At 40.8% G+C, this 144,179-nt stretch overlaps 2 protein-coding genes across 7 annotated transcripts in view; one reads left to right on the plus strand and one right to left on the minus strand.

The window, feature by feature from the left end:
• Positions 1-372, minus strand: part of HSPA12B (heat shock protein family A (Hsp70) member 12B) — a 45,611-nt gene extending 45,239 nt beyond the window's left edge. Inside the window, exon 1 of the mRNA XM_074285509.1 lies at positions 164-372. The gene's annotated coding sequence lies outside the window, so the exon portion shown is untranslated. The remainder of the gene's footprint in view (positions 1-163) is intronic.
• Positions 373-38,518: 38,146 nt separating this feature from the next.
• On the plus strand, positions 38,519-104,535 carry SIGLEC1 (sialic acid binding Ig like lectin 1). Of its 6 annotated transcripts, none has more exons than XM_074285514.1 (22): positions 38,519-38,657; positions 49,698-49,766; positions 51,507-51,872; positions 53,631-53,927; positions 55,166-55,432; positions 56,513-56,767; positions 57,351-57,650; positions 58,042-58,299; positions 58,864-59,172; positions 59,773-60,030; positions 60,308-60,610; positions 64,815-65,072; positions 65,809-66,105; positions 68,936-69,196; positions 70,232-70,522; positions 71,394-71,648; positions 72,675-72,977; positions 74,010-74,264; positions 78,830-79,129; positions 81,053-81,158; positions 82,755-82,827; positions 104,245-104,535. In XM_074285514.1, exons 2-22 carry the CDS (start codon positions 49,718-49,720, stop codon positions 104,263-104,265), a joined length of 5,082 nt encoding a protein of 1,693 aa, XP_074141615.1. In that variant the 5' UTR covers positions 38,519-38,657; positions 49,698-49,717; the 3' UTR covers positions 104,266-104,535. The 6 variants fall into 6 exon arrangements, with proteins under 6 accessions (XP_074141615.1, XP_074141613.1, XP_074141614.1 ...); XM_074285512.1 differs by lacking the exon at positions 104,245-104,535 and adding an exon at positions 88,121-89,013; XM_074285513.1 differs by lacking the exon at positions 104,245-104,535 and adding an exon at positions 88,124-89,013.
• The last annotated feature ends 39,644 nt before the right edge of the window (positions 104,536-144,179 follow it).

Consider the following 144,179-nt stretch of genomic DNA (forward strand, 5'->3'; position numbering starts at 1 on the left):
TGTGTGTGTTTATGTGAGTGTGCGTGTGTGAGGTGTGAGTGTGTGTGTGTGTGTGTAGGGGGTCCCAGACTCCGGGCCAGCACCTAAGAGCCCCCTCCGAACCCCCCCCTCCGCCCCGGAGTCAGGTAGGAAAGCGCCCTCCCCCGCCCGCGCTGGCGCTCACCTCCCGTTAGTTCTCGGCGCCCGCGCTCCTGGCAGCCGTGGGGGACCGTGGCCGAGCTCGGGGGACCGTGGCCGGGTCTCACCTCCCTGCGGCAGGCGGCTCCGCACCTTCCCCAGTCGCGCGTACGCGGGCGGGCGGGCCGGCAGGCAGGCGGACGATGCCCCAAGTCCGGGGGTTTCTGGACTGTTTCCTCCCGCTCGGGTCCCCCACCCTCCGGCCCCACCCCCCGGCCCGGCCCCCTTCCCCTCCTGCTGGCCCGCCCAGAGCGGAGCGAGTGCCTGGGTTCAGATAGCAATCCCAGACACAGATGTGGGAGGGGCGGGGGGGGGGGGCGGGGAGAGCGAAGCCCAAATGCTCGGCCCGGGGCCCCTCTCTCCCCCCCCACTCCCCTGACTCACGGGGCAGCCCCCGAGGCCCTCCAGGCAGGAATTTCTATTTCTCCCCCCATGCTGCTATCACCTTGGGATTATGGGGAGGGTCCGGGAACAGAGGTAGCTGGGGAGAGCCGGGGCTGTCCGTGTGGGGGTTTGGAGGCACCCCTCCTAGCCCGAGGCTACCCTGAGAGCGCGGGGGAGCCCTGAGATTTCTAGGGAAGCCCGTGCCTTCGAACAAGGCACAACTCCCGACCGGGGACAAGCAAGATGGGACAAATCGGACCTCAGAACTTAGTGTGTAACCCTGCTCCGAGCATCGGAACTTTCTGGGACTCAGCTTCCCCAACTGTAAAATGGAAATAATAAGGGCCCCCAGCTCACAGAGCTGTTCTGAGAACCAAATTTTATATATATATATATATATATATGTATATACACACATATATATGTAGATATATATACACTATATTTGTGTATTTATGTATATATACAATATATGTTTATACACACAATATATGTATATAAAATACACAATACATACAGACACAATATACATATTCACTATATATATGTGTGTGTGTGTGTGTGTGTGTGTGTGTGTGTGTGTGTGTGCATATATAGGTGTGTATGTATGTAGGTGTATATGTACACAGTCAGGGTAAATCTGAAAGCCCAGATGAAGACTAGTTAGGAGGACGACTAAGAATGACCATTTGCACCGGACCAGTCTTCTTGGTATACGCCGGGGAAGCTCCAGTGGCGTCCAGCCGTCCCACCCATTGCCTTCCTGGTCCAGCCCCACCTGGTTCTGGCCCCTGGCCCAGGAATGACGGCGGAGGCTTGGCGGCCAGCTGTGGATGAGGCCATAAGAATGTGAGCACCGCCCCACTGTTCTCCTCTGGCCCCAGATCCGCTATTGTGGCCTGGGAGGCCGGAGGGTGCAAGGGAGGCCTGCTCTCTGAGTCAGATCTTTTCTTCCCCAGACCAACGAGGCCCCTAAACCCTGCAGCTGACCTGGGAGAGGTCATCCTGAGGGAATTTCTCGGAATCCCTTCTCATGTATTCGGTGGCCTTTGTGGGTCATCCTGGGACGGGAAGAAACAGAGACAAAAATGAAACTGTCCCTGCCCTCACTGAGCTTACATTCTATAGAGAAGATACAGCATAGACCCACTTAAATAAATACCAAGAGACATAAATCAGTCCATTGACTGACAAGCATTAACTTAGTAGCTCCTGATTAGTACTGGGGACTCAGAAATGAAACTCTACAGCAGAGAAAATCAGTTCAAATCCCACCTCAGAAGATATATGTATGCTCAGTGTGTGACATTGAGGGAGTTACTTAATCTCCTTCGGCCTCAGTTTTCCCATCTGTAAAAGAAGGATGTTGGACTGGATGGTCTCTAAGATGCCTTCTAGATTCAGATCTCTGATCCTACAGGCAATGGTCATTTAACCTCTTTGTCTCAATGCCCTCATGTGTAAAATGAAAGCGTCAAAGCCTGTGTCTTGCCAGGTCTCTTCCAATTCTGGATATGAATATAAAATATTTAAAAGTCTATGAAGCTACCAGCATTCATTGAGTAGCTGTTATGTGCCCAGCCTGGTGTTTTATTGGTTAAAAAAAAAAACAAAAAACAAAAAACAAAACACAAAACAACAAAGCAATTTGAGGAGAATGGGTGCTAATAATTGGGAGAATCAGGAAATTTTTCTTTTCTTTCTTTTTTTTTTTTTTTAAACAAGCATATGTATTTTAAAAGTTAGTATATATATTTAAAAGTATATTTTCTAAAACAAGCATGTATTTAAAAACAAGTATGTATCTTTTAAGAAGTACATATTTTTAAAAAGTCTATGAATCTACCAGCATTCATTGAGTAGCTGTTATGTGGCCAGCCTGATGCTTTATTGGTAAAAAAAAAAAAAAAAAAAAAAAAGCAATTTGAGGAGAATGGGTGCTAATAATTGGGAGAATCAGGAAATTTTTCTTTTTTTCTTTTTTAAAACAAGCATATGTATTTTAAAAGTTAGTATATATATTTAAAAGTATATTTTTTAAAACAAGCATGTATTTAAAAACAATCTATCTTTTAAGAAGTACATATTTTTTAAAAGTCTATGAATCTACCAGCATTCATTGAGTAGCTGTGATGTGGCCAGCCTAATGCTTTATTGGTAAAACAAACAAACAAACAAACAAACAAAAAAAACAACAAAGCAATTTGAGGAGAATGGGTGCTAATAATTGGGAGAATCAGGAAAATTTCCTTAAAAATAAAACCAAGCATATGTATCTTAAAAGCTAGTCTACATATATTTAAAAGTATACTTTAAAAAAGTGTCTCTATATATAATTTGTAATAAATAGGAAAACTTCTTCCCATGTTTTCCTGATCCTGGATTCTCTCCAGTCTCTGGCTTTGGGAAAAGGAGGATGGCCTGAGGTTGGGCCTTAGCCATCTCCCTCTGACTCCCTAATTTTAGTGTCTGAGGCTTGGGGCAGGCAGCCCGCCTTTTCATTTTTGTAGGCCTTCAGCAGTTTGTTGCTACCAGCTCCTGGGGCAAAGCCCCCTTTTTCCAGCCTTCAGAGTCCAGAGTTGCCTTTTAGCTGGGTTTACTGGCAAATATCTGATTGTTTCTTCGGCTGTTCTGGGGATTTCTCTCCCTATGAGACTAGGAGTTCCTTGGGAGTGGGAATCCCATATCTCCCATCAGTCTGCTTCTATAAGGCACCTTTCCCCTCACTCAATTATTCTGCAGGGATCTACAATGGGATGTATGGTATAGAGGTTCTCAAATTACGGCCTGTCCGGTTATGGCAAATGGGCTGAGAGGCGGAGACAGTGTGAGGTTTTGTTTTTACTATAGTCCGGCCCTCCAACAGTCTGAGGGACAGTGAACTGGCCCCTATTTAAAAAGTTTGAGGACCATGGGTAGGGTATGAGCCTTAGAATAAGGTTGAAGACACAAATCCCATTCTCTCTTTGATTAAATGATGTGGGCCAGATGGAAAGTTCCTCATCTGTGGCTTACTAGGCAAGTCAAGTCACTTCTTCAGCCTCAGTTTACTCTTCCTAAAATGAGGATAGTAATAGTACTTTCCTCCCAGGTTTGTTGTGAAGATCAAATGAGATTATTCTCTAAAATTATTTGCAAAGCTTAAAATGCCTTTTTTTTTTTAGAGCTATTATGATTATTAGGAAGGTTATTTCTCTTCAATTAAAGAGAAATCAATTAGTCCATCAATATTGAGGACAGAGTAACTGGGAAGTATACCAGATGGAGGCCCAAGAACTGTTTAGTATTACGTGATTCACTTACACACTAACCAGCAGTGACATAGTGCTTTAAAGTTTTCAAAGTACATTATAGATAAAATCTCATTTTATTATTCCTATAATTCCAGGAGGTAGGTGCTATTTTGATTCATCATTTTACAGATGAGAAAACTGAGGCAGCCAGAACTTAAGTGACTTGCCCATGATCAAACAGCCAGTAAGTGTCTGAGGCTAAATTTAAATTCAGGCCTTGCTCACTCCAAGCCAAGTAATTTATCCACTTCTTGTACCACCTAGGTGCCCCTAGAATTGATCTACAATGCCTCAGGGTGACCTTGATTACTCTTAGGGAGGTGCAGACCACTACTCTCTGAAGATGGTTTCTCCAATGGGAATAGAGTTGCCAGAGCCAAGCTTATATGTTGCTCTCTTTCCAAGGGTTGTTGGGAACAAAGAGCTTTGTAAATCTTATATTGCGTGAAATGTGAATTCTTATTCCCTTTGGGATGTCTAATTTTCTAGCTCTGACCAAGAAAGTCAGATGCCCTTTTAGCCAGGCTTCCATCTTGCCTTCCCTCTCTGAGTTCCAGGCTTTTGGATCCCGGGCTCTGGAAATCTGGAAGACTGGACTTCCAAGGCTATGATATCTTGGGATCAGAGATTTAAAGTGTCGTGGACATAGAAAATGAATGGACAGGACAGGATTTTCATCCAGGTTTGCAGACTCCGAGTTTACATGCTTTCCTTGGTTCTATGTGGTTTCTGTGAAAAGAGAGGGCAGAGAGACTCTTGGAGAATTTTCTTGAGGTTCACTTAATCAGACAACATGCATTTATTGAGTGCCTGCTGTATGCCGAAAATTGTGTTAAGCATGGGCATTCAAAGGAAGGCAAAAGAGAATTCCTGCCCTTCAGAAGCTCACAGTCTAGTAGGGGACATGACATACAGACAGCTATGTACCTAGAAGGTGGAGAGAAGGACTTCTCAAAGGAGTGACTGGGGAGGATTGCAGGACAGAGCTAGGAAGGGTTATTTGCAGAAGGTGGGCTTTGAGCTGAGCCTTGAAAGGAACTAGAGAAACCTGGGGGGTAGGTAAGGGGACAGAGCGTTCCAGACCCAAGAACGGCAGGGGCAAAGGCATGGAGTCCGGAAATAGATGGAGGAACAGAAAGGAGCCTCTGTGGTTCTATCATGAAGAGCCTAGGGGGAATGAGCCGTCTTTGCCCAATACCTGGACTGCCAGATTTTCAAAGCTGTTTCTTTAATGGTCACCACTGTCACCCACCTAACCCTCCCCTTGCATAGCAAGAAGGACAAAAGAGAACATACATAGAATGTAAAAATTCCTCTAGGAAGCTCTCTCAGATTGATGAGCACCAATGGAGCTAACTCCTCTGATTCTTCACTCCAAAGCATGAAGCCCTGTGACTTTATCTTTCTACCCAGCTCCCATTTTTATTGTGTCCTAAGTATATCATCTGTCTGGCCACATATCTTGTTTGTCATCTGTTGCACTCTTCCTCTTATCCATCCCTCTAGTCTGTCTCTCTATCTGCCTATATGTCCATCTGTTGATCCATCCATCCATCTATTTATCCATGTCTTCTATCTCTATCTGTCTACCTATCTACCCACTCACCCATTTGTGTCTCTCTCATTCACCATCTATTTATCCAACCATCTATTTATCTATCCATTCAACTGTTTACCCATCTATCTGTCTTCTATCTATCCATCCCTCTCTCTTTCTCCTTCCCTCTCTCTCTGTCTCTTTCTCTCTCTAAATCTCTTTGTCTCTGTTTCTCTGTCTCTCTGTGTTTCTATCTCTGTCTTTCTCTTTGTCTCTCTGTCTCTTTCTATAAATCTCTTTATCTGTTTCTCTCTCTCTTTCTGTTTCTATCTCTGTCTTTCTCTTTGTCTCTCTGTGTCTTTCTCTCTCTAAATCTCTTTGTCTCTGTTTCTCTGTATCTTTCTGTTTGTCTCTCTGTCTTTCTCTAAATCGCTTTCTCTCTCTCTCTCTCTCTCTCTCTCTCTCTCTCTCTCTCTCTCTCTCTCTCTCTCTCTCTCTCTCTTTCTCTCTCTCTTTCTCTCTCTCTGTTTTTCTCTTTGTCTTTGTCTCTGTCTCTCTTTCGTCTTTGTTTAGCCATTAGAACAAATGTTGCTTCCTGCTCTGAAGCTTTCAGTGACCCTCCCCCACTCCCACCTCTATCACTGACTGAGACCCTGAGCTTCCATCTGGCATTCAAGGCTCCTAAATAATATAGTGTCATATTGGAAAGAGGACTGGAATTCCGATCCCACTTCAGGTGCTCACTGACTGCCTTGGGCAGGCAGGTGACTCCCTTCTCGGTTCCCACTTTGCCCCTCTGTAAAAGAAGGGGTCAGCCTCCACGACTCTGAGTTCTCCTCCTGCCCTAGACCTTTGTGCCTCAGGCTCCTCTGCTGCCTTCCTCCTCCTAGGGAGGCTTGAAATCTGGCCGTGCACCTAGACTGGCTGTGTGTGTATATGTGTATCTATGTGTGTATGTGAATGTGTGCAAGACTCTGTGTGTGTGCTGTGTGTGTGACTGTGTGTGTGACTGTGTGTGTGAGTGTGTGTGTGACTGTGTGTGAGTGTGTGTGTGACTGTGTGTGTGCACCTCCCTCTGTTTCCTCCTCCTGTTCCCCCCCTCCCTCCCCCTCTGCTCCCTCCCAGTAAATTATAACCACTCTCTCCTTGTCAAGCTTCCCAGACTCGGTGGCCCTTGGTGGTCTGGAAAACATTACCCACATGCTGCTCACTCCTTGCAGGCTTCCCTCCCCTCCCCCCCAGGAAGGGGGGCCCACTTTCAGCCCTGAGGAGGGCAGTCGGGGTCTGCCCTAGAGACTCTGGGCCTCTGAAAAGTACCAAAGGGGGGGCCGGGAGATGTAGATGAGGGAGGGGCTTGGGGGGAAGGGAAGGCTGTGGAAGCAGCCCTGTGTCCCTCTCCTTCTGCGGGCCTCCTCGCAGCTCCCAGGCCAGCGAGGAGCTGCCCACCCCCAGTCACGTCCCAGTCAAGGTAATGTTTGAGAGCCGGCATCCTCAGAGTCAGGGAGGGAGAAGGGGAGGGGTGTCTGGCTTTCCCTCTCCCCAAGCTGAAGGGGCTGGGGCCTGTTCTCCTCCCCACTGGGGGACCACGTAGATCTGGCCCCCGAGGGGGCCCTGATAGAGTGGGATGGCCAGTCCAACCTTCAGAAAGTTCCTGCCCTAACTGAGGAGAGGGGAGCCCCCGGTCTGCAGGGGGAGACACCTCCACTGCCCCCACTGCAAAGATACAGGCTCCGATTTTGTCCAGCCACCAGAGGGCTTTGGGCCAGGGGCAGAGGGATGGCCCAGATGACCCTCTGCTGACCCCTGACTGTGCTGCCCCATCTTTCGGGGTTACTCTTGTTCCTCTGCCCTGCCCTGGTCCCCACCCGCTCAGTCTGCTCCCAGGCCCCCAGGCCCCTGACCTCACCGAGTCCTGGCAGGCCAGACTCCACCGCTCTGCTTCTTGGCTTTCTGTTGGACTAGGGAGGGGAACAGGAGGGAGAGAGCCTATTTTCCCCTTCTGCACAGATATTTATGAGAGCTTGGACCCTGTCTTCATGGCTTCCCTAGGAGCCGCCCCCATCTCTGGCTCTGTCCAGCCCTTGGCTCTGTGGCCCACGCTGAGATCTAGACTTTGGAAGAGCCTCCGTTCGTCCCCTCCAAATGCTCTAGCTTTATTCCCAGCTTGACCCCAGCCAGCCTCTCCAGCCTTCTCCCCCACCGGGCACCCACCAGGGATGACCTCAAAATGTAACCCCCTTTGTTTCTGTGATGTCTTTACGGGGGGGGCCTGTGGCCCCCAGATCCCATGGGTTGCCTAAGGGATGAGGAGGGGTCAATGAATCCCTCCCATCTGTGAATAAAGCATCAAGTCTCCATCAGGTCCCATGGGGATGGGTGAGGTACAGAACATGTGGATTTTAACTTAGTAGGTCGGAGGTAAGAGGTCAGTGACAAAGCCTGGAAGAGCAGAGAGAAGGGAGGGGGCCGCCTGCACCCCTTGAATCATGTCCTTTCAAAGGCTTGTCTGGAAAAGGGAGGAGAGCAGCTGCCCCAGCCCTCAGCGCCATCGACAGCCATCGTGTTTAGTTATTAGATTCCTGAGGGGCAAGCTTCCTTCCAGGAATTCCTCTGCTCCGCCCGGCCAGCCCCCTCCTGCTCCTCCCCTCCCGGGCCCATAGTCCCCCTCCCGGGCCCACAATCCCCCCTTCCGACAGATTTCCTCTTCGCTGACAACAGCACCATCTGGCTGGAGAATTTTCCCTTTTTGAAGGGACTCATGGAGAGAGAGAGTATTGTAGTCGGAGCATTTAAAGTCCCCGAGGGAGTGTGTTTATGACAGGTGGACACTGTCCCCCTGTCATCACCAACTAGGTTGGACTCCTCCCATCCCAGCTTTTTGACAAACAGAAAGATTCCAGAGCTGGAAGAGCGCTCAGAGCCACAGCTCTATGAGAATCCCTACCATAACATCCTGGCTGGCCGTAACTAGGTTGGACCAATGGAGCTTTGCCACAGGGCACGGAAAAGGAGGCAGCTTCTTTCTTCCTCTTAAAATCCTCTAGAGGTATAATTTCCTGAGTGCCTCTCTGGGGCACTGTCCTCTAAGCTACCTCCAGCTAGTCTCCTATAAATACCCCTGAGCTGGAAGAGCTCTCAGAAACCACAGCTGTACAAGAATCCCTACCTTAATATCCTGGCTGGTGGAAAGTGTAACTAGGTTGGTTCCAATGGGATTTTGCTACAGGTCACTGACAAGGAGGTAGCTTCTAAGAGGCATAAGTTCCTGATTCTCTGGGGTACTGTCCTCTAAGCTGCCTCCAGCTAGTCTCCTATAAACACATTTTTATTAAACCTTTACTAAGTACCAGGAACTTTGCTAATCACTAGGGATTCGGAAAGTTAAGAAACCTAGAAAACCCCAGTGACAAAGCAAAATAAAAACAAAAACAACTCCTGTTCTCAAGGAGCTTATATTCCAAAGAGGAGACAATATGTATTTATTTACAAGCTATATACAAAATAGATGGAAGGCAATCTGAGATGAGAACTCCCTAAGAGCTGGAAAAGAGGTGGGATGGGGAAAAAGCTTTTTATTCTTTTTAAAAATTTTATTTTTTATTATAGTTTTTATTTACCAGTAAAGGCATTTTATTCTAGATAACCTTGGAACTGAATTTTGAAAGAAAGAGTGACTGGAAGGATGAAGTGCCTTTGATAGTCATAGGAAGTTTAGGAGAGGAGAGAAAGATAAGGCATTGTTTTTGGACTGTGTTCAGTTTGAAACAACTACAGGAAATCTGATGTCCTGTGGCTGTTGGATGAGAGAGCATAGGATTGACTATGTAGCTCTGGGAATCCCCTGCATGGAAATGACTGGTGGATGTGAGGGAGCGGATGAGGTGAATAGAACTGAGGCAGAAGAGAAGAGAGTCTCTATAGAACTTGTGGATACTCGTGGTTAGTGGGAGAGGGATGAAGATCCGGCAAAGGAAACCAAGGAGGAATGGGTTGGATAGGTGGGAGGGAAAAAGGCAGAAAGCAGGGTCATGAAAACCTAGGCTAGAGAGACTACCCAGAATTCCATGAAAGTATCAAAGACTTTGTTCAGAGAGGTAATAGGATGAATGCTGAGGAAAAGTCATTGGATCCGGCAACTAGAGATCACTGGAAACTCTGGAGGGAACAACTTCAGGTGTACAGATCAAGCTTTAGAACAGAAGCTTTAGAAGAGAGAGAAGGGGCAGTAGAGGTACCAGTGTAGATGGTTTTTTCAAAGAGTTTGCCTAAGAGAGGAAGTCCAGATAAGCCACGATTTCTGAAAAGAGCTATTCTTTGTCTCCATTCTCCATCCTGGAAGACTTCAGAGGCCAAAATTTCCATCTTGGGCAAACCCACTCTATATTTTATAATTTCCTATCAGAATGGGAGCTCCTAGAGACTTACATGAACTGATGCTAAGTGAAGTGAATAGAACCAGGAGACGATTGTACACGGCAATAGTAAGATCACAGGATGATTAATTCTGACCAACATGGCTCTTCTCAACAGTGACATGATTTAGGCCAGTACCAAGGGTCTTGTGATGGCGAGAGTCATCTGGATCCAGAGAGAGAATTGGGATTGAGTGTGGATCACTTGATAATCTTGCTTGCTTTTTGTTTTCTTTCTCATTTTTTCCCTTTTTAATCTGATATTTCTTGGACAGCATGATAACTGTGGAAATATGTATAGAAGAACTGCACATGTTTAATATATATTACATCACTTGCCATCTGGGGGAGAGGGTGGAGAAAAATTTGGAATCCAAGGTTTTGCAAGGATGAATGTTGAAAATTATCTATGCATATGTTTTGAAAATAAAAAGCTTCAATAATAATAATAAAAAAGAATGGGAACTCCTAGTGGGAAGAGAAGGTTAAGTCTTTTTGTATCCTCACTATTTTATGTAGCATCTGCTTGTAGTAAACAATAAATGCTTTTTCACTCATTCCCAAACTTAATTATTTCATTTTCAGTTGTAGTAAGCTATTCCCAGGCCCACCCACTCCTCATCCCTGCTCCCACCCATCCCCAGTTCTAAGGCAATAATAGCAAGAAGCAGATGACAGAGATAATTAGGCCTTAATATATTAAATAAAATATAAAGTATTATCTCTAATTTGCTATTTCCTTATAAAGTGTTAAGAAGCTTCCCTGATGAAACTGGAAGGGCAATTTGCTTTTGGTTGACAGGACATTGAATATGTCCCTTGTGGTCTTTAAAGTTTGCGAGAATCGGGCCATTCAAACCTGGGAGCAATTTTGTGGGGCATGATCACTGTGTATTTAATAGAAGGCAGCAGCAGCCAGGGAGGAGATTTCTTTCTCCTCTGTCCACTCCCATCTGCCATAGAGGTATTTCCACTATTACCTCATCAAGCTGGAAAAGAAGGAGAGAATCAGGACAGGAAACAGCTTCAGGGAGAGTGACCTCCGGCAGTAGAGAAGAGAGTCAACTGTGAATCCCCTAGAAGTTGAGGGCTGAGATGCTGAGAAGGAAAAGGCATACTGTGCAAGATAATGTCGGACTTAAATGATCCTCCCAGAAATGATGAATAAAACAGGGTATCCAGGTGAAAAACAAAACAAAACAAACAAAAAAACAAAACAAAACAAAACAAACAAACACACACACACAAAAACAGGATATCACATTAAATAAAGAACGTCAGAGTCCTGTTATATCAGAGTCATAAATAATAGCTTTGGGTGTACACATACATACACACACACACACACACACACACACACACACACACAGACACATACCCACACATATAAATACACACACACACCCCTCTATTTTTCTGTATATCAAATACCCCAGCTGAAGTCAGGAAAACTCATTTTTTCCTGAGTTCAAATCCAGGCTCAGATCCTTCCTAGTTGTGTGACTCTGGGCAAGTCACTTCCCCCTGCTTGTGTCAGTTTCCTTATCTGCAAAATGTGCCGGAGAAGGAAATGACCAACTGTTCCAGTATCTCTGCCAAGAAAATCCCAAATGGGGTCACAAAGAATCTGAACCAAACTAAAAAAAACCCCACAAAAATCCCACAACTGAACAGCTACGACTCAGTACCCTATTTGCAATTCTAAGTGGTGAACCTCTTCCCATTGGTACTGTGTGTATTTGGGGAAGGATCCACACTCTCCTAAGGTGGCCGAGTGTATTATTCTACTGGCCTTGTTTCTTGGGGGATTTTTCCAAGCACATTTTAGGTCAGACACGGTTCCAACTCAGTGAGCACTTGAAGACTTCCAGAGAGGCTGAACGCCCTTCACATGAGCAATGTCCTTCACGCTGTAGTGTCCAGAACAGGACACAACATTCTAGATGTAGTCTGATCTGGCTGGAACATAAGCATACGATTACTTCTCATGACCTAGCTGATATGCTTCTCTTAATGTAAAAATAAAGGAATAGGAGCAATTATAAAGCACTTTACAACTATCTCATTTTATGCTCATGGTAACCTTGTGAGCAGGTGCTATTTATTATAATCTCTATTTAATCTCTAGGAATTGGCACTGTCTCCCCTGGGCCCTCTGGCTATGTAGCCTAAAGTCAGCTGTATTTTTTTTGGCCACTATATTTTATCATTGAAGCTTATTGAGCTTGCAGTCCATTAGGACCCACAGGTCTTTTTTATATGGCCTGCTGTCCTGACAAGGCTACACCGTGGGAATGGGGACTGAGCTAACATTTCTTTAGCTCTGTGATTTTGTATATTATCTCTTTGGATAAGATGAGATCTCTTAGAGGGAGCATCCTTATCCCCATTTCTATAGATGGAAAGATTGAATCTCTCAGAAGGTGGAATCATTTCCCCAAGGTCACACAGTCAGACCACCTTGCTGCCTTATTTCCATCTTAAAATAATACCTGAAATGTTCCAATCTTTTCTTTTTATCCCCTCACTCATAATGCTCTTTAGGAACATCTTCAGCTGGGGAGTAGGAGGAAGTCTGAGATTTTCCCATCTATTAGGTGACAGAGGATTTAAGATCAGGGCCCTAGAAGTCATGTGTCCAGACGATGGATATCCAATGTATCCAGACAAAGCCGGCTGGCTCCTGTGAGAGAGCGCTAGTTCTGATGTCAGAGGATATGGATTCAAAACTCACCTTTGGTGCTTCCTGCTCTGTGTCCTCGGGAAAGTGATTTTAACTTAATTGGACCTCACTCCCACTAGGGTGGAGTTGGCCAGATGGCTTCCCATTCTAGATCTGTGGTCCTGGCCTAAGATTTCAAGAGGCCAAATATGGCCAAGGTCACACAAACAATAAACACCAGTGGCAGAATTTGATCCCCTGCCCTTTGACCCTAGTTCCCATAATCTTTCTACCACAGAGCCACACACTGACCGGCGAGGCCTAGGCGTACCATAAAACAAGTGTGGCCTATGCCAGATGTCTCTGCCCCTGGAATAGATGAAGGCTTCCCCAGACCAGAAGTGGGGGGGGTAGGTACCAGCTCTCCTTGGCAAGGGGAGGCTCTGGATCATTGCTGAAATTCTTGGGGGGTTGATTTCAGCTCAGGGTAAGGGAGAGTCCATCTCAGGGTGGTTAGGCTGTGTGGGGGCCTCTCCATCCCTTGGGTGTTTCTGGGGTTTGTGATCCAATGTATATGTATATATGTGTGTATACACGCACATGTATCTATATATGTATACTGTTTATATGTGAACGAACATATACATATACACATACATATAAACACACATATGTACCCATATCTACATATCTATATAGTATATATATATATAGTTTATATATCTGTGTGTATATGAATATATATCTGTAAATTTATTCCAGACGTATTTTTTATTTACCAGTCCTTTCTCTGGATGCAGAGAGCATCTTTCTTCACATTCTTTACTTGATTACTGGGATCTGAGTAGGGTGGTGATGGTGGTAAAGGCGCTTGGGTGCCTTGCTGTGGCAGCTAAGCTGACTTGCCTGCTCTGTGGGTGCAGTTGGTACTTAAGGGAGGGCGGCCTCCCTCTGGCAAGGATGCCTTACCCCCAGGAGGGATGCCCTACCTATAGAAGGCTGGAACTCTGAAAAAGTGTATTTGAATCTAAGACAGCAGGGCACTTAAAGCTAATTACCTACTCAAGGTGTGATAAAGGTTCTAGAAACATATGGTCACATGATGGCTTTTCTCATGATTGGCACTTACTGAATGTGTTGTGATGAGGTAATCAGAGGCAAAGATTGGAGGGCTGAGGGAGAGAGTCAGAGGCTCTCTGCCATAGCATGCTCAAGAGAGAGGACGTCAGCCTCCAGACTCCAGAGTCCAGGATCCATTTTTATCAAGCCATGTGGCAGCTTGCCTGCCTCCTTCACTTCTAAAGACCAAGGACTTTGAGTGATCCTGTCTCTGACTGATCCTGAGGCCCTCTAGAGAGCTAGCCTGGACATTATACTGCCCATCCCCACAGGAGCTGCTTCCAGGGATCATGTTGGGGCTGAGCTAGAAGCAGCAATGGTGGTCTGGATGGTGTTGCCTCCTGGGGCTCTTGGTCCTACCTGCTCACAGGGGGCCCTTGGTTCTGGGGGTGACAAGAAAGGTGTCCTTCTTCATAGCTTCATCTCTCAAAGGAGGAGGTAGGACCAAGACCTCTTCTAATTCTAGATGCACACTACTAAGCCAACACCCTGCTTCTCCAAATGAGGAAAATGAGGCTTTCCCTCATGCCATCTCCTCCTCCCCAGAAATCCCTCGCAATTCTGATGTTCTATGATTGCCTCTCACCTAGCTGCCTTCAAGTCTTCCCACTCCCCAGATTGTAGCTCAAGAATTAAAGAGGGATTCTGGGAGCAGACAATACTGTCTCCTCTTCCCATCTCCTGAACTCAATCTTCCTCCCTGTGAAAGCCGGGGGCCCCAAGTCTCCAGAGCTCCTTGAGAAATCAGGATTTTTTTCTCTCTTCACACCCACTCCAACTCCACCACTCCCTTGTCCTGTATCCCAGATTGTGTTTTTATAAACTGGAGGGATTGGAGTGGACAGCAGCACCCCCTAGAGGCGACTGGAATCTCTGCCCCTTCAGTGTGACCTAGAACTAGAACAGCCTCACAGACTCTCCGAGCTGAAAGGGACCTTGTAGTTCAGGAAGTCAGAACTAGACCAGAACAAGAATCCCTTCTCCAGAATTCCTGAGAAAGGCCCTCTCACTTTTGCCAGAGATCTTAAGGGTAGGGAGTACCCTCTCATTTCAGCAAGCATTTTTTATATGCCTACTGTATGCTAGGCACTGTGCTAAGGATACAAAAGTTAGAGAAAACAGCCCTTGTTTTCTGGGAATTTATATTCCATTGTGGGAAAACAAAATCTACACTGAAAAATCAATATGTAATAAATGCAAAGGAAATAGAATGTGGTTTTCCTGTACAAGGTACAGGAAATGAGCTTTCAAGATAATGAGGGATTCTGTGAGAGAATGCTATCTCTGGTCAGGTTACTTATGAGGAAGACAGAGAAAGAGAGAGAGAGAGAGAGAGAGAGAGAGAGAGAGAGAGAGAGAGAGAGAGAGAGAGAGAGAGAGAGAGAGAGAGAGAGAGAGAGAGAGAGAGAGAGAGAATGAGAGAGAGAGAGAGAGAGAGGTGAGAAGAGCACATTCCAGGTATGAAGGACATGTCACCTGGGCCAGGGCTGGGAGTCTAGAGATGGAACAGGGGCCACAAGAATTAGGTCAGGTTAGAAGCAATGCAGAATTTGTGAAGGACAATAATTCCACTTTTGGTCAGCTCTAAGCAGATGATGCAGTCATAGAGTGTTTGGTCTGGAGTCAGGAAGACTCACCTTTCTGACTACCTGGCCTCAGGTACTTACTGTTTGTGTGTTCCATAGTAAATCACTTAACCCTATTTGCCTCAGTTTCCTCATTTGTCAAATGAGCTAGAGAATGAAATAGCAAAGGATTCCAGTATGTCTGCCAAGAAAACCTCAAATGGGGTCATGGAAAGTTGCACAACCAAAACAACCAAACAACAAAAACTATTAGGAAGCTTATCTCTATGTGGCACCCTAGTTCACTGCTCTGAAACTTCTAGTTATTGTTCTTAGTTCTGCCATCTAGAGCCAGGTAGAACAAGGTAAAGTCCTCCTTCATATGACAGGCATTGTTCAAATACTCATCTAACTGCCTAATTATTAATTATTGGTATCCATAATATGTTGAGATGTAGAGGAAGGCTTTAGGTGGGGTGGAGGATTTATGAGAGGACTTGGGTAAGAGAAACACAGGATGGGATGTAGCTAAATTATCCCATACATCCTTGGAGGGAGTGCTCATATCCAAGAGAGGACAGAGCCATTGAAGTCTTGAAGTAAATATCTAGGATTCAGATGGTGATAATCCCATGTTGGGTTAGATCACTTCCTAGGTTCAGTTCTGGGTACCACACTTTAGAAAAGACACTTCTAAATTATATAGTCTAAATTACAGACTTTCCAGAAGAGAGAGCCAGGGTAGAAAAGGCCTCCGCCTCATGCCCTCTGGAACTCAGATGGAGAAGCTGGAGATAGTTAAGATGCAGAAGAAAAATTTAGAGGGAGGAATGTGGAAGCTGTTTTCAAGGATGTGAAGGTCTGCCCTGTGGAAGAAGAGCACCAGAGGGCAGAATCAGGGACAATGGTTCCTTCCCATATATTAGGTGGATGAGAAAATCTTGGAGATTCTTTCAGCTCTAGAGCTATGATCTTTCCCTTTGAAGATTTGGTGAGGCAGCATTAGGTCATCAGACTCTACTTATCCAGTGGGGAATGGGTTGTTTCTGGAGAAAGTAGATTCCCTCTCTTTAGAAGTCTTCAGACAAAGGCTGACTGGTCACTTGTCCAATTTGTTGCAAATAGTCAGGTTGACTAAATGGCTTCTAAGGTTCCTTCTTAGTCTGTGATGCTATAATTTTAGGTGTTGTGGGAGAGAGCCAGCCAACTTGGAGATAGGAAGATCTAGTGCCTGAATAAGTCAATTAGTCTCTTTCAGGTTCACCTTCTTCATTGTAAAATGGGTTTAAGAAAAGGATATCATTTCCACCTTGCTTTCACGATATTCTAGGCTTTAGGTATGAAGAATGTCAAACTTTATGAAGCACCTTAGTGCTTTGTATTAGTTATTATTTTGTTTATTCTGTGATTCCCCTGATTCTGCTAGTTGTTATTTTGTTGTTGTTCTGCAATTCTCCTGACTGGATGTTACTTGTTACTTTGTTGTTGTTCTGCAATTCTCTTGATTCTATTTTAGTTGTTATTTTGTTGTTCTGTGATTGCCCTGATTCCGTGATGGTTATATTGTTGTTGTTCTGCAATTCCCCTGGTTCTATGTTAGTTGATATTTTGTTGTTCTGCGATTCTCCTGATTCTATGTTAGTTATTATTTTGTTGTTATTGTTATTCTGTGATTCCTCTGACTTTGAATCTAGTGTACAGTACAGTAAGCCACACTGTTTCTTCTCTGGAACAATGGCATTTATCACCAATATCACTTGGCTTTTGGAGTGACTAGGCCCAGATTGGATAGTCCCAAATTGAAATGGGAGGACAACTAAGGGGAGCCTGGAATCAGGGGGACTCTTCCTGAGTTAAAATCCCATTTTGGATACCTACTAGCTGTGTAACCCTAGGCAAGTCACTTAACCCTGTTTGCCTCAGTTTCCTCATCTGTAAAATGAGCTAGAGAAGGTAATGGCCAATCCCTCTGGTATCTCTGCCAAGAAGACCCCAAATGGGGTCATAAAAGAGTGAAGCATGTCTGTAATGATTGAACAAAAACAAAGTGAAATTGGCTTCTCTAACAGGTGGCAAGTTCCCGCCTTTTAAAGGTCTTCAGTTAGAGGCAGAATCAGTCTCTCTCTCTCTCTGTCTCTCTCTGTCTCTCTCTCTCTCTCTCTCTCTCTCTCTCTCTCTCTCTCTCTCTCTCTCTTTCTCTCTTTCTCTCTCTCTCTTTCTTTCTCTCTCTCTCTCTCTCTCTCTCTCTCTCTCTCTCTCTCTCTCTCTCTCTCTCTCTCTCTCTCTCTCTCTTTCCTACCTTCCCCGAGGGAGACTTTGATGTTTGCCAAAAGAAGAAGTAGGAAGTTGGGGCCAGAGGCTGGCTTCTCTGCTTTCCTTAGAGAAAGCAAGTATTAGATTAGAATTATATCTATCTGTTCCTTCAAATATTGTTGTTAATAATAGTCAATTTTTATATTGAGCTTATTTTGTGCCAGGAAGTGTGCTAAGTCCTTTATACTTATACTTGATCTTTTTAATTGTCCTGAGAGATGCTATTAGTATTCCCACTTAAAGATGAGGAAACTGAGGCAAACAGGGATCAACTGATTTGTGTAGGGTCACCTAGTTAGTGAGTGTTTGAGATTGGATTTGAACTCAGAACTTTCTTATTCCAGATCCTGCATTCTATTCACAGAGCCACCTCATTTAGGGGAAATAAGTTTTAAGTTCACGTTGTGCTCCCGATCACTATTTCTTAATGGGGTGTAATATTTGGGCTAGCTTTCTAGAGGTCCTTCAGATGGGCCTTGGTCTCAGCAGGATAGACACCATGAGAATGATCAGGAACAGAGTCTAGAGTCTTTATTCTTTCCTCAACAAAATAATAACTGACATAGAATCAGAAGAATGGCAGAACAACAACAAAATAACAACTAATGTAGAATCTGGAGAATCACAGAACAACAAAATAACAGCTAACATAGAATTGGGGAATTGCAGAACAACAATAAAATAACAGTCTGTGTCTATCATAGTCTGACCCAGTCTCCTCCAGCAGCCTGCCAGTCTCAACCAGTCTCCCTCTGAGTCTTTGTCCCCAGTTTAAATACCCTATTACAATTACATCATTACAGCATATTGAGTATGTGTGAACTAGAGAACCATGACATCACCATGCTAAGTACTAAGCATATATGGGAACTAGAGAACCATCATCTCTTCAGTTCCACTAAATTAACACCTTGTTTCAAGTATACTTCTCCAGAGTTCTGGCTCTCTACAATGGGGAAGGAGTCCCAAGCTATGTATCCATAACTTGAACCCCTTTCTACAAGATACCATCTTGTTCCATAATGAGTGCATGGCAAATGGTGAGTAACTCCATTTACCCAACCAGATAGGAAACAGAAATCAGAGAAAGAATACATCTGAGAGTATTTGCCAGACAACATGCAGTGTGAGTGAGCTCACCGATGGGAGTGAGATATTTGAGTTCAACTAGCAGAGTACCAGATGTAGTGAGGGTCCCTTTCTAGTATGGATTAGATTAGATTGGCAGCTGGGCTCTCTTTGAAGGCTCCAATTCTGTGAGAGAGGAACTCTAAGGTGAAGAATCAGCCTCATTACCTATATAACTATATACTTATATATATAAGTATATACTTTTGAGTATTTAAGTACATAATAACTACATATGTATATACTTTTAAGTATATAAGTGTACAATAAGTGTATATAGTTTTACTTATATAAGTATATAATAAGTATATATGTATATACTTTTAAGTATATAAGTGTACAATAAGTGTATATAGTTTTACTTATATTAGTATATATGTAAGTATATAGATATGCAATAAGCATATACATACAACTGTATAATATATAAGTATACAATAAGTATATATGTATATACTTTTAAGTATATAAGTGTACAATAAGTGTATATAGTTTTACTTATATAAGTATATAATAAGAATATATGTAAGTATATAGCTATACAATAAGCATATAAATACTTACAACTATATAATATATAAGTATACAATAAGTATATGTATATAATATACTTATAAGTACATAAGTATATACTAAACATATATTTATAAGTATATACTTATAAGTATATAATAATTATATATATAAGTATATACAGTAAGTATATATAATTATGTACTTATAAGTATATAAGTATACAAAAAGTATATAATTAATAAATATGTAAGTATATAAAAATATAAATGCATAAATATATACTTATAAATATATAAGTATACAATAACTATATGGTGAATATACTTAGGTCAATTGGCCCTGATAGAAAATGGCCTTAGAGTCATGGTAAGATGTGGGGAAAGGAATTATAGAGGTTCCCAGGAAGAATGGAGTCAGCCCAAGAGGAATCTTTGATAATGGCTAGCAATAATTAAAGTTTGCAAAATACTTTACACATATTTTTTCCATTTTATCCTAACAATAATCCTGAGATAATTATCTTTTTTATTTTTATCTTTTACAGATGAGAAGTAAAGTGATCTTTGATAGCTGAAGATACTTGTGGCCAAACTATATGCCCTCAGATCAAGAACTCTATGAGTAAACATCTGGGTTTTATTTCATCTTCCCTCTTTGTTTTATTGCAAAGTTTACCTTTAAAAGTATCAAATTTGACTAGATTGGGCTAAGAAGAAAAGAGGACCTACATGATAGCTAGGACAGCTTGGGAAGCAGAGGGCCCTGAGAAGTTGGGGAAGACTGTTGTTTTATTTCCCTGGACTGTGTGGCTCAAGCCAGGGCAGATCAAAGGATGATGACTTAGAACAGGGAAGGTCAGGACATCTGAGGGTGCTGATGTGGCTGAGCTGATGAAAAGAGCTTTCCTTCACATGTGGGCAAAATTCTTCCTCTCTCTGGACCCAGTTTCCTCATATATAAAATACTCAGATTAGCATATATCAGGGATTCTTCATCTGGGGTTCATTTAGAAAACATTTTGATAACTATATTTCAATATACTATGGTTGATTTCCTTTGTCATCCTGCTATTTTATTTTATACATTTAAAAGTATTGTACTAAGGAGGGTTTAAAGGCTTCCACAAAAGGAATCTAAGATCCAAAAAAAAGGTAAGAATCTCTGGGTTGGATGATTTCCACGGTCCCTGTAAATATTGGTATTTGATGACAAAATTTTCTTTCTAGGGAAGCAAGGATTTCCTTTCTTAAAAAAAAAAATCATTCATTCACTTGTTTGCTTATTTATTTATTCATTTGTCCATCCATCTATCCACTTAATCTATCTTGTTTATCTAATCTCTCATCTATTTATCTATCTTGTCTGAATATCCATCTGCCTATCTAGCTATTTACTGTCTATCTTCCTACCTAGGGATCCATCCATCCATTCTATTCCATTCATATCTATATCTAATCTGATAAATGATTCCAAAGCAGCTTCTCAGAGAAGGATTCAGCTTCTCAACATCAGTACTAGGTGGCTTTCTGTGGGAAGAACACTGGATTTGGAGTTAGAGGAACTGACTTGGCTCCTCCTTATTTCTCATTTGATCTTGGACTAGTTATTTTCTCTTTGGGCCTGACTTTCCTCCTTTGTAAGATGAGGAAGTTGGATTTTATGACCTTTCTGGTCCCTTCCAGGTCTCATTCTTATTACCAATGGAAAGTTCCTCCCTCTTCCCAATTTGTGGATTAACACTAGTGGGGATAAATGAGGGTGCCATTTTTCCAAATTGGTTTCTTCCATTCATCCTTCTTCTAAAGCTTCCTAGGTGAAGTTAAGTTATCTGGATGCATTGGGTGGCTTGTGTAGAAAAAGCTGCCCTCATCACCTCAGTTGAGTTTGGGGATAAGGGGATGGGGACTAAGGAAGTATAAGTGATAGTTGGTGTTTTGGTTGTTTTTTCTTAATACCATTTTCTCTCTTTGTTATTATCTGTTACAAGAGATGAGTTTTTAGGAAAAAAAATAAAACTAAATACTCATGATTTTGCCATCACTCACAAATGCTCCCTTGTCCATGTTCATGAGCTGGGAAATTCCTTTATCTGATCACAATCTGTTGTCATTCTACCTCTCCCTCTGCCTTGAAATCTCAGACTCTGTTCTTCATCTTCACTATTACCTCTAATCTTTCAGCCCTTAGTTTTTTTTTTTTTTTCTTCCAGACCATCACCCTTGCACTAGCAACATTCTCTTCCTTCCTCATTTGACAACTTGGTGAAGGAGTTCAACTTGACACTGACCTCTCTGATTCCTTCCTTGCCTCTTTATCATGGATCTTGCCCTGCTAAGCCTCATTTTTAGATTTCTCCCACCTTCTGCTTTCTTTCCTCCTACTCATGTTGTTATATAGAGCTGCAGGAAATCATGAGACTGTTCTAACCATGTCCATTACAAATTTATATTACATAATCTCAACTGGGCTGTTGTGGTGATGAGACAATTCTTTTATATCTCCCTAATCAATTTGCTACAATTGTGCATTGGGAACACAATAATTCATTACACTTGGGTACATTCCCACCCATCGTATTACTTTTGCAAGCCTTTTCATCCCTCTCCAAACCTCCCATGCTCCCTCTCCTAGCTTAAAACCTTGCCTCATATTTCACTGAAAAAATTGAGATCATTTGACGAGAGTACTCTCTTTCCTCCTCCTCCTCCTCTTCCATCACTCATGTGCCTTCTGTAATGATCTCCTTCCCCTCTGTCTTATTTAAACAGGCAGTCCTTCTCCTTGTCAAAGGAAACCATCTCTATACATAAGATGTCTCATTCTATCCTGTCTTCTCCGACATTCCTGCTTTCTCACCATCATTTTCAGTTTTTCCTGATGACTGATTGTTTCCTCTTTGCCTATAAACATTCCCATCTCTCCCCCATTTTCAAAGAACTCTCACTTTATCCACCTATCATAGCTAAGTAGAGTCTCATATCTCTCCTTTTTTTTTTTTTTTTTTTTTTTTTTTTTTGGCTAATGTTGAGAAGTCCTTTTATTACATCTCTGTGGCTCATTTTACAAAAGAGGAAACTGAGGCAAACAGGTTGAGAGATTTGTTCTATCAATAAGTGTCTGAGACTGGCTTTGAACTCAGAAAGATGAGTCTTCTTCACTTTAGGTCTGGTGCACTGGGCACTATGGGGTCACCTAGCTGCCCTCATCACCTCAGGCTTGGACTATTGCAATAGCTGTTTTTGAATCCACCTGCCTCAAGATCTCCCCATTCTGGTGCCTTCTCCAGTCGGCGTTCAAAGTGATCTTAAAGTGTAGGTCACCCTCCTACTCAGTAACCTCTACCCTTCAAGATCTAATATAAAACATCTATTTGGTATTCAGCATCTGTTTTTTTTGTTTGTTTGTTTTTTTGTTTTTTTGCCCCATTCCTATGTTTCCAGTCTTCTCCCCTCTTACTCACACATACTCTGTGATCCAATACCATTGATCTCCTTTCTGCCCCTTGAACAAGATCTTTCATCTCTCAGCTTCTGGGTATTTTCTCTCACTGTCCCCAGAACTTAGAACCCTCTCTTCCTCATGGCCATCTCCTGATATCCTTCAAGAACCAGCTAAAATCCCACATTCTACAAGAAGCTTTTCTTTTCCTCCCTTAATGTGCAGTCCCTTCTCTCTGTTGTCATTTCCAGTTTCTTCAACATATATCTTGTTTAAATGTAGTTGTTATCGATCCTGTTATCAAAAACTGGGAGGTTTTTGAGACAGGAACTGCTTTCTACTTTTAATAGTCCTGTTTTTTTACAATAGGCACACTGATCTGTTCCTAATGATTAACACAATACCCAGTACATAGTTGGTGCTTAATAAATGCTTAATGATTGATTGACTGACAGAGAGGAGGTGAGAGAAATATATTTGGAAATGAGGTAATGTAAATACAAAACACAGCAATAAAATTTTGACAGTCACCGGCCAATAGGATAGATATCAAGGGAGAAACAACATGGATAGTTTATAGTATAAGGAATACCCTGTACCAAAAGCCATTTCTTCCTGTCATTTCCATAATTTATGTAAGATCTCTCCCATTTTTTAGAGTATATGTAGCATCTATCCTTAGAGGCACAGATTTAAATTGGCAAGATTTGGGGAACAAGTGATAACACTGTCTCTAGAAGGTCCCTGTAAAATTGTACCTTTCCACTTGGGAGGAGTGAACAGGACTCTGGGGTTGGGGTATACTTCCTCTAATCTTCTCCTAATAGTAAAAAGGCTAGCTGGGTCTATTAGATTAGTAATTATCCCACCAGAATGACCCAGAGATGGACCCTAAGGAGGTGAGAGCCAGAATGGGCCCATTTCAGTGGGGCAATATGGTTAGAGAACTAGGGAGAACATATCCAGGTTGGAGGAGTAATGTTTTGGCAGTTGGCCCAGAGGCAAAACTCTCAGAAATGGCTTGGGGAACTAAAAATCCCACTTTGCTGACTTCAGGGTTTGGCTTTGGCTCTAGGCTCCTTTTCTACCCCTTGACCCAGTAGAGAGGCTGAGAAGAGGTAGGGTCAGAGCCTCCTCAGTTTCCATTTCTCCTCTCATATCTTTGCTGACCCCAAGAAAGAGGAGAAATCTCAGCAGTTTGGGAAGAAAAGGGGAAGGGAAGGTGGAAGGGAGGGACAGAAAAGAGTTCCTGTCAATAATTATTCTCAAGTTACATCATTTACTTTCTCCTACCACCTAACCAATTTTATTTTTGATTTGGGGTCGGGGGAAGGACTGTCTGTCAAATCTCAGGTCCAAATCTCACTTTTGGGGATGATTTATGACTTGGAATTGGGAGAGGTAATGGTTTTGGAGAGGGTTCTGGCCTTGAATATCTGGGTTTTAGAGGGTTAGGATCCATGGGAGGCAGGCAGTCAAATTGTGGTGTGATTTCTACATTGTATAGTTCTGGTCTTGTGAATGAACACAATGACCTTGAGCTTTTCCTCAAGTCTAGAAGTCATACTCTAAGAGTGGGGTGGAGCTGACACATAGTGGCGATTTGGGGCAATTAATAGTGTAGGAGAGAATGAACACTTCTGAGAAAGACAACATGATCCAACATGATCTCCAGAGTCCTTTCTAGCTCTAAAATCGATGATTCTATGACAAGTCCAAGGAAGCAACATTACGACTTCAAGAATCCAACCAGTGAACCAAGAAACCAAACCCAAAGGGTGGGGATGAAGGAGCCCAAACATGGATTGAGGATGAATATACTGTGAAGGGGATTAGCGAGAACCATGAGGTAGTGACAAACGTTTCCACCTATTACAAGTTTATTTGCTGGCACTTACTGGCTAGCTGTACTCCTTTTCTCCCTGCACCCAGGGAAGATTTTCACTGGGTTTTTTTTGGGTGGAAATGGGGAAAATATCATGGGCAGAGTCAAGTGAAGACTACCCAGAGAAACCCCAAATTGTCAACCTACTGATTTTCTTCACTGCAATAGGCCATGAACCTCTTTATAGGAGGGACATCCTTATTTCCTTTCAGGGCTCTGATGTTTCAAAATAGCTCCATCCACCCATTAGGTTCATGAAATATATACTAGCTGGAGGAGACTAAAGTCAGACGGAGGCCAGATTTGAATAAAGAAGGGCAGAGATTTAGAGAAAATGGTGGATGGCTATGTTCAGCACACAGCTAAAGTGGCCTCCTTGCTGCTGGTGAGTGAACCTTTAAATCTTTTGTTTTTCAATTTTCCTTCTTTCTTTTTTTTTTTTTTTTTAAAGCCTTTTATTTTCAAAACATATGCATGGATAATTTGACAACATTGTCATAGCCTTGTGTTCCAAATTTTCTCCTCCTTCCCCTCACCCGCTCCCTCAGATGGCAAGCAATCCAATATATATTATACATATTAAAATATATGTTAAATCCAATATATATATAAACATATTTACACAATTCTCTTGCTGTACAAGAAAAACCAGATCAAAAAGGAAAAAAAAATGAATAAGAAAACAAAATGCAAGCAAACAACAAAAAGAATGAGAATGCTATGTTGTGACCCACATTCAGTTCCCACAATCCTCTCTCTGCGTGCAGATGGCTCTCTCCATCACAAGATCATAGGAAGCCGCCTCAATCATCTAATTGTTCGAAAGAATCATGTCCATCAGAATTGATTGTCGTATAATATTGCTGTTGCTGTGTATAGTGATCTCCTATGAACCTTTAAATCTTGACCTTTCCCATGAAGGAAGCTTCAAGATCAAGCAGGTATATGATCTAGCCTAGTTCGAAGTCAGTTGGAGGTCTTTCTGTCTTCAGCCTCCAGATAACTGAGACTCCAATCCTGGGACAAACAATTTCTTATGAGCTAATTTCCTATGTGCCACATCCATTTTTGGAGAAGACAAGAAAGTCTAATGGAAGTCATTTTCTAGGCCATCTCTCTCCCTTCTGTATTGTGTTCAAGAGGGCAAAGAGGGGGAAACCAAAATCTAGCCTGAGAAGAGATTGTTACCTGGGAGACTGGAACTGAGAAGGAGCAGAATGTGGCCTTTGTGAAATATCTACCTTAAAATAGTTCATTCTGCTTTTATCTAATCTGTTTAAACCAATTGCTTAACTATTCAACTGTGACCTTGAGTTGAAGTGGTTCCTAAAAGCAAGGGTTGTGATTACTAAATTAAGGCAGGACCAGTTAGATGACATGGCATGATTGACCCATACTTCCAGATCAAAGGGTAGCTAGGTGGTACAGCAGTGGGTCTGGAGTCAGGAAGATCTGAGTTGAAATAAAGCCTCAGATACTTAATAGCTCTGTGGCCTTAAGCAACTTATTCTACTTATTTGCCTCAGTTTCCTTATCTGTAAAATGGGCTGGAGAAGGAAATGGCAAACCACTCAAGTATCTCTGCCAAGAAAACCTCAAATTGGGCCATGAAGAATTAGACATGACTGTGAAGAATGAACAGCCACAAGCTGTTGCTTGTTGGTGGCAGAATGTTGGGTAATTGACAGTCACCAGCTTCAGGGCCATGATTATTGACCCAGATCCAGACAATCCTACATATTAGAAATATAAATTTAGAAGTAGAAGGGATTGTAGGGATCATCCTGTCTGGCCCTTTTATTTTACAGAGGTGGAAACTGGAGCCTGGAGAGGTGACTTGTTTTAGATCCTGCCAGTTCTAGCTAGCAAAGCTAGGCTTTGAATGCAGTCTCTCTGTCTCCAAATCCGTGATCTCTCCACTCCACAATGCTGCCCTTCTCTCCACTGCCTTGGAACTGGTTGAAAAGCTAGACTTTTAAGAATTAGTGAATTTGTGTTCACCTGATGGGAGTCAATAGTCAGGCAGTCTATACACATCTATTAAGGATCTACTATAGGAGACAAAGAAAAGCAAAAGAAGTCTCTGCTTTCAAGAAGGCCACAATCTAATGGGAGAAGACAATATATAAAAAGGAGATGGGGGCCAGGAGAAGGTACCCAGTGCCAAAGAATGATGAAGCCAAGTGGGAAGTGATGGGATGGCTGCCCTGGATCTCCTCCACTTTTTTCAATCAGAAGAAGGAAAGAGCCGCAGAGGGAGGGGGTGGGAGGTTCAAAGTGATGCCCTCTTGCATCATGAAGTTCAGGAGAATAGCCCAATGGAAAATGATAAGGAGAATCACTTTGGGAGCTCTTCTTAAATGGAGGATCTGGAAAGAACTCCCAATGTTCATCACCCCATTCTCTAATTAGAGGGTCAAAGGTCTCAATCTTAGAGGTCAACTAGCACATACCTTCATTTAAAGATATAAAGAAACTGAAGCCCAGGAAAATGAAATGGCTAGCTCAAGATCACATAGGGACAGAGGAGCAATTCAAACCCAAACCCTCTGACTGTCAGTCTACACTTCCTCCCACTGCACCAAGGCCAAATGCTTCAGGAGCTCGTCCTTGGTTCGGACCTGTTCAGCATTTTTTTTTTTTTCCCCCGGCTGGCTCAGGTGACTGCATCCTTATTGTGGTTGCAAATGATAAAAGGCTGGGAAGTACTTAGCTCTCTAGCTGTGTGACCGATAGGATCCTCAGAGACCTTGATAAGATGGTCTGATCTAGTAAAGGGATTAAAATGAATTGAATTGAATGGATTATGGATGATGCAATGGGCCTTTCTTTTCCCATTTCAAAGTTTGAATCTAATGGTAGTTAAAGACTCTAAGTTTCTTGAAAGTACATTTGTTTCATTTTAATTTTTATATCCCTAGCATCTACATTCTACTTAATACAAAATAGAAGATTAATAAATACAACATCAAATTAAAAGGAATTAAATTGACTGGCATAAAAATGTTTGTCAAATTGAATGAATGAAAGCAAATCCAGAGATGGAAGAATAGACCAAAATGCCCTCCAATGATGCTGGGATGGTGAGTCCAAATTTTTACTTGAGTGTATTTCAGAGCTGTGCTCAAATAGGAGAGCTGATTGTTAAATTTTTAGTGTGAATATTTATACTTCTGAAATTAGCAAGTACTATAAAGGAGGACTTCATTTGTTATTTCACACATTGTCTAGACTTAATGAAGTGATCTAGAAAATGTTAATAATGTAAATTATCTTTTTTTTCTAATTTTAATAGTGTTTTATTTTTCTAATTATATGTGAAAATAGTTTTCAATATTCATTTTCATAAGATTTGAGTTATAAATTTCCCCCCTCCTTCCCTTGTCTCCCCCTCTCTAAAACAGCAAGCAATCTGATATAGCTTGCTCATGTCCAATCGTTTAAAATATATTTCTATGTTAGTCATATTGTAAAAGAAAAATCAGAACAAAATGAGCTATTTGTTAAAAAATATCTGTAGCATCCTTTTTTGGGGTGTCAAGGACTTGGACGTTGAGGAGACACCCACCATTTGGGGAACAGCTCAACAAGTTATGCCATGGATTTGTGATGGAATATTATTACTATGTTGTAAATGACAAGCAAGATGGTTTCAGAAGAACCCGGGCAGAGCTTTATGAATTTATGGCCAGTATGGTAAGCAGAATCAGGACAACTTGGTACATGATAGCAACAATATTATAATGGTGATCATCTGTGAAAGATTTAGCTTCTCTGATCATTGCATTGACTTGAAACAATTCCAAAGGACTCAGGATGAAAAATCCTATCCATCTCTGGGGGAAAATAAAAAACTGATGAATTCTAAGGTCAGATTGAAGCACAACTTTTCACTTTAAAATTTTTCTTTTCTTTTCTTTTCTTTTTTTTCTTTTTCTTTTTCTTTTTTTCTTTCTTTCTTTCTTTCTTTCTTTTTTTTTTTTTGGCTATATGGCTAACATACAAAATTGTTTTGCCTGATTTCACATGTATAATTTTTAAAAATCATATTTCTTGCTTTCTCAATGGATCATTGAGAGGTTGGAGAGAGGGAAAGATTTTAGAACCCAAAAAACAAAAAAGAATGCTAAAAATAAATAAGAATTAGTCAAAAAACAAAAAAGAAATTTAAGGTTCCTATCTGGAACTGAGTAGATTTATTTTGTACACATGTTTAATTGACTTATCCTTAACTTGTATTTATGAAAAATGGGATATGATACCCAGAATTGGTGGTAGTGGCCAGTAAATAGTTTGGGGAAATATAGCTCCTTAAACTGAGGAAACTGAGATGGCTTATGGGAGACTGAATATTTCCCCTGGAGGTTCAACCATCAGGGAAGTGAAATAAGGGATGCTTTTTGTAAAAGCCCTTAAATCCAAGGTAGGTCACTAGAACTTGTTCCGAGGGGAAGAGCTGGTGATCCAGAAAGCCGAGGTCTCAACCTCAGAACTAGAGTTTGGCCCTTGTAGATGTCATTCACCTAGTTACTCCTCCTAGGTAAGCTTAAATCTCTACATGGCTGTAGAGTTGAACATATCTCTCTGGGGGACACAGAACATCTCACTGTTCCTTATTACAAGACTCAGAAAGGTTGTGTGATGTCAGAGAAGAAATTTAGAACTTGGAGCCAGGAAAGATCTGGATTCAAATCCTGTCTCCTATACTTAGTTCTCTGGTCATGGGCAAGTCACCTAACCATTTTAAGACTCAATTTCCTCACTAGTGAAATAGAAGTACTTCCTGCACAGGGCTGTTGTGAAGCTCAAAATGAGATAATATGTGACAGCTGGCAAATATCAAAGTTCTAGAGGAATATCAGCTATTATTATGATGAGCATAAATGACTTGTCCAAGATCATATATAGTCAGGATTAGAACTCAGTTCCTCTGACTCCAATTCTAATGGTTTTCACACTGAATCGTATTGTCCCCTAATTCTGAGTTCTCCAAGAGACTTCAATGAGGCACTCAAGAAAGTGATTATGGCTCAGAGCCATGAGAGTATCGTGATGTAGACTAGAGGACTTTATTCAGACATCTGGATATCCAGATGTTCTCTCTGTCTCTGTCTCTCTCTATCTCTGTCTCCCTCTCTCTCTCCTTCCCCTTTCCTTCCCTCTGTTTCTTTCCCCTTCTCTTTTCCCCTTCCTTCCTTCCTCTCCCTCAGAGCAGAGAAAATAACTTATTGACTTGACTCAATGGTAATTCATTCCTATGTTATGGGGGCCAGTCCTTCCCTCTTGTCAACATGGCATATACTCAGGGTGTATACTGCCCTTTTTTGCTTCTGGTTGATCCAGGAGCCTTTTTGCACATTGCAACCCCATGCTGAAAGAACTTTACATTTTACCATATGACGTGGTAAAGTCTGAGTGTTCCCTTGGTTTTCACCAACCCTCTGATAGGAGCAAATTTCATCATTTAATTAATTGAACACATCCTTGGACTAAACCTTCTTTTGACTATAGAGTTTCTGCTGTTTATTGTGATGGAATAAGCGGGACTCATCCCCCAAAGAAACGCTGTTTCCATGTGGATCATGAACTAGACTATGCAAGTTTGGGCTATTACTGCTGGATTTTTCAACTTTATTTGCCCTTCCACGTTCAGCCTTAGAGATGATGACCCTGTGAGCCTGAAAGGTCAAAGAAAGGAGGAGATGCTTGCTTCAGATGCACGAAAATTTGCTTATGGAAATCAGCTAAGTTGGAGGTTCAGAGTTGAGATGAAGAGAGAGCAGAGGGCTATGGGAAAATGCCCAAATGGCTTCTGATCAGATTTACGAACCGTATTTCTTTAAGTAGTAACAATCATTAAAAGGTTAAGTTACTAATGTTTGTTGTGAGTCTTTCCACATTTAGCATTTCTTTTGTGGACAGGAACCAATTAACTTTATCTTATCTGAGTCTTATTGGATGATCTTTTGCTTTCCCATTTTTGGGGAAACCCCAAAGATAACCATAAGCAAAATAGTCCCAAAAGGTTACAAGGCTGGGGGTGGGGAATGAGTATAAGAAAAGGGAGCCTAAGTTGTTCATTAAAGGCAGGCAAGATCAAAACCATATGATTGCCCATAGATTAAAGAGCCGAATAATACTCTTGACCCATGGGCCCATTTAAGTTCCTCAAGGTCGGACTTCAAAAGATGAATGAACCAAAAAGGGAATTTTTATTCTGGAACTGATTCTTACTAAGGAGGAACTAAGTTGATGGAATGGGGACTTTGGGAGGAAACAGTTATTCCTTCCTAGCATTTGTGATAGAGGAGAAGAAATCCTGACAAAGTCTGACATGCAACCTAGGTCTTGGAAAGATAAATCACAAAGGATTCAGAGAAAGGATGAACGGGACCCCGTGGGCTACCCTGTTACAAAAGCCAGCAAGGAGGGACAGATCATAAAGCACTGGTCCTGGAGTCAGAAGGACCTGGATTCAAATCCTGCTTCACTTACTTATTAGCTCTGTGGTCTTGGGCAAGTAACTTACATCTCTGAGTTTCCTCATCTGTAAAATGGGACTAATGACAGCATCTACTTCACAGATTTGTTGTGAGGATACAATGAGAATAATACGTATTTGCCCTTTGAAGTCCTTTAGCAAACTATACAAATACTAGGTTTTTCTTTCTTTCTTTCTTTCTTTCTTTCTTTCTTTCTTTCTTTCTTTCTTTCTTTCTTTCTCTCTTTCTTTCTTTCTCTCTCTCTCTTTCTCTCTCTCTCTCTCTCTCTCTTTCTCTCTCTCTCTTTCTCTCTCTCTCTTTCTTTCTCTTTCTTTCTTTCTTCTTTCTTTCTCTCTCTCTCTCTCTTTCTTCTTTCTTTCTCTCTCTCTCTTTCTTCTTTCTCTCTCTCTCTCTCTCTCTTTCTTTCTTTCTTTCTTTCTTTCTTTCTTGGTTTCTTTCTTTCTTTCTTTCTTTCTTTCTTTCTTTCTTTCTTTCTTGGTTTCTTTCTTGGTTTCTTTCTTGGTTTCTTTCTTTCTTTCTTTCTTTCTTTCTTTCTTTCTTTCTTTCTTTCTTTCTTTCTTTCTTTCTTTCTTTCTTTCTTTCTTTCTTTCTTTCTTTCTTTCTTTCTTTCTTTCTTTCTTTCTTTCTTTCTTTCTTTCTTTCTTTCTTTCTTTCTTTCTTTCTTTCTTTCTTTCTTTCTTTCTTTCTTTCTTTCTTTCTTTCTTTCTTCCCCCTGAGGCAATTATGGTTAAGTGACTTGCCTAGGGTCACACAGAGCCAGAAAGTGTTAAATGTTTAAGGCTAGATTTGAACTCAGGTCCCCCTAACTTCAGGACTGATGCTTTATCCATTACCAACTAGCTGCCCCTCAAATACTAGCTTTTATTATAATGAAGAGAAACTCTCAAGAATAACACTCTGAAGACACAAAGAAAAGTAATTTTGATAAAGAGAAAAGGGGAGAAGTATCTAAAGAAACTGATCTAGATGCAGGGGAAGTACATTAATAAATATGGATTTTTAAAAAGGAGCCTCAAGAAGATGGAACCAAACAGGGGTGTGCTGGAGCAAGCTTAAGAGGCTTATGCAGTTTTCAGAGTGAGAATTTACACTTTAGGGCTTGATTGATTATATTATTGATTTGTCTAGACTATGTCTAACACAGAGAAAATGTTGATAATAAATATTAAACTTAGAAGTGTATGTCCTGGGTACATTTTTGGAGAGCCTGTTGTAAGCATTTAGCAGCACACCCTTGGAAGTAAGGGTAGGTAACCAAGGGTGAATACAGAATTGTGATAGTGTCAGGAATGCTAAAGAGTAGGGAAGGTGGAAGGGAGAGCTATGGGTCTTTGTTGCTCAAGAGGACTCTGCATCATTCTCCCCTTTGTTCAAACTCTTCTTAGATCAAGAACAATTTCAAGGAGCCTAGATGGCTAAATTTCCGAAGTCTTCCCTGGACATGCCCTTAACTTCTCAATAAAAAATTAAGAAATGAAGCTGAGGTTTTAAAACTCTAAGACAAGAGATGAGTGCAATAGAATCAAAATATATTTTTGCTTTGTGTTTTCTTTTTTTCCCTCTTTTCTCTTTTTACCATTTTTTCTCCAAGATGGCAGCATCAGAAGCCGAGAAAAAGGCAATGGAGCCCTAATGTTAATGATGAAGAAGGATTGAAGCTATGACCAGAGTCACTCAGAAACAGCTGGGGTCTGGCAGTGGTCAAGGCACTTTTGTGTATATACCTGTAATAGGTATATGTGTATGCATATATATGTGTGTATGCATATATATATATATATATATATATATGATATTTTGTTCTACAGTATCAAAAATGATGGGATCACAAGATACTCTTTTAATTTCAGAGCACTGTAAGAAGTGACTGAATAGAATACCCCTAAAGAATAGGTGCTCTGAATTAGCTGTAAATAGCAGATTTCATGTTTTAATACATAACCAATATTTCATTCACTTCCTGGACAGAATAGAAACAGAAAATAAAAAAAATGTTTCTAAACCAAGCTTTCCAAAGCAAAGCTGACACTTTGGGTTGAGGAACTAGCAAAGTCATTTTAATCTTACCTTGCAATGGGGCTACTGCAGCTGTTTAAAGGATCCATTACAGATTTGACTTTGTAAAAATAATTTTTCTTTCTCTTGTTATTTTCAGTGAGAGAGAGGAGAGCGAGTGAGTGAGAGAGAGAGAGACACGGAGAGACAGAGACAGAGAGAAAGAGAAAGAGAGAGACAGACAGACAGATAAAGACAGACACAGAGACACAGAGACAGAGACACAGAGAGAGAGGGGAAGAGAGAGAGGGGAGGAGAAGAAGAAGAAGAAAGAGAAAGAGAGAGGGAGGAGGGATAAAGAGAGAAAAAAGAGAAAATAGAAAGAGGAAAGAGGAAGGAGAAAAAAGAATAGAGAGCAAGATCAAACAGAAATATAGTTTAAAAATAAATTTAAAACTCTCCCATATAAGATGAATTTCTAAAATAAAATACAAATTTATTATTATTATTTTTTAACTATCTTGCGCATACTGAAATGTTTTGGACAACCAGTCTGTTTAATGTATAAGCTTCAACAAATTGAGACAAATCTTTTCCTAAAGCTAAAACCTTTAGGATTGCATGACTATAAAGACCTATTAAGTTTAATAAACTTAACTTTCTAAATTACTTTATCCAACAGTGATTCTGTGATTCTTAGGAAGGATGTGTCTTCTCAGTTCCTCCAAATTCACCTTATGATTTTTATAATGTCATAAAAATTTTATACCTTTAGAATTAATATCATAAAAGTCATTCTGTCATATATATTTCATATTTATGTATGTAGCCACACATACTAAAGGAAGGAAGTCATCTTTGGCTATTTTCTTAGGGCAAGCAGAAATTTTTGAGGGAGCATGGAATCCTCTCCTGTTTATTTATCTCTTTGGACAGGTTAGCTCCAGGATTTTTAGTTTTTATTTGTAAAACCATTTAAAAAATGTGTTGTTTATAGAGAATAATGGTATTTCACAGAATTTTCTTTGTGTTTTTTTTTTTTTTCCTCCAAAATGTCAAGTTAATGCTTTAGAAATCTCTTTAGACTCTTCCTTACCCATTATGCATCTGGAGAAGGGGTTGTGTTTTTGGTTATTCAGGGGACCACAAATATTTTCATTCTCTTTTCTCAATGTACATAAATGGAGTCTTAGACACAGACATGCACACACATAAAGTTTCTCTAGGAATAGTAATTTAAATTGTTTTGTAAAGGAGATGGGTAGCACTTGTATCCTTTTTTATCTTTTCATCTCCAAAAGAAATCATAATGCAATTCAAATCGCAGTTCTATTTCAAACAGAAATTTCCAGTTATTATGGTTTAGAACAGGGTATAGTTGCTTTTCCCCCATGTTGCAGTAGTAGTATTGCAGTAATAATTAACAGTAAATAAAAACATGTACCTTCAGTATCTATTAAGTGCAAAAAGGCTTTCCAAAGACATTCATTCAATGTTTGACTAATTTATTTATTTATTTTTAAAATTTTGTTTGACTAATTTAAACTTATCTTAGTGTAACAATCAATTGTGAGAAACTGAGAAAAGAATCACAATATGAGTTTCACTCGTGAAGTGAGTACATCATTGTTCACTCAAAATTTAGAAAAACTATGAACACCATAAACCTCCAGACCAACATTCATATTTTAAAGTATCATATATTAATCCTTAAAGCAGAAACAAAATATTTAAAACTGAAATTTGTTGATATTAAATTGGGTCAAAGTTATAACTTCAATACATACTCTTCTAGGAATAATCTTATAATTTTCATAATTAGTCAGAGAACTATATAAATCACTTCCATATTTTAAGCAAACCTTTAAAGTCTCCTGTGTCACACAGACTTAGGCTATGAGGATTTGTGATGGAGGAGGGGATCTTAGTTTCTTGATAAATCAATTTATTATTTTAGAATTTTACAACATTCTTTGAACATCTTTCACACAGTGGATAGATTTCATGACCTTACCAAAACTGAAGATTCAGATGCCTGAAAATCTGGCAAGTTCAAAAAGAATTTGACAGAAAATGAGAATTCACAAGGTCTCTTTCCTCTAAGCCAAATATTTCTTTTTCATTTTAAAGCAAAAATATCTAATTAAATACTTGACAAGTGTTTTATCCTATATCACACTCTCTAAGTGAAAGTTTTAATTAATAATTTCACAGCTTTGAGATCCCAAGTCCTCCTAATAATAAAAAATGCAATATACACTAAGTGTGATTTTTCATATTAGTGCATTTGTTCTAGTTTCTCAAAATAGCATCATAAAAAAAACCATAATATAAGACAATATTAAAGGCTCAAAACATGAAACTTGAAACAGCTTATTGTCAACCAAAGGCATTAATTCAATTGAATGAATTTCCAAATTACTTTAGTAATTATAGATAAAATTTTAATATAATGTTCATATAAAATTTATATATAGTTTATATATATATTATATGTACTTTACATATAAATTTATATACTTTATATTTATGTATATAATTTATATATGCATATACTTTATATTTATGTGCTTTAGATATATTTAGATATATTTTCTATAGCATTTATGAATAAAATTATTTTGTACTTAACTGCATTCAGAGACCAAAGCACAAATTATTCTTAGTTGCAAAGATAGCATCATCATCAGCTATCTTTCAGGATATAAATCAATCATACTATAGTTATTCTTTCCAATTAATTTATGAAAATCCAATGTAAATCCAAATCTTAATTGGCAAATCAATATTTATATGATTTCAGCTACTTTTCTACATTTAAAAGAATATAAAAATTTGTCAAATAAAGCTTGGAGGCCATGAGAAATCTCAAAATTGACTGAGGAAGAAAGAGGCACAATGGAAACCTTCAAAGGCTGAATGAGAATCATAGTATGGTGATGGATAGAGGCCTTGGAGTTAGGAAAACTTGAGTTTAAATTCTTCCTCAAGCTGTATAATAGTAGCATCTAACTGTCAGGTCTATTGTAAGGATCAAATGAAGTTATAATCAATCAATTAAAATTTATTACATACCTACTATGTGCCAGACTCTATGCTAAATACTGAGAGTACAAAAAAAGGGGTGAGAGGCAGTTTCTGTTCTCAAGGAGTTTATAATTTAATATATACAAAGCACTTTGCAAATCTTAAAACATCATATGCTAGATTAAGAAAATGAAGATAGTGGTAGACTCAATGATCCCTTCTAGGTTGAATCTCTGAGCCTGACCCTTATGGCCCTGCGTCATAGTGGGAGCCACTGATTGGACTAGCTGGCCTCTTATGGTTCCTTCAATTCTGAGGATTCTTAATTCTGTGATTTCCAGGAAAAGATGTATCTTCCCCCGGGAAGAGTCCTCCAAAGTCCATTTTAGGATTTTCATAAGGTCACAAAATTTTTACACTCAGAATTAATATTATAACAAGCCTCAATTTTTTGTCAGGGGCCTGAGTCACTGGGGATGGATCCAGTTATGGAGCCCAGTTGGGCCCCACTGTTGGCCTTTCATAAACTTAATCAAGTACTCTTACAATCAGTAGAATATAAACTCCTCAAGAGCACAGGTTTTTTAAGGTTTTGCTTTTTGGATCTTTGAAACAAACCTGAGAACAGAACCTAGTACCTGGTAGGCACTTTTTCTAAAAACTCTTCTGAAGTAGCACCTTGTTCACAACTTTTCCTATTAGGATTAGCTGCTAAAGCCCTCCCTCCAAAAATTGTATCTTGTTATTACTTTTTAATATTAGTTTATATTTTATATATTTTAATATTACATATAATATATGTATAAAGTATAATAATATTTTATATTATGATATATATATATACAGTTATTTATCTATATCTTTTTTCTCCAATGAATATGAGTTGCTTTAAAAAGATTTTTCTCAATAGTATTTTATTTTTCCAAATACATATAAAGATAGTTTTCATCATTCATTTGTGTAAGACTTTGTTCCAATTTTTTCTCCCTCCTTTCTTTATCTGCCCCCTCTCCAAATCAGTAAATAGGATAAACGTATGCAATCCTTTTAAACTTATTTCCATATTTGTCATGTTGTGCAAGAAAAATCAGACCAAAAGGGAAACCATGAATGACAAAGAGAAAGCAAACAAACAAACAAAAGGTGAAAGTACTATGCTTTGATCCCCATTCAGTCTAGCCTGGCACTTAGTAGGTGTTTAATATTTATTGATTGATTTATGGGTTTGGACCTGATCTATGATTTGTGGTTTGTTGGCTAGATTTTTCTAGGTATTGGTAGAGTTGAGGCAGTCAGAAGGTAATGAGAATTACAATTGTTGCTAAGGCGGAGTTGATCAGGAGAGTTAGGATTATATTAATTATTTAATTATATTAATTATATATTAAACATATCTTATTAATATATAATTAATAATTTATATTAATTAATCTTAGAGGTCCATGGCTTCAGAAAAGTGAATGGATTTAAATTCAGCAAGTGAATTGGATTTAAATAAAGGAGAACTGGGTAAAGTCACGAGCCTCACTTTCTCCTCTGGATCCAATGGCAAGATATAGATCAGGATGACTGAAGATGGCCCAGGAGGCAATGGGACTCCTGGGTCTTTTTAAACTAAGGTCTTTAACAATTCTCAGTTTGACTCCACAGCCAACGCCCACTCAGTAATTAAGACTAGATAAGAAATGAGGCAGAAAATGGTTTTTTTTTTACTTAGTTTAAAAAAAAAAATCAATCTGACAAGGGAAGACCCTCAGGGTTTCTGGCCAAAACAGAAGCAATCAGCATTCACTCTTCCCAGCCCAAACAATGACCCAATGGAGCTTGGGCTGATTCCTATTGTTGGCCAATCAAAGAGAGGAAGAGCGATTTGGGTTTAAGGTTAGGCTATAAATCTAGCTGTAAGACCCCAGGTATTCTGCAAGGTTTCTGCAATCAAAATTTACTCACCTGCAGGTAAGAGGGAAAGAGGAAAGGAGGAATAAGGGAGTGGAGAGGAAGGGGGAAAAAGGGATGAAGAAGAGAGGAAAAAAAGGAGCAGTGTTGTCCATCTGGAAGTGGCCAGGTGGGTCCCCAATGGGGAAGCTCCTATAACTCACAGATTGTTGTTTGTCCTTCATTTTTGAAGAGGACCATGACATCAGGGAGATGCTGCCATGACTTGCAAGTGAATTGGAGCTAATCGAGGAAGGGCTGGGCAAAGTCACCTGCCTCACTTTCCCCTCCAGAGCCATCTGGGTCCAGTAGCCAGATATAGATCAGGACTACTAGAGTCGATTCTGGATTCAACAGGAGAGCTTTGGCCTTTTTTAGTTAAGTTCTTGAACAGGTCTCAGTTTGAGGGAAGCAACACCCATTCAGTGATTTAGGTTAGGTAAGAAATCCTTTGGATCAGCAGACTGAATTAGAGTGGGGAAGTTATCTGGTGCTCCAAGAACTCTTTCTTATCCAGGGCAAGGAGAGTGGCAAGGGCCCAGGCATTATGCAATTGTACTACTTCCCAATGGGGAGTGGGGAGGGTGCTTGAGGTTTTAGGAAAAGAGGAAGCAGGCAATGGCTTTATATTCTTCCCAAGACTGAAGAGGACAAGCCAACGCTCCAGGGAAATCAGAGGGCCAGGAGCTTTTGGATGGACTGCGGGTCCCCTGCTTTCCCCTTCTTTTGGATTTGACATTACAGCCATCATCAGGCTCCCAAATTGAGGTAATTTCTCCCCTCTAGTGGGAAGAGGTGAGCAGGGGCAAGGGGGGGGTGTTGAGTAGAGAAACAAAAGGAAGAAATGTCTCTGCTCTGGAGAAGAACTGAGAGAATTTTTGGGGGGGATGGGACCTTCTAGACTTTATTTATTTCTTTGGTCTGAGGGAATTCCTTGCTGTGGAAATTTTTTCCACTTGTGTGCAATGACAGCTAATCTAGGAGTGACCCAGAGGAGCTCCGGCTCCTATTTCACCTCTGATGATACTTGCTATTTGGGTGACTCTGGACAAATAAGTCCATCTCTCTCAGACTCAGTTTTTTCATCTGTAAAATGAACATCATAGTCTTTGTGGTGATTTCCAAGTCTGATTCTATGATCAGAATGGCACTAGTCAGGGCTTTATTTTTATTCCTAGGTGTATGTTAATACATAGAGACCACATGCTACTATAGAATGCTAGACAAGGAGTAAGAACTGGGTTCAAATACTGCCTCAGACACTGCCTAGTTCTGTGACTCAGCCACTCTGGACCTCAGTTTCCTCATCTGAGAAATGTGGGAATTGGATGTAATGACCCCTAAAGCCCAATGATCAGATATTTTAGCTCAAAATTGATGTAGCCAGCTTTTATCTAGCACTTCAAGTGCTTCCCAATATTTCTTTTTTTATATACTCAGGACACCACAGTGAGTGAGGTGCAACTCTAAATTCTCCACAGATGGGAAAACTGAGGCAATCAGAGGCCAAATAACTTGCTGAGGATCTGAGGTTGGCTTTGAATTTAGTTCCTTTTGACTCTAGCTCAGCAAGCCACCCATATTCCAGTTTCTCCTCCTGTTCTCAATCCTCATCTCATTATCTAACTTGACCTAATCCCAGAATCCTTATCTCTGCACTGATCTCTGACCCTCATCCCATCTGCATACCAATGTCTTCATCTCCTTCATCTTCTAATCCCTAATTTTCATCAAGGGTGGACTGGTAGCTCCATTATACACAGAGTACTGGACTTTGAATCTGGAACACTCATTCAAGTCCAGCTACAAACACTTATTAGCTGTGTGATCTCAGGCAAGTGACTTAACCCGTTTGCCTCAGTTTCTTCATTTGTAAAATGAGATAGAGAAAGAAATGACAAATCACTCCAGTATCTCTGCCAAGAAACCCTCAAATGGGGTCAGAAGAGTGGGACATGACCAAGACACTAAATTCTAACCTTTCATTTCTATCCTGGTTCTCAACTCTAATCCCAGTTAGAAACCTAATGATTTGTTCCAACCATATCCCAGGAACTAATCCCACTGCACTCAATTCCAATGCTTATTTTTAGCCCAAGCCCTGTCTTAAATCACATCATTTAATTGGACCCTAAATACTTCCATATAATTCTAGTGCTCTTCAGACCATTCTTTCTAATTCATTTTAAGCTAAACCTAACCTGCCTCAGTTTTTGCATCTGTAAAATGAATGTCATGGGTAGCCTGTCCCAAAGAGAGTATGGGTTCAAATCGATGCATGTGCAAAGGTGTTTGCTTGCTTTTTAGCAATGAGACTGAACAGTAGCATGCATTTGTCAGGACCCAGCTATGGCTCCCACTCTGAACCCAACCATAACTCTCACACCTTAATTTTACCTTCAACCCTATCCTTAACTCTTATCCCTGCATCAAAGCTTGTCCAAACTCTTGATCTTTATTCCAGAGCTAATCTCTAACATCCTCTCACCTTGTAGTTTTACTATTTGGGGGACAGAAAGATTGAATCCAAATCTTAACTTCCAGCTTCATGATATTGTAGAAAAAAAAATAGTTTTAGGGAAAGGAATGGAGCCACTCACCACCTGTGTTATCTTGGGCAGAGTGACTTTACTCCCAGAGCCTTAGTTTTTTCATCCATAAAATGGGAATGATGTTTGCACTATGTAGCTCAAGGTTCTTGTGAAGCTTTGGAGGCAATAAAATGCTATCAGAAAATGGAATCATTTTATAAGTCTCAGAAACCTATCAAATAATCTGAGTTCAAATCTGTCCATATCCATATACTGATCTCTCGTGCTGATCCAATCCCTAGCAAACACTGTATAACAGAATCTGTATTTGACAAGTCAGAACATTAGACTTCAAGTAAGATGAAATTCAGTAGGGCTCAAGGTAAAGTCTTATAGTTGGGCTATAAAATCAACTCGCCAAGAATGGGAGATGCTGGATAGAGATGCAATTTGTTAAGCTCAATCTGAGTAAGCAGTATGACATTGAAGTTGAGAAAGCTAATAAAAAAAAAAAAAAAGCTAATAAAAGTGAATTTAGGCTGTCTGGCAAGGAGCAGAAAAATCCGAGTACTTTGTCCTGAGCAGACTATTCCTGGAGAACTGCAGTCGGTTTTGAGACTATGTGACTAGACTTTTGATTCTGGATTCAGGGGTAATCTGCAGTCAGGAGACACTGGGTTGGATTTCCATCTGAGATACTCAGTAGAATTAAGTCCTCATCTCCAGAATGGACCTTGTAATAGCACTCACCTCATGCTAGGGAGTGGAGTGGATAGAGTACTTCTGATACTTTCTAGCTATGTGAGCCCGGGCAAGGCACTTAACCCTGCTTGCCTCAATTTCCTCAGCTGTAAAATGAGCTGGAGAAGGAAATGGCTGACCGCCCCAGTAATTTTGCCAAGAAAATGCCAATTGAGGTCATAAAGAGTCATATGTGACTGAAATGACTAAACAACAACATTCTGTAGGCAACAATGGAGACAATTATGTAAAGCATTTTACAAACATTATTAACATGAGCTATGAGAGGCAGTTTTGCCCAGTGGGTAGAGGGCTGATCTTGGTTCCAAGAAGACCAGATTTCAAGTCTGGCTTCTCTTCTGATGAGCCACTGAAACTCTCAAGGCTTAGGAAATTCTTGAAGATAATGAATCATAGAAAGGAAATAGGGGAAAGGAAATAGGGAAAAGGTGTTTGACCTTTGGTTTCATTGATAGGGAAAACTCTGGTGAGGAAATTCTCCACTAATTCAGGCTGGCACTTTCTCATCAGCCAGCCACCCATATTCCAGTTTCTCCCAGTTCTCAAACCTCATCTCATTATCTAATTTGACCCTCATCCTAATCCCAGAATCCATTTCTCTACCCTGATCTCTGACCCTCATGCATCTGCATACCAATGCAGATCTAATTCATCTAATTCATTTTCCTAATCCCTAATTTTCATCTAGGGCGGATTGATAACTGGATTATACACAGAGCACTGGAATTCCTGTGGAAACCAGGGCCACTAAACCATATATAAAAATGCCTGAGGGCTCCTATTAACTCGAAAAAGCACATTGCTCTTTTAAAATAATTATTTTGTTAATATTTCCCAATTACATTTTGATCTGGTTTGGTCACACTAGGTAGGGAATGTTATGGGCCATGTATTTAGCACCTTCACCCTAAGGCAGGGAGATGAGATGGTTTGCCCAGTGACATAGTCAGTATTTATCAGAGCTGGGCTTGAACCCTAACTAGGAGGCTTGCTCTTCAATGTATAGTACATACTTGGAAACATTAAAGAGTTTCTATAATTCTTAATATGCATCTATAACATAATGTAATATATAATAATTAAATGATGTAATACATGATATGTCATTATGACTGTAGTATATTTGAATGGTGACAATATAATGTAATATTATGTTATATGTGACAAATAATTATATATAATGTTATAGCTATATAATGCAGTATATTCTGTAATATTATAGTCACATAAGGTAACACATGATAATTATATAATGTGATACATATTATTATATGTACTATATTATGTTATGTAATATGATATTACATGATGTAATATATGATGTCACATATATATTATAAATAATGTAATATAATTAAACTATTATAATCATATAATATAATATAGCATGTAATATAATCATATAGTATAGTATAATACATCATGTAATATAATTATGTAGCATATATAATATATAATACTATGATCATAAAATAGAATATATAATATGCTATTGTGATAATATACTAAATATATTATAACAATATAATGCTATATTTTATATGATAATTATAGAATGTAATAGGTTGTATTATATTATATACTTTATAATCATATGATATAACATATTATCTAATATTATATGTGATATGTAATTATGTAATATATTATATTATGTAATACATCACATATTGTAATATTATGAGTCATAGTATATAATATAATCATATAACATATTATATTATATTACAATATATAATTATATGGTATAATATATACTATTGTGATTCTGTACTATATATAAAATGTACTATTATAATTATATAATACAAAAATAATCTTTATAGTATATGAACATGAATTATTATTCTGAGCCCTATAGTTCAGGAAGTATATTGATAAACTGAAGAGTGTGCAAAGCAGGGGAACCTATTTCTGTCATGCGAGGATTGCTTGAAGGACCTGAGAAAGAAGGGAAGCAGTTAGAAGGAGCCTGAGGGGAGATGAGATAGCTGGGCCAAGTTTTTGAAAGTTAAACTATGAAGGAGGTATTAGATCTCTTCTTCTTTATCCCAGAGGGCAGAAGTTGGAATACACAGGTGGGATTAGCAAAATGGTGTCTGACTTTGAGGTCCAGGAGCTGTTGGAGTTCTCCTTCCTCAGAAATCCTAACCCAGAGGCTTGATGGGTTTTGTCTGGTATGTTGTCTGGGGGAGGGAGGGGAGCGCATGTTTGTTGGGAATGGTTTGAGTGACATGGATGTTGAGTTCCCTTCCGATGTTGAGCTCTGAGATGAAAAGTCTGGGAACTGGGAGATCCCAGACTGATTGATTTCATTGCATGACCGTGTCTACACAAGCAAATAAAGTGGAGAATCAAGGCATTTACTTGGATGCCAGCTAACTAGAGTTGATTTAATGTCAGTTACCTTCAAACTCTTCATTTCCATGTTATCTTACTCATTAATATTAATGATTATATATGTAATTAATTAATCTTACTCATTATATGGTTTCTATCTAATCAGTGCTTCCATTTCTCCTCCCAATATTCCAGTTCCTCTTCCTCTTTAATGAACTGGGTATAGGGAATGAATATTTAATCATTGTAAACAAAATATGGTCAGAAAATTAAATCTGTACATGAATTTCATATAATACAGTTCAAAGCAAATGATAAATTATTTGGGAATATTCTCTATTCTCTGTCTCTTTGTCTCTGTTTTTTTTTTTTTTTTTTGGTCTCTCTTTCTCTCTCTGGCTCTATTTCTATCTGTCTCCCTAAGACCCAGACTTGAGGTTTCTTCATTGTAAGGATCCCAGTGTGGAAACTCCCCTTCCTCAACTAATCTTTGACATTTGACTAAGGGCACTGAAAAGTTAGGTGCTGCAGTAGATCAAATGCTGAGCCTGAAATCAGGGGGAGTCATCTTCAGGAGTTCAAATTTGTTATCCTCATTATGATTCCATGATATTTGAATTGTTTGTAATATTACCTGTTTGCAATGTTTTATCCTTGATCTGGGAGCTCTAGAATTTGTCTATAACATTCCTGGGAGTTTTCATTTTAGGATCCATGAGTTCAAATCTGACCTCAGACACTTAGCAGCTGTGTGACCCTAGACAGGTCACTTAACTTTGTTTGCCTCCTCACCTGTCAAACTAGAGAAGAAAAGGGCAAACCACTCCAGGACCTCTGCCAAGAAAACGTCAAATAGGTCCATGAAGAGTCAGATGTGACTGGAATGGCTGAACATGTAAAAATTAAGGGAACTGTCCAAAATTACATAGGTAATATGTAACAAATCCTGCACTGGAGTCTGATTCTGAAACTGGTCCTTTCTTCATCACTCTTGGTATAACCGAAAGAGCATTAACTCTGGAATCTGAGAACCAAACTTTAAATTTTGCCCTTAGTCAAATGTCAAAGATTAGACAGCAAGCAATATGTTAAATGTGTAACTCTTTTATATCTATTCCACGTTAAACATACTGCACAAGAAAAATCAGATCAAAAGGGAAACAATTAGAAAGAAAAACAAACAAGCAAACAACAACAAAGGTGAAAATACTATGCATATTCAGTCTCCCTAGTTCTCTCTCTGGATGCAGATGGTTTTCTCCAACATAAGTCTATAGGAATTGCCTTAAATCACCACATTGCTGAGAAGAGCCAAGTCCATCCCAGTTAATCATCACATAATCTTGCTGTTGCTGTGTCCAATGTTCTCTTGCTTCTGCTCACCTCACTCAGCATCAGTTCATGTAAGTCTCTCTAGATCTTTCCAAATTATCCTGCTGATCATTTCTGATAGAACCATAATATTCTATAATATTCATATCCCATAACTTATCCAACCACTCCCCAACTGATGGGCATCCACTCAGTTTCCAGTTCCTTATCACTACAAAAAGAGCTGCTACAAACATTTTGTACACAGATGGGTTCTTTCCCCCTTTTTAAGGATCACTTTGGGATACAGACCAAGCAGATAGTGCTGGATCAAAGGGTATGCACAGTTTGATAGCCTCTGGGTTAGGATTTCTGAGGAGGGAGAACTCCAACAGCCCTTGGAGTTTGTTCCAAATTGCTCTCCAGAATGGTTGGATCAGTTTATAACTCCACCAACAATGTATTAGTGTCCCAGTTTCATCCCCTCTAACATTTACCATTCTTTTTTCCTGTCACCTTAATGATTCACACTTTTGAGAGCATCTATGCCATCCTTGCCAGCTCAGAACATCCATCCTTGATTGCCTATCTCCATCTTTTTGGTCAAAGAGGGATTTGGCCTCTGGAGCTTTCCACTAATTGTCTCCCTTGTTTCTTTCCCCCCTTCCCTTCCCTCTTCTCTTTCCCTGAGAGGGAACTTGTGATGAACACAAGAGAAAACTGAAACCTTGGCAAGAGCAGAAACGAAACTGAACACTTCCTTCCGTTGACATCCACAGAATATTTATCCCTCCCCTCCTGCTCATATGACTTTGGCCAAAACCACTTTCTCTTGCTTGGGCTTTGCCGCCTCATCTGTAGTATTTCTAAATCACCCTTTCCTTCATCCCCACTGAACTCTCCCTTGAGGCAAAGAAAAGCATTTGATAAGCATTTGATAAGAAGACCATGTCTGACCAACTGTCTGATATTGGGTCCCAATGGCCTCCAACCTCGACGCTGTGAGAGAAGAGATATATAACATTGTAACTTCTCCGAGATCTTTACTGGTTTTTCCATTTCCATTATGGAGAGGGAAATACCGAATATGGCAGCGACCATCAAGAGAGCTTGTTCTATAGAAAGCATTTAGTTAGCTAAGTAATGAACATATGAATCACACATCATAAATATAAAATTAGAAGGAACCTCCAGTCTTCTCCAATCTTACCCCAGGGTTCCAGAGGTCCCTCACACAGGTGAGAAAGGTGGGATTTAAAACTAAGACACATTATACAGTTCTCTTGGACTCCAAGCCTACTGCTTTCTCCACAGCACCATGTAGGAATTTTAATTGTTATTATTTTCTTTCACCTCAAATGATCATGAATTGCTTGCTGATTACATTTGGCATTATCTCATTAAAATGTAAGGTCCTTGAAGGCAAAATTTTTTTTTTTTTTTTTTTTTTGGTCAGTTTTATTTTGCTTTGTCTCTGGATGTTCAGCACCTCACACCGTGGGCATTTAATAAATATTTGTTAGCTTGAATATTATTGTGACACATTGACTAGTTCACTGGATCCCAAACCTGAGAACTTTGGTTCAAATCCAATCTATGATGCTCTTACTAGTCAGTTACGCTCCTTGGGTCTCGGCCTTTTCATTTATGAAATGAAAGGATTGGACAAGATAGTCCAGATTGTGGTTCTCCTCAGTTCCAGATCTAGGATAATCTGAGATATGGATTGATGGTTAGTAGCAGAGCCAAGGAGCAGCTAGCCATAGTGCACAGAGTACCAGGAAGACAGCTTCCCGAGTTCAAATCTGGCCTCAGACACCTCCTAACTGTGTGACCCTGGGCAGGGCACTTCATCTGTAAAATGAGCTGGAGAAGGAAACAACCAATCCCTCCAGTGTCTCTGCCAAGAAAACCCCAAATGGGGTCAAGAAGAGTCAGACACGACTGAAGTGACTGAACACCAACAAAGAAGAGCCAAGTCTCAAAATCACTTCTTGTGATTCTGCAGCCAAAGTCATGTTTTCTTCTTAGGATCCCACCCAGGGATTCTTCTTTGCTCTTGGGGAACCGCAAAAAGTGGATAATTTTGGTTTTCTTTTCCAGGAAACAAATGGGGAAGCCGTTGGTCAGTTTTCTGTCAATTTGTCAGGTTTCTATCTTTATTTCCATCCTCTCATCCCTTTGCTGAGTCTGCACTTGGTACCAGGTCCTGGGTAAAACTGAAGTGTGCCCAATGTGCCTCATATCCTTCTGGTTCCTTCTTCCTCTGCTTTCTCCACTTCCCTTTACTTTCTTGATATGGCTTTCATCATCCTCCCTCCCCGTCCTAGGATACTGCATGATCTGGGAACCTCTCTGAATCTCAGTTTCCTCTTCTATGAAATAGATAGTAATTGATCTCACCATCCAAATGAATTTCCCTGGCTAAATTAGCGCGCAGATGAGATAATGGGCTCAGCATGGAATAGTGGGTAGAGTGTAGACCCTAGAGTCAGGAAGATTTGAGTTGAAATCCCATCTCTGACATCTGTGTGATTCTAAGTAAATCACTGAATGGTTTTCATCCATGAAATGAGGGAGGAAGGCCCCTAAGGTAATTTCTAGCTCTTCAGATGTTATATGAGGTTCTACCTTTTCCCATTTCCTGCTTCCAACTATAAGTTTCAGAGTAAACTCAACTCTTTCACTTGGTTGCTACTCTCTATTTTCTAAAGGGTTTTGCCATCAAATCCAGGTAATCAGTCAGTCAGTCAATAAACATTTATTACTCGATTCCTATATGCCAGATACTATACAAAGGGCTCAGCACACAAAAAGAGCTAAAAGACAATTCCAAAGATGATAAGCAAACAATTATGTACAAAGGAGCCATAGACTAAAAGAAATGAGCAGGGAAAGCTCTGGAACTCAGAGGAGTTGGGAAAGAATTCCTGTAGAAGATAAGATTTTATGATCAGCAGGCTAATTTCAGAAAGGCCTGGAGAAACTTACATGCTGAGGGAAATGAATAGAATCAAGAGAATATTGTACGGAAAAAGAAGATTATGTGGCGATCAACTCTGATAGACGTGGCTCTTTTCAACATTAAGTGATTCAGGTCAATTCCAATAGATCTGTGATGGAGAGAGCCATCTGCACCTGCAGAGAGACTGTGGGGACTGAGTTGGATCACAGCATAGAATTTTCACTCTTTGTGTTGTTGTTTGCTTGCTTTTTTTTCTTTCTCATTTTTCCCTTTTTATCTGATTTTTCTTATGAAGAATGATAAATGTGGAAATGTGTTTAGAAGAATTGCACATTTTAACATATATTGGTTTACTTGACAGCTAGGGGAGTAGTTGGGGGGAAGGGAAGAGAATGAACCACAAGGTTTTGCAAGGGTGAATGTTGAAAGCTACCTTTGCATGTATTTTGAAAAATAAAAAGTTACTATTATAAAAAAGGCAAATTTACAATTAAAAAATAAAAATAATTAAAAAAAAAGAAAATGTGATTTTAATTGGAACTCAAAGAAAGTCAGGGAAGCAGGAGATGAGGAATAAAATCATTCCAAGCTTGGCGGATAGTCAATGAAAACAGGTGAAGTGAAGAGATGGAGTGTCCATTATCTCAATAGCTCCTCCTAGAATTATCTGTGAGGTGATCAGTGAAAGGGATATTTTCATTGCATACATGTGGAGACTGAGGTCCAGAAAAATCATTCGAGGGCACTAGATCAGGGACACTGAGTAGTCCTCTAGCTACTGTAGCTTCAATCTCCCAGGACTTATCCCTGATATGGGTACTGTTCTTCTTCTGTCCTATAGTCTGCCTCCATTCTTTTTTTTTTTTTTTTTTTTTTGTGCTGAGGAATATGGGGTTAAGTGACTTGCCCAGGGTCACACAGCCAGGAAAAGTTAAGTGCCTGAGGTCAAATTTGAACTCAGGTCCTCCTGACTCCAGGGCTGGTGCTCTATCCACTGTGCCACTTAGCTATCCCTGTCTCCATTCTTTCTATCTGCTGGTGACAACTCACAAATCTGATAAGATTTGTGATAATCAATCATGTCATAGTAGGATTGCTTTAGTGCATTAATTAGATTTCCCCTGAAGTCCCTTTCAATTGTCAAATTCTATGATTTATTGGGCACCTACTTTACATCATGGCAGTTAACTGGATAGAGAGTGGGAACTGGAATCCAGAGTTCTAATTTTCCTGAGTTGAAATCTTGCCTCAGATAGATAATTATCAGTGACATTGGGCAAGTCATTTAACCCTGATTGCCTCAATTTCCTCATCTGTCAAATAAGCTGAGAAGGAACTGGCATGTCCCAAGAAAACTTCAATCGGCATTATGAAGAGTCAGATGTGACTGAGATCTAAAACAACATTTTGAGAGAGGGGATTCCTCTCACAGTGTATGGGATTTTGCATAGGGCCAAGCTAACTTCTCTCCCGGATTTTGTGATAATGATTTGATTCCCAGGCCTAGTCCCTATCATCAGTCCCCTTCTGCCCAGGAAAATGGGTGACTAAGAAAGGACCTTTGAGAAAGAGGTGTCAGGCCAAAGGAGAATGTGAGGAGGGGTCAGTGGGCATCTGAAGATATTCCAGGGCAAAGTATTCATTGAGCTGGAAACTTGGTCTTCTTTGACTCTGGGCAGGGTTCTTCCAGGCCTTCCACTCTCTACAACAGGCTACCTTCAGACGATGGTGATGGTGCTTAAGGTGCTAGGGGTGTTGACCTTCATATTAACAACCCATCTTTCCAAAGGTTTTTTCAGGATTACAAATCACGTTCCTCCACACCATCCTCAAGGCAAGAGTTATCATCCCCTTTCCTAAATGGTCTTCCCTTGCAGCTCTCTTCTTTCTCTCCCCCAGGAACACTGCTGGACCTGCCCATGTTGCTTTTAACCTGGCTGCTCCTCCTTGGGTCTGCCTTTCACCAAGGTATGCTTAACCTCGAGACGTCTCTATCCTATCTTTTGACTTCCTCATTGTACCCCCATTTTGAAGAAAATCCAAGTCTCTCCATCCCCAATCTCCCCCACATCTGTTTGAGTCTTGGACATTGTTAAGTGCTTTCAAATCCATGGTCTCATTTGGTTCTCAGAACACACACACATTTCTTGTCCTCATGGAGCTGACATTTGAATGGAACACTAAGAAACGTGCCCAGAGAGGGGGATTATTATGAATTATACATTTGTTTTTCCATATATCTCCCCATTGGGGAAAAAATCTCCCAATTTCTTGAATATAAGAGCTTCTTGTTTTTTCTTTCTTGATTTTTTTGTGTGATCTTTCCCATTTTATTTTAATTTTTTTATTATTTAATATTTTACTTCCCCCCCAGTTACATGTAAAATGATTTTAAAATTTGCTTTTAAAATTTTGAGTTCCAAATTCTCTTATTGCTTCTTTCCCCTCTCCCCACATTGAGAAGGCATGTGTGCAGTTATGCAAAATATTTCCATAAAAATCATGTTGTAAAAAAAAACCCATAGATTTCCACTCCCCCCCCAAAATACTTCAAGGAAAATAAAGTTTTAAAAAAGTATTCTTTAATCTGTATTCAGACAATCAGTTCTTTATCTGGCTTTGGATAGCATTTTTTTTCTTTTCTCTTTTTTTTTTTTTTTAGTTTTTGTTGAGGCAATAGGAGTTAAGTGACTTGCCAGGGTCACACAGCTAGGAAGTATTAAGTGTTTGAGGTCAGATTTGAACTCAGGTCCTCCTGATTTCAGGGCTGGTGCTCTATCCACTGTACAATCTAGCTGTCCCTGGATAGCATTTTTCATCATAAGTCGTCTTTCAGAGGAGTCTTGGATCATTGCATTGCTGAACATAGTGGAGTCATTCATAGCTGATCATCTTATGATTGCCATTACTTTGGACACAGTACATTTCATTTTGCATCAGCCCCTGTAAGTCATCCCAGGTTTTTCTGAGAGCATCCTGCTCATCATTTCTTATGGCACAATAGTATCCATCATAATCACATACTACAATTTATTCAGTTGTTCCCCAATTGAAGGGCATCCCCCTCAATTTCCAATTCTTTGCCCTGAGACAAGAGCTGATATAAATATTTTTGTCCATAAAGGTTTTTTCCCCCTTTGGGTATTTTTAGGCCAAAGAATATGCATTATTTTATAGTCCTTTGGGGATAGTTCCAAATTGCTCTACAGAATGGTGGACTCAGTTCACAATTCCATGATCAACGCTTTAACGTTTCCTTTTCCCCACATTCCCTCCAACATTTCTCATTTCCCTTTTTTGACCTATTAGCCAGTCTACTAGGTATGTGGTAGTACCTCAGAATTGTTTTAATTTACATTTTCCCAATCAATAACAGATAATTTTTCCCCCCATATGGCTATAAGTGGCTTGATTCCTTTATCTGAACTTTTCATATTTTTTGATTATTTATCACTTGAGGAATGGGAGAGTTTTATTTCTCAATCTAATGTAAAGAAGGGAGGCAGGTGTCCTGAGTCCCCCCAGCATTTTCCCTCAGGACAGCCTGTGGTGAATTTGGCCTCCTGTGAATTCATTGAAATGTTGATAGGGGGAGGAAGGAACTACTGGGTCTGGGTTCCTGGGAGATGATTAGTCCAGAGGATGTTCAGGAAGTCTAGAACTTTTCTCCCCTCTGCCTCTTCTCTTTTTTCTCCTTTCCCCCCTCAGGCCTGGGTTCCTGGAAGGTGAATAGCCCTGAAAATGTTCAGGGTGTCAGGGGCTCCTGTGTGGTCATCCCCTGCACTTTTAACTTTCCTAATGATGTGAACACAGAGAAAGGCATTATTGCCATTTGGTACCGAGACTATGCAGATCCTGAAAGAAGGATGGTGGTAAGCCATTCCAAAGATCTAACACAGGTGGGGTTAAGGTACCGAGGCCGGGCTATGTTGCTGGGCAACCCTGAGCAGAAGACCTGCAATCTACTGATACGGGAGCTCAGACCCAATGACAGCGGGGACTATTCCTTTCGATTCGAGATCATCGGGGGAGACAAATGGTCTGCCAAGAGGACTACCACAATCAAAGTTACTGGTGAGACTAGGGAAGAGGGAATCATCCTTTATCACCATCCTCTGTTCTTCTTTCTAATTCTTTACCTCCCTCTCTGATCCCCTTATCAACTCTATTCCCTCTCCTAGAGCCACAGGATTTCAGAGTTAGAAGAGATCATCTAATCCAATCCATTCCTGATCAAGAATTTATTCTCCACTACCTCTAGCTTCCCTGATGAGTCATCCAGTCACTATTTAAACATGGTTACTGCTAAGAGGCAGTTGGATGATTCAGTGAATAAAGCATTGGGTCTGGAGGCAGGAAAACCAAGTTCAAAACTGATTAGCTGTGTGAGCAAAGTTTGTTGGCCTTAATCCACTGAAGAAAGAAATGGCAAAACACTCTAGTATCTTTGCCAAGAAAATCCCATGGATGGTGTCGGTATTCTAGGATCCATGGGGTCACGAAGACTTGGACATGACCAAACAGCAACTTATGAAGAACTCATTAGCTATCACAACCTTCCAGAGTTTTAGCAGGTCCTGGCTTTTGTTGATTCCTTTGGATTCCTCCTTTCATTGTTCCTTCATCTCTACATCCACTGTCACATTTTCAAAATCACAAAATGTTCGAGTTAGAAGGGATGTCAAAGATTCCTACAGGAATGAGGATGCCCTCTTAAGCATTTGTGACAAAGTGGTCACCTTTTTTTTTTTTTTTTTTTTTTTTTTTTTTTTTTTTTTTTGATGAGCTTCAATGAGGAAAAATCCACATTTACTAGTTATGTAACCATAGCCAAGTCATATAATTTTTCACAGCCTCTGTTTTCCTATCTGTAAAATGGGGATAACAATAGCACCTGTTTCCCAGGATTGTTGTAAGGATCAAATGAAATAACACAAGTGAAACACTTTGAAATCCTTAAATTCCTATGTAAATTTTGGCTTTTCCTTTTCCTCCTTCCCTCCTCTTCCTCTTTTTTCTCCTCCTCTTCTACCTCCTTCTATTATTAGATAGCTTATTCTTATATTTAGTTAAATTTGTCTTTCTTAAACATCTTCTAGTTCTGTTCTGTCCTTTGGGTGACAGCAGAGCATACCTAATCCCATTTGCACATGCTGATCATCATGTCTCCCCTAAATCTTCTCCAGTATAATGATCTCTGTTCCTTTAATGGTTCCTAACATGACATTATCTCTAGTTCCTTCCCCATGCTTTTCTCCCTTCTATGCACCAGTTCCAACTTGTCAACATCCTTCTTAAACTATGACAATAAATGTCCCTGAGTTATCTCTTAGTCTCATTCCATTCTTATTCTTACCTCCATTTCCATTTTCTACCCTCCTTCCTTCTGGTAGATCAGAATTCAGTTTAGAGGTAAGAGAGAGAGAGAGAGAGAGAGACAGAGAGAGAGAGAGAGAGAGAGAGAGAGACAGAGACAGAGAGACAGAGAAACAAGACAGAAATGGACACAGATACAGAAACAGAGATACAGAGACAGATACAAATATATATATACAGAGAGAGAGAGAGAGACAGAGAGAGAGACAGAGAGAGAGAGAGAGAGAGAGAGAGAGAGAGAGAGAGAGAGAGAGAGACAGAGAGAGAGAGAGAGAAATGAAGTTTCAGAAAAAGATCTAGAACTATTCAGGAACAGAAGAAATGGGGAGGAGGCCAGTGTATACTTTTTTCCTATTATATCTACCTTGTCTTTTCTACCTTCTCACTGGGGATTCCTTTTGGGGGTGGGAGAAGGGGCCAGGATGAGCTTGTCTCTCTGTGTTCCATTTCCACCAGATGAACCCAGCAGTCCCACCATTGCCTCCCCTGCTAATCTTCAGGAAAACACCCAAGTCATCTTCAATTGTTCTACCCCCTATGTGTGTCCTGAAAACAAGAGACCCCTTTCTTGGCTTGGTCAGGATCCTGTGCACTCCAACACTAGTGAGCTCCAAGTACTGGAACCCACTGGGGTCAGCTACCAACAAAGCCTCAGCGTTGCCTTATCCTGGCGTGACCATGGCCGGCTGCTCAGGTGCCAGTTCTCGGGGGCAGGGAAGCGGAGCCAGAGGGAGATCCGCCTCCAGGTGCAGTGTAAGTGACAGCAGATGCCCAAGCTGACAGCCTCTAGGGCCATCCTGAATTCTTGTAACCCATCCCAGAGGCGCGACTTTGGGGTTCCTTAGTTCTTATGTTTTAGGTATTCCTATGTCTCCTAGTTAAATTCCTCTGGGATTGCCATCCCCTTACTGGAAAAAAAGATTCTATTATCTCTCAGACTAATGTAGATGACACCCCAATCCCTAGGTCTTTCAAGGCTGGCGATTTACATCTTTCCTAGGGTGAGGCAGGTGGTGTAAAATAAAAAACAGTAAAAAAAAAAAGTAGCTGTCCCTATTGCTGCTGAATTTTAATTTAAAAAATACTCAAAAATTAAATTAAATTTAACAAACTATCAACTAAAAACTAACTAAAAAAAGAGGTACATGCTATGGGTAAAGATAAAGTAAGCCAAATGGAGATAAAGAATTTAAGCTGATTTTTAAAAGACAAACAAATCAATTAATAAATCAATGATGACTTTGTTTTTTGATGGAAGAGGGAGAAGATCAGATCTTTTTCTTCAGGGAGACTTTTGTCTATTTGTGAAACTATATGGTTTCGGTATAAAATTGGCCTAGCCATTTTGTCTCTAATTTGGGAGCTGTAGGTTGGGTGGTAGTGGGGGAATGTTTTGTACAATTTTATTTTCAGCTCTTCTTTTACTAGATTGGAAAGGTTTAAAAAAAAAAATCTTAGTGTAACATTTACTAGATTTACTTATTATTACATTTAAATCAGGGACTTACAATTTGAGGCAAGATTTAAAGAACCATTAAACCCCTAAGGCAGTGGTCTTCAAACTTTTTAAATAGGAGGCCAGTTCACTGTCCCTCAGACTGAGGGAGGGCTGGACTAGAGTAAAAACAAAAGCTCACACTCTGTCTCCACTCCTCAGCCCATTTGCCATAACCCGGTGGGCCCCATAAACATCCTCAGCGGGCCGCATCTGGCCCGAGGGCCGTAGTTTGAGAACCCCTGTGCCTAAGGTACAGTTGGGTACCTTTCTCTCTGACTACCAAGTGTGGCCAGTTATTGTTCAATCTAACTGCTTTCCCGTCCACTTCCTTGGGACTAACTTTTTCCGGCCTGCTGAGCTGTTCTAGGAGCTGTCCACAGTCTCACTGTCAGTAGGCAGTTGTTCTAGACTTCATATTAAGGTGACTTAATTCTCCATTCCATAGCCTCTAATGGACCTTGCTCCTTAGTGATCCTCTTCTCTCTCTCTCTAGTTGCCCCCAGAGGAGTGAAGGTGTCTCTACAGCCCTCCAAGCAGAACATCCACCTGGGGGATTCCTTTACCCTCACCTGTCACGTCAATAACAGCAACCCTAAGCCTACCGTCTTCAGGTGGTTTAAAGATGGAACACTCTATAATGCCAATCAAGAAGTGCTCCACGTGAGCAAGGCCACCTGGGAGGACCATGGGCGCTACTCCTGCCTGGTGGAGAATCCCTTGGGTACTGGAACAGCGGACCCTATCACTGTCCCTATCTTTGGTGAGTTCCTCCAATCAGTGCTTTTGATATTCTGAAGTGTGGTCCCCATAGGAAACTCATTCTCTGTTAGGACCTGCTAGCCGCCTTGGGCTGAGCTAGGAAATGGATGGAGCCAGCCCCTTCGTCTGGGCCCGGTTAAGCATCCGAGGATTTTAGCACTTTTCTGTTACCTCCCACTTGCCAAGCTGGAAGGTAGGGAGGACTCCAGCCAGCTAAGAGTCTTGAGTGTCATCTTGGGGAGGTGAGAGAGACTTATGGGGGAGGTTTCAATCAATGGGTCCAGATTATGGGGCGGGGCTTTGGTTGGATTTCAATTCAATTTAATAAGCATTGATTCTGTTTACTGAGTGCAGAGCACAGTCTGGGTCAAATGTAGTGGGCTCAAGACTGACTTAAGATGAGATTTGAACTCAGGTTGGATCTGGATTAAATCCAGTTTTTGCTACTTACTAGGAAGACTCCCTGAAGGCAGGAGCTGCTTCCTTTGCCTCTTAGTACCCCCAGCACTTATCAGGGTCATTGGCATAGAGTAGGATCCATGACTAGTTACCTGGCCAGCTAGATGGCACAAGGCAGAGTGCCAAGCCAGGCAGAGTGCCGAGCCGGGCATTGGGAAGACGAGTTCAAGTCTGACCCCAGACATTTCCTAGTGAAGTGACCCTGGGTAAGTTCCTTAATTTGTTTGCCTCAGTTTCCTGAGAAGGAAATGGCCAACTACTTCAGTGTCTTGGCCAAGGAAACCCCAAATGAGGTCATGAAAAGTTGGACGGGATGAGCAACGAGAAAGTAGTCACTGAATTACGTTGAAATTAAAGCCCCATGTGGACTTGATTAAATTTGGGTTGGTCTCCACCTTAGCCTAGAAAACTGGGGTGATAGAAAATCATTGGAGGTTTAGCTTTGGTGGAACTGGGTTTGTCAGAGGGGCAAGTGAAGGGGCTGGGGAGGCAGCTGCCTAGGCGAGGCCTTGTTGCTTTGGGTCCGTCCCTCATGGTCTCAGTGGGAGGATGGACACAGGCCCTACATTCTGGGTGTGATCCTGCCTCGGCCCTTCCCTTGCTCATCCTGCTTATCCCTTAGATCCACTGATCCAAGTGCACCCGCCGGGAGTCATCCAGGAAGGGCAGGCGGTGTCCCTCACCTGCACCCTGCCTGGGGGGGACCAGCAGAATGCCTCCTACAGCTGGTTCAAGAACAACGTGTGGATCGAGGACTTGGCTGTCCGGACCCTGACATATGCCCGCATAAGCAGCGCTGACTCCGGCTTCTACTTCTGCACAGTGACAAACCCGATGGGGGTCAAGGCCTCCCCACCCACTAACCTGGTGGTCACCTGTGAGTCGCCTCCTCCTGGCCAGGGGTTCGGGGTTAGGAGGGGGCGAGCGGGCCCTTGGCGGCTAAGGCCGAGGATGTGCCTGGTCCGTTTCTGCAGCAGCTGCGGCAGGGGCAGCAGCTCCATATTGTGGAGAAAGTTTTGGGCTCGCTGTTAAGAAATCAAGCTCCATCCTGCCTCTTCCACAGGGTGGAATCTTGGGAAAGTTCCTCTGTCTGGGGATCAGTTTCCTCATCTGTTAAATGAGAGGAGGGTGCTCTCTGTAAGCTCCTTCTGCCTCCAAATCAATGGTCACAGATCAGTAGCTCCTCTCAACCTGAGTCCTGGGTCTACTGGACTTTCCAAACAACTTCTCTCCCCAGGACCACCCTTACCTTCCCCATGTACCCCATCACCCCAGGGTGACTTCCAGTGGTAAAATTCTGTGATTGTTCATAAATGAAAGAGCTTTCTGGGGGCCCAATAGGAGGCAGGAGTCATAGGGCTTCCAAGGCAGAGAAGTCAATAATTCTCAGTGGAGAAATCCTGGAAAGCTTCTTGAAGGAGGTGAAACATCAGTCACCACCTCCTCTCTAACCTGTGCAGATCCCCCGAGGGTCCCCGTGCTCACCTCCTTCTTGGAAACCCAGAGGGGCCAGAGAGCCATCATCCACTGCTCTGTGGACAGCGAGCCCCAAGCCAACCTGACCCTCTGGCACGGCGGCCGGCTGCTGGTCTCCTCCACCTCCCAGGACACACCCAGTCAACGCTTCAGCGTCACCAGTGGCCACAACTCCCTGCGTCTGAGTGTTCAAGCACTGGAGGCTGACGATGGTGGGGACTACACGTGTGAGGCCGTCAATGTCCTCGGGAAGGCCTCCTCCAGCCACAAGCTCAGGGCTGACAGTAAGGGCTGCGCTCCGTCTGAGGGGGAAGGGGGCAACCACGGGAGCTCCTGGACTGTCCTCCAAGGATCTTAAAGGACTTCTTGTATCTACTGAGGGAACTCTTGGGTTAAGCATTAAGGCTGAGCCATAAACAATACATAGGCCCTGGAACATAAAAAAGTGCTGAGAGGAAGGAAAATTTTGGGGAGAAAAAAGGGATGGGGAGAGAAATCCCAGACTTCTTGGAGTGGGCGGGGGAGTGAAGGGTAAGGTGCCCTGAAGCTGTGATCATTAAGGGGAAGAAACATATTCTAGGCCTGGTAGAGTCCCACAGGCAGGAGGGTGGGGCTGGGGGCTGGGGTTGAGCTAACTGACTTGGTCCCTGACCCTTCCCCCTTCGTTCTCTGTAGCAGCCTGGGTCGGAATCCATCCAGGGTCCCAGGTGGTGGAGGGCGAGGAAGTGACTCTGAGCTGTGTGACTGCCCGGAGCGACAGGCCCTATGCCCTCTATACCTGGTACCGGAATGGCGAGAGGCTGAAGGACAGGCCCCTTAGCCTCCTCACCTTTCCCAAGGTGCTCAGCGCCAACTCGGGCTCCTATCACTGCCAGGCCCAGGACAGCCTGGGCAGCAGCCGGACCTCGCCTCCCGCTGCCCTTACTGTTATCTGTGAGTGAGCCCTAAGGCTTTGGGCCGGGGAGGGGAGGCTTGTGCTGGGGACATCCCTGGTGGGGTCCATAAAGTGGGCAAGGGAGCAAGGGAGGAATTTCCTGTTCCCAGGAGCTCCCGGACTAGGTAACTCATTTCAATCAGTAAGCATCGATTATGGGGCTATCATGGGTCAGGAACATTATACACTTTGGGGAAAGAAAGGCAAAGGAGTTCCCAATTTAAGGGAGGACAGCGGCCACATAAGGTTGTACAGATGGGAGGTATGGACCAGAAAAGTGGGAGGCAAGCCCAGAAAGAAGGCCTTAGCATTGAGGGTGCTTGGGAGAGGCTTCTTGCAGAAGGCGGGGCTTCAACTGAGACTAGAAGGAGACCAGGGGAGGCAGGAGGCAGGAGGTGCAGGTCAGGGAAAATTCAGGGGCGGGAGGCAGTGTGAGTAGCAGGGAGATGAATGCCACCAGATAGCAGAATACACGGTGTGTGTCAGTGGAGTTTGGCAGAAAAATAGCCATCGTTGCACACCCACGGCCCCTCACTCACCCACCGCCTTCTCCCTGCGCACAGACCCCCCGCGACAACCCTCGCTTACTGCCTTGGTGGACACGGAGGCTGGCAGGCTGGGCCTCCTCTCGTGCACCGTGGACAGTGACCCAGTGGCCGACCTGAGGCTGCTCCGAGGAGACCAGCTTGTGGCCACCTCTCGGGGCTGGGGAGGAAATGGGCCGAGGCGTCCCCGAGTCCGGGCCACCTCTGGGCCTAATTCCCTTCGTGTGGAGATCCGTGACGTGGTGCTGGAGGATGAGGGGGAGTACACGTGTGAAGCCACCAACGCGCTGGGCAATTCTACAGTCTCTGTGGCGTTTGAGACCCAGAGTGAGTGTTTGGGAAGAGGCTTCTGGGAAGTTGGTGGAGGAAGGGGCTGGAGGACCAAGGACAGCTACTTACAAAGAGTCTGGGGGAGGGAGGATGCTCTTAGTGGAAAGGACTGGTGCTAGAGGGGCCATAGCAAAGCGTAGGTCAAACGGGAGAAGGAAGCCTTGGATGTTACAGCTTTGGATTGAACTATGGTGTATATGAGGAAAAAAAGGGAAAAAAGGGCCTTGTCTGGAATGGGTTTCAGCATGCTCAGGGTGTTCCTCAGTTTTCCCATGTGTAAAATGGGATGTTGAATTAGAACACTCTGGTCATACCCCTAAAGCCCTTTCAGTTCCAACATTCCACGATGCACTTGCTCGCGTCTTACCCGGACTCCTGAGTTGGGCGATGGCCATTCCTGCATGGAAGTGGAGGGCGAGGCAGAATCAATGTTACCCCTGAGCTTTCTTGGGAGCAGTTATGCCGGAGGCCAGGGGAGCGAAGACGGGGAGCCATCTTTTGTGGCTGGGAGGACTGGCCACAGCTGGGTTGGAGGCAGGAGGATGGTCTGTATGACCTTAACTCTGGGCATCTGTGTCTTTGATCTCCCCCCCCCAGGTACACGGCTCGTCATCTTTCCATCAGCTACTGTGAAGGAGGGCAAAGGGGCCAATCTGACCTGTGTCGTGACCCGGGAGTCCAACAATAGCACCACAAATTTCACTTGGTACCGGAATGGGGCCCTGTGGGCACAGGGGTCACAAGGATCTGTGGTCCTTCAGCCTGTGACTAGGACACATGCTGCCCTGTACTCCTGCCATGTCAGCACCCAAATAGGGGAGAGACGCTCCCCTGCGGTGGCCCTGCAAGTGCTGTGTGAGTGAAGGGCATGGGAGGCATGAGTCCTGAAGGAAGAAGGGTGGCTGTAGTGGGGTTGGGGAGGAGGGAGAGAGTAACTGGGAGGAAAGGGCTTGGTCTGAGGCTAGCCCTCTGGCACTGGGACTGAAATTGAGTGCTCCAAGGAGAACAAGAAAGTCATGTGGGTTGGGGCTTAGGTTGGGGGGTGACTGAAGCTATTCTTAGGTTGTGATGTGGATAAGCCATGATGGTAAGCAGAGGAGTCAGCCTAATTCTACCTCTGTTACCCCTCTAGACCCTCCAGATTCCCCCCATCTCTCTGTCTTCCTGGACACCACTGGGGGCCAAGGGGCCGTGTTCCTCTGCTCTGTCAACAGCAGCCCCCCCGCAGCAATGACCCTGTTCCATGGTGAGAAGTTGGTGGCATCCAGCCTTGGCTCCAAGACTTTGGAGGGCAGGCAACTCTGGGTGGAGGCTAGTCCGAACTCCCTCAGGATGGAAATCAAGGACCTGAGACTAGAGGATGCTGGGAACTACCAATGCCGGGCCACTAATGCTCATGGCTCAGCCAGCACCATCATTTTTTTTCAAGTTCATGGTGAGTATTTCTCTCCTCTTTCCCTTGTTCCTTCTAGGCAACTGAGAAGTGAACTTGGAGTCAGGAAAGATTTTCTTCTAGCACATACTACCTGCCTGACTAAATCACTTGACTGTGAGCCTCAGTTTCCCTAACTAAATGGGCTAGCAATATTAGCACTTCACAGAGTTTTTGAAAGAATTAAATGATTAAATTAAAACAAACAAACAAATAATTAAATTAAAATAAAATAAATTAAATTAAACAAGAATTAAATAAAATAATGTATTTAAATTGCCCAGTGCTTAGCATAGTGCCTGGAACAGAGTAGTAAATGTTCATTGATTGAATGATTTTTTTTTTTTTTTTTTTTTACTAGACTTGTAAGGGAAGGCAGTGAGAGAAATACATGGAAAAGATGGCTTAGAGAACAATGCTATGAGAGGGGAGGGCTAATATACGAGAGAAAGAGGTCCTGGGGAAGGAGAGTTTGCTCAATTTGCAGTTCAACCAAATACAGAAGATGTTTATTATGAAGAGAAAGGATTCCTTCTAAGGCATATTTGACAAGCATCCAAATCACTAATAAGAATGCTGAAAGCAATAGGACCAAAGATGATCTCTGGAGCACTCCACTTTTGACCTTCCTGTTCTCCCTGGAGCACTCCACTGTTGATCTTGGTCTCCTTGGATCACTCCACTTTTGACCTTCCTGTTCTCCCTGGATCATTCCACTGTTGACCTTTTCTGTTCTTCCTGGAGCACTCTATTTTTGACCTTTCCTGTTCTTCCTGGAGCACTCTACTTTTGACCTTCCTGTTCTCCCTGGAGCACTCCACTGTTGACCTTTCCTGTTCTCCCTGGAGCACTTTATTGTTGATCTTCCTCATTCTCTCTGGAGCACTCCACTGTTGATCTTGGTCTCCTTGGATCACTCCACTGTTGACCTTTCCTGTTCTTCCTGGAGCACTCCACTGTTGACCTTTCCTTTCTCCCTGATGCACTCCACTGTTGACCTTTCCTGTTTTCCCTGGAGCACTTCACTTTTGACCTTCCTGTTCTCCCTGGAGCACTTTACAACTGTTGATCTTCCTCATTCTCTCTGGAGCACTCCACTGTTGATCTTGGTCTCCTTGGACCACTCCACTGTAGACCTTTCTTGTTCTCCCTGGAGCACTCCACTGTTGACCTTGATCATTCCACTGTAGACCTTTCTTGGTATCCCGGGAGCACTCCCTTGTTAACCCTGAATCACTAACGATTTGCAACTTTTCACTCAGTTCACACCAGGACTCATTTTGTATTATGTCATTGACTGGTAGGTGGGGGAAGTTCTGAGGATTTTCCAAAGCATTTTACTATTCTATTTATTCTTCTAATAAACATGATGAAGAAAGATGGACTCATAAGAAATGGTCCAGAGAGAGGAATTTTGAAACTCAAGACAGGAACCAAGATTCCTTATTTTCTCCTTTATTGGCCCACAACTGGGCACCTCAGTAGGTTTTCAACCTCTCCTAAAAGCAACAGCACACAGTGACCTAACCCTGGTCAGGGTAATATCTGACAAGCCTGGACTGGGAGGATATGTGGAAAGAATGACTTAAAACACAAGTCCTTGGGCAGCACTCGAATGCATTATCTCCAGTTTACAGATAGGGAAACTGAGTCAGAGGCTAAGCGACTTGCTGGGGTCATAAATCAGAGTTAGTATCTGATTTCATGTCTTTGGCCCCAGGCCATCACTGAGTTGCATATTTTTAAAACTTGTGTGATCTTGGGAATCATTTCACTTCTTGTCGTTTCTGATTCTTTTTGTGGAAAATGAGGAGCTTGGACTCAAAGATCTCAGAGGTGCCTCCTTCTAAGAGATGGTGTTTGTCTTTGTTCTCAAAGAGCACCATGACACGGGGAGATGCTGCTGTGACACGCAAGGGAATTGGATCTGAGGGAGGGAGGGCTGGGCAAGGGCACCTGCCTCACCTTCCCCTCCAGTGGGGTCCAGTGGCCAGAGAGAGACCAGGACGACTGGAGATGGCCCCGGATGCGGTGGGAGACCTTGGCCTTTTTAAGCTAAAGTGCTCTTGGGAGAACTCTTTTTTTTTTTTTTTTTGAGGCTGGGGTTAAGTGACTTGCCCAGGGTCACACAGCTAGGAAGTGTTAAGTGAGATTTGAACTCCGGTCCTCCTGAATTCAAGGCTGGTGCTCTATCCACTGCACCACTTAGCTGCCCCTCTTGGAAGAACTCTTTATGAGCTCTTGCTGGGCCGTCTCTGGCCATCCCGACTCTCTCTGGCCACTTGGCGAAGACGGCTCCGGAAGAGTGAGGCAGGTGACCTTCCCCAGCCCTCCCTCCCTCATCTAATCCACTTGCATGTCAAGGCAGCTCCTCCAGGATGTCAAGGTGCTCCTGGAGAATGAAGGACAGACAACAATCTGGGAAGAAATCTCCCCTGCAACAACCACAGTTGCCGCCAGGTGGCGGGATATCACCATGCCAGAGCCTACGCAAGGCTGCAACAAACACAAATCCCAACTTTTCTGACAAATAACTCGAGTAAAATAAACCTGATTTTCAAGTCAGGTATTGTGACTAAAGATAAAAAAGATAAATGGAGTATTTCCAAAAATATGGATCAAAGAAGGCCTTCCATTCTTCTTAGTTTAGTTACCGTAGAATCCCAGAGGAGGAGGGGCCAAGAGAAGTTGTTCTCCAGCTGTGTCCTCCCAGAAGTCCTGACTCTGGTCCTTCTGCTTCTGGTTGGGCGGCTTGCCCCAGTCTCTGAATTTCTCTGGGCTTCAGCTTCATTATCTTTATTTTATTTAGTTCCCCCCCGCCCCCCGCTGGAGTTAAGTGACTTGCCCAGGGTCACACAGCTAGGAAGTGTTAAGTGTCTTTAAATGAAGGAGGATGTTCATAATAATTCTGTGTGCCAGAATCTCTCTGTCTCTTTGTCTCTCTGTCTCTGTCTCTCTATCTCACTCGTTTTTTCCCTCTCCTCCCTTCCTCTTCTTCCTCCTTATCTCCTCTCCTCTTCTCTCTCTGTCTCTTTCCTTTGTTCCATCTCCCCCTTGCCTCCCTTCCTCTGCTGTCCTCTGTTCTCCTTTTGTCTCTCCTTCCTGTTCCTGTCCCTTTCCCTCTCCCCTTTCTCCCATCTCTCACTCTCTCCTATTCAGATAGATCAATTAAAACACTTCTATAAAATAAGTGCAAAGTAATTTTCGTGGTTGGGGGAGTGAAATAAGCACAGCTCTCAGGTAGGAGGTGGACCTCAAGCTGAGTTTTGAAGGAAGCTAGGAATCTGGGGAGGTAGAGAAAAGAAAAGGCATCATTACAGGGCCAAAGGGCTGGACAAGGAGAGAGAATGAGAGAGAGAGAGAGAGAGAGAGAGAGAGAGAGAGAGAGAGAGAGAGAGAGAGACAGAGAGAGAGAGATAGAGAGAGAGACAGAGAGAGAGAGATAGAGAGAGAGACAGAGAGAGACAGAGAGAGAGACAGAGACAGAGAGACAGAGACAGAGAGACACACACACAGAGAGAGAGAGAGAGAGAGAGAGAGAGACAGAGAGAGAGAGATAGAGAGAGAGACAGAGAGAGACAGAGAGAGAGACAGAGACAGAGAGACAGAGACAGAGAGACACACACACACAGAGACAGAGAGAGAGAGAGACAGAAAGAGGATGTGTCAGTGAGTGTGGGATAGTTCAGTTGTTTGAGGTGACCTTCCTTCTGCTCCACTGTAATCTGCCTCCCCCAGGTATCTCTCACCAGCCTGGGGCATCCCCAAGGAGCTGTCCTTGGTCCTGTACAGCTTGGAATTGCAGCACCAGCCTAGAGGACTAAGAAAAGCCCCCCTGGGAATCACTCCTTCCCCTTTCTTCCTTTTACACTTGAGGAAAAGTGGGGTTCAGAGAGCTGCGGCCGCTTGTCTAAGTTGTGATTTCAGCCCGGCTTCTTGTTCCCAGTCAAGTGTTTTGCTTTTGCTTCCTCCCGCTCCCGATTTCTGGAGCTGCTGCCAAATTCTTCCCTAGATCCGATTTAAATTTCCCCCTCTCCCAAGGATGCGCCATGATCTTGAGCAGATTTACCAGCTTGCTCTCTGCCTTGGCTCCCCCAGTCCCTGCCCTTGTCCCTGCCAGCTTGGTGGGTATAGGAGGCAAGAAAAGCCTCATGAAGTGAGGATGGTTCAGAGCCTGATCCTCTGTTCCCTCTCCTCCCCCTTCCAGGCGCTTGGGTTCAGGTATCACCATCTTTGGAGGTCAAGGAAGGGGAGGCGGTGTCCTTGAGCTGCAGAGTGACAGGTGGGGCTCCCGATGGGACCACCTACCACTGGTACCATGACAGTCGGCACCTCCCAGAGTCCATCCTTCCCACGCTCCACTTTCCTTCTATCACTGCTGAGCAGGGGGGTGCCTACCACTGTCAGGCCCGGGCCCCAGGGGGGGCCACCAGTCTGGCCTCCCCTGTCAGCCTTCATGTGTCCTGTAAGTACTGCCCATATGGTTGGGGAAAGGGGAGGGGGAAGGATAGAAAAAGGGAGAAAGAAGAGTTGGAAGTGAAGGGTGTCTGGAAAAGGGGAAAGGTTGGAAGAGAGAAGAGAAAAGAGGAGGATCAGAGGAAAAGTGGGGAAGCACAAAGCGGGGACAGATGTTCTTTCAGAGCGGGGCTTCTGAAACTTTTTCTACTTGTGACCCTTTTCATCTGTGAAACTTTTACACGATCCTGGGGTTATAGGTATATAAAAGAGGTATCCAAATCAGATTTACTACTACTAAGTCATGATTTTGCGACCTCCACTTTCAGTTATAAAATCTGGGTTTTAGGGTGTATGGGTCAGTCTGCTGGAGGGAAAGGGGAGGGGGGAGTAGGCAGTGCTCCCAGGGCTCAGGAAGGGGTCCCGAGCCATTATTCCCCAAACCCAATCCCACAGTAGTATTGGAGAGACTCTCAGTCCTCCATCCCCAGGGCTCCTGTAGGTTTTTGTGATAGGTAGTTGGGGTGCTTAGAGTCATTCACCCTCATGTGTCCAGAGGCAAGGTCTTTGATGCTGGTTATCAGGCCGGGGCTGTCCCTGCTGCTCTACAGCTGCCTAGGCCCATCCTCAGGAAGCAAGATCTTCAGTCTGATGGAACAAAGACTTAGTGAAGCATCATAGAGAGGGTTCCCCTTGGCCCTTTTTTGTATTTTCCTCTCCCCCTTCTCTCTGCTCGCCCCATACAGATGCCCCACGACAGCCTATCCTCACTGCCTTACGAGGATTGGAGGCTGGGAGGCTGGGCCTCATCCTGTGCCAAGTGGACAGTGATCCCCAGGCCCAGCTGAGGCTGCTGAAGGGCGACCGGCTCGTGGCCTCCTCCCAAAGCAGTGTTGGAGTTGACTCTTCTCGAGTCACTCGGGCTTTCAATGTCCTCCGGGTGGAGATCCCAAATGTGAAGCTGGAGGATGAAGGAGAGTACACCTGCAAAGCCAGCAACATCTTTGGGACTGCGTCAGCTTCTGTGGCCTTCAGTGCTGAAAGTGAGTGAGTATGTCTGTGAGGGGGAGGGGCGGGCATTTTAGATATTTTCAATGTCTGAACTGGATTTGGGTTTCATTGTTGTATGGAACTCTGAATTAGAAAACTGCCTCCATTAACATAGACACATGATTCACAACTTGAAGTTTAGGACATTGAAAGTTTAGATAGGAGGGCAGCTAGGTGGCGCAGTAGATAGAGCACCAGCCCTGAATTCAGGAGGACCTGAGCTCAAATCTGGCCTCAGACACTTAACACTTCCTAGCTGTGTGACCCTAGGCAAGTCACTTAACTCCAGCCTCAGAAAAAGAAAAAAAAAATCACATACACAAAAAAGAAAGTTTAGATAGTTTGCCCATATAAAGGCAGAACTAAACAACTGAAGAAATATTAATTGCTCATAGGTTGGCTGAATCAACATAAAAAATGACAATTCCATTTAAGTTAATTTACTTACAGATGAGGAAATTGAGACAAACATGGTTAAGTGACTTGTCCAGGGTCACACAGATAGGAAATACTTGAGGCCCGATTTGGACTCTGGAAGATGAGTCCATTGTTCCATTCCCTGCATCACCTAGATATGCCAAATTTTAAACTATATTATAAAGGGTGATATCATAAGCAAATCAGAGGAGCTTGGAAAAACACATCTGTCAGATCTATGAAAGGGGAAGAGTTTATGACCAAACAAGAGATTGAGAGGGTCATGGGAAATGAAATGATTAATTTTAATTATATGAAATTTAAAAGGTTCTGCATAAACAAAACCAATGCAGCTCAAATTAGTATCAAATTAGGAAAATGGGGAAAAAATTAAAACAATTTTTTTCCTGATAAAGGCTTCATTTCTTAAATATATATGGAGCTGAGCCAAATTTATAAAAACTTTCCAAAATTGATAAATGGTCAAAGGATAGAAGCAAGCAGTTTTCAGAAGGATAAATCAAAGCTGTCGATAGTTTTATGAAAAATTATCTAAATCTCTATTGATTAGAAAAATGCAAATTAATAGACTTCTAATATACTGTCTCACATCTGTCATATTGGTTAATATTACAGAGAAGGAAAATGATACATGTTGAAGGAGATGAGGAAAAAATGGGACATGAATGCATTGTTAGTGGAGTTGTGAAATGGTCCAGCTTTTCTGGAGAATAATTTGGAAGTGTGTCCAATGATCTAAAAAAACTGTGTAAGCTACTAAGTCTATATTCTCAAGAGATCAAAAAAGGAAAAGGATCCACATGTCTAGAAATATTTATAGCAGCTCTTTCTGTAGCGGCAAAGAATTGAAAATTGAGGAAAGGTCATCCATTGGGGAACAGCTGAACAAATTATAGTTTATGATTGTGGTATAATACTATTGTGCTAAAAATACTTTTGTGCTATAATAGGATGGTTTCAGGAAAACCTGGAAAGACTTAGATGAAGTGATAGTGAAGTGTGCAGAACCAGAAGAATGTTACACGCAGTAACAGTAATATTGCACAGCAACCAACTATGAAAGACTTAGTGATTCTGATCATTATAATGATCTATATCAATTCCAAGAACTCATGATGAAAAATGCTTTCCATCTCCAAAGAGAGAGAATTAGTGGTAAATTGAAGCAGATTTTTTTAACCTTATTTATTTAATACATATATATTGTATATATATGTATGTACATAAGAATGTATGTATTTTATATACATTAGACATTTTATACCATGTTATATAGTACATAACAAACAATATATGGAAATATGTTTTTTATGAGTTCACATGGATAATTGATATCATATTGCCTTCTCAGTGCAGAGGCTGGGGGAGAATTTGGAACTCAAAATAAAAAAAGAATGTTAAAAATTGCTCATTCATTCAATGTCATAAAGCCAGTGGATTCAGAGGTGAGACTTGAATCTCTTGTCTTCTTGACTTTGAGGTTAATTCTCTTTTAATCCATTGTCTCTTTTTTATACAAGAGGAATAGCTGTTTATAATAACTAGCATGTTTCTGCTCTCAGAAAGAGAAGGGTGAGTGTTTTTCATTGTCTTCAATCTAATACCTGGTTCATCTTTTTTTTTTTTTTAATTTTAATAATAGCTTTTAATTTTCAAAATACATGCAAAGATAGCTTTCAACTCTCACCCTTGAAAAATATCCTGTTCCAAATTTTTCTCCCCCTTTCCCTCACCTCTTCTTTTAGACAGCAAGTAATCCAATATATATATTAAATATGTGCAATTCTTCTATACATATTTCTACATTTATCATGCTGCACAAGAAAAATCAGATTAAAAAAGGAAAAAAAAAACGAGAAAGAAAACAAAATGCAAGCAAACAACAACAAAAGGTGAAAATGCTATGTTGTGATCCATATTCAATCCCCACAGTCCTCTCTCTGGATGCAGATGGTTCTCTCCATCATGACTCTTTTGGAATTGCCTTGAATCTCCTCACTGTTGAAAAGAGCCAAGTTCATCAGAGTTGATTATCACCTAATCTTCTTGTTGTGTCCATTGTTGTCTTGATTCTGCTCATTTCACTTAGCATCAGTTCATGCAAGTCTCTTCAGGTCTCTCTGAAATCATCCTGCTGGTCATTTCTTATAGAACAATATTATTAATTACCTTCATAAACCATAACTTATTCAGCCATTCTCCAGCTGATGGGCACCCACTCAGTTTCCAGTTCCTTGCCACCTTAAAAAGGGCTGCTACAAACATTTTTGCACACAAAGTCCTTTTCTCTTTTTTACGATCTCTTTGGGATACAGGCCAAGTAAAGACACTACTGGATTGAAGTGTATGCATGGTTTGATCTGGTTCATCTTCTTTCCCCAACAGCCGTGGTGGTCCAGGTGCTGCCCTCTCTGACCGTTCGGGAGGGCCAGTCTGTGAACTTGACTTGTGTGATCTCAGCTGCCGATGTTACCCAGCTCAACTACACATGGTACCGGAATGGGCAGTGGATGGGTGGAGGCTCTGGCTCCTCTTCCATCTTCCTCCCCAATGTTTCTGCTGCTGATGCCGCTTCTTACCGCTGTGCTGTGGATAATTATGAAGGAGGCACTCGCCTCTCTTCCCCCAAGAGCCTCTCTGTTCTCTGTGAGTCCCAGGTTGGGCTAGCTAGGGATTTTGAATTATCTGATGGCCTCCCTTTGGGGCAGGGCAGGGAACAGTATTTGAGAACAGGGTCTGAATGAGTCTCCTCTACATTTTGGAAATTGGGGAAAATGATATGAATATCTCATATAGAGTAGCAGCCATGACTTATCCCAAAGGCCTTTCTGGGCTACCTTCTTTCTCATCTTATCTTTCCATATGATTCTTTAGCAAAGCAGAGATAATGAGAGGGATTATTCCTATTTCACAGATGGCAAAGGCAAGACTTGGAGAGGTTGTACATGTCAAATTAAGGGAATCTGGGGCTACAGGTGGATACCCAGTCTGGTGTGGAACAGGGACAGAGTTATAACTAGAGGTCCTGGTACTTGGGGCTAGGATGCAGAGTACAGGGCCCCCTCAGAGACAGTCACACAGGAGAGAAAGGGACAGCCTGCTTCCCAGAGACTCTCAAGGGAGAGAAGGTAGACTTTGGAGAGAGGTGTCACATGGTTATACTCTGGGGGTAACTCAGGGTGACAGGGCCCTAGCTCCATGTGACAATGTGGGCTAGTGAGGTAAAGGGATGATGGTCACTGTAGTCAGTACTATGGTACTAAGCTCCTATTGTCATGCTAGTTACAAACCCGAGGAAGGGGAGAAGACACAGGGAGAACATTCATGGGTCGTAACCCTAGATCTGAAAGGGGTCTCAGGGGATCCCAGTCCAACTCTTTCATTTTACAGATCAAGAAACTGAGGCTCAGAAAGATAAAAGGATTCAGAGAAAAGACCTTAGAAGCTGTCGTCCCAAATTCTTCATTTTATAGATAAGGAAACTAAGCCAAAGTCAATCACTAAACTGGGGGTTCCTGCCTCCCAGTTGAATTCTCTGTCTAAGGCTGCTTCATCTCATTATTCCCCATCCTTCCTGTTAACTATTCCAGTAGCCTCTTTAGTTCTCCCAGTCACCTCCTCCGAGAAGGTCTCCCTGTTTGGCCTTGCCCCTGTTCTGATTTTCTTTGTCCTTCCCTCTAGATCCACCTCGGACACTGCGTCTGACATCTCTGCTGGAGAGCCAGGCAGGACGGCCAGCCGTGTTGTTGTGCACTGTGGACAGCCAGCCTCCAGCCACGCTGGCTTTGAGTTGGGCTGGTCAACTTCTGGCCTCGTCTTCCATTGGGCAAGCCAGAATGGGGGTATCCTTTACCCCCAATACCCTTCGCCTTGAGCTCCAGGAACTGAAGGCCCCTGGGAGTGGCCTCTATACCTGTTTTGCTAAGAATTCTCTGGGCCAAGCAAACACTTCCTTGGAGCTACACCTAGAAGGTGAGCATGAGAAGAAGACAGCAAGGCTCCAAAGCATGATTGGAGGAGTGTCCCCTCATCCCACCCCTCTTCCTTGACCTCTGTTCCCCGTACCCTACTCCTTTCTTCCCTGCCCCCTATTTAGATTAGAGATATTGAGATCAGCCTCCTAATTTTGCAGAAGAGAGAATTGAGCCTCAGAATGAATGAAAAGACCCAGGTACTAAGTGGCAGGGTTAGATTTCTTTTTTTTTTTTCTTTTCTTTTTTTTTTTCCTGAGGCTGGGGTTAAGTGACTTACCCAGGGTCACACAGCTAGGAAGTGTTAAGTGTTTGAGACCACATTTGAACTCGGGTCCTCCTGAATTCAGGGCTGGTGCTCTATCCACTGTGCCACCTAGCTGCCCGGCGGGGTTAGATTTCAAACCCAGATCCTTTGATTTGAGATCAAGAGCTCTTTCCACTCTGTCATTAACTCACTGATTTGGGATGAAATACCTCCTCGTTAATGTCCTTCAAATCATACCATGTGGGCAGATGCCTATTCTGCTTATGTCTAAGACTTTCCTGCAATGTTTTCTTCAGGGATAGCCAAGTGGGCTAATCCAGTAGACAAGCAATGGTTACTCCAGGCACTGATTACACAAAAGTAGAATGAAATAATTCCTGACCTCAGGAAACTTGTACTCTATCAGAGGAGAAACCATGTGCAAATAGAAGTAGATACAAAGTTTATATAGATGAAATACAAGGTGTTTTTTTGGGAAGGGGGAAGAAGGAGATGGTAAGAAAAGACTCTATATCAGAACTCGGCAATCCTGGGCTCCAGGCACAAAGCCCACGCTTTCCTCCCCAGCTAGTCCCAGCCTCAGCTCTTTCTCCTTGTCCTCCAGTCACCAGAGTGGCCATAGCTCCGTCCAGTGAGGTGCCTGAGGGTGTACCTGTCAGCCTGATGTGTGAGGACCCTGCTGCCAAGCCACCCACAGTCTACACCTGGTATCACAATGGCCGCTGGCTCCAGGAGGGGCCCTCTCAGGTCCTCCAGCTCCCTGGCACTCCCAGGGCCCATGATGCCGGTGCCTACTCCTGCACTGCTCGAGATGCCCGGAGTGTCCGAAGTTCCCAGCCTGCTTCTCTGCGACGTCTGTGTAAGGGAGAGGGAGGGAGGGAGCCCAGTTAGGGGCAGCACTTTTTTTTGGTGATTCCTAGGTTGAGAGATCTAAAGACCATCTGATCCATTGCCCTCAGTTTTGAGATAATAGGCCCAGAGAAAGAAAGGAGGTAAAATCTGCCCTCAGATTATCTGTGTATCCTTGGGCAAGTCATTCAGTCTCTACTTGCCTCAGTTGCCTCATCTGTAAAATGTGATAATAATAACACCTACCTCCCAGGATTGAGTGAGGATCAAACGAGATAATAATTATAAAGAACTTAACACATAGGAAAGGCTATTGATTCCATCAACATTCTTGTGAGATAAGTACTCCAAATATTACGATGACTGTTTTCTAGATGAGGAAATTAGTTTTAAAAACCTTGATAGCTTGCTTAGATTCACCCAACTAAAATTGATATTAAATGATTCCTGTATTCTGGGAAATCATAGTTTGAGAAGGGAATAGTCCTTGTCTGAGAAATCCTTTAGTCCAATGGGGAAAACCAGTTCTTCTCCTTAGGAAGTCCCTGGTCTGATGATCCAATCTCTGTTCTCAGGGAGTCCTCAGTCTGATGGGGGATTGACCCAATCCCTGACCTCAGGGAGTCCCTTGTCTGATGGAGGTCACATAGCCCCTTACTTTGGGAGTTCTAGGTCTGATGAAGGAGATACCCAACTCTTGCTTTGAGGGAACACTCAAGTTGATGAATAAAGCAACATGAATGAATCAAATTTTGGTTAGTTCATTTTAGTCTGATTTGATTCAATTCCACAAATATCAATTCAAAGCTAGTTACAAGGTGACCGGTTCTTTCAAAGGCAACAAGAGTGTTTGTTCCATTGCCTATTTCCAGTGGGTTAGCCCCAATAATTCACTTCACTGGCTCTGTAAATACCAGTATAGAAAGTGGTGACCCTGAGAACTCTGAATTAGGAAGGGAGCAGGCAAAGGAGGTTGAGGGGGCAGTCTCAGACGCCGTCTGGCTTTGCTCCCATAGACTGGTTCCCTTGTTCCCAGATGCCCCTAGAGATGTATTCCTGACCTCTTTCTTGGATACCCGGGCTGGTCGACTGACTGTGTTGCAGTGTACCGTGGACAGTGAGCCCCCCGCAAAACTGAGTCTGTCCCATGATGGTGTGCTGGTGGCTTCTGGTCAGAGTCCCTTTGGGTCACTGGTGGGGAGAAGCCGTGTCCACACAACCCATAATACCCTCCGGCTGGAGCTGTGGCATGTCAATTTGGAGGATGAGGGAGACTACCTCTGCTCTGCCCAGAATGCTCTTGGCTCCATCACTACCACTGGACAGTTACAGGGAGAAGGTAAGTGGAAGGGTTTGGGTGGAGGTCTAGGGAATGAGGATAGCGGGGTCTGTCAGTCCTTCTTGCTGGTTCTGGGCATTCCAAATGGACTGGGTCAAGGTACAAGGAGATGTGGAGTCACTGGCATTCCTGATAGCTTCAGTTTGATGGGGTGATAAAATCTCTGAACTATTTGTACTGAAGCCTGGTCTATGATGGTGGGAAATGAGAGAGAGAAGAAGGGAGAAAGGGAGGGAGAAAGAGAGAGAAAGTCAGAGACACAGAGGGACAGTGAGAGAGGCAGAGACACAGAGACAGAGATACACACATATACACAATTATAGACAGAGACAGAAAAACCTCTGGCCTGATGGGAGAAACAGCCTGTGGTCTGATGCAAGAGATATGGCCTCTGAAAGACATAGGTCTCATGCGACAGTCAGTCTCTGCCCTCAGGTAGGCTCTATTTAGGCCCTAATTTTCTTGGAATTCTAGTCTGAGAGACTATTCTCTGGGAGAATAATCATACAGATGATGAGAATAATGAAATGTCCAGACAGAATATTTTCTGTCTCAGAAAGCGGGATGGGGTATGTTTTGGGAGAGGGAAGGATGATGATTCTGTACTTGGAGAAGGCATAAGATCTCTTTTCTGACTCTTAAAGATTAAATTTCATTATATTTCTTAGTATTTCAGTTTTCTCCTCTGTAAAATGAAATAATAATTACTCACATTATCTGCCTTAGAGAGTAATGCCAAGAGGATGCTCGGTAAACTGAAAATTTTAAGGCACTATAAAATTATTATTATTGCTGTAATTGTTGGTGTGACTTCTTGTTCTCATCTATCGTTTTTGAGGGAATTGAGGTAGGAACTTGTCCGTTATCCTATAATGGTTGTTTGACGTTAAATGATATGGAATTAGATGGATCAAATGTTTGCTTTTTGTAGTCAAATAAAAGCTTTGGAATGTAAGCTCATTTTCTATTGGCTCTCTGAAACAGTATCATTATTGCTGCTGTTACTCTTACTGTCATTGGACTGTTCCTCAGGTCTTCGCATCACAGTGGAGCCAGGCTTGGAGATTCATGAAGGAGATTCCCTCAATATGACCTGTCTGCTGACCAGCCAGGTCCAAGAGAACACCACTTACACGTGGTCCTGGAATTCCCGATGGTTGCAGGAGGGTCCAGAGCCTACACTCAGGTTTTCCCAGGTGGCCAGTGAGCAGGCTGGGGTGTACCAGTGTCATGCTAAAGGGTCCTTGGGGAGTGTCTCCTCAGCCCCCGTCAGCCTCAGAGTTTTATGTAAGTGTGTGCTCTTCTGGAAGTGTTTGAGGGTATACCCATTTCTTGGGGGCCCCAATCCCAACTTTTTCCTCTGCTAAGACCTGGAGCAGGGGTGAACATGAACTATGACACATCCTTGTTTTGTGCATAAATTCATTGAGCCTTTAAGGGTGGGCTCAGAATTCACTTACCTTTAGAAAAATAGTTTTAGACCTTCCTTTTTCCTTTTTTTTCTTTTTCCTCTGAGGCTGAGGTTAAGTGACTTGCCCAGGGTCACACAGCTAGGAAGTGTTAAGTGTCTGAGGCCAGATTTGAACTCGGGTCCTCCTGAATTCAAGGCTGGTGCTCTATCCACTGCACCCCCTAGCTGCCCCTTCCTGTTTCCTTAAAGATATGGATGGAGGAGAGGCAGCTGTTATAGTTTTCTTCTGGCTTGTGGTATAAGCCTAACACTAGCAATTCTGACCTCTGGGGCATGTGTTGGTAGTGAAGTCATTCTTTGGGTAAAGAACAGGAAACGTTTTTAAATCGATTTTTAAAGACAAATTCAGTGAGTCAGTGGAAGTGGAAGTAGCAGGGAAGTACAGATACCTTAAGATAAAAGGATTTGTGGTGGGGAGAGAGCACTGTAAAGGAGAGACAGAGACCCTGAGATATGGGAGAGCCTGAGTTATGGGGAGGCTGCTATTGAGGAAGAGGGTGGGGTCTAGCCTGGTTGGATTTACTTGGAGTAAAAGTGCTGTCTGTTATGCTCCTGCTAAAGTTCATCATTCTTGTTAACTAAGTGCTAAACTTGGTTGTTTCTGGCTGAAGAAACTCAATTGCTTCCAGAGTCCTCTCAATTTTGGTCAAAGTCTTCATTACCTCACCTTGGTTATGGCTTTAAATAGAGCAGTTAGAGTTAGATTCTAGACTTTTTTGCATGTCACAGACTCCTTTGGTTCTGTCTTAGAATAACATTTATTTATTTATTTTTTTAATGCACAAAGTAAAACATATAGATTTATAAAAGAAACCAAATTATGTTGAAATCCAGTTATCAGATCACTTTAAAAAACATCATCCTGCATTCATGTTCCCTAGGTTAAGGACCCTGAGTTAGTCTTTGTTGCTGAGGAATTCTGCCTGTCTTTCCAAATTTTTTTTTTTTTTTTTTTTGGGTGAGGCTGGGGTTAAGTGACTTGCCCAGGGTCACACAGCTAGGAAGTGTTAAGTGTCTGAGAGCAGATTTGAACTCGGGTCCTCCTGAATTCAGGGCTGGTGCTCTATCCACTGCACCTAGCTGCCCCCTCTGTCTGTCTTTCTATTAAAATATCTCAGAAGGTCGTCTGTTGCAAGAGCCCATCCCATCTCCCCTTTTCTGTTCATTTGCCTGTGACAACTGCTGCTCTTGGTTGGCTCTCTGGGTTACAGTCACTGAGGTTTTGTTCTAGCTTCAAGTTTTACTTTAGGTACACATTTTTCTCTATCTTCTCCTTTAAGAACCATGTGTGGGCAAGCCCTACCTCTTAAACTGATTCAAACTCCTGGCACCTTGGATTTAATTTACTATCCTTTTATCTTTGCCTTTTACTCTGGCTCAAAGTCTGGCTCTGGTTTTTATTTTGGCTTATATCTTTAATTTTAGGTCAATTAAGCAATTGTTATTTTTTTTCTTTTCTTTTTTTTTTTTTTTGGAGTTGTATCTCTTGACCTATTTCTCTAGTTCTGGATAAATCTCTCTCTCTTTAATTCCTCCTTCTGCTATCCTATTGTCTTCTTCTTCTTCTTCTTCTTCTTCTTCTTCTTCTTCTTCTTCTTCTTCTTCTTCTTCTTCTTCTTCTTCTTCTTCTTCTTCTTCTTCTTCTTCTTCTTCTTCTTCTTCTTCTTCTTCTTCTTCTTCTTCTTCTTCTTCTTCTTCTTGTTCCTCTTCCTCCTCCTCCTCCTCCTCGTCTTCCTCCTCCTCCTCGTCTTCCTCCTCCTCCTCTTCCCTCCAGTTCTCTCATCTCTCTCTTCCTTTCTCTTTTCTCTTTCTCTTCCTCTTTCCCTCTCTCTCCCCATGTATTTCTCTGTACCTTTCTCTCCCTTCATCTCTCTCTCTCTCGCCCTCCTCTCATCTCCCTCCCTCTCTCTCTTTCTGTCTCTCTATCTATCCTTTATTTCTCTCTCTTTCTCTCCTTTTCTCTTTCTCTTCTTTCTTCCTCTTGCCCTCTCTCCCTATGTCTCTGTATTTTTTCTCTCTCCCTCTGCTCCTCTTTCTCTTCCTCTATCTCTCCCTAATTTCTCTCTCCCTTCCAATGTCTCTATTTGTTTCTCTTTGTTTCTCTTCCTCTCTCCCTGTGTGTCTGTCTGTATCTTTCTCTCTCTTTCCTTTTCCTCCCTATCTGTCTGATCATAATGCTTTCTCTGGCTCTAAGTCTATTTCTTTATTTCCTTTTTAAACAATAGCTTTTTATTTTCAAAATACATGCAAAAATTTTCAACATTCACCCTTAGAAAACCTTGTCTTTCAAAAATTTCTCCCTCCCTTCCCCCACCCCTTCCTTAGATAGCAAATAATGCAATATATGTTTAACATGTACAATTTCTTTTTTTTTTCTTAATTTAGAATTTTTTTTCCACAGTATATATGCATGAGTAATTTTTTTATAATATTATCCCTTGTATTCATTTTTCCAAATTATCCCCCCCTCCCTCCACTCCCTCCCCCCAATGACAGGCAATCCCATACATTTTAACATGTACAATTTCTAAGTCTATTTCTAAAGTTTTGTCTTTTTCAAATCTGAGTCTATCATTTTCTCCAGCACTGTCTTTGAAAAACTTATTCCAACATGTTTTGGTTTTTTTTTAAGCTCTAAATAGGTCTCTTGGTCTCTGACACTAGAATTCTCTCTAATACTAGACTTATTCCTAATTCTGACTCTAACTCTTTCATTTTAAGTTTGCCTCTTTTGCTCTGGCTAGTTATTTCTTAGATTCTAGATCTCCAGTCTTTTGGTTCTAAGTATATCTCTGGATCTTTCTGTCACTCTAACTCTTTGTGTGACTGTACATTGTTTCCTGAGTCTAGATATGTTTCTGTGACTAGCATTGAGCTGATGGCAAGTAAAAGTTACTGCTGCCCCTCCAAACTCTCAATGTACATTTCAGTAGTTGGAATTTTGTTTGGCTCCATGACTGTCTTAGTGAGTGATTTACTTACAGAGAATTTGCTGTTAGAATCCAAGTATCTGTTCACTGAGCTGTATGTGGAACATAGTGAAATTGTTCCCCTTGCCTCTCCCTTTACCCTGTCTTGGGCAGCCAGATGGTGCCATAGTGAATAGAATGCTGGGCCTAGAGTCAAGAAGACTCATCTTCCTAAGTTCAAATACAGCCTCAGACACTTACTATGCTGTGTGACCTTGGGCAAGTCACTTAACCTTATTTGCCTCAGTTGCCTTATCTGTAATATCAACAAACCATTCTAGTATCTCTGCCAAGAAAACTCAAAGGGGATCATGATAAATCTGAAATGGCTGTCCATTTTCTATCTCATTGCTATTTGCTGAACTGATATTGCTCACTTTAGGATACCTATATCTATATGTTTGTCTATATAGGTAGACATAGATCTACAGATATAGATACACATTTATAGATCTATGTCTATCTTTAAGCTTTGTTTATTTGCTTTTTTGTACTTTTATTTTGGATTCCATATAAATATAAGCTGATCTTTGTTAATTGCATCCTCACCCTCCTTTATAAATACTGGATCTCCATTTCATCCAGTCTAGAAATATAGTGGCTAATTATGGACCCGATTGTAGTGCTAATTGGCATGGGAGCTTTGGCTGATCTGTTTCTGTTCCAGGCTAGTTTGCCCTTTTTTAGGCAAACTTCTTCCTTACAGAGGATTTGCTATTAGAATCCAAGTATCTGTTCACTGTATGGCCCCAACTTGTGAGGATGTTGGATGTTGATCAATTCAGATCTCTTAGGCATAAGCTATCTGCCAGCCCGTCAGATCACTAAGATTACAGATGGCCCATCACCCCTATATTTTTGTGCAATCTGAGTGTGTGCTGAGTGAATCATTCAAATAAATTGTTTTAGACTTAACCCCAAGCCTGCTGATGATACAAAGAGGGGCTTTCCCTTGAGTCTATCTCTTTCTGAATCTAAGTCAGGCTTCAGTCTTTTCTCTTTAGCTCTTTCTTGGATTTGAGGTCTGTTTTGAGCTCTTTCTTGGAGTCTTGCACTTTCCCTAGCTCTTTCTCTGATCCTTGATTGATCTTTAGCTTTATTTCTCATTGCTCTTTCTTGGATTTGAGGTCTGTTTCTAGCTTTTTCTCTGATCCTAATCTTTCTTAGTTCTAAATCTATTTCTAGCCTTTTCTATGACTCTAGATTGAATTTTAGAACTTTTTCTAGAGTGACTCTAGGTCAATGCCTAGCTCCTTCTCATTTTAAGTCCATTTTAAACTCTTTTTCTGACTTTCTGAGTTTTTTTCTGACTCCAAATCTAATTTTAGCTCTTTATTTGATGTTGCTTATCTTAAGTTCTTTTTAAAAAAGTGTCTCTAATATCAAGATTCATTCCGGGATCTCCTTTGCAGATGCACCACGGAAACCTGCTGTGACTTTTTTTCTAGAGCCAGAGACTGGTCTTTGGGGAATCCTGCACTGTCATGTGGATAGTGAGCCCCGATCTGAGCTGGCCCTTTATCATGGAAGCCAGTTTATTACTTCTACCCATCCTGGAAGTCGTCATCCTCCCCACTTTCAAGTATCAACCTCCTACAATACCCTGAGGGTGGACATTCAGGATATGAGTTCCACAGACCAGGGAGATTATGTATGCTTGGCATCCAATGCTCTGGGTTCTGCTTCATCTTCTGTGTACCTTGGAACGAGAGGTGAGCAAAGATCTTCTGGGAATATCAGGAAGGAGTTCGTTTAGTGTCTTCCCCTGCTCTGAGGAAGAATCACATGGCCCGGTCTGCTTGTTTCTCCCTATGTAACAATCTCTGGAGGAGAGACTACAACTTTCTTTGAATGGGAACCACCATTTAGAAAGAGAAAGTTCTCTCTAAGGTCTGCTGTGAAATTTTCTTTTTTCAATTTGGATAATTCTTTCTCATTCCATCAATTCCATCTGATCCAGCAAACACTAAACACTTACTATGAGCATATCATTGCTAAGTGCTGAGAATACAAGGTCCAAAAGAAAATAGTCTTTGGCCTTGAGGAGCTTACAATTTCAGTAGAAATAGATGAACTCACTACCATTTAGATAGGATGACTATGTCCATCTTCAGAGATGTACCAGACCTCTAAGAGGGAGGGGAATAGCCAGAACCAGAATAGAATCTTAACTAAAAATTAGCAAGATTGAGCAGCTTGAATCATGGGTGGGAGCAGAATGACTAAACTGTAAGCTCTCAGTGGGCAGGATGATACATCCCATAGTGGCTAACACAGTGCTCAGCACTTAAGATGTACTGATTCTATGACACAGCTCTCTCTTGGTTCCCCTTTGACCTATCTGGCTGCTACTTCATGGTCTACTTTGCTAAATCATTATCCATATTCTGTTGCTGGTTGTGGGTGTATCCCAAGGCTTTGTCTTTGGCTACCATTTCTTCTCTTTCTAACTCTGTCTCAGTTATCTCCTCTGAAAGATAAAGTTAATGTAGACAATTTTTGTGAAGGTGATGATCTCTATATGCTGTTCTCATCGCTCTTCCAAATGCCAGCCTCCTATCTTTAAATACTACTGGGCCTCTCTACTTGGATATCTGAAAACACATCAAACTCAATATGTCCAAAATGGAACTTACTATCCTTTGCTCTAAACCTTCCCTTCTTCCTAATTTCTTTATCTCTTTTATATCTCTTCCTATCACTCCAGTTCATTCTTGATCTAAGATTCATCTTCAATTGTTTCCTCTCCCTAGTTATACATCTCCATTTAATTGTCAAGCTTTGTCAATTCCATCTCTCTAACATTTTTATCGTTAGACATCTCTCTATCCTTACCCAGCCACTATACTTGTTCACCTTCCTCCTCTTCTTTTTCTCTGCTCTTCCTCCTCCTCCTCCCCATCATTTTGCACTGGAAACATTGCAGCACCCCTTCTTCCTAACTGGTCTGTCTGCATCTAGTTTCTTTCCTTTACAATCCACCCTTTATCCACATCCTCCACAAAAAAAATGACATTCCCAAAGTGCCATTTACACCATGTCAGCCCTCTACTCAAGAGAATTCCAGGATTCTTCCTAGGACAATCTATAGGGCTCCTCTATTGGCATTTGGAGCCCTTTTACAGTTTAACATTGTAGCCTTATTACACATTGCTCTTCCTCACAGACTGAAGCTGACCTTATATTCAACATTCCATTTTCCACTTATATAGCCTTGGAAAGGCTCTTCCCCATGCTAGGAATGTGGTCCCTTTTTACTTCTATCCACTCTTTACTTCTAGCTTTCTTCAAGGCTCAGCTTGGGTATCATCTCTTCTAAGAATCCGTTCTGTCTGCCAGATGCTGGTACCCAGTCTTCACTACCGTTGCTTTGTCTATAGTTTGCATTGACCTAAATGTGTACCTTTGATTCTTTCCCTCTATTCTTTGGTACCTTGAAGCTCTTTGAGGGAAGAATGCATGCTGCTTTTTGTCTTTCCACCTCTAGTATCTAGGTGTGATTTAGAATAGATACTTAATTGATTTAAATGACAAGAAGCTAAAGATGACCTAGAAGACAATGAAGAAGATGCATATTTTGGGAGTGGAAAAACTAATGAACCTTCTAAGTGGACTTTTTCACTTGGGTCTTACAGTTCTTGACCACTTGAGCCTGTATCAGCTGCTCTTTATCATCTTCATGGTGCTGTTTTGCTGCCTATTATTGCTCTTGGGTATGGCGACCATTCACATCTGGAAAAGGTAAAACTGTCTGGAAAGGTTTCTTCTTCTAGTCCTCCTCTGGACCTCTTCCTCTTTTTGCTATTCTCCTCTTCCTCTTCTTTCTTCTTTTTCTTCTTCTTTTTCCCTCCTCCTCCCCTTTCTTTACTTACTCCTTTTTTTTTTAACTTTTTTTGCCTTCTCTTTCTCCTTTTCTTCCTCTTTCCTTCATCTCCCTGTATAATTAGTATAACATTTTAATATTTGTAAAATGCTAATGTATCTAAGGCAAGATTTGAACTCTTATCAAGGATGACAATGATTACTACTACTATTGCTGCTGCCGCCACAATTACATCTACTGCTACTGCTGCTGCTACTACTGTTACTATTACTACTTCTATTACTGCTATTACTATTGCACAACTATATTGTATTTTATGATTATAAAACTCTTTATTTACATGACTTTGTTCAAATTTTACAACCACTCTAGGAAGTAGAGAGAGCAGGCTCATTATTTCCATTTAAGAAATGAAGAAAATCAAATTCAGATAAATCAACTCCCCTCACTGAGTTTTAAAATATAAAACAAAGGCTTTAAAATGCATTGCTTCTCCCTTCCAATTCTGAATCTATGAGCCAATAAACCTTTGAGTCTTACTTGCTGTGTAATGTTAAATTTCACTCATCTGTCTGAACATTTTTTTTCCTCATCTATAAAATGGGGATAAATGATGCCTATTTTTCCTACCTTTTTTGGCCCCAGCAAGAAGGAAATGAATGATCTCCTGAAAGACCATAATGAGGTGTGGAGCAGCATCTAACTTTATTATTATTATTAATATGTAGTATTTATGTGAAACTTTTCACATTTCATTTCACAACTCTGAGATAGGTCGAGATAGGTATTATCCTTACTTTGCACATGAAGAAACTTAAGATGGAGAAAGTTAAATGACTTTCCCAGGATTACACAGCTACTAAGTGCCTAAAGCAAAATTATAACTCAGATCTTCCTGATTCTTGGTCCAGTACTCTAATGTAGTATACTACATACCTGCCTTTAAATTAGAAACTATCTTATATTAGAAAAAAAAATGGAAAGTGTGAGATCTGACTGTTTTATGGATTTATTTTGAATCTTGCTACCTTACTAAAACCACTCAATGTCATAAATATTTATTTGCTAGTTCTCTGGGGTTTTCTAAGTAAATCATCATATGGAACACAAAAAGAGATGTTATTGTCTCTTCTAAATCTGTCATCCCATGACCAAAAGATTTCTTCCTGCTTTGGATAATTTGGTTGAGACAGGACTTCAGAATAAATCTTTTTAGTTTAAGACTCTTCTCATTCCATTATACCATCCCACCTACATGTCTCCTGCTTTCCCAAGTCCAAGTGAAGATGGAGAAGGGGCAATAGACAAGAGAAGAGTTTTTTCATGTTATTCATCCCTTTCTTCTATCTCTTTTCTGGGGAAGTGTGATCTTATCTGATCTGTTGGAGTCTGAGACAGACTTCTTCCTTAATGTATATTGGCTGGATGGGAAATGAGAATTTAGGTAGGCTAGGGATGGTTGAAGAATGATGGCAGAATAAAGGTAGAAAACAGTCTCACTTTTTTTCTACTAGGAAAAACCTCTTCCATAAGTTGAATGCTGATGAGAACCTAGTAGAGATGACTTCCCAGAAAGAGAAACCCCAGGTATCTTTTTTGTTTTTTCTCCTCTAGTTTGGTTGCATGTTCTTGATTCTAGTTTCCCTTTCCAGGGGCAGTCTTGAAGATACATACTTGTCAATGAATTTGACATATAGAGTTGAGGGATAGGGGTAGGACAAGAGGAGGAGGGAAGGGAATGGAGAGTAAGCATCTATATAATATTTGCTAAGAAATAGGAATTGTACTAAGTACTTTTACAAATATTATCTCAGTTGATCCTCACAACAACTCTGAGATATAGGTAAGTACTATCATTATCACCATTTTATAGTTGAGGAAACTGAGGCAAACAGAGGTTAAGTGCTTTCCCCAGGGTTACACAGATGATAAGTGTCTGAGATCTGAACTCAGGTTTTCTTGACTCCAAGCCCAATCATCTATCCACTGCACCAGAAGTGGCCTTCATCTTTCCTTCAGGAGGAGAACAAAGAAAATAGGAAGAATCTTGATAAAATTGAATAGCCACATTCTGGAAGATTTTCCTAAGATTAGGAAAGAAGACCCCGTGTCTGGGGTCTGTAGTTGTTTATTCTACCCCATAAGATTTGGTTTGCTCCCTTGGAGTCTTTATGAATTCTTCATTCTTTCTCCCTACCCATTTCCCATTCTTACCCTCCTTACATCTAGTTAGTTGCCAAATCTCATCATGTTTCCTACTTCCTCTTTCACACCATGTTAATCATACTAGCTTAGCCCTTCAATACCTTTTACCTGGCTTCCTAATTTGTCATCTTGTGTTGATTACCCCTATCAAGCAGACTTTTCTGATTTATTCCCTTAGTTCTTAATGGATTTAGCTATGACTATTGTTTTTGCACTTGTTTGAAAGGCTCTTCTATCCCTACTTAGAAAAGAACCCCATGGATGGTAAAGTAGAGACACTATACATCATTTTTTCTTCTTTCTACACTGGTCCAAGCTGCTGTGCTAATTGCTTCAGAAGATCTGATTTCAGCTGTGTCAGTATTCTGACCATTAAGATAATGGTATAAGACAAGAGCAAGAATTTAAAGTCATAAATATTGACAAAGAAGAAAAAAAATTATCCTTCTTTGTAACTTGTTTAGAAAACTCTAGAGAACCAGCAAAGAAAGTATTCATAATTTTAATAGTTCAGTAAAGTAATAGCTGCAAAATAAACCCAAAAAATGGGTTTATAAATATTTATTTTATTTACATTTATTATTAATATTATATTATATGTAATACATAATAATTAATATATATAACAAAATCAATCAAAGCCCATACTTAAGTTCTTTTTCCCTGGTTTTGCTAACACACACACTCCTTCCCTGTGCCACCATTGCCCTTTAATATAGCATTTCCTCTGGCTGAGGCCAGAAAAATAATTATTCTTGCTTTCTGCTTTTTTAATGATGAGTTGCTCTGTTCTCAGTTAGGCTGGCCAACAGTCTTAATCCATTGTTGGGTGGTTTTTGAAATCTTTCCATCCATTGGTTAGCCTTTTAGATCTCACGGAGCTATAACTAGAAATATTTGGGCTTTGGGGCAAATTCAGTTGAAGGAGGGCTTCAGTTCTGATTAGATGCTATTATATTGGGACAACCTATTTTCCAGAGATCCAGGTTAGGCTTCCTATAGCCTAGGATCCTGCTTTCTCAAATTCCTAAGAAGAGAAACAATGGAATTATAGATTTAGAACTGAGATAGAATTTAGAGAGCAATGAATTCAATTTTCTCATTTTATAGATGAAGAAACTGAGCCAATAAATGACAGTCAGGATTTGATTAGGGACAAGAGCCATTTCCTCTTTGTGAATCTTCATGGTCCAAACAAGGAAGTGAGCCTTTATCTTAGTTCAATGAGTGCCACGCTCTTTCCACTGACTGGAGCCATGCCATTTTTTTTTTTTTTTTTTTTTTTGCCTGACAGGTGGAAGAAACTGAAATCAGAGAACCTGAAGGTCTTGCAAAGAAGTCAGAAGTAGCTCTCACCAAGTCCAATGAAAATATTTTGATAAATTCTGGCTTCTCTAGACCAGATCCGGATATCTCCCTCTAAATTAATTTCCAGAGGATTCTGGGCACTAGCTAGTGGAAATGTGGGAGGAACAGAGTGTGCTCTTTTTTTGCCCATCTTTTATGGACTGTTGCTTCCAATGGGGATTCTGAAGAAAGAGTTAATAATATGCCTTTCCCCATCTTATTCCTCCCTTTGCTTTCCCCATTTCTCCTGCAATCTTCTTCCCTCTTCTCCTGGGAACCAATGAATGTCCATAAAAGCCTTTGAGAATTGGACAAGCTTTTAGCCTTCTATCCTCACATCTCTTCTTTCCCCCTATGAGTTGTGTTTTGGGGTTTGTCCCCCAAGATAAATCATCATTATCACTATCGGAGAAGTGGCCTGGCCTTATGAAAAGAAGATTGGATTGGCGTCAGTAAACTTCTCTGGTGTCTATTGCTTGTGAGAATCTCAGAAGCCATTTAAACTCTCTGGGTCTCTCTTTCCTCATCTATAAAATGTGAGCTTTGGACTGGGTGATCTTCATTGGTCCCTCAGGTCAAATTATGTGATCCTATGACTGCCATTACTGTGATGTTCAGATTTTGTGGAGATAAACTACAATATTTTCCTCTGGAAAAATTTCCTGTAATCTCCATCTCCATTTCTATTGCAGAACTTTAAAGGAAATCTTAGGGACTCCTTTCTTTTCTAAAGACTAGAGTGAAGGAACAGTCTTATCCTAACCTCTTCTTCTCCTCTGTTTTTCCAGAGGTCATTGTATTCCTTCAACTGCTTTTGAATTTCATAATTTCTGTTGAGCTTTGGTCTTTCTGTCCAGAAAGCTTGAAAGTGCTCTATTCTGTATTCCTTGATTTCAAGTCATGAACTTCTTTACTTGCTTGACTTGACTCTACTATATGTATTGTCTCCTTCCTTTAAATGTTAGCCCCCTGAGAACAGGAACAGTCTTGTTTTTGTTTTTGTATCTGAAGCTTTTAGCACAGGACTTGGCAGGCTGTAAATATTTACTAATGAATTTTCATCCTTCCACTTATCCAGTCATGCAGTCTTCACTATTATTTCCATATTTATGATTAGTTATCTCTTTGATTTTTCTATCAACTTTATTCAGCATTTATCCCCCACTGGGGCTGATCTGACACACACACAGCTTCCGGACTTCTAGTCTGGATCAGGCATAGAGAAGGGAAGATATCAAAATAAAAAAAAAATAAATGTCTCACATCTATCCACCCACTTTTTTTTTTAAGAGCTCAAGGTAGATTTGAAAAAAAATAATGACAATCAATAAATCTGTAGATCATGTTGTCCTGGAGTAGAAAATCTCCCCCCTCCTTCTACCTCTGTTCATTTGCCATCTGACCTCAAAGTTGGAATTGGAAGAGACCAGGTCCATGAACAGACAGAGGGCAAAGAGCAAGAGCCTCTCAAAGCTGTTATTTCTCATACTATGTAGCCAAAGTGAAGAGTGACAGAGAATTGCAGAAGTTTTCTTTCCAGATGCTCTAGTGTGCATAGGGATTTTTCCTTGCTTCAGGGAGGTACTCAGGTGATGTCTCCATCTGCCTGGTGTGTTAGATGGCTCAGTTCAGATTCATATCCCATCTTGATTCCTGTGTTGTAATTGCCCACTAAATGGTCTTCTTGAGGACCGGTAGGTGCCACAGTGAATAGAGCACCAGCTCTGAAGTCAGGAGGACCTGAATTCAGATGTGACTTCAGACACTGGACACTTAACTAGTTTCAAGTCACTTTATTCTGTTTCACAAAAACAAAAATAGTCTTCTTGCTTTATCTCTCATCATTTTACCCATCCTTTACTTGATGGGCTAAAGGTAAATTCCCAAAGCACAGGTCAGACTCAGTTGCCCTTTCTTCCTCAAATAGCTTCAATGCCATCCTATTCCTTTGGAGCAAATATGAACTTCTTCACTTGGCATTTAAAGCCCTCCATACTTGGTTGTACCTTTCTACGCAGTTAATTCTACGCAGTTAATTTCATTTTTCTCTATGTTTGTTCTCTGTCACTGATGTCAAGCTCAAAAAGAAATGAGACCACTAAATTCTAGGGCATACTGACTTAAAAAACCAGAAATTAATATTACCTATATTCTATTGTATTTTTACTTACTTTGTTAAATATTTCCCAATTACATTACATGGCTGCACTGGCCATGTTGTTTACCATGTTGTTTATAAGCAGTATGCTTGACACTTCTGCTCTCTGTATTAGCCAAATTGTGCCACTGGTCTCTTCCCCACATTTGTCCTTTCATCTTACATTGCTGAATCTTTGCACAGATTTTCCTCACTTTTCATTCTCAAAATCCTCATTATCTTTCAAGACTTACTTCATGTACCATCCCTCCTCTATAAAGTCTTTCTTGGTTGACCCATTAAGTTTCCCCCTTAAGTTTTTAATATTTTATTTTTCCAAATGCATGTAGAGATAGTTTTCAACATTCATTTTGGTAAGATTTTGGCCCTCACCCTTCTTAAAGTACCTTGAAATTATTTATTTTTTGTGGATCCATGTTGTATTCCAAGTAGAGTGTAAGCTCCTTGAGAGTAGGGACTATCGTTTTTGTTGGAGTATCCTCAGTGCTTAGCACCATGTCTTACATATAATAGATGCTTAATAAAATTTTGTTAGTTTGCTTGTAATTGAATTTCTGACATAACCTTTCTTTTTGCTCTGAAAATCTTCCTGATGAGATACCAAGAGGTTGGTCAAACCTTCCAGGATCATTTTTTGTTCCCCATGGATGAAGAGGTGGTTGAATGACAAGGGCTATTTGTTCCAGGGTAGAAGAATAGACAATAACTTGCCCATCATGTATACACCAGTCCATCAGTTATTACTGAGAGTTCAGGGAAGACAGAATCTTATATTCAGAGGGAAGCAGGAATACTGTGCTTAGTTCTGGGGAACTACACTTAAGAAATGATGTTGATAATCTGGAAGTGTCCTGAAAAAGATGACTAGAATGGTGAAGGGTCACAATGTGTGGAGATTGAGGGTACTTCTTTAGGAGAAGTAAAACAAAGGGTAAGACGGCAGTATAAGAGGTGATGATAGGTGGAGATTTCTAAATTCAAGATCTTGGGAGTGATGAGGTTGAAGATATAAACACTCCAGTGTCTGGTGAGAGAAAATGATGTTGGGGATCTTGGGAATCAAGTTGGAGCTCAGCCATAGTATAGAGCTGCTGTTGCTAATAGCTAAGAGATCATTTAGTCCAATCTTTTCCTTTTTCTTTTCTTTTCTTTTTTTTTTTTTTTTTTAAGCAGATAATCTACGTGAGGTTAAGAGACTCCAAAGATCCAGTGATGAATCAGTAGCAGAATCAAAATTAAAATTCCAGTTTCTTGACACAGTCTAAGTCTCTTTCCACCATACCATGGAATACTCTGTTTATTTAATCCTGTGGTTGGTGTTTACCTATTCCAGAGGATACTATTCCAGAAATTGAGTTTCATATAAGAAGTCACATATAAGGGTCACGTATAAGAAGTTTGTATTGTCCTATACATTCAGGCAGAAGTTGTTGACCAAAAACATGATCTAGGAGTAGCTGGGTGGCTCAGTGGATAGAGTGCTGGGCCTAGAATCAGGAATTCAATTGTGACCTTATTAATGGTGTGACTCTGGGCAAGTCACTTAACCCTGTTTGCTTCAGTTTCCTTATTTGTCAAGTGAGCTGGAGAAGAAAATGGCAAGCCGCTCTGATATCTCTGCTCAGAAAACTCCAAATGGATGAAGAGTTGGACATGATTGAAATAATCGAACAACAAAAATATGATTTTTTGATTTTTTTTTGAAATTATATTTTCAGGTATTGTGTTGTTTTTGCTGTTGAGTCCAGGTAAAGGGCTCAGCACACTATGGCCCTTCTAGCTGCCTCCTGGTAAATTCATAGGGGAACGTTGGCAAGATGGCAGCGAGCTTTTAGTAGTCAGCTTTGAAGGGCCCATTTGGAAAGGAAGCTTCAGGGCAACAGGCAAAGTTGAAGCAATTCAAGGGAGCCTCATTAGCATAAACTGAAAATGTGAATAGAGAGATTGCTGCTATCTTTTAAAAAATCTTTGTTTTTTTGTGAAATTGTGAAATTGTGAAATTGCATTTGTGAAAAAGGAATTGTAAAAAAAATTTCCATAAAAGTAGAAAAATAAAAATATGATTGCACATGAAACTGCAAATCTATTGTGTATTATTTGCTATTCCTTTTAAATATATAATAAATTTATGATGTGAATTTTTTTTCTCCCCCTATCTCCCCTCTCCCTTCCCCAACCATTAGACACAAATATGTAAAATCACTCTATCCATAATTCTATTTATTAGTTCTTTCTTCTCTGGCTTCAGAAGGCTTCTTCGATTGTTCTTTGCAGTGATCTGAGTATTTATAATAGTCAAAATGACTTAGTTATTCAAAGTTGTTCTTAAAACAGTATTACTATTACTTAGAGACAACATCCTCTTAGTTCTGGTCATTTTGCTCTTCATTATTTCATGCAAAGTCTATCCATATTTTTTGAAGATTTTGAGCTCATAATTTCTTTTAGTATAGTAATATTCCATTGTGATCACATACAACAATTTGTTCACTCATTCCCTAATTGGCCCAGATTTGCTGACTCATCGCATTGTCTAAACTTTATCCCTCATCCAGGTTGTTGGGCTCTTGAGTCCTGCTGGGCTATTCCCTAGCATTGCTTGTTCTAGATTGGGCTACCAATTATTACTCTGGTTCTTCTCAACCAGGTCTCTGGGTCCTGGATGTCCCAGTCAACGCTCTAGGTCAGGACCCCTTTGCAATCCCGTGTCTAAGATTCTCTGAGGCCCAGCATGATGGACTCTGTAGGCAGAGAAGAGTTCCAAAAATCAGAGGGAAGAAATTGCTTGTTGAACATTGATCCATTTGTAACCACAGCTAGCTAGCTAAGGCATTGCTTATTTGCCATGTGCCAGGAACTGTGCAGGGATTTGTGAGTCTCTGAGACTCTACGTGGGGTTTTCTTGACAAAGTTACTAGAGTGATTGGCCATTTCCTTATCCAGTTCATTTTACAGATGAGGAAACTGAGGCAACAGGGTACAGTGATTTACTCAGGGTAAAACAGCTACTAAGTGTCTGAGGCTAGATTTGAAATCATGAAGTCTTCCTGACTCACCTATGCACTATGGCACCTCCTAGCTGCCCACATAGTGCCATAAGAGATTTTTACCTGCTGTCCATGAACTTGTTATATGTATACATCTATATCTATATCTATATCTATATCTATATCTATATCTATATCTATATCTATCTATATATATATATATATATGTAGATAGAAATAAATGCACAACTAGATCTCAACAGAATTGATTTCCTTTGTAATTCTATGCATTTTATTTTACACATTTACAAGCATTATTCAGCGAAAAGGTCCATAGACTTCACCTGATATCACAGGGGTCCAGGACACAAAGTTCTGGACCCCTGAACTCATAAAAGCCAATATCACTTGCCATTTCCTTACTGACAGTACCTTCTCAGTGGGGTCCTCACAGCAGACTTTCCTGGGAGCAGGTGAGAACAGGAGCATAAGGTAGTTTCTTGAAGGAAGGGACTAGATTATCCCATATTTGTCTTCTTATCCTGCACCTAACACAGTAATTGGCACATAGTAGGAACTTTATAAGTACTTGTTGATTTTAATAGGGCATAGGCAAATAATAATGATAATAATAATTGATGATGATCAGATGATAGTTGATAGCACTTATAGAGGCTTTAAGCACTAACATGTGTGATCTTATTTGATCCTAAGTCGGAAGGATCTATAAAGGATCTTCCTTCCAGATCCCCTGCTCATGAGCCCCGAAGTTCATTCAAGGTCAAAGTTCTTTGGTCTTTGGTCAAGCTTATTATGGGAAAAAAAAAGGATTTTGTAAACCTTAAAATAATTGTGATCTCTTATAGAGGTAGCAAGACCAAGTCTTCTACAGGTAAGAGATGGGATATACCTTCATTTGTAATAGATAATGTCTCAGTGTTGTTGCTGCTTCTGAATGTCGAGGAACAGCTAGATTTATGTCTAATGGATGGATAGGAATTTCATTTCACTTGTTCTAAAATGTTCCTGTGGAGTATAAGCCAGTGCCTACCCCCCTCCCGGCTTACATTTTTTTGGGGAAAGCTTTTCTATGGGTAAATAAATCATGCTCTCTGCTTATGGATTCCTTGGTTTAGGGGAAAATTGTGTCTGACTACTCTGGCTTACTATATTTTCTCATGATGTTCTCATTCTGCCATTAATCAATGTTATTGGCGATATTATTCAAAGGATCTCTTTCCTTACATATCCTTATCTAGTTCACGAGTTAGATTATATCTCGTTCAATGAATTGCTGTTGACAAAAGAAACCAGCACCAGATGGCTGATGATGTGGTTCACTGCCTTGAGCTCATCTCTACTGGGTTGGCAGCTGCACAGAACAATCCTTGGCAAATGTTCCAGACAAGTAGGACATGTCAGATCTTGGACTCTATTGGTACAGCCTTTGGGACCCCAGGATCAGTTATCTGCAGAGCCTGGTGAGACACTGCAGCCTAGTGGAAGAAGAAGAGAATGGTAATATAATAAATAATGACCACTCACTGACCCATTTGCATGTAATATATAAATGTGGTCAGACTGGTTGAGTCAGACAGCTTAGAGTGGGATGCTAATGGCATAATCCCCATTGGGACCAGTTAGTTCTTTCCGCCTTAGTGCTGACCAAAACCCAATTGTGTCAAGCCTTGGGTCTCATTGTCTCCCCTGAAGCAGTTTCAGTTGTGCTCAGGCTGGGGGGGGGGGGGGGAAGTGGCTCCCAGCAGAATTGCTCTTGTCTCATGTATCTGGGAAAATGAGCCTCTACAGAGAATACAGAGAGAATATACAGAGTATTTCAAAATCCAGGACATAGAACTCAGAGAGTATGAGAGTCGATGGAAGAGTATCTGTGTTTGGACAAACAGAGTGGTGAAATCTAAGATAATTTTTTTTCCTGGGATTTTTTTGGGGTCATGATCACTAAGAATCAGCACAGGCTCTTCAAAAAAAAAAAAAAAAGGTCATGACTGATTTTTTTAAAATACAGAGTTATTAGGCTGATAAAACAAGGAAATGCAAGACATAGTATATTAGGGTTTTAGCAAATGATTTGGTAAAGCTTCTCATGCTATTTTTGTGATCAAGATGAAGAGATATGGGCTGGATGATAGTAAAGTCAGGTGAATTCAGGCTTGGTTGAGTACCTGAGCTCAAAAAGCAACGAGCAGTGACTAAATGACAGTTTGTATGAAAAAACAAAAACACAAAAAACAAACTTAGGTTTATAGGTGACAACAAATCCAATGTGACCAACAGATTTTTGCTAGTGAATTCAAACTTACTGAGGGGCCAAAGGAGAGAGCTGATAGATCCATTGGACTTGAAAGTTAGTCAAAAAGCATTTATTAAGTGCTTACTTTTTCTTATGTACCACGCCAGTGCTGGGGATGCAAAGAAAGGCAGAGTCAGCCTCTGGCCAATAGGGGCTCAAATCTTAATGGAGAGAAAACATGTCAATAGCTAGGTCCAGCTAGGGTTTATATATAAAGAGTAGAGGTTATGTAACCTTGAAAGAGAAGATCCTAGTAGCTGAAGGCAGAGCTGGAGGAAAGGCCACTTATGGGCGGGGAGGTTGGAACTGAGCTTAAGGAAAGCTAAAAGGTGTGGGCGTGCAGAGAAAGCATCAGGATATGGAGGACAGTCAGGGCAAAGACAGAAGGAAGATGCAGTGTTATGTGATAGTGACAGCTAGAAGGTCAGTGTAACCAGAACGTCCGGGGTGTGGAGGAGAAAAAAGTATGAGAAGATTAGAAAATGTAGGAGAGATCCAGGTCATGAAGAGATGAGGATTTTATATTTGACTCTGGAGGTAATAGGGAGCCACTAGAGTTTATTGAGTAGGAGGATTGCATGGTTATGGAGTAATAAGTACTATAGTGCTCAGAACATTCAGGCCAGGAATCAGGAAGACTCATTTTCCTGACACTAACTAGCTGTGTGACTCTGGGCAAGTCACTTAACTTTACTTGCCTCAGTTTCCTCATCTATCAAATGAGTTGGAGAAGGAAAATCCCACATGCGGTCACAAAGAGTCAGACACAACTGAAATGACTGAACGACGACATGAATGGAGAAGGATACATGGACAAATAGACATATACACATATGAATACATATAATACACACATACACACATATGAAGGATGCGCGTATTGAAATGAAAATACTAATGAATTGGATTGTGGCATGTGACTAAGCAGTCTAGAATGACATCAAGGATATGAGTCTGGGTTCCTGTGGTTCCCTTGACAGTGAGAGGAAGTACTGAGGTTTATTTTGGGGAAAGATAACAAGGTTAGTTTTTGTCCATGTTAAGTCTGTGACAGTTAGTCTGAGAAGGACAAAAGATGGCCATGTGGGACTTGAACTCTGGATATATAGATCTGTTGGATATATAAATCTGTTATCACCTGAATAAAGATAACAATTAAATCGTTGGAAGCTAATGAGACACCTAGGTGAGACAGCATCCAGCAAAAAGAGAAGAGGGCCTGGGACAAAGGCTTGGAGGCCATCCATGATTAGCAGGTATCATAAGAATAATAATAATGGTGATGAGGATGATGGTACCAGTTAACATTTACATAGAGTTTACAATGTGCCAGGCACTGTGTTAAGTGCTTTACTAATATTATTGTCATTTGCTCTTCACAATAACCCTGGGAGGTAAATGCTATTATTATTCCCATTTTACAGATGCGGAAACTGAGGCAAAAAGGGATTTATTTACTTGTCCAGGGTCATATAGAATCATTTGAGGGTAGATTTGAATTAAATCCAGACCAGTCCATCACTGCAGAACTGTGGTTAGTTCTCAGTGTCCAGGACATTGGGATCAGGAAGGTGAATGGACACATTTTACTAAGTGACCTTTGAGGTTTCCAGATCTGAGATTCAGTAATAAAGAGCTTTCCTCATGACCACCTTGCATCTTGGCAGGAGCCTCCTCCTCATGGCCATTGTCATTATCATCATGCCATCATTGCTATGGTCACCATCTTGCTCATCACCACCGTTATTTTCCTAATTCTCACTATGACCATTGTTATCACCATCATCACCCCCCATCTTTACACGGAGCTTTAAGGTTTCCACATGTGACGGCCCCACATATTTACCTGTTGTCTTCCTCTTATTCCATGTAATGAAAACCACAGCCACGCTCACCAATAGGGTGACAACTGCCAGGATGCTCAGGACCACATGCCAAGGCCTTATCCCAGGGGGCTTTACTGGCACTGGGAGAAATGAAGGTATCAGAAAAAGGGGGTGGAAATCTTGACGTCTATGCAACGGTCAGTATAAACAGAGATAATGAAATAGGAGATTTAGAACTGGAATCCTGCTCTGGTGGGGGGGGGGGATCTTCCCTGGGGAGGAGTTAGAGAGGCTACCGCCAAAGTATGGCCTCCTGGGGAGGGCCAGGCCATTTTGGGTGGGAGACTCACCGGGGTACACAGCTGGAGTCTCTAGCTCACTGTGCTCCACCACACAGGTATAACCTGGCTCAATGTCCCTTGACTGGAGCTTGAGGGTGATTTGGAGGTAGAAGGTAGCATCGATGTTGGGCAAAATGCCGCTGGAGCTCTCCTGCCCCCACGTCACCAGCTTCTCATCCTTCTCCCAGCGAAGCATGATAGAACGGGGGTAGAAGCCTGTGGCTGTGCAGGAGAGGCTGACATTGCCATCTGGAGTGTTACGTTGGGACACAGTCACTTCTGGGGGCACTGTGGGCAGAGATCAGTACAGAGTGCATCACATCTAGCAGTAACTGAACACTGAATCTTTCTCTCATTTCTATCCCCTTTTCCCACCCTGGCCTCCTTGTTGTCTTATTTCCTTCCATATTAACTGAAATTCAGTCAAACCATGACTTCTGGACCTTTGATCCTATTGTCCTTACTCACCGATTTGCCGAGTGCTGTATCTAAAAAATCCTAAAAGACATTTTCTTACTCCCCTTAGAAGGATGTTATTTCATCCAGGGCAGAGACTGTTTTTATTTAGCATTCCTATCTCCATTTTCTTGTCCAGTACCTTGTACCTAGTAGGTGCTTAATTATTTCTTGGATTATATTGATGATAATTTGCCATCGGGAGATATCTAAATCACTAAACAGCCATGACAAGTTAAAGTAAGTTATACCAGAGTATTTGAAGCGATAATACTTGAAAAGACTCTTGACCTCATCACTGCAGGTCCCATGAACATCTCAACACCTACAGGTGGACAGGATCTCCCGGGTTCATTTAAAAATAACCAAACAAGCGTCATCAGCCAGTGACTATTTCTCTAGTGATGGCTATCTCTGCCTTTAGCTAGGCTGCTGGACAGAGACAGAGCTCATCCTTGGAGGCAGGTGGTGGTGCACTGGATAGATTCCTCATCTTCCTGAATTCAAACCTGACCTCCAACACTTAGTAGCTGGGAAATCCTGAGCAAGTCACTTAACCTCTGATTCCTTCAATTTCCTAGTCTGAAATAATAACAGCAGCTCCCTTCAGGAACAGTTTTGAAATCAAAGGAGACCCAGCATCCCAGACTGTGGCCCATCACAGATGCTACATAATGCTAATTCCTTCCTTTCTCCCTTGGGTTGACGCTGGATGCTTTCCCAGTTCATGCAACATTGATGCTAAAGCTTCACTTTTTAAATCCTGATTATGTATTTGAATAGAAAACACAGCACTGTGTTCTCCAAAAGAAAGAACAATTCTCCCGTCTCTATGGTGCTGACTTTTGCACTGTGACTCTGAGGTTCCTGGCACTCTAACCTAGAGCTCCAGACTTTGGTCTGAGCCCCAGCTTCTACACACACACCCTTGGTTTGTATCCCCTGGAGGGCAAGGGGTCTCACCATTATCCCGGATGTTTGAGTACTGGAGAATTTTCCTCATTGGCTGGATACAATAGTCCTCCAGGTAGCGCTTCATCTTCTTGGAGCAGTAGATCTTTTCTAAGAGGAGAAGGTTGGGTTTCGCCTCTGGCTTCTTGGCCACCCAGTGGCTTATCTGCTCATCCATCTGGAGGAAATCCTCCCCATCCATAGCGTACCAGATGCGGCTGCTCACATGGATGTCGTGGTCCAGGTGACAATTATGCCAAATCTGGACTGTGTGGTTCCCTGGGAGAACAAAGGGTTCCTTTGAGGACAAAGCCAGGGTGAGTAGTAGAATTAAAGTGCAGTGGGGGGGGGGCGGGAGGGAGGGAGTTTTTTGTCTTTTCATCATAGAAGGGCTTAATATAGGTGGAGTGGATTGGGAGGATGGGAACCTGAAGGAGAGTTTTGTGGGCCTTATAAAGAAAGGGATCACCTTGTAAAGATTGTTAGTGACCTATGTCAGATTGAATGTTTCTGTGTCTATAACATTCTCTCACTAATCTTCCATCTCTTCTTATTTATCTCTTTTATTCCTTATCTATTTCTCTGTTGCCTACACACACCCTTAAAATACACAAATGACATTTTCTCCATACAACAATCACTGCTAGCTATTGTCTTAGCTCTGTTCCCTTCATCCACAAACAACAAAACCTCCTCAACTAGTGGATGTTCCTCCTTCCTTCCCTCTCTCTCCTAAGCCTCTGTCCTTTGGCTTTTATCATTCAACTGAAGCCACTCTCCATCTTAATTGCCAGATTTAATGGCCTTTCTCAATCCCGTGATCTTTTGTGGTCTTTGACACTGTCAGATGACTCTCTTCTCCATGGCTTCCTCTCTAGAGGTGGGTAAGACTTCTTTCTCTTGTTTCACCCCCAACAGTCTGATGCCTCTGTCTTAGTCTCCTTTGCTTTGTCTTCCTCCAAGTTTTACCCAATAGCTTTGGCCCCTTTCTCTTCTCCCTCTACTAAGCTGGTGATTTTACCAATTTCCATAGATTCTATTGTCCTTTCTATGTAATCTGTCTCCTTCTCTCTAGTATCACCTCTCTAATTGCCTATTGGACACATTGAACTGGATGTCCCATAGCGGACATTCATTATCCAAGTGGAATTCATTATCTTTCCCCTCTAAACTCTTCTTTTTTCTTAGCTTCGTTATTATTATCAAAAGTCCCATCATCCTCTCATTCACTCAGCTCACCACCTAGAGATTATCCTCAGTTTTTTCTTATATCCATTTTACAAATTTAATCTGAAATCACCACAAGGTCTCACATAAATTCCCTTCTCTCTATTCACGCCATTGACCAATACAGACCCATCACCTTCTTCCCAGACTACAACATTAGCTCTTTGCCTCATGTCTTTAACTCAAGGGACTTCCTATTCCAGTCCTTACTTCATTCAGCTGATATTCCTAAACTTCAGATATGTTCTTACTTAGTAAACTTCAGTGGCTCCCTATTACCTTCATGATCAAATATAAAATACTCTGGTTGTAAGGTTTGTATAATTTTACTTCTCCCTATTTTCCCAGGTTTCTTACACGTTCTTTTTCCCCTCCATGTATTCTGTGATCAGTAACACTGGTGTACTTGCCTTTATGCCAGAGATGCTCTTTTTCCTCACCTCTGTCTCCCAGCTTTCTTGGCTTCCTTCTAGACTTAATTCTGATCTCAACTTTCCTTTCCCAGTACTTCCTATTCCCCATCTCCATTACCCTTCATCATTAGTACCTTTCCTCTCAGATTACTGACTCTTTTCTTTCTACAATTTCGTAGGTACCTGTTTATTCATTGTCTCCCTCATTGGAATATAAGACCTTTGAGGTTAAGAAATGTTGTTTTTTGCCTCTGTATCCCTACCTCTTAGCACGGTGCCTGCCTGCCACATAATAAGCACTTATTATATGCTTACTGCCTGCCTGCCTGCCTGTACCATATTTATTCCCATGTGTTCCTTGTTTGGAGAGGAAAGATCTCATTCACTGGTTGATTGTGTGGACAAAACTCTTCAGATTAGCCATGATGTAAACAACCCCCTTCTGCAGCCCATGAGCTTGTTAAACTATTCAGTAGAGGGAAAATCAGAAGTCATCTAGGGAGCTGTCGTCAGGTGGGATAGCTTAAGAGTTAGGGAACATTCATTCAGAGACTGGTTATTTTTTAATAGATATTTCTTCTTTTTAAAATAAACTAGCAGGAAAATATACTCATTATTTTATATATATATATATATACACACACACACATATATATATACATACATACACACATATATATGTATATCTATATATATATTCACATGGGCTATAAATCAAGCAGCAAGATTCAGTAGCCATATCAGAAGAAGGGGGGCTTTCCAGTTAGGAATAAAGGTCAGCACGTTTCTAAGCTTAGGCACAAGAAGATATTGATGATTTCTGCGGGGGTTCAGTGATTTGTTGTTCTATTGAAGGCAGAGAACCTTGCGTTTGGTCTAAGAGGTAGAGCTGGTACCCTGCGACACTGATGTTGTTTAGTGGAGATTAAGGTTTAGGGCATTCAGGTTTTCTGGCTCATGGCATTGGAGACATTGACCCCTGGACACTCACCTCAATGGTGTGACTTCATAGATTTGGAATCTTAAAGTCCAGGGTAGAAGGAAAAATAAGAATGAAAGCAATGGAGGACAGGGCAGACTTACTTTGACCCAAAGTATCATTCTGAAACCAATTCTGGAGGGCCCAAAGATACTCAATTTCACTGTATATCAACGTTTGCTGTCTGTCTTCAATGAAATCAGCTCCCAGGGCATGGGAGACCCAAGCCTCCTTGATCACCAGCTGCTGGTGCTTTTTGTCATAGAAGGCGAGCTCCACGTCATCCAGGTAGCTGACCAAGGTGAAGTCCAGGAGAGTCTTGGTTGTCCCCATTGCAGTAAAAAAGATCTCGTGCCTGTGAAGGGCTAAGTGAGAGAAAGCAAAGGAGAGAGTGAAGAGAGATTGTAATCAGACTTCATGGCTCCTCTCTAGCCTCCCACTGTCAGGAGGCTGGGGTTAGACAGGCTGGGCAGCTTTCCAGGTGAGGGGAAGCAATCTGGAAGGGGCCCTGCAGTGCCACGCCAGTTAGGGCCTCCCACACAACTGGCAGACAGCATCTCCCAATAAGGTCCACTTGTCAATGAGTTGAGTTGAAAGTTTTGCCTTGATGATGTAAAAACAGCAAAAGGAAGAGGGGCAAATGCCAGGCCTCTGTCTGTGCCAGGCCGGCGAGCCGCTGCTTTATTTAAGCAGGGAAGGAAACATAACTGTAACTCTTGCACTAAGGACCGGCCCCTCACAATTCTGTAAATACAGAAGGTTGTATAGGTCAAGGACAGAAAGCCATGGACTCACTGTGTACAGCATGGTCGCCTGCCCAGGGCTGGCGGATTTTCCTGCTGGGATTATTTTCCTCAGGAATGAGATCTTGGGGATCCAGGGGGCTCATTTGTGTGGAGTGTGTGAGCCACAGTTGCGCTAGCTTCCTAATTGGTTTATCTGCTGCTTCAATTTTCTCCCCACTCCATTTTATTCTTCACCTAGCTGACAAAGTGATTTACCTAAAGTTCAGGTGTAAGCTTGTCATCCCCTCCTCAAGAATTATAATGGCTGCCTCTTGCAGGGGGCCAGAAGGTGGAATCAGATTCTGGAAGCCGATTAAAGCTGGCACAAAAAGAAGCTTTTCTCTGTCTCAATCTCCGTCTTTCTTGTCTCTATTTCTGTCTCTGTTGGTCTCTGTCTGTCTCTGTCTCTGTCTTTCTGTGTCTCTCTGTTCCTGTCTTTTCCTGTGTGTTATTGTCTCTGTCTTTTGTTTTTGTCTGTCTCCCTCTGTATCTCACTTTTTCTCTCTGTTTTTGTCTCTCTTCCTGTTTCTCTCTCTCTGTCTCTTTGTCTCTCTTTGTTCCAGACTCTCTCTTTCTGCATCTCTCTGTCTTTGTCTCTATCTCTTTCTGTGTATCTCTCTCCCTCTCCCTACTTTGCTCTGTGTATCTGTCTCTCTCTCTCTATCTCTCTCTTTTTCATTCTCTTTATTTCTCCATATTTTTGGTCAGTCATTCCATCTGTTTCTGATTCTCTGTCTTTCTGACTCTCTCCCTGTTTCTCTTTCTCTCCACTTCTTTCTCTCTCTTTCTCTCTCTCTCTCTGTCTCCCTACTTCTTTGCAAAAACCAAAATAGTTGAAATGTTTTAGACAGGGATTTATTTCTGATAATTTCATCTTTCTGTAGGAGGAGGAACAAACTAAACCCGAGTCTGAGCAGTAACTTAGGTAACAATGAGAGGAATATGGAAAGCGGGAGCCAGTGACATCTTCGAGCTTGTAGTAGCTAAGAAGGGGAAATTTGGGCTTGATTTGACATGTGCCCCAGACTTGGAAGAAAAATTACAAAAATTCAGATAAGACAGAGGTAAAATTCCATTATTCAATACTCTGTAGGGGAAGTTATCTCCAGAGGGATGGGACACCCTTAAGAATGAAATTATAACGAAATATTCAACTTATTTCAATGAGAAAGGACAGGGAACTTTTTTTTTTGTGGTTTCATGATGTAACTCTGAGATTGAGAGAAAGAGGCCAGCAAGAGCCTCCTGGAAGCTGAGACACTAAAGCCACCCAATATCTACACAACGAGTACACTTCAGGCACAGAAGTTGCATTCTATGGACTCATTCGTGCTCAAACTTCCACGTCCTAGGACATCTTTACACTCTTAAAAATTATTATAGACCTTCCAAAGAGTCTGAATTTACATGGCCTTTACCTATTATTTGCCATATTAGAAATTATCCTATTAGACATTAAATATTTATCATATCAGAATCTATCCATATAAATATTAGAAATGAAAGCATTATAGTGTTATTATTACAATCGTTTTGACCTCAAGAAGCCGCTGAAAGTAGCTCAGAGATTCTCAGGGCTCCCTGGACCACATTTTAAGAATTATTGTACCATCGACCTTTATCTTTTTGATAACATTTTGGTATCTTTTAGAAAACATAAAAGCTCTGTTGGGATAAATAATATAGGCAAAACACCACATGATCATTATCACTACCACCATCATCATCGCCACTGCCACCATCACCGTGATCATCATCCCTAATTTCCTTCAAGTCTCACCTACTGCTGTGGCATTCCACCCACACTGCCTGATATCTCGTTTTGTGAATAGTTATGGTAAAATATCTCTCCCAGTTAGAGCAGAAACTTGATGAAGTCAGGAGGAATCATTTTGCTTTTGTTTTTGTATCTTTAACATCCGGCACAGTGCCTGTCACATACTAGGTTCTTCATCAATGCTTTTGGATTGTTTGATTGAGATTATTTTCATACTTTTTTTTTTTTTTCTGAGGCTGAGGTTAAGTGACTTGCCCAGGGTCACACAGCTAGGAAATATTAAGTGTCTGAGACCAGATTTGAACTCGGGTCCTCCTGAATTTAGGGCTGGTACTCTATCCACTGCGCCACCTAGCTGCCCCTGATTGAGATTATTTTCTGTTCAAGCTCTTTGATTCTGTCATTCTGTGATCAAAGAGAATGATTACTGTTTCCCCACACAAACTTGCTCCTTTCCTCTTGTGCCACAGTTGGAGTGCCCCCTTGCCAGCCTCAGGAACTAATGGACACAATATATTCTCTCACTTCCCCCAGTAGCTTCAGATCCAATCTTGTAATCAGACCCCCAACTCACCTGCCTCAGTTTCCCTCATGGCAAATACTCCCATAATGTACAGCCAGAATGAGAATGACTCCCTTCCTGATCTCTGACTCTTCATCCTGTGATTGCTTGACTTCCTCAAGCTCTGACCCCCAGACTCTAGACTGCCTGTGGTATCCAAATGGAGCTTCTCTCCCTGTGCCTCATCCCCACCCCTGCTGGGGCTGGTTCCGCCAAATCCTTTTCTCCCATAGGTCTCACAGGCATCTGTTTCCAGGCCGAAGCTGACCCTGCCTGGCAGACATAAGAACAGAAGTGAAATCGGGTCTGTGGTAAAGTCAGGAAATCCCATGGTGGGATCATCGGCAGACTTTGGGAGGAAGGCTCCTGGGCCAGGGACATAGTTGGCAATCTCCAAATTGTTTGAATTAAGCTGGATCCAGATAGTGGCTGGTGAGGTAGACAGAGCTCTAGCATTGGAGAGCTCCTGCTGTAAGGAAGAAGCAGAGCCTTTTCCCTATGGAACCGGGAATCTGACGGAGAGACAATCCATCCGGGAAGTACTTTTCTGATGGGAGATAAGGTTTTACCTGGTGGAGGAAGTCCACAGCCGCTGGTTTTGTACTGGTCTCCAGTATAGTTCACAAGGACTTCGATTCCTTCTAGGGAAAATGCACTTCGATGCTACCTCAAGGGCTAGGTGGCACCATAGCGCATAGAGTGCTGGCTCTGGGCTCAGGAAGACTTTTTCCTAAGTTCAAATCTGGCATCAGACACTTCTTAGTGGGGTGAGCCTGGGCAAGTCACTTATCCCAGTTTGCCTCAGTTCCTTCATCTGTAACATGAGCTGGAGTAGGAAATGGCAAACTGCTCCAGTATCTTTGCCGATAAAACACCCAACGGGGTCACAAAGAGTTGTTCAAAACTGAGTGTGACTGAGCAAGAACAGCAAACTCCTGAAATCCCACTACCTTTATTTCACTTCATCTGTACACGGGGCTAGTCACACCTTGTATGTCCTACAATCATTCCGTGCCCTGAATGAACATGTGGATGTCCCACTGTCTGACCATACTTCCCATCATTCCATTTCTACCTGTGTCTCATCTCTCCCAAGCATATCTTCTGTCCTCGTCACTCCTGGCATCCCCTCTAGCCATCAGTACGTTCTCTGTTTTGGCTTCCTTCCCAGTTTTCACTTTCTATCTTGCCATTCATCTCTTTATCCTTTGACACTTGTGAATCCATTGCCCTCTAGCTTCTACAGATGGAAATCCATCCCATGCATTGTCTTCTCTGCTTTTACTCACCTACTGCTGAGCAGGGTTATGAACAGTCCACACCCTTGCTAAGTTGCCCTTACAGCATCAAAGCATCTTTTTATTCTTCCCTAATTGATTCTGAAACTTTCTCACCCAAAAAACTGTTCCAAAACTTCTCTTTTCTCAATGTGCCACCCCCCTCTTTCCTTCTTCTTCTCCTCTCCACCAAGGAGTGAGATTAGATTTCTCTTTCTTCTTTCCTCCAGCCTCTAATGAGGCTCTTCTCTTCACCAAGAATACTTGATCCCATCCTGCCTCATCCCCCACCTTCTCCAGAAGATTGGTTCCACCATCATTCTCCCACCCCTCTCTTTTTGTCTTCAACCGCTCCATATTTCCTCTTTCCTTCTTTACATCCTTCAAACAAAACAAAATTTCCCTTCATTCTTAAAAAAAAACCCTACTATCACCTTAAGGCATTATCTAATAATTCTTTTTTCTTTTTCAATTAAACTTTTAGAAAAACAACCTGTTCTTATTATCTCCATTTTTTCTCTTCTCTTATTTGATTTTCAACTTTTTGCCATCTGACTTTCCACAATAATGGCTTTGGTAGTACAGACTGGAATGGCAATCACTTCCAAAGCTTTGGGGTTTAAGATCTGGGGCTGTTTCCCCCAGAATCTAAAGGGAGATGGTGTCCAAGATGGTTTGACTTGCCTGACACATCTTCCTCTTGTCTCTTCCACTGTTACTTCAGTTAGGCTGGACGGCCTGGTCTGTGTGTGTCATTTGGGAGGCAGCTGGGGATAGCTGGTCCCTTCTCCCTAGGGCTATCTCCCCAGATGATAACTATGAGCCATTGGCTAGAAGCAGGGACTTGTGGTCCGGGGGGCACTACCACTCTCATTGTACAATCTTGTTGAGTTTAAGACGTCTATAAAACATCTAGTTTGAGATCTAATGGGCATTTGGAGATGTGAGACTGGAGTTCAGAAAAGAAGTTAGGGCTGAAGAAATGCACTTGAGAATCATCTGCATAGAGATTATAGTTGAATCTACAGATGAGGCTACCAAGTGAAGGGGATCTAGGGCAGAGGCTCAGGATTCATTTACATTGAACATGTATGATGTGGATAAAGATCCAGCAAAGAGAGAGGTATCAATGGAAACGAGAGAACCAAGTTGTGAAAGTCTAGAGAACATCAGGGAGAGAATGGGAAGGGCAGTTTCAAAGGCTGCTTTTTGCTCCCCGCTCACACACTTACTCCCTTGGTTCAGGCCCTCATTGCCTCATACCTGGATAGCCTACTCATTGCTCTTCCTGTCTCAACCCTCCCCCTTCTCCAAGCCCCTTTCCACGTAGTGGCCAAAGTCAACTCCCAAAACATAGCCCAGCTCCTCTTCCATCCTGTGCTTCTTTCCCTCTGCATAGGTGATCACGCAACAACCATGAGAAGTGGACTTTGCCCAGATGGCTACCTAAAGAGGTTGTGAGTTCCTTGAAAGTCACAACTTTCTCTTCTTTGGAGAAGACAGCCACCTCCCAGAGGATAAGTCAATCCATGTTCCAGCTTGCCACAAGACATATATTGATCTTGATGGAGTTGTTCTAAGGCCAATTCCATGTTCACATGTAAGGAATAAGAAGACAATCTAGAACCAACCTGGAAATCCCTTTAAAGTTTATTGAACTGGCAGGGAAATAAAATACAAGTAAACAACATGCTTCTTTTTGGTTCAGTGGTTAGTTTTTTTTGATAGCAGCTTTTTGCCTTGGCTTCTGTTAAATTCTTTAGTGTGGGGTCAAAAAATATCTGGCCTACTGAACATGTCACTGTCTTGCAAGTGTGTGTGTGTGTGTGTGTGTGTGTTATTGAATTTACTAACCCTCTGACATTGTATTTCTACACCATAATCATTTTATTTACCATTCCTTATTGGAGAGCATTGAAGGAATAGCTAATTGGCTACATAAAGCATTCATTAACTACTTCGTATATGGCATATACTAATATATGTCAGAATATACAGTTATTTGTCAATATTATAATGATGTAATTACTTTAGTATATGCTGGGCATATAAATACAGAAAAACAAGATAGTCTTTACTTGTAGGGAGCTCACATTCTACAAGGAGAAGATAGAACATATGGGCTGAGGTGGAAATTCTAGTAGAGAGAGAGAGATGTAGGAGAGCATTCCCACAAAGACAAAGCTACTGCTGCAGAGATGCAACAATCCAGAGTGAATTCCCATCCTCCCCAGATTCCCATCCCTGATTTACTTGCTGATCATTTTTCCCTAAGGAAGCCCCCTAAGAAGAATTTTTGGGTCATGGCCCCGGCTTTAAGTCAGTCGTTTTCCTGTGGTTCAGTTGTGCAAGAAGAGGAAGAAAGGTGTGTTTGTGAAGAGAGAAGAAGTAGAAAAATGGAGTTCACAATGGAACTGGAAGTTCCATTAATCAGGAGGGCAAACTATGGGGCAATGTCATTCCAAGGTTGGGCAAGGCTTCTGTCTAGGAGGTGAGTGACTGGAGATCCCAAAGAGATCACAATCCAGGTTAAGAACTTTCCAATCAGGGACAACATATTTCTATTTGTATCCCTATTGCACAGTGGTTTAGCAATTGCTTGTGTATTTTCACTGATTGATTGGAGGGACCTTGGCTTATAGATAACCCCTGGTCCAACTCTCTTGCTGGAGAGTTGCATTATTCTATCACAATTCTCCTTGCCAATTCAACCATGATTCTCCTTACTCTTGCACTTTGTGGGACCCCAAAAGAAACAATATCTTTTATTCTTATTAAATTGCTAGGGTTGTGTGTGCACGTGTGAGTGCACAAGTACATATGTGAATGTGCATGTATGGATGGATGTAAGTATGTGGCTGTAGGATTGCATGTGCTTGATGTGCACGTGCAATAGCGATTATGCATTGTATACATCCTGGCTCCTTCGCAAGCTAAGAGATTTATGACATCTTCGTGATGTCTTTATATCACCTTAGAACCTGAAGGACTTGCCCTATGCTTTGGGAGCATAATTGTGTAAAACTTGAGTTTTAAAGGAAAACAATGAAAATATACAACAAATGCACGGGGACCTTTTTTCAATGATAGGATGGATAAAACCATTGAGGCATCCAGTAGGACCTCAGCTGCTCCACAAACTTGTAGGCTTTATGCCTCTCATTTTGTTCTCTACTGCACATAGCAGATTCATGGTTGCCGGTGCAAAAGGAAAAACAAGGTTATTAATCATGGGGATGGGCAAAAGTTCAAAAGATGTTGAGAACTAACTATATATATTTTGATATTTTCTCACAAACTATTAAAATTGAAACATAATATTTAATATTTATGTAGCTCTTATGTACCATGTGCCAGGAAATGTGCTAAGCATTTTATGATTATTTCATTTGATTCTCACAATAACCCTGGGAAATTGGTGCTATTATTATCATCCCTCCTGGGAGGTAGGTGCAATGTTATGCCCAGTTTACAGATAAGGAAACTGAGGCAACCACAGTTTAATGCCTTGTCCAAGGTCATCCAACTGGGAAGTGTCTTAGGTTGGAAATGAATTTAAGTCTTCCCAACCCTAGGCTCAGCACGCCATCCATTGCCTCCCCTCCCTCCCCACCAGTTGTCACCGAAGCACATAACCTCATTTCTATTACTAATCAATTAAGCTGTCACTCCAGTTTTTTTCTATAAGCTTTTAATTATCTCTAAAAATAATACTTCATGTTTTAGGCTTAAGTAAACAATAAAGTTCCCATCTGTATGTTTTATTAAAGTTACACACAATAAAAATAGATAAACAATTATATAATAGTTTAGAAAGATCATAATCAAATTCACACCTAACATTGTTACTGTTGCCTACTCAGTTCTAGAAATACAGTGTCACCACTAAGCTCTATCGCTGTTGATTCATTTCAGTTCTCTCCAACTACTCATGATCCCATTTCTTGGCAAAGATAAAGGAATGGTTTGCCGTTTCCTTCTCTAGTTCATTTTCCAGTTGAGGAAATTGAGGCAAATGGGGCTAAGTGACAAGTCCAGGATCACACAACTAATATGTGTGGGAGGCTGTATTTGAATTCAGGTTCTTCCTGACTCCACTCCTGGCTCTCTATTCCCTATCCCACCTACTTACCAGCTGCCTACTTTTAGGATGGCCATTAAAAACTCTTCTGAAGAATAATGCTCAAAATGTTTCTTTACAGGATGAGTTAATTTGGTCTGATTTTTTTGAAAACATGACAAATATGGAAGTAACATTTAAAATGTTTGGACATATATTGGATTGCTTGCTGTCTTGAGGAAATGAGGTGATAGGAGAGGGAGAAAATTTGGATCTCAAAATCATATGAAAATGAATGTGTAAAACTTGAGAAAAAAACAACCAAGCTGAGTTAGAATAATTTTCTCAGGAAAGATAGTCTTCTTGACTCCAGAATGAGGGTTAAACTGTCAGTGTCTCAAAATTTTATTCCTTCTTAAAGATATATTAAGAATATCTAGAGTTTCTGTGGAAGAAACTATTGAGTTCAGTTGAATGCTAGCTCCATTAGAAGTTGGATTATAATATACATTTTTTTCCAGCATGTGATATAAGAAGTTATTTTTCTCTCATAATATGCCATAAAGTGACAAACTGAAGTTCACTCTGTCATGAAGTCACAGAATTTTTGAGTAGCCTACTACAAATTTGGGTCCTCATTGCTACACGACAATCCATTTTCTTCTCTTTGAACACTTCATACTCTGTAAGGCTGTTCCAAACCTTCTCTTCTCAAGCCATCAAGCCCAAAGTTACATTTTGAGTTGATCAAAACCATTGGAAAAATATTTTTAAGAAAACTAATTTGGTCACGAATAATAATAAGATTCATCCGATGGCCGGCCTGCTGAAGTCATGCATTCCCCTCTGATTAGCAAGGCTGGCACTCAGGAAATAGACTTGGTCAGTTCCTAGAGTTGCATGCAAAGCCTTTCTGGGATACTTGAGCCTAACAGAACTGGCATTTTAATAGTATAGCCTTCAACAATCCAGAGTCAACCACATACCATGATTTGTTAGCCATCAGAGCAGGACTTTATAAAGTGAAATTATAAGACATCAAAAAAGACTGCTGATATAAGATTTACATGAAAAAGAAACTGCACTTCTATTTTGAAAAGAATACTCAAACAAAGGCCAAGAATGTAGCTATGACCTTGGCCCAATTATTTAGCCTCATTGACTCCCATTTTATCATATATAAAAGAGAGGGTAGTATGAGATTATCATAGGATCACATATACAGTGTAGGAAGGCTCCCTACTGGTTATTTAGCTCAACTTCTTGTAGAAAATAAAGAAATTGAGATATAGAGAAGTTAAATAATTTGTTCAAGGTCACACTGCTAGTAAGAGGAGTTGCTGGAATTGAGCTCAGGTCCTTTGATTTCCCATCTTGCAATCTTTCCAGTATCTGCCCTTTGATCTATAAAGTTCTACAAATGTGTAATCTTTTTAATCTTTGAGCTATGAATAATACCTGCTCAAGGGGTCTCACTAAGTACAGAATTAGGAGATGAAACATAACCTCTTTCCTTGTAAAGAATTCATCACTTTAGTCGAAGACTATTTTTCATTTTCTTCTCATGTCAAAGAAGGGTCTAAGATCAGACTATTCATTCCTGTCACATCATGAGATTGCACCTCTCCATTCTCATAGCCCTACTGTTCCAGGGCATAGGAGCTAAATCCATTCCATTTCAACTTTTAAAAGGTCCAGAGGGTATCTCTCATCAAAAGCTGAGCTTTACACTTATTATAGTTCCAATTAAACATTTCCTATGTATAGACCTTTCTGTCTATTCAAAGATTTTCTTGTCATAGATTTATGGTTCCAAGATATGCAGGTAAGAATATCTAAGCCAGAGAAAATGTTTTTGCTTAAGAAAGTCTATTCCCTGAGATCAGCCTCTTCCCCAGTCTTAGGTGTAGGTCAGAGAAATTTGTTGGGATGAGGTTAAATTTTAGTTTAGGATCAGGTGTGCAATGGATGACTCCATCTTCCATAATATGGGGAATTCCTCAAGAGATGAATGGCTTAGATTCAGCCATCAGGATTCCCATTTTTCTATTGCAGAAGAAGAGGAGGAAGAGGTACAGCCTTCCAGATGGCACTGTGAGGTTATTCCTGTGGACAAAGATTTTTTGATTAGTCTCCTCTCTTCTCCCAATTTCCACTCTCCCTACTATTCATGCAAATGAAACATAGAAAGTAATGAGGGCAATGAGAATGGACTTGTACAATTGTTCACATGCAAATGTGTACACACACACACACACACACACACACACACACCCGGAAGCCTTTCTGTTACCTTCCCAAAAAAACTCTTGCTCATTCAGTGACTTCCTGCTTCCTTTCATTATTCTGTCCTATGATGCTGTTTGGATGGGGGCTCCTTTATTTTCCTTTGTAATACATTTCTTGTTATCCTCTATTCATCTTTACCAATAACATTGTCATCCTCGTCCTTGGCATTCCTTAATACTTAAGAAATACCTGTGATTTTATCAGTAAGGGTAATTGTTCCACCAGCACTCTGTTGCCCTTTCACCTTTCATTGACAATTTTTGAGATTTAACCTCCATTAGTAGTGTGGTCTCTTTTTTTTTTTTTTTTTTTTGTCTTCCAGAGTTGACTTAGGTTGTAGAAAATGATGTGATGACCATCCTCTATGCCAGGGGTTAGACCACTATTAGGAAAGTACTAGACCAAATTCTGAGTGGGCAAAGAAGGATCAGACGAGGGTGTGCTGATTGTACTAAGTGACTCCTGGAGTTGTTCTGAGCTCTGAGATTTGGAGATTTTATTTGGAGTGGAATTTCCTTGCAGCAGTACTGCAACTTGGTTGGAATGATATCACTATCATCAGCATTGGAATTACCATTAGCTGTGAGATCATCCTCAACATTATCATCTCCATCCTCATTCCCAGCTTCATTCCCTTCATCTCATTTATACAATCCTTTAAGTTTTGTAAGGTTCTTTTCATCTATTACTTTTGTATTTTCCTGTCTCACATTTCCACACATACGTACCTGCCTTCCTTTTCCTCCATGTGTTGAAGGCTCCAGCACAGCTCAGCACCAGGATCACAATTGCCAGTATGCTTAGGGCCGTGGCCCAACGTCTCTCCATAGATGGCTTCTCGGGGACTTCAGAAAGAAAAGACAGATGAATAAAGATGGGAATTTTCCCACGAGGCAATGGGGCCTTTTCCTGGTGGGAAAAGGAAGAAAGTTCAAGAGCTGGGCTCTTTGGGAGGGATTCAACCAAAATGGATGATGTATTCACCTGAGAATATGCCTGAAGTCTCTAGCTCGCTGTGTTCTACCACGCAGGTGTAATCTGTCCCAGGGTCACTGGGAGAGAGCTCTAATGCCACTTGAAGGTAGAAGGTGGCGTCAGCATTGGGCAGGATACCAGTGGAGCTCTCCTGTCCCCACACACCCAGTGCTCCATCCCTTTCCCAGTGAAGGGTAATGGAGCGAGGGTAGAAGCCAGTGGCTCTGCAGAAAAGAGTGACCCTACCATCATCAGGAGCATCATGGCGCGATACAGTCACCTCGGGGGGAACTGATGGGAGAGAGCAAGAGAGAAGGCATCAGACCCAAAGGTCAGTGAGAATCTGCTCTTCATCTCATCTTTACTCACTTCAGAAGACCTAAGACAATCTTTGGGACCATGCTTCCTTTGCTAACTTGGGCCATGATTCCCCACAACTCAGTAAACAATTTTCTTTTGATAAAGATTAAACAATAAAAACAAAAACAAAGCCATTGGCTAGCAACCAGAGTTCCAGTGATGACTATCTTGGCTCTTAACTAGGCTTGTAATTCCAGGGATCATTTTTCAGTTAGTGATTGATATTTTCTCCACATAAGATCTGCTAAAACTGATCCCTAGTTTTCAGGATCCTTGTATCACATCCACATCATGAAGAGACGTCAGAGAAGGATTTTCATTACATCATGCACCTCCCAAAAGGAGTAATAGCGCTTACCCTTTCCATGCTATGGATTTTCCCACTGAGATTGGACAGCTTCCGGAACTATCAATATTCAGTCTTCTGGTAGAAGTGATGTGGACTTCCTGTGAGGATATGGGGGTGGGCAACAGAGACTTACCATTTTCCCTTGTGTGTGAGTACTTTAGGACCTTCCTCAGTGGCTCAACACAATCTTCCTGCATATAGTGTTTTATCTTCTTATAGGGAAAAATCATTTCCCAGAAGGGTTTGAAGCACTCAGCCTCAGGCTTCATTGCAACCCAGTGCCTGAGCTGCTCATCTACCCCACAGAAAGCCTCTCCGTCCACAGCGTACCAGAAACGGCTGCTCACGTGGATGTCTCCGTCTAGGTGACAGTCGTGCCAGAACTGCACCGTGTGATTATCTGAGTGTGAAGAAAGAAAAAGAGCTAATTTGAGAAAAAAAAGTGTTTATAACTTAATGTAATCTCCTTGAGGGTAGTAGAAAATTTTTATATTCTCAGTTCCTAGCAGAGTGCTTTGCATATTGATTAGGAAACAGTTATTGGACTGGATTGGGAAGAGGTGATCTAAATTAATAAGATTCCTTTTTATTGTATTTGTAAATACAAATCAAAAAGAAAAGGATTATTTTTGTAAACTGTGGGGTTTAATTGTGCCTTAATTGTGTTTATTGGACTTTTCTGATTTTTGAGATGATAGGAAAAGTGGCCTTTATGTGTTCTGTTTGGGGAGAAGGTGAGATCTTGTTAAATATGTGATTCCATGGGCAAAACTCCCAAACTAGGTATTTCGATAAGTATAGGAAAGAATATATATATATGTGTATATATATATATATATATGTATATATATATATTTTTTTTTCCCCCTAGAATCCATGAATGCTACCAGACTTTGAAGTTAACATCTAGAAATGCTTATCCTTAGAACTGCTTGTGATTAGAGAACAAATATATATATCGCCTAATTATGACTAAATTTGCAAAAATGTTGATTTTGATTTGCATTCACTTTTCACCCCAGACACTATGTGCACCGACAAGAAATTGTGTCCCTTATTTATGAGTGGAATTTGACATTATTATTTTTATTTTTGCTTAGTAAATGTTTCTAATAGTGGAATTCATCTTAGTTAATTCATTATTAACGAGAAGGGAAGTTTATATTACCCAGCGTTAGGAGAGTATTCTTCCTACCAGCATCATCCCAGGAATTTTGGGAGTGTAAGTGATAGTGATGGTTAAATCCTTTGGCAATCTGCTAGATTTTAGTTGCAGATTAGTGAATGAGTTGAGAAAGGAAGGGAATGAGAAGTAGAGATACAGAGAGACAAAGACAAAGAGCGATAGGGACAGAGAGTGTGAGAGAGACATACAAAGAGAGAAAGAGACAGATAAAGAGAAAGATAGAGAAAGAGAGAAACAGAGTCATAGAAATATAGAAAGATACTAGAGAGGGGGAAGGTATATGCTTATGACACATAAACTTAAGTAAATAAAGAACATGTAACAATAAATGATAGCTGTGAACAGCAGCTCCTGAGATATGAGGACTTTGGCAGGAAAAAGGGAACAAATTTTTAAGAAAAAATGGCAGCAGATTTTTGGCATAGGGATTTAGCAAAGTCCTGACTCTTCATGCTTTAAGCTAAAGTTCAGTAATAAAAGATGTGTAGGGAGTAACAAAAGTCCAAGTTCTGAAGACAAGTCTTCTGGACTTTTCCAGGATTAAGAGCTTTTGCCTTGAGAAGCTGATGCGGTTGAGTGTGCACTGAACCTTAGGACCTTTATAGTCCAGATTTGGGCCAGTCTTACCTTCCCCCTTGATGTCATTCTGTATCCAATTCTGGAGGGCCCAGAGAAAGTTTATTTCACTGAACACCAACTTCTGCCGCTTCTCTTCAATGTAGTGGGCCCCCAGGGCCTGGGACACCCAGGCCTCCTTGATCACAAGCTGCTGGTCCTTTTTGTCATAGAAGCTCCCCTGCACACCATCCATGGAGCTGACCATGGTGAAATCCAAGAGAGTCTTTGTTGTACCCACTGCTGTGAAACACATCTCAAGGCTGTGGTAAGCTAATTGTGAGAAAGAGGAGAAATAGTAGGAATCGGATTTTATAGCCCCAAGATTTTTTCCCATATTTCTCATTGTTAGAAGTGTAACTAGGGTTGGATAGATGGGATCCTTTTCTCAGGGGACAGCCCGAATGGGGCATGATATGGAACATTGTAGACTGACTGAGTCAGAGGCTGGTGACGTAAGCTCCTTACCAACCATGACCTTGCCCTTTGGTATTTAAAAATTCATAATGATGTAAAACTATAACTATGAAGATATAAGGTATTAATATAGCCATGCTGTGGGAGAGGAAAGTCAGCAGATGCAGGAGGATGTTGCTTTGAAAGTCTAACAGTTTTTGGTCTGCATTGGGGTTGTGGTAGAACTAACTTTTTAAAGCTGAGTTGGCGGGACAGCCATCTCTATGATTCTGAAGACAGCCTCATATTTCTGAGAAGGCTCGATTGTGGGGAGAGGAAGGAAAGGAATCCCAGAGATCTCTTGAGGCAGTGACATCCTGACTTCACATTTAGGGGCTGGATTCCCTATATGTGTTCTTGTCCTGTTGGGGCTTCTTGGGAAAAAACAACATGGTGATCAAGAGAAATCTATTTTAGGTATAGTGTCGATTAGAGCAATGCCCTCATAATTGGTCTCCTTGCCTCAAGTCTTTCCCCTTTCCAATCTACCTTCTTTACACTCTAATGCCCTCAAATTCAGTTGTGGGAAAAAGATTTTTATTACAAAATGATCAAAGCAATTTTCCAAAATCATAGATCTATCCATATTAACACCTTACTCAATGAACTCCAGTGGTTTCCTGTTATTTCTGGGGCTAAATAAAAACTCCAGTTTGATATTTAAAGCTCTTTACAACCTTGCCTTCCCTTTCCAAACTTACTACATATTACTCCCCTTTGATGCTTCTTAGAGCTCAGCTAAACTGTTCTAACTATTCCTTCATGTGACACTTCCTCTCCCTGCTTTTTTTTTTTTTTTTTCAGAGACAATTGGGGTTAAGTGACTCGCCCAGGGTCACATAGCTAGGAAGCATTAAGTGTCTAAGGCTAGATTTAAACTCAGGTCCTCCTAACTTCAGGGCTGTTGCTCTATCCACTAGACAAAAAAGCTGCCCCTCTCCCTGCCTTTTCAATGGTGGCCCTCTATGCATGAAAAGCTTTGTCAATTTTAAATCACTGTTATAAATGCTATTATTGCTTATAACAATTTATAATTATTCATCAATATTATGTGTCACTATAATAATTTATAATAATAATTTCTATTAGTCTTACTTGATTGGAATTCTTTTAGAATCAACCATAGCACTTAGAGCCCTAGCTTTGTTATGATACTTCTACTTGTCAAGAGCTGGGGAGATTGGGAGAATCTCTTGATTTTTCTGGACTTGGTATCCCCCATGGAGTTCTACATGCATTCTGGTCCATCTGCATGAGATTTATGCTCTGATTCCCTTTCCAGAGGACAAATTCTGGGATGATATAGCAACTTATCATCAGTCTGGCTGACATGCCATTTTCTTCTCTAATAGGATTAGTCTGTTTACTAAGCATCACAATAGCTAACTCCTTCTAGGGTTAACCTGCTTGTAAAGTGTCAGTATTTTTTCTCCCAGAATGGAGACTAATGTATGTTAGTAAGCCCAAAGATACCAAAGTGCCTTTTGTGGATCAGGCACTGTGCTAAGTGCTGGAGATGTTTTTAAAGACAAAAAACAATGCTTGTTCTCAAGAAGCTCACAGGATATCTTGGGGAAAGAACTAACAAAAGAACTAAGAAAGAACAAACAAAATACATCTGGGATAAATTGGGGATAAACTCAGGATTGTCACTAAGGGTGAGGAGGGCTGGGATCTTATCTGAAAATTGTGTCTGGCCTCTGTTTTTGCCTCTGCATGGGAAGCTTCCAAAGACTTGTCTATCTCATGTGACCAGAGAATCTGTGGGAGGTAGGAATTGTGCATTTCCTCTCCGAGTAGGAGTTCCCTGAGAGCAGAAACTTTGTCACTCTCATAAGACACAAAATTTTATTGTTCTGTCTCAATGAATATGTAGGATGAATTCTATCAAGTGATTTTATTTAAATTTACACTGAATATTTCTAATAGGCTAGAACCAATGACTATATTTATAATATCGTGAATTAGAACACATGCAACCCCCTTATTCAGCCTAATAAAGATTTCAGCTACCCACCTCTGTAGTCCTTACCTGCCTCAGTATCCCTTAGAACAATCATACCCACAGTGATCAGCCAGGATGAGAATGATTCCTTCTTTGTCTTCTGGCTATCCATCTTAATCTATAGATAGGAGCTTGGTATCTTTAACAGCATCTCTTTTGAGTGAAGCTTCTCTTCCCCAGGCTGTATTCAAATAGGAAATGAGCCTCCTTAAGCTTTATCTCCACCCCTGCTAGGGACTGCTCTGCAGAGGTCCTGCCCTCCTCTCATTGAAAACGGGGACATCTGTGTCTAAGCAGTACCTGCTCCTGCCTGGGAACCATTAAAACAAAAGCAAAATGGAGTTTGTGGTGAGGGCAGGAAACCCCAGAGATAACAATTAGCAGGTGTTGTTGGGAGGTCCATAGTTGGGAGTGGAATAGTAGCAGTTGTTGTCATTCTTTAAAAAAAAAAAAAACATTTAAAAATTATGTAATTTATTTTAGTATCCCATTTATTTTAGTGTCCTAAAACCCCAATGTATTTTTTTGGGGGGTATACCTTCCTTGGTATCCTTATATATCATCATTTGGTGGCCCCGTATGGTAAGAGTCTGGATTTACTGACTCCATTTCAAGTAAGCCCCCTGTGTCATTCTCCTAGCACCTAGTGGGGCTTGTTTGGTTGTTGACATGTTCTGCACTCAGTATGCTTCCCTTGACTGGAGATGTTTCATCGTGGGAACACTTGAGGTTGTACAATACTTCCCTTTAGGAACACTTGCCTGTTTTTCACCCTCCCTGGGATGACAGGGGAGGTGGATTGCTGTAGGAATAGAAAACTTTTATGGGTTGTGCAAAAAAGGGAGTCCATTTCTATCCTTAAAAAAAACTCAAGAGTAATCTCTGTGTTTGCAGAATGTCAATGTCATGTGAGCTGGATTCTGTTAGCTTGAAAGACAGGGAATAGTTGTAAGAATTCAACTAGGTAGGGCCCATTGCAATAAAGAATCACTTAAATTTCATTTAAATCCATTAAAAGCCTTCTCCTGTCAATGTCCCTCCAGACACTGGGTTTCTAGCAGAGACATGACCTTTTGTTGGAGTCTTATTCACTCCATCACAATCATTTTATTTCTTATTCTAGTTGCATTAATTTTGTTGATGCAGTAGGGCTTAGATTTTTCTTCCTAAAAAAATATCAGGATAAAAATGTCCAGTTTGTGACATAGACTGTGAACACTCAAAAGTGTTCTGGCTACTTATTTATCCTTGATGACATGCAATTATTGTGTTAGATGAAAGATGAAATGAAAACAAAGACAATCTTCCAAGCATATCTATTTATTAAGCATTGTAAAGCAATTGCTAAACAAACTGGGACCAAATCTTCTCAGGTTAGACCTAGAGCCCAAATATAGGGGGAGACAGACAATTAATCAAACAAGGCCACTTAATTAAAATAAACTAATACATCATTAGCTAATCTGATTTTTAATTGGATGAAAGATTGGGGACATTTGAAGTTGGGAGAAGAACAGTAACAGATACATATCCCTGAAATCAGAAAAGGAGGTGTCCTACTCCCCCAAGTGACTGTAAACAATCAAAAGAACATGGAAACGATAATTGATTGCTCAGTATAGGCCCAGTTTTGAGATAAGACATCTGAATGGCTTGAGATGTACAATTGTGAGAAAACTTTCTGCATTTATCTGGGTTTCTGATTAGCATAAGTTACACTCTTAGTTAAGGATCTCTAAGCAGTAGGTAGAGATGGTCTAGTTTCTCATCCATGTAGGCTAGGTTCAAATAGTATAGTATGATTTTCTCACAATTCCCACAATTGAACATACTTTTCTTAGAAGGCTGAAATCGTACTAGATTCATAAATGAATGGAAAAGGAATGGAGCTAACTCCAGAATTGTCACACAATGGAGTCAGTATGGTACACTAAATTCACATAATTAACCAATTGCTGTCCGAATCCCCTCAATATTCTGATTTTCCCTTTTCTGAAATTTCTCTGCCCCTATTTACTGATCTTTCTGGCCCATTTATGTCACATTTATTAGTAAGAAAAATAATAACAAAGTTCATTTGGAAGACAGGAACTTCAAAGAAATCAGGGGGGGAAAGCTGCAAAGGAAGTACATTCAGCATTATCAGACCTTAAAATCTTATAAAATAAGAGCATTGTTGAAGTAGCAAAATGGGTAATTTTGATTATTTTAAATTCAAAATTTCTTGTAAAAATAAACCTATATAGCCAAAAATAAAAGGAATGCAGAAAACTCTGGAGAAAAATCTTTCATAGACAATTTCTCAAATAGAATGTGGTTGCATTGGAATATTTCTATGGAATAGGAAATAACTAGCTGGTTGATTTAAAAAAATAATATTTGGACTTTCACCTCTAGAGAAACATATAAGTGGAAATAAGTATAGAACAGTATTACATGCATGTCTATAAGAATATATGAATATGTTTATATCTATATCTTTATGTATATATATGTATGTATGTAATATATCTGTGCTTAATTGTAAGCTTCTTTGGGGGCAGGTTTGGAGGGGGGAAGAGTAAAAAGTGCACAGTAAAGAACAAAAGAAAACATAAGGAATCAGAGAAAAACTGGACACTGAAAACAATGGGTAGTATTTATTATGTAGATTTCTTTGAAATGGAAATTTATTGTTTTATATTGAATCCTTTTTTAGGTTCTTCTGTGTACATAGCAATGTTTTTTATTCTTTTCTCATTTTGTATTTAAGTTTAAAATAAATTTTAAAACTTAAAAAAGGAAAAGACTGATTTGAGTTAGCTAACACTTTTGTAGATGGTACCTGTACTCAGCTGACAAATTATTCTTCTTCCCCAAAGAAGAATAAATAGAACTCTAATTTGCAAATTTGTTTATTGTTATTCCTTGTATTTGATGTTAACTGGTTAGCTCTTGTTGCCTTTAGGTGTGCCATAGATACAAATATGACCTAAGAAGTTAAGATTTGGAAGGGAAATTGCTATTATTTAATCCAACCCTATCTGAAGTTTGAAATATATCAAGATGTATTCTATTTATACATATTCTAAGTTGTTTTTGAATTATTTAATGTGATCAATAGTATTTGTAACATTTTTTCAGCTACTATTTTTTATTTTAATTTTTAATTTATGGGGTAAAACAAATATTCCCATAGCATGTACAATAAAAAGATGATATGAAACTATACAAAAAAGAAAGTCACTCAATATGAAAGGGGGGAGAGTGACATGTCAGAGAAGAAATGTGTTCCAAATTTGGGATTAGATGGTGAAATTATATATCCTAAGAATGAGCTTGATTGGGAACAGGTAATTGGTGCCAGATGTTAGAGAGAGTATTTTTAATCAGACTCAGATGTATTAGAGAAGCTCTTTGGGTCCCTTCTTGAAGTTTGAATAGGAGGAATTTCTTTAATTAGGAACACAGACTAAATTAGCTATCTAAGGCAGTAGCAGTAGAAAAACTCAGGAGCCTGTGCCTGGTTAAGAGTTTTGTCCAATCAAAAGCTACCATAATTATTTGCCTGATTCAGAGAAGTGGAAAGGGACAAACATGTCTTTCTTAACCTACTTGCTTTTATAGGCATTCAGACAACTTAGTTCAAATGACTCCATGATTCTTATCATTATAACTACAATATCAAACAATATAAGTGAATAAGTGATTCATGAAGCTCAGATGGAAAAAGCTGTAGTATAGCAACTACGATATCCTATATTCAAAAGGAATATATTCAATAAAGAGGGTTGTGGAACAGTTTTACACATATTATATGTGAATACATGAAAATCCATAGATCTTAAAATGTTATTTAAGTAATAGTGACTATTATCAAAATCGCCATGGGTTTTTATGTTCTTTTGGTTGTAATCTGCACATCATGCCTTCACTACACCAAGATCCCTCTAGCTTTAAATTTATATTTTTGTGAATATTCTCCTTACTTTTTTTTTTGAGGCTGGGGTTAAGTGACTTACCCAGGGTCACACAGCTAGGAAGTGTTAAGTGTCTGAGATCAGATTTGAACTTGGGTCCTCCTGAATTCAGGGCTGGTGCTCTATCCACTGCGCCACCTAGCTGCCCCATATTCTCCTTACTTAAATCAAAAAAAAAAAACCCAATATAGCAATGATTATATTATGTAGCTAATAAGTTCAATGGCTAGAGCACCAGACCTGAATACCCCAAGAATACCTGAGTTCAAATCCTGCCTCACACATTTAATAGCTGTGTGACCCTAGCAAGTCACTTAATCTCTGTCTACATCAGTTTCCTTATTTGTAAATAGGACTAATAATATCTAACTCACTGAGAATAAAATAAAATAAAATAAACAATATTTAAACATTTTTGCAAATTTTAAGTCGCTGTCTTAATGTTAATTTAAATATTTTTATTATTAAATAAAAGGCAATGATAAGATTAACAAGCAATGCAAAACTTGATTCTACCCCCAAACATTACATACATTGTTGTGAGACAACATGGAGTATATAACAAAACCATGTGATATACCATATAGCTCTTAATATGAAGAAGAAAAAAGTCTCAGTGTAGTCTATGATATTAATGGGATACTGCATGATATAACTCAAGCATACTAGGAAGCAAATATGGAGGCTACCCTCAACGTCCTAGGAATCAAACACAGCTGCTACCCATAATACCATAGGAATCAAACATGGATGGATGCCCACCCAAACTATTCCAGCAATCAGATAGTCTCTTCTTCAGACAACTTTGTTTATTCCAAAAAGGTTTTTTTTTTTTTTTTGAACTAACTTATTGCCCACTTCTTTGTGAGGAATTTGTTGCTGGTTTGGACGATGGTAGAGATCAAGCCCCAAAACGTACAACTCATCATTTTTTGACACATACCAGGACAGCAATGTTCTGGGAACATATTCCATTGTATACAACTTCTAATGACTCTGAGATCCATTTTTATCCTTTTTTTCTGCTGTCTTTACAAAGAATGAAGCCTATTGTTTATCCCAAAGGCAAAGAGGTCTTTCATCTTCCTTATTTCATTCTCCTTGACAGTACCTGGGCTGGGATTTTTTTCATTGCCCAGTGAAACTTGGGGAGGACGGATAATGTAGTTGTATGTCCCACATTAAATAAAGCTGTTTTTCCTCAGGCAGTGAACTGAGTGAAGACCTAGGTCTGAATCTCATTTCAAACACTTTCTAACTATGGAACCCTAAACCATCAACTTAACTTCTCTGAGATATTATTTTCAACTGAATACGGGACTAATAATCGCAGAAGCAATTCTCAGGTTGTGACGATTAAATTGGAGATTTGTTAAGAGCTTCGCAAACTTTAAAGCAATATAGAAATGTGACTATCACCATCATTCTCATCAATATTATGATTATCACTATTGTTGTTATTGGGATTATTGTTATTGCTAGGAGATGGCTATATTTTGACAGCCCCAGCGCTAGAGGGAAGCAAGAGAACATCCACAGGTGGAAGACTTCATTGATGGTGATGGTTAGTTTCATGGTAGAGGTGAGACTTAACCTTTGAGATGCTAATCATGAGCCATTCATCTTTGTAGGGGAGAGTTATCCATAATTCCATAATAGAAGTTATGGATACATATATGTATATATATCCATAATAGGAAAGTGCAGAAAGCCTGATGGTCTCCCATATTCTTCTACTGCAGAGGAATTGCAGGACAGGAAAGAAAAGATCCTTCTAACTGACTGTTTATTCCTGTGAAAAAAAATTATTGGGTTAAACTTCCATCATTTCTCCATGGCCCTTCTAGGCCCCCCTCATGCTCAACAGAGAAATGGGGGAGAAGAGTAACATATAGATGCTAGAATCTCATTCAAACACATCTTCATGCTTTTGGTACTCTCCCCAAAGACTCTCTTTTGAGATTCCCTCTCTTAACCTGTGCCACTTTGCTATCTTGGATAGGACTTTCATTGTCTTTCTCTAAAATTTGTTCTTTGTTCATAAGTTTTTCAAAACAAATGAAAAGTATCACAGTTTACTCTTAATCTTTGTGGGATCTTCAGGGTCATCTAATTACTTTTGGACAGTTCCTTCCTTGGGGCTAGAGCACATTTGCTCTTAATTCCAAGGTGTCTAATTAGATCATCTCTGATTTGAGGGAGCCTATTTTGTTCTGCTCTCTGTGGCCTCCTTCTCTACCTGAAAATCTCAAGACATTTCAATAAAAGCTCCTATCTTAGATCCATCTATGGGATACCATGAATACTTCTACTTTTTGGTACTGTGGTTTCTTCAGCATGGGGAATCTCCATGGAGCATCTGTACAAATGCAGTTTGACAACTCTTTTGCAGCTGATAGATTTAGCAAGTTGCCCGTGGCATTAAAGGGTTAAACAATTTGCCCAAGGCTGTTCTGCCAGTATGTGTCAGAGGCTCAGGCCATGTTGACTAAAGTTTGGTCCTCCCGCCACTATACCACATTGCCTATTATTTAGTACTTCAGACACTCATAGAAGGGGAAGTTGAAGGAACTAGAGATGGTTTGGCCTAGAGAAGAGAAGACTTAGGGGCATATGACAACTTTCTTCAAGTATCTGAAAGAGGCAAGATTAGTTCTTTTCCCTGTTTGCCACCAAATGATAGAATCAGAAACAATTCATGCAAATTGCAAAGGAACAAATTTAGGCTTGATATTCAGAAAAGAAAAAAAAACACAACAAAACATCTTCCTAATGATGGAAGCCACATAAAAATAAACTGAGCTGACTCAAGACATTGAGTTTTCCTTATTTGGAAGGAAAACTAAACACATATGACCATTTATTGTGCAAATGATAGTGTGGATTTCTTTTGTATGTGAATAGTTTTGATTGCTGAAGAAGTTCCCCTGAGCTCTCAAATGATACAATTCTGTGATTTTGTTACTAATAAGTGCTTAAAAATCCATAGTTTTGTTATTGTATGACCTTTCTTCCTGAAAATTTTCCACATCTTAGCAGATAACTTTCAAAAGTTGCTATGATTGAAAAAATGCATCAAGTGATGATGCATTTTTCACTGTATAACAGTTCTAGGTCTATACATCCAGTCACTGGGATTTAATTTGATGGCTTTCCGGCTTGGTGGCTGCTGTCGGAGTTTTTATCACTACTGAGACATAACCTTGGTTGGGTCTGAAGATTGAAGAAGTGAATAACTGGGGTGACCATGCTACACTGAAGATTGAAGAAGTAATTTTGTGGTGTGGTGGGGTGTGATGTGGAGTGAGGTGGTAGTAGTAGTAGTAGTAGTAGTAGTAGTAGTAGTAGTAGTAGTAGTAGTAGTAGTAGTAACTTAGTAGTGAACACTTATTCAATTCAATAGAATTGATTGAATCAAGATGATGAATCACTTATGAAACAATAGGGGACTTGGAATCTCATTAATCTAGAAGTTCCCTCCTATGATGCTCATTGTAACCTACCCATACCAGTCCAATCTAGTGATTGTCCACATTTTCCCATAAGTTCCGTAGAGTGGGCCTATTCACTGCTGGGGCTTTCCTTGAGTTTCCATTTATTGCTAGAATAACAGTGAAGCACTTGGGTTGTCACATGCAATCCTTCATTCTTAGCATGTGACATTTCTTTTTTTGTCATCTGCTTCTCAAATAATATTTCTTCTTATTCTTTGAAATTTCTCAAAGGAAATCTGTCTATTGGTCTCCCTGTGATACTGATTTCGGTTTTCTGAAATCAGTTTTGCTCCATATTCCACAGCCTTATAAATGTAGCCAAATATGAATATGAAAAAGGTTATTAAAGATGATCTGAAATTCTTGGAGGCTAATCTGGCTGACTCTCCTCCCTAATGCTTGTGATTCATCAATTCAGAACAGTGGCTCTGACCTGAATTCAAAGTTTTCCTCTGAAGATTACTTTATCTCTAGGTCTTAACTTTCTCATCTAAAAAATAAGAGGATTAGATGGTGTGTCCTCTGAGCCATTCCAGTTTTAGAGCTGTGGTGCTAAATTTGTGGTCTATGATCTGAGTGTACTCGGACACGTAATTAGGGTTTGCTGATAAATGTTTAACAACCAGCTCTCCAAAACCCCTTTCCACTTTTAATTTTCATGTGCATTATTAACATTTTCTTCATCACTTTCATAAGTTTAGACAATCAACAAAGCAATATATCACATTTTAATTTGTAACATTTGCCATATTTTCCAAGATGTAAATGTACACACTGAAGATTTAACAATTGGCTCTTGAAGCCAGTGGCATGGTGGATAATTCCAGCATTAATATTGCATCTTTTTCTTTCTGCTGCAATAATAATGATCCCAATTGCATTTCTATAATACTGTTAAGGCCCTTTGCACACAACAACCTCATGAGGTTGCTGGGATATTAAGAGTTCCTATTCCCTTATGATTTCCCTTCCTATTCTTTTCCCTCTCTCCACACATACACACCTGCTTTCCTTTTCTTCCATATGATGAAAGCTCCAACACAGCTCAACACCAGGATGATGACCACTGCAGTGCTCAAAACTATGGTCCAAGGTCTCTTCATAGGTGGCTTCCCAGGGACTTCAGGAACAAAGGACAGAAGATAAACAGGGCTGGCAATTTCCCCATGAGGCAATGGGGAGTGTGGGGCAGGGGGGTGGGGGGAAGAAACTCCACAGAATGGCTTCTTGGAGAGGAATCGACCAATATGGGTAAGGTACTCACCTGGGAACACGGCTGGAGTCTCGAGCTCGCTGTGCTCTACCACGCAGGTGTAACCTGTTGCAGGGTCACTGGGTGGGAGCTCTAATGTGATTTGGAGATAGAAGGTGGAATCAGCATTGGGCAGGATGCCGCTGGAGCTCTCCTGTCCCCACACACCCAGGGCTCCATCCCTTTCCCAGTGAAGGGTGATGGAGCGGGGGTAGAAGCCAGTGGCTCTGCAGAATAGGGTGACTCTACCATCATCAGGAGCATCATGGCGCGATGCGATACAGTCACCTCAGGAGGAACTGATGGCAGAGAGCAGGAGACAAGGCTTCAGATCCAAATGTTAGAGAGGATCTACTTTTCACCTCCCCTCCTCCCAACTATTATCCTACTATCCTCCTACACTCATCTGAGCATCTGGGATGGTGGTGAGGAGCCTCAGATAATGGAGTACCAGATTCTGGGCTGTTCCTACACAGCATTATCACAAAATCACCCTGCTGGAACAACATTTCATAGTAACAGCTCATGGTTATATGTGGTTTTAAAGTTTGCGAAGTCTATTCTAGACACTGCTTTGCTTGAGTCTCAAGGCAGCCCTATAAAGAAGGTCTTACAAGGCTTTCCCTCCTGATTCATCATTGTGGGGAGAGGGGCAGTATGGGTGACTAAATAGAGAGTCGATGGAGGGCCAGAAAAAACTTGAGTAAAAGGCTCGCCTCTGACACAGCCAGACTGGGGGATGTCACCAGGAGTTGTGGACAAAGCACTGTGGACCTACACTGGCAGAGAGATTTCCCTCCTTTAGGAATTGTCCATACCAAGGATATCATAGGTCTGAACCCTAACGTGTCCAGTCTAGGAACTCTCAATGAGGATGCTCCATCTATCAATGACGAGAGTTGCTGGGAGACGCAGTTTGATTTACCCAGGGTGCCCACATAATGACTGTTCATCTGAAGACAGAATGAGATTCATTATTAGGTGGTGTCACGACCCAAGTCTCCTAATTCCTGAACTATTTCTGCCTTTATGGCCGCTCAGAAGGAAAGCAGAGTTGGCCCCAAACCTCCTACCTGGATATAAGTTCTCCTCATTCTCACCTGTTCTTAGTCCCACAGAAGAGAAGCATTGTGCACTCACCATTTTCCCTCATGCTTGAATACCGTAGAACTTTGGTCATGCTGTCGACACAGTCCTCCTGCAGAAAGTGTTTCACCAGCTTCTTCCAGAGGGCACTGTCCCAGAGGGGCTTGAAACGCTGGGCCTCGGGCTTCATGGCCACCCAATGCCCCAGTTGGTCATCCATCTGGCAGAAGTCTTCACCATCCAAAGCAAACTGGAAGTGGCTGCTCACCTGAACATCTCTATCCAGTTCACAATCCACGAAGACCTGGAGCGTGTGTGAATCTGTTGGGGGCAGAATGTGGGGTGGGGTCTTCTAGATGCAAGAAGTACAGTGAGGCAAGGTAGAAAGATTCTGGGAGGGAAACCAGGACCCCTAGGTCCAACACTCAAGAGGGCGGAATTTTGTTGACTTTGGAGGGAGACCGGCTCCAACTTTGGAGCTGACTCATCAAATTGGAATATTCTGATTGATGGGGTGATGGAAGCATGCTTAATTCCTTGTGTTCCATCAACTAGGGGACAAGCAAAATCTAACTTGTGAAATATAAGAGAAACACAGGAGTTCATTAGACATCTTATTGGCTGGGATTGTAGAATGAGGGAATGAGTGCAGTCTAATAGGCCCAGGTAAGCAAGCCAGGAAACCATTTTGGGATCTGGAAAACAGCATTACCTTATGGGCTTCCCCTCAATAGTGATGGATGAAGAGGAGAGAAATTAGACATTAGAGTAGCATTTTTTTTTTTTTATTCATGGATAAAGAAATGTCTAGAAGCTTGATTTGGAACTTGGTAATTAAGAAAACTGAGAATAAGAATTGGTTCAAAGAAGAAGAATTAGTGTCTTTTGACACCTAGTCAATAAAATAACATTCAGTAGAGTAGAAAAGGTAAGAGTTCTTTCCCACAATGATTCTGCTGTATAATAATTGTTTGTGCTTGGGGTCTCTGTGGTCTCTCCTAACTCCAAATCTATAAGTCTAAATCCCAATCCTGCAGAGGTGGTCTGTCATACCTGGTCTGCTCTGTGTCTCTAGGTGCCCACCTCAATAATATGGTTTCATGGAAAGGGGCCACTTGGACTCAGAGGAGGTTGATTAAGAGGGGAAGTACTAGGGGCAATTAGGTGGCGCAGTGGATAGAACACGGGCCCTGAAGTCAGGAGGACCTGAGTTCAAATTTGGTCTCAGACATTTAACACTTCCTAGCTGTGTGACCCTGGGCAAGTCACTTAACCCCAATTGCCTCAGCAAAAATAAAAGGAGGGGGGGAGCTACTTATATTGAAGTTAAAAAATGGGACTAACTTACTCTCAGTCTCATTCTTTATCAAATTCTTGAAGGCCCACTGGAAAGTTTTCTCAAGGCTTATCAACTTCTTCTGTTTCCGGTCAATCTCAGCGGCTCCCAGGGCCTCGTACATCCAAGCTTTCTTCATCACAACTTGTTGGTCCTGCTTGTTGTAGTAACACAGCTGAACATCATCCACAGAGCTGATCACAGTGAAATTCAAGAGGGACGTTGAAGTGCCAATTGCAGTGAAATGGAAGTCATGGCTGTGTTGGGCTGAGAGAAGACAATGAAAGAAGACAGATATTTTGGGAAAGGATTTTAAACCCTAGTGCCTCTTTTCACCCATCTTTCACCTCTACTTTCACATCAGTGCAACAAATTGGGCAGTATATGGGATGCTCCACTGGTTGGTCTGAAAGAGACAGTAGCTCAGATTCATTTTAGTGAATACTAAAGCTAGTCACAAGGCGGAGCTTAATAAAAACTTCTTGTATACTCGGTCATTTACTGAGTGGCTCAACCTCATATTTTATCATTTGGAACTCATCTCAGAGTGAAGAAAAGTTTCATGAAGATCAGAGTGACTAGGACTTCCCAGCTCTGGCCCTTTGCACTGGAGTGTTCTCCCCTCTTCTCTTCATCTCTTAGAATACCAGACTTCCTTCAAGCCAGCTCAAATGTCATCTCCATTCAAAAGGAACCTGTTCTTACAGACCCTTCCACCACATGGATGCTTTTTTCTCTAAGGTTACTTTTCTTTTCTTTTTTTTCCCCTTTATTTAGTGTTTTTTTTTTTATTTTTACAAAAATTTTATGCATGGGTAATTTTCCAGGATTGACCATTGCAAAACCTTTTGTTTCAACTTTTCTCCTCCTTCCCCCCACCTCTTCCCACAGATGGCGGGTTGACCAATACATGTTAAATATGTTAAAGTATAAGTTAAATACAATATATGTATGTTAAGGTTACTTTTCCTTTACTCTGTATATACCCTTGCATGGATCTATTGATTTACATGTTTGCTTGTCCATTAGAAGGTGTTTTCTGTGAGAGGGGCGATGTTTTCTGCCCTTTCTGTCCCAGGGTTTAGCATGATGAAAGGCAGCTTGGCGTGGTGGAAAGATCACTGAATTCAGAATCTTTCCCTTGAGCTTTCCCTTTCCCAGATCTACTTACTAGCTATGTTACAATAGGCAAGTTATTTGGCTTTTCTGGGGTGTAGTTTTCTTGTCTGTAAAGCAAAGGTAACAGAACCAATGCTCAGGGCAAGAAGGGAAGCTGCGGATTGGGAACAAATATTTCTGAGAAGGGCTTTATATCCAAAATATAAATGGAACTAAGATGAAAAGGCAAGATCAATGGCCATTTTCTAATAGATTAGTGGTAAAAGATGGGAACAAACAATTCTTAAAAGAAAAATTGCAAACTTTTAACAACTCAATGGAAGAAAACTCCAAATGACTAATAACAAGAGAAATTCAAATCAAAACATCTTTGTAGTTTCAATTCACCCAGCAAATTGCAAAGATGAAAAAAGATGGGAATCATCAGTGTTTGAGGGGCTATCGAAAGATGTGAATTGGTTCATCCATTCTGGAAAACAATTTTAAATTATACTATTTAAATGCTAATTATACTGCTGGGTATTTTTGCCAAGGAGATTAAAAAAACCAGAAGGAAAAGTCCACTGATATCATTATGTTAAGCTGCTATTTATTATCAATATTTGAGGTTCTGAACTCAAATAAGGAGAAGCCCTCAATGTTGGCCCCAGAAAACATGGCAAAGCTAGAGTTTCTTGAGTTTCTTTTCCTAAGAACCTTTTCTCAATTTCCATTTCTTGGAATGGGACTATTCTTGATAGCTACTATATATCTATCTATTTATCTACACACACACACACACACAGAGATATATACATACACACACACACATATATATATATATATATACATAATACCATATATATACACATACATACCACATATATACATACACTATATACACACATATATACCATACATATACACATATACATCATATATATATATACACAGCAGATATATACACCACATATATATACATACATACCATATGTATATACATACACCACATATATACATACCATATATACACACACCATATATATATATATACATACCGTATATATACACATACATATCATATATATATATACATACATACCATATATATATGCATGCACATCATATATATACATACACACACACACATATATATATATATACACACACATATTACACACACACACACACACACACACACACACACACACACACACACATATATTCTCCAAATAGCTACCATTGCCTGGGGTCCCCAGCACAGGTGTGCACTGCACATTTAGTTAAGGGAATTTATATTTTTAGTTGGAGGCAAAGATTTATTCACTCCTCAAACATAAGGATAGGTATTTGGATTGGAGTTGTGATTTCCTTGTATAGGAAATTCTTCAACTGCTTCTTCTACTTCTACTAATTAACTTGAAGTGTCAGAGAGTTGCCTAGAATGCAGAGAGGTAAAAAGACTTGCCATCAGTCGGTTAGTCCATCAGTCGATAAACATTTCTTAAGCATGTACTATGTGCCCAGGGCTACGCGATCAGCATATATCAAATGTGAGTCTGGAAGCCAGGTCTTCCTGGCTCTGAGACCAGCTCTGTGGCCACTCTGCCTGTGGCTTCTCAAATATAAAGGATGATGTTTTAATTCTTCAAAATAAAGAAATTCGAATTTGACTAAACAATTTGATAAAAGCATCCAGAATCCTCTCAGTTTGGGAGTTGGTAGGGATCTCAGTGGCCATCCCTCCACCCCATAAATAGAAGGAAGGCCACAATCACATCTGACAAATGGTGACCCAGATTCTACTTGAAGACCCCCAGGGAGGGGAGCCCATCATCTATCAAAGCAGCTCCCCAGATAGGATTTTTTTCCCTGATACCAAGTCTCTTTGCCTCTTCCACTTCCTGCTACTATTTCTTCTCTCTGGGCCCTAATAGAGCAGCCCTTTATAGGACAGTATTCTGATACATAGTTATTACGCCCTTCTGAATCTTTTCTTAAGGTTGAACATTCTCATTTCCTTGAACTCATCCTCATGTGATAAACTTATGGTTATAACTGTCCTTAAATTCTCTGGTTGTCTCCTTGCTCCTTTGCTTTTGTGGGCGCTGTCTCATCTCAGAATTTCTTAATGGAAAAGAACCTCAGAATGAGTCAATCTGTCCAATATGGACTTAAAAAAGACTTTCCCTCATAGCAAATCTGACAAGTGATCATTGTGATGTTTTGGGAGGTCCACAGAAGAAGGAAACCTTTGATCCTCCAAGCAACTTTACCAGATGGATCTTATTATTCCAGCCATTTTATTGTTAAACAAACTGAGTCAGTCACTGGTTAAGTAACTTGCCCAGGTTCATCTGAGTCAGTAAGTATTGAAGGCTGAACTCAAGTCTCTCTGACTCTAGTCCCAGCACTGTTTCTACTCTGCTACCTAGCTTCCTATCAGAGGCAGAAGAGCTTTGTGGGAACCTTCATAACCACTTGTAACTGTCTGAACTCCTCTCAGGTGAAAAGAGGAAGTGGGAGGGATCAGGGACTCGACTAATGATGGGGGAAATAAGTAAGTAGTGTTTCTATGAAAGTCTGTTTGAGAATGTTCTTTTTTTATGTCTAAGAGGACTATTGTTTGCTTGATTTTTACCAGGCTATTCATTAAATGTCTTTGCTTTGAATAGAATAAATCTGGAAGAACTATGGTGGGGGCTCAGAGCTGGGTTTTTGATGCTAACTTAGGGGATACAGATCTAGATTGGGAGATGTAGCTTTTAAGAAGAACTATATTTTTGGTTTCTTTAGGCAACATTTGAATGCCCAAATCCTATAATTCTACCAATTTTGGAGCTCTTTGTGGACAGACCTTGTGTATCCTCCATGGAATAAAAGCTCCCAGAAGGCAGATTGTGTCTCCTCCCCAAATCCCAAGTCATCAATTCATGTATGAGCTAGGGAAAAATGAGAGAATTAGACTAGATAGCCCTGGGATCCTTCCAGTTCCAAATTCTGAGCTCTCCTTGCTGTTTCCCCAGACTCACCTGCCAGGGTGTCTCTCACAGCAAAGCTTCCTAGAATGAACATCCAAGTGAAGAATGACTTCTTTCTCTTCTGACTTGCCATCTTGTTCTGCAGTATACTCCTCAAATCATAGCATATCATAGCATACTCCTCAAATCTCACCTTTTGCAGAATCCAAAAGGGGAAAGATGCCTGTTGCCTCTATATACACACAGTGGCTCCCTATGCATCATTCCCACTTAACCCTGGCATTGGATCCGTCAGGTTCATTCCATCCTATCATTGTCAGATGGGGCATCTGTTGCTAGGTAGAAACCATCCTACAATGAAAAGTATCAGAATGGAAGTGAAATAGTCTGTAGGGAAGGCAGGAAGTCTTTGAGCATTATCACCATCAGATGTTGTCAGAGAAAAAACTGGCCCAGGGCCAAAGATGAGTCACATTCTTGAGAATTAGATTAATGTCAGTGTTAAACAGTGTGGAGTCTGATGGAGAAGACATCAATCCATGTTCTACTTAATTTAGGGGAGACCACCCTTGCTCTGATGGAGAAGACATCAATCCATGTTCTACTTTATTTAGGGGAGACCACCCTTGCCCTCAGGGAACTCTAGCTTTCTCTCTTTCTTTCTCTCTCTCTCTCTCTCTCTCTCTCTCTCTCTCTCTCTTTCTTTCTTTTTCTCTCTTTCTTTCTTTTTTAAAAATGTCAAAATACATGTTGAATCCAATATGTGTAAACATATTTATGCAATTTTCTTGCTGCACAAGAAAAATCAGATCAAAAAGGAAAGTAAATGAGCAAGAAAACAGAATGCAAATGAACAACAACAAAAAGAGTGAGAATATTATGTTGTGATCCACCTTCAGTTCCCATAGTCCTCTCTCTGGGTATATATAGCTCTCTTTATTGCAAGATCATTGGAACTGGAATCAATTATTTCATTGTTGGAAAGAGTCACATTCATCAGACTTGATTGGTGTATCATATCGATATTGCCGTGTATAGTGATCTCCTGGTTCTGCTCATTTCACTTAGCCTCAGTTCATGTGAGTTTCTCTAGGGAATTCTAGCTTTCTATAGAAGAAATAACTCTTATCTGGGATGGCCCCAGTTTGATCATGGGGACCATCATTACAATTACCATTGTCTTGACCCTAAAGCAGAGGCTCATCTTAATGGGAGAAAGAGAGGTTAGGTGCATTGGCTCCAAAGGCTCTGTTTTGCTCTGCACTCTCACACTTAATCTCACCCTATTTTTTATGAAGGCAGTAGTATGAAATGGTGGACAGAGTGTTAGATATGGAGTCAGAAAACCTGGGTTCAAATCCTTCCTCATACATTTATAAACTTCTGTGACCCTGAGCAAGTCCTTTACTCTCTCAGAGCCTCAGTTTTCTCACCTGTAACATAGGCATCATAAACACATGTGCTTTCTAAACATCCAAGTCAAAAGGTGGCTGCAAGTGAAGAGCTTCCCAAACCGTAAATCTCGACAGTCTTTTAGAATTAAAAAGAATCAAGTTATTTCATCCAAGTCTGATCATGAATCCAGTTGGAGTTATTTCCAACCAAGGAACATTCAGAATTATCTTGAAAAATTCACAGGTAATTTGAAAGTGAATTGAAATTTGCAAAGGACTTTGCATACATTATCTCCTCTGGGCTTCATAACAACCCTCTAAAGCAAGTACAAGAGGAATTTTTATTCCCATTGACAGAAGAGGAAAATGAATTTCATAGAGAAGTGATTGGCCCATCACATAGCTATTAAGTGTCAGGTACTCAGATACACAGTACAGAGAATTATTCTGAGGATCAAATCTTTGCAGTGAGTACTATTACATTTTCATGGCTGAAAAAGCTAAGAAGAAGGCTGTCTTACTTAGCTTACTGGGAACAGAGTCAATTTGAACACATATACCAGGGATTTCTGGAGTACCAGCAACTTTCAAGTGGCTCCCAGGAAAATTAGTAGGGGATGTGAACAATTTGGAAACCTGTAGGTCAAGGAAATCAGGTCTGGATCCTGTATGGAGGTAGTTTAGATGGAAAGGGCTGATTAGTCTTTTGTTCTTTCTTTGGATCTGATGGATACATGCATGTTGGGTACACCCAAAAAGAGAATTAATCATCTGTATACCAGAACTTCATTCTTTTTTTAAATTGACATTATTGTAAATTTATTGTTTTTAAATTTTTTAAAATATTTTTTTATTTTTTATTGATTTTTATAATTATAACATTTTCTTTGACAATATTTATGCATAGGTAATATTTTTTTTTACAACATTATCCCTTGTACTCTCTTCTGTTCCGAGTTTTTTCCCTTCTTCCCTCTACCCCCTCCCCTAGATGGCAGGCAGTCCCACACATGTTTAATATGTTATAGTATATCCTAGGTACAATATATATGTGCAGAACCGAATTTTGTTGTTGTTGTTGTTGCAAATGAAGGATTGTATTCGGAAGGTAAAAATAATCTGGGAAGAGAAACAAAACAAAACCAAAAAAAAAAAAAAAACAAAACCAAAAAAATAAACAACAATGCTCACAGTTTACACTCATTTCCCAGTGTTCCTTTCCAGAACTTCATTCTAAAGGATCATTGTTAGGAAATGCCAGTGACATGAGGGACAAGATCTAGTGAAGAGAATTGTTCCTGAAACTTTTCCTATTGGTGGGTCAACTGAGTTGATGATCCTATGTCATCAGAATCCATGGGACCACATTTAACATGGAGAAAGAAGACAATCTGTGACTCAGGAAGACTTAGCTGAGTCTGCTACTGCCTTTGCCAGATTATGCTATCTTTGCAAATAGTTTACATAGCCCAGTATTTACCTATATTGTACAAAAATGACTGGGAGGGAATATAGCTGAATAATGATAGTCTGAGTGGGAAACCAACCAAGAGAAAAAGATAAAACCTTCAAAGAATTAGATTTAGCACTCTTGAAAGTAAACTACTATTTCAAGAAGGGTAGGAAGTAGAACCTAATAATGGGAATCTAAATTGAACAGTAAAAGGTCCCACTCAACTAAAAATGTGACCAAGAATGTATTGTAGAAGTCATCTAGTCTGACCATTACATTAATTTTAGAGACTCAAATTGAGGTAAGAGAAGTTAAATTTACTTACTGAAACACAGCTAGAAAACATCTAGAGTGAAATTTAACCTAAAGACTTCTTTATTCTAACTCAAGCATTTAACAAAACATGCCATACTTTCTCTCAATGTTACAAGGACGGTTTATGTTTAGCCAAATTTACATATCTAGAGTAATAAGAATTCTCCAAGATCAGTATGAAAACCTGGACTAAGACAAAATTCAATTTATAATATAGAATAAGACATTTCAGATGTCTCCTTTGTTTCAAAATACACTCACTTGATTCGTTTTTGATATTTACTATCCTACAACTCTCTTTCCTTTCTTGGCTAAATTCCTTGAGAAGGCCATCTACAGTTGGTACCTCCCAAATTTTTTTTCTCTTCTCTCTTCCTAGTATTCTTCAATCTGGCTTCTGAACTCATAATTCAACTGAAATTGCTTCTCCAAAATTACCCATAATCTCTTAATTGCCAGATTTAATGGGTTTTCAATCCTCATCCTTGTCCTGTAGCCACCAACACTGTCAATCATCCTCTTTCCCTTGATATTCACTTTCTTCTACGTTTTTGTGATACAGCTGTCTTGTGGATTTGTTTTTTTTATATAAATGATTGTTCCTTCTCAGTCTCATTTGCTGAACTTCAACTTCATACTCTTGCTAATTGTTGGTGTCCCCTAAGCCTCTGTTCCAGGGACTTCTGTTCTTCCTCTATGCTATTTTGTTAGTGATTTCATCAATTTTCATAGATTAAATTATCATCTTTATGCAAAAGATTCTCAGATTTATTTATCCATCCATGTATATCTCCTGACAACCAATGTTGCACATTCAACAACCTATTAAACATCTCCAACTATTTGTCCCATAGCTATCTCAAACTACACATGCCTTTGATATATATATTAACATATCATTATGTTTTCCCCAAAACTACTCTCTTGACAATTTCCCTATTACTGTTGAGAGTATTACCATCTTTCTAGTTACCAAGGTTAGTAATTGAAGTTTCATCCTTGATTCCTTACTTCCACCCTATCTAATCTGTTGCCAAGTTAATTTGATTCAATAAACATTTATTAAGTGCTAAATTATGGAGAATCAAAAAGAGGCAAAACTTCCCCTGCCCTCAAATCTACTGGGGTAAACAACCTTTCAAACAATATATACAAAGCAAACTATATACAAGATAATTAGGAAATAATTAAAAAGGGGCAAGCAGTGGAGTTGGCTGGTTAGGAAAGTTTTCTTCCAGAAAGTGGAATTTTGTGACTTACAGGAAACCAGGATTATCAGTAATTAGAGCACAGCAAAAAGACCATTCCATGCATGGGGACCAGCTAAAGAAAATGCTCAGAGCTAAAATATGGAGGGATGCTGTTTCTAGAACAGCCAGAAGGCCACCGTCACTGGATCAAAGACCTGTCAGTTCTACTGTAGAAACCACTCTTGCCTTTGCTCCTCCTTTTCTCTGACTCTACCACCATCTTGGTGCATTGTAGTCATCACTTCATACCTGTACTATTGCAATGGGTAATGGATTGTTCTTGCTCTCTCAAGTCTTTTCCTGAACTGACCTAAGCCACAAGTCAGATCCCCATTTGATAGTTCTCTATTGCCTCCCAGGTTCAAATTTAAATCATTTAGCTTTTAAAACTTTATAACCTGACCATGTCCCACCATTCCAGTCTTCTTAGATCTTGCCACTTACTTGCTTCCAGAATGCCAATGCTTTCATTTTACAGGTGAATAGACTGAAGCTCTGGGAATGTAAGTGATTTATTCAAAGTCTCTTATGTAGTACCTGTCAGAGATAGGATCTGCACAAAGCAATAGTTATCACTGTTGGGAAGATTTCAAAGGGATCCCAAACAGCTCAAGCTAATCAAAGAAATCATATAGGAGAAAGTGAGCTTCTGTGAGTTTATATACCTATACAGGCAGTTCTTTTGGGGCCCAATTTCCAGCAGAATGTAGCAAGATTTAGGAGGAGGGCTGGGACAATCTGGGTAGGGAGGGATTAAAAAAATGCCAAGTTATCTCTGGGCTTTGGAGATAGTCCTACCACAGTGGACGAGGAGCAGAGGAAGTGGGGAGCGAGGGAGAATTTCTTAGAAAACAAGAGCATCTCAAGCTTTCTAAAATGGCCAAAATGGCCAATCTTAGGGATAGGATCTCAGGACCTGAATCCCTAGGACTTAGAACAAGGGCTGACATGGCAAATGTTTGATAATACTTGTTAACTGGCTGGTTTTAGACTGACTTCTCCAGGTTTGAAGTGCACTCCCTCCTCAGGGACTGTCTTTTGTCTCTTTTTATAACCCCAGTGATTTACACAGTTCCTGACACAACAAATCAATCAATAAGCATATGTGTCAGGGAGCAATCACTCTGAAAGGGGAAGTAAGGGTTTGGGAGGGTTTCTTAGGAAAGAGGAAGGAGCAGCTCAGGATGCCCCATGTTTTTCCAAGCTTGGTCCCATAATCCACCATAATTATTGTGCCTGATCTATTTCCACTGACTGATGTCAGTGTCCCTTCCTGGAGTCAAAGCCACAGATGATGACTTACAGGCGTTAGATGATGATGAGTGAAGGCAATTTAGTCATAGGTCCAGGTCTCTCCATAGTCTTAGGGGGAAAATCTTCTAGCATAAAGGAATCAGTATCTACAGTTGTGTGTGTGTCCTTGACTTTCAGGGATATTAAGAAATTTTCCAAAGTCACATTGCTAGGAGATGTCTTAGAATCAGAGCTCTTTTTTTTTTTGGACCACTTTACAATATTTTTCTTTCACTGTTAGCTAGTATCTGAAGATCACCTGGCAGGATAAGAAACAAGACACTGAAGTCCTTTCTTGAACTAAACTGCCAAGTACTCCAACTCTCTGCAAAGTGCCCAATTCCATTGGGGTTGCCACTTTATTTGCCAAATATACACTTGTCAAAAAAATTATTTTATGGAGCACTCCCACAGGGCAAGCATTCACAAAGTGGTCAGAAAAGGCGATACAAGAACACTCTCAAGGTCTCCCTTAAGAACTTTAGAATCAGCCCAAACTGGACAATCCATTTCTCACCTCTCCCACATGCTGTGGATCTTAGAATTCATTACTTCCTTCAAGGATCAGCTCATGGCCACCTGGGATAGGAACCCTTTCCTGATCCTCTGCGCTGTTAGTGGTCTCTCCTTCCATGATTGATTGTGCATCTTCTTATTTGGTCACTAGATATATTGTACCCACCTCCCAAGTAGAATTTAAGTCCCTTAGGACATTTGTTTTGTCTTTGTGGTTTAGTGTTCTGAATAGAGCAGGAGCTTAGTAACTGCTTTTTGGAAGCCGGTGTAGATGACTGCCTTGTTTTCTCAATAATAACACCCCAATCAAGAGAGACTCTGGGACCAAATTTGACTAGACCCAAATGGGCATCGAAACACCAACATACACAATGGTTCTTTGCCCCTTCTTCTCGGCTAGAAGCAGCTATGCTGAGATTCTATCCCCTCCCAACTCTGTCTCCCATACTACTAGCTGAGAAATCTGTTAACCAGGCAGACCCTGGCAAACAAAATGGCAGAAGTGAAACCTCAAAGTTCTCTCTTGGTGGAGCTTCTCTGTTGGGTGGGTCCTAGGAAGGGAGAGGGGAAACAACAAAGGAAATGGAAGGAGTCACTGACAAAGTTAAACTTCTTCAAAGTTTTGTCTGTGACAACATTAGGCTTAAATTAATGTGGGGTGGAGAGGGGAACTATTGGATTCATGTGCCATTGGGGGTTCCCATTTTTTTAGGGACTCTAAGGATTAATAAACTTTCATTATTCACATTATTTAAAATTTCAAATTGTATTTTATATTCAAAATTTCAAATTTTATTCATAGGGTTTCACCTATGGAGCTAATTCTGGATTCAGAGGATCTGAGTTCAAATCCCATTTCCGTTTGACCTTGGGCAAGTAATACTCTTTCTCATTTATAGATGGACAAGGATTGGACTTAGTAGCACATGAAGTCTTTTTCTTTCCGTCTTCTATCATCACAAAACCTTCACGGATACTTCACAGGGCTGTTGTAAGGAACAAATGAGATAACATTTACAAATGCTTTGTAAAGTTTTAAAAGTTATACAAATATTAGTGATTACTATTATTCTACTTTGGCAATTTCTCATAGGCAATCTAGCCCTTTACCTTCTCTTATTTAATTCTGGATAAAATTTCTTGTCCATTTGTACCACTAGCCCAAAATATACAAATTGATGAATAAAAACTATAGCTTGCTTATCCAATTGCATCATCATAATCTGGTCAACAGACATCCTTCATCCACTGTCTTGCCTACATGGATGATCAGTCCAGACTCTTCTGAATGATCATGGGTCTCTTATACTGTTCTGGGGTTTGATTGACTCAGCACAATGCAAATAGAAGTACTTGTAGTATTGAACAGTTCATCAGGAATCTCTTCAATTTTAACTCAACATGGGTGCACACTTTATACATTCCACTTTTCCCCCATGTAAATTAATCCATCAATGACCCCATATGTTTTCCCTCCAGCTCAGATTTCCTCTCCATATACTCCTGGAAGTTTGGCTGCTTTCCCCTTCATTGCTACCATTTCTCCTTCTTCTCTAAACATAGCTGGATTGGGATGTTAGAGTCTGCTTGTGGTTTGATGGTTTTCGATGGTGGAAATTATTCCATATAAAATCTTCATATGTCTTCTCCATTTTTTCTCCCACTTGCGATCTTCCTTCCACTCTCTTCTCTAAATGCTTTTCAAATGCCTTGGCTTGGTTATTTCTCTTGCCAACTTAAAAAAGTCATTTTATCCTTTATTGTCTCATTTTGATAGGTAAGCTAGAACTGATTATGTGCCCATGATCTTTTCTCTTAAATTTAACAAATGAGCTTATATTCTTTTTTAATTTTTAAAGGTTTTTTTATTGAAGCTTTTTATTTTCAAAACATATGCAAGTATAATTTTTCACCATTAATCCTTGCAAAACCTTGTGTTCCAATTTCCTTCTTTGTCCCTCATCCCTTCTCCTAGATGGCAAATAATCCAATATATGTAAAACATGGTAAAAAATATATATACATATATATGCATATATATATATAAATCCAATATAGGCATGCATATTTATACAATTATCTTGCTGCACAATAAGAATCAGATTAAAAAGGAAAAATGAGAAAGAAAATAAAATTCAAGCAAACAACAGCAAAAGAAGTGAAAATGCTATGTTGTGATTCATACAATGGGTTTATATTCTAGTGTTAATTTGACACCTCTCTGTCTCTCTCTGTCTCTCTCTCTTTCTGTCTCTCTCACTTTCTCTGTCTCTCTTTCCATCTCTTTCTTTCACTGTCTCTCTATCTCTGTCTCTGTCTCTCCGTGTGTCTCTGTCTCTCTGTCTGTCTCTGTCTCTGTCTCTGACTTTCTCCCTCTCTCCTTTTCTTTCTCTCTCCCTCTGTCCTTCCTCCCTTGGCAAATTAAGGTTTGTTGACTATTTTTAGGCTGTTTTGTTATGGTACACTTGTTATAGCAATTTATTTACATTGGATAAGCCTCCATATAATAGGTGATGACAATGCAGTTTCTGCTAACACCCACTTAAGATCGATTACTTCATTAAATAGCTCGATTGCATTATTTTAATTGCATGCCATATGTTTGTCTTATTAAACTTTCTTCTAGGCTTTCATTAATCCTACTCATTAGTACATTCTATTCACCATCCTTGCAATTTTCCCAGTGAGAATTCTCTGGTCACCATTCTTTTTATGGTTAAATCTAAATTTGGCTTAGTGTAGTAAATTTAAGGTTTTCCCATCCTTCTTTTAAAAAAGGGCACATGGACTACAAAATCCAGTTAAAGCTACCTTAATTATTAAAGTTTAAAAACACAATGTGGGATTAAAAAGGCTACAAATTGCAACCCTACTTCTGCCGTCATTGCTCCAGGAACTGAAGGAGTCCAATTGAAGGCAAGTGGTTCTTAGATTTTCCACTAAGCTTTCCCACCCTTAAACTCTGCCCAATGTCAGCCCGCTCCTTTCCTAGATTTGTTTCCAATTCAATCTCTTCCATCCCACTCGGGGTGATGAACCACCAAGCTTCTAAAGCCAGAATTGAGTTGAGCTGATGGTAAGGGCTGATGACCAGTAAACCAGCTGTGGAGACATGTGCCTAAGTCTTCTTTCTAGGTGTGGTTTTTCCTCATTAAAACGGAAGTACTTGAGCTCAGGATTTGTCTTTTCTATTGGACAGCTTTCCACAGTGCTTATATAATGCTTTTTATTTATTCATTCAACTGGGGGAATGAATAAAGAAAACCTGCCTCAATTGGGATTTGAACCCAAGTTTTTCGCCTCCAGATGAAATGTTCTTCTCATGGTTTATGTTGTCATATAATAATTAGTTAAGTGTCAAAGGCCAGACACTTTCCTGACTAACCTAACAACACTCTATACATTCCAGAGTCTAGTGGAAATGTCTTTAAATTCATACTGCTTTGGTTCCTACTGGCCAGCTGCAGCTAGCTTTCATCAACCAGGATCTAAGACTAGCACTGGCCAAAGTTATTCTTGACTTATGATGGCCTGATCTTCTGCCTGAGATACAGGGATCTCTAACACAGATATTGCCATCTATCTTCTCCTGACTTATTGGAAGACCAGGAGAAGCACCCCTTTTCTGACTGCCTTGATTAAAAAGGGAGTAACTTTAGGGCAAAAAAGGAGGCCACCTTTTTTTAACCAAAGGTTGAAGGGCAAGGCAAATGAAATAAGTATTATTTAAAAATTTTGATGGAACTTTATTTTCCAATCACATGTAAAGAGAATTTTTGACATTCATTTTTAATAGATTTTAAGTTCCAACATTTTTTCCTCCTTCCCTTCCCCTAGATGGCAAACAATCTGATATATGTGCAAATATGTTAAATATAGGAAATAAATATTTTTAAGCCCCCTGTCTTTTCTCTGTGGATTATCTCTGATTTATCTTGTATATTACAGCCTTATGTTATATCCCTCATTAGACTGTGATCTTCTAGAGAGCAGCGACTTGATTTTGCCTTTTTTTCCACAACTCTAGTTTTTAAAATGTTTGGCATAGAGCAGGTGCTTGATAAGTAAGTGTCAATTTATCTAGACAATCTGTTAGTGATCATCAGTCAATAAATAAATATTTATTAAACATCTGCTCCAGGCACAAATTCTAGGGATACTTTTACTAGTTAAAACCATTAAAGTCAGTCCCTGCCTTCCTGACAGTTTAATGGGGGTAACAATGTGCAAACAGCTATGTTTAGGTAAACTATAAATAGGATAGATGGGCTACAATCAAGGAAGGAACAGTGCTAGAATTTCTCCAAGACTGTCAGTTGCAGAGCACTGACTGATCTGCATTGGTAAAGGGAGTTTCTTAGACTCATGATAGCATAGATCTGGCCAGGAAGACAAGAAATATACCCACTGGCTCCTTGACCCTCGTTCCTCTGTGGCAGGGACGGGGTGGGTCAAGCAAGGTCCTTCTCTCTCTCATTGCCAGCCAGGACCTCAGTTTCTAGGCAATACTTCATCTGGCAAGAAGGAGAGTTGGAAATCAAAGGATAAGGTGGCTCTGGTGAGGGCGGGGTGCATTCAAGGATTGTCAAGAAATTCTAGAATGGGATTGTCATGTGGATTTCGTATGATTGACATCATAAAAACTGATAGAAGTAAGAAAGTCCTAGGTCTAATCAGAGAAATGCTCCCTCAGGGATTCCCCAGCCTAATAATAAAGAAAGAGCCTCTATTCTCAGGAAGCCCCTGAGCTAATTTAGTCAAGACATAATACTTTTTCTTTGTTTCCTTGTTTCTTGCATCTTTCCTCCCTCCATTTCTTCTGCCTTTTTCTTCCTTCCTTCCTTCCTTCCTTCCTTCCTTCCTTCCTTCCTTCCTTCCTTCCTTCCTTCCTTCCTTCCTTCCTTCCTTCCTTCCTTCCTTCCTTCCTTCTTTCCTTCCTTTTCCCCTCTCTCCCACCCTCTCTGACTCTCTATCATTCTTTTTCTTTCCTTCTCTTTCTTTCTTTCCTTTTCTTTCTCTCTCATTCTTTTTCTTCTTGTTGTTGTTCTCATTATTATTATGGTTTTTACCCACAGGAAGTCCTTCATCTGCTCTCTGGACATAGTTCTAAATTGCTTTCCAGAATGATTGAATCAGTTCACAACTCCACCAACAATGCGTTAGTGTCTCAATTTTCCCACATTCCCTCCAACATTTGTCATTTTCTCTGTCATATTAGCCAGTCTTCTAAATATGACATAATACCTCGGTGTTGTTTTAATTTGCATTTCTTTAATCGATAGTGATTTAGAGCACTTTTTTTTTCATACGATTATAGTTAGCTTCGGTTAATTTGTTTGAAAACTGCCTGTTCATATTTTTTTGATTATTAACCTAGAAAATGGCTCTTATTCATATAAATTTGACTCAATTCTGAGGTCTTTATCAGAGAAGCTTGCTGCATAATTTTTCATGATTAAGATTATTGTGTGAGTCTTTTTATTCCATTTCTCTCTTGTTTATATTACTCTCTTTAGCCTTTCACTCTAAATGAGCTTATATTCCAATGGGGAAAGCAAAATATATGGGCAGTGGTGACCAAAAAAGTCTATTTTGGACTAAGAAATCAGAGTTGAACCACAGAGCAATACATTTACACACATCTTTTCCAGAAATGAAAGTATTGATTTAATTGCTATTCCCAGAGATAGAAGTTGAAAAAGGGATGGGGAAGAAGATGCAGAGATCTGAGATGTAGACAGTTGAAGACCAGCAGCATGGTGGATCTGAGCCAGATTAGCTTTGAGAACTTTTCACCAGCCAAAATTAAGCAGGTCCCTGGGCAAGAGCTGGAAAAATAACAAAGGTACCATAGTTATCATTGAGACTTGGTAGGATGACAACTGTGACCTGGAATACAGCTATGAAAGGGAATAGGATTTAGGCTGAGATGGTATCTGACCTATGATTTTACTGCAGATGCAGGTTGTCACCTTTTTAGCAGCTTTGAGTCCTAGAGTGTCCAGAGGCCTTAATTACTTTGCCTGGAGTTGCACAAACAGTGTGTGTCGAAGGCAGAGCCTTACCCACTCTTCCTGATTCTGAAACTAGTTCTCTATCCACAATGTACATTGCCCCACAGTGGGCTTTTAAGAAATTATGAGAAAAGGTGGTTGGTCAGGTTAACACTATATTAAGAAGATAGATTTAGGAGAAGAAAACTAGGAAACAGAACAATGAAGTATAAAAAACAGGATTTGGGTAAAGGTAATGGAGGCAGGAACATCAGCAATTTTGTCATCTACAAATACTGCAGACCACTTGGACAGAAAAGGGTAACAGATAAGGAGTCTGGGAAAGATTATTTAGACATCTGCTGGGGCTCCCTTTTAAAAAAGAAGAGCAATTAATGATTTCTTGATTGTCTAAATGGTAATTTCCATCTTTAAAAGGTGAAAAAACAACATGTAGAACATCTGTTCCAAATATGATTTTCACCAACATATTTTTGGGAGGATAATAGCAAGCTGGAACTTCTCCAGATGTGAATTTCCAAAATGAGAAGAACAGAAAAAGGAGGGAATTGTTGCTTGTTTTCATGACTTTTCCCCCAAAGAGCAATTCAAGCTCTAGGAGCAATAGAGTTTGAACAAAGGCAGATTTTGCATCAATAAAAGGAGCACTGCAATAACTGCCTCAAAGTAAAATAGAGTTTCAAGAGATAGTTCCTCACTCCTGGAGATACTCAAGCAGAGGATGGCTGAGTAAGGATGTTGTGGAGAGGAATTCTGTTCTTAAGTGCTTCAGAGTAAAAGAACAACAAGGTTCCAATTCCGAGTACATTGTACTTCTTTTTACAAAGTATGCAATTATGAACATCAACCCTGGAACGGCTAATTGCCTTGCTCCTTTGTGATCTCCCCTTTCCAGCCTTTCACCACATACATACCTGCCTTTTTTTCCTTTCCTGTGATGAAAGCTAAAGCACAGCTCACCACAACGATGACAATTATCATGATAGACAATGCCGTGGCCCAAAGTTTCTCCTTTTTGGGCTTCCCAGGGACTGTAGAGGTGAAATGTCAACAAAAGAGGAGAGGGAGAAGTTAATATTGTTAAGAGGCAACAGAACCCTTCCCTTGGCTTTATGAGCTAGGGACAGATACGAGCCTTGGACATTACCTTGGTATCCTAGGGTTAGCTCCAACCAGCTGGGGTAAAGCACTCACCGGGATATAGAGCTACTGTTTTTAGCCCTGTGTGCTCCACCACACAAGTATACCCAGTTCCTGGGTCCTCTGGCAGGAGCTCTAGGGTTACTTGGAGGTAGAAAGTGCCATCAGCATTGGGCAGGGTGCCACTGGAGCTTTGTTTTCCCCATGGAGCGTGCTCATTCCCCTTCTCCCAGCCCAGAAGAATGGAGTGGGGATAGAAGCCTGTGGCTGTGCAGGAGAGTGTAATGGTACCATCCAGAGCATCATGGCGAGACACAGTCACTTCAGGGGGCACTGAGGGAAGAGGGCAAAAGAGAAGACATCATGTCTGAAGTTCTTTTGTATTGCTATTTCCCTTTGTCCTTATAGTCTCGAATTTTCCTGTTTTTTTTTTTTTTTATTGGTCTGCTCTCTACCCT

The sequence above is a fragment of the Sminthopsis crassicaudata genome, chromosome 2 (assembly GCF_048593235.1).
Source record: "Sminthopsis crassicaudata isolate SCR6 chromosome 2, ASM4859323v1, whole genome shotgun sequence".
NCBI lineage: Eukaryota > Metazoa > Chordata > Mammalia > Dasyuromorphia > Dasyuridae > Sminthopsis > Sminthopsis crassicaudata.

Coding starts and splice junctions, on each gene's coding strand:
- SIGLEC1 (XM_074285511.1), top strand. CDS start 49,718: ATGTTGCTTTTAACCTGGCTGCTCCTCCTTGGGTCTGCCTTTCACCAA. Junction 70,523..71,393: donor CTTGGAGCTACACCTAGAAG/GTGAGCATGAGA, acceptor CTTGTCCTCCAG/TCACCAGAGTGGCCATAGCT. Junction 71,649..72,674: donor TGCTTCTCTGCGACGTCTGT/GTAAGGGAGAGG, acceptor CCTTGTTCCCAG/ATGCCCCTAGAGATGTATTC.